Here is a 144,179-nt window from a genome sequence, read left to right as displayed (position 1 = left end):
AGGACAGCAAGTCCCACACACTGCACGCTGTTTGACTATGCATATTCATCCACAATCCATGCACGCTCAGGAAGCAGATTAGCTATCAGCTGTGGTACAATGCTGCTACGTAGGATGTATGAGTCATGGACTGAGCCTGGAAATGTGTGAGATGATCATATCCGCCTGGCACACCATTTGCACATTTATGAAGTGGAAATGTTTACGATTCCTGTAGATGTGCTCACGTGCCTGTGGTGGAACAAGCCCAACATGGGTGCAATCAATGGCACCAACAACATGGGGGATGTGTTCAAGGGCATACAAATCTTTCTTCACTGCCAATTCAGGCCCCTTGGGAAATGGATATATATGTCCTTGTGGATCATCATGGTACATATAAGGAGAGGGTACCCGCGAGGGAAGCGTGTTGTATGCTACATACACTAACACTACTTTAAACTAACAAACAAAAATATCACAAGGAATTCTCAGGTATTGTCATTTATTTTCAACACCAGATATCTACCACTGTAGAATTATTTCACATTCAAAAAATAGCCCCAAACGGGGAGAGGAAAGGAAAGAGGGGAAGGGGTAGTGCTCAAGGGAGTGTAAAGTCAGAGAAAATAAGCACAGTCAAAAACAAACATGTAATAAATACAATGCTCAAAACAAAATCATAACAAATTAAATACACAAGCCAAAAATCAAGGCATCCATTGATAAACTGCTAACCAATGACATTCAACGGTCACACACTAGAATAAAAACTGTCAGGGGCATGTGCCGGATGTCCACGAAAGAGAGCCGTCGACGTTTCGACCCCTATCTGTAGGCTAAGTTAAGTCCTTTGGCGGGGTCTTCACCAGGACATATACAGGAGAGGAAAGGAGTGGGGCAATCCTATCTGAAAAGTTAAAACAAGAAGTCAGACTTCTACGTGGTGAAACCAAATTACAACCGTCCTGTTTGACAGTAATAAATTCATTATAATTAATTACCATGGAGTCAAGGCCCAGCTGGGCTCTAAACGTGGAAATTGAGTAAGCCACGCAAAAAGTCGTAGTCAATCTCTGCGATATTGTTTCACAACTACAGAGGAGAAAGAATAAAACATACACCCAGTTAAGAGGTTATTTGTCATTACACATTATCTACTTGATTAAAAACAAACAAAGGGCAAACTTACAAAAACTTCACCCATTCACCCGAATGGTAAGTTTAGTGTTGCCCCCCAGTCGTCATTTGCCGTATGAAGGGTGTCTGGGAAGGGGAGGGTGCAAAACAAGGTGCACAGACTGTAAGTACAAAAGTCAAAAAGACTTATGGGTCTGTACAATGATGGTTAATCTGCACTGAGTTATAGCCCCTACCAGAAGAACATGAAAAAACTTACATGAAACAAATCCTTACATGAAAAAAAACGGCAAGGGCCCTAAGCCACTAATCGTCTTAAGCCAAGGGACACAATTACTTACATTACTCGGTAACCAATGAGGTCTGAGGCACCGGGTCTTTAATACTGAAGATCGCTGTAAGATATGAAACCGAGACTCCATTGTGGGCTTACCAAGGCTTGATGGATGTACAAACCTCGTGTAAAAGAGTCAGAAATACATTACATACCTCCGGGTTTAAAGGCGGGAAAAAAACTATTTAGGCAGCCGACCATCAATGCAGCACATCAAAGCTCTGTGGTGCTGCAATTCAGAAAGAAAAGTACCCCATGTTGGTTTCAAAAGGCACCCTCTACAGAGATTGCTGGCCATATTGCGCACTGAGTCTGGGGGGAAAGGGGTGTACTTACAAATCGACGACAATTCGTCCGTTACACCGCAGCCGCAAGGATCAGGAAAGTGAAAAGACGGGCAGCCGCTCCGTCAACCCTCGATGAGTGTCAATCCTACGAAGACAACACGGGAATGCCCGTCAGATATATGGCCGGTCTAAAATGCAATTAGCCATGAAATGCTTCAAAGGGCACGGTCGCACTTACAAACACCCGGGAGAGAGCCGATGTAGCCTCAGCCGGTCAGCACAAAACTCCGCAAAAAAACGCTACGCGGAGTTTGAGGGCGGAATCACGTGATGTATTCCATAAAGGAAAAAGAAGAGTTACTTAATGGCTAAGACGGTGCCTGCTAGTGTCACAATAGAAAGGTGCATTGTATCGTGATTGGAACCTTATGTAAGTGTGTGTTTAGTTGAAAACATGAATTTCAGAGAAAATATATAATTATTACAGCTGGAAGCAATGGTTTGTTTTTTATTACCTAGTGCAGGAAATATCGCCGGTGGCACATCCTGGGGCACATCATAAAGAGGGACACAGTATGTCACAAAATCACACTTGAAAATTCCCAAATGGACTTATACTCGTGCAACACTCTCACAGGAGGTTGTAAACGGGTTGCAGAACTCATCATAATACATATTAGCACTCGATGTCAAAAATGGGCTGAAGAATAAATTGTAAATTAGGAACAAACAGTTAATGCATAAGTCAGTGAATACAGATACCCGCGCAACTCTCTAGCAAAAGGTTGTAAAGCGAGTTACATTACGTATAGCATACCAAGCTCCTGACCAATTTTACTAAATTGCAAAAAGAGCACTTGGGATTCCCTATATAAAGTATAACCATGGATCAAACCATAACACAGCAACCGCAACACCGTCTCGTGCACTTCTCCAGCATGAGAGTGTAAACGAGAATCATTGATTAAATCCAGTGTTTCAAGCATTACTGAGAGATATGGGGGTCATCATAGTCGGTCTAAAGGATATGGATATCACTCTTTAACAAACCTATTAACCAAGTGCTGCCATTTGCGCCAAACTGCTGTCCTGTTCATTAAGGCCATTTTTGATCGAATCCAAAAGGGACATCCATTTGGATTCTCGTGTATTCAATACTGTCAGCACGTTCCTCCCTCTTCTACCCAGGGATACCTTTTCAATAACGAGCCATCTCAAATCAGACACTACATGCCCTGCTTTTTGCCAATGCTCTACTAAAGGAGCACCCACCACTTTACAGCGCAGTCTACTGCTGTGGGATGAGATCCGAGATTTAATTTTCTGTTGAGTTTGTCCCACATACACGTGATTGCATGGGCATTGGATAATGTAGATAACACAGGTCGAATTACAATTCGTGTAGTGTTTTAAGTTATAAGTGCGTCCACCATGATCAAAGGTCTTAGTCTGGTTTGTGGTGTCACACGCAGTGCATGCGCCACATCTGTGGTGACCTACCAGTGGGGACAGATTCCACAAGGTCGTGAGAGTTGGTTGACTCACTGGTTCCAAATAAGAATGGACCACCATGTCCCGTATATTTTTGGCCCTCTTGAAGGAATGGAGAGGGAGATGAGTTTGCTCAATCTCATCTGCCACCAGAGACCAGTTCTTATTAATAATTTGTTTAATTTCATTACTCTGTGTTGAAAAAGTGGTGACACAGATGATACGGTCTGTCTCTGTTTGGTTGGTAATTTCTGGGTTCAGCAAAATGTCCCGTGGATTATACCACGCCCGTTCCCTGGCTCGTTTGACCATCCGGACCGGGTACCCCCGGGAGATGAGACGATCACATAGGACTTCGGATTCCTGGATGTAGTTAGCTCGAGTGGAGCAATTTCTCCTAATTCTGAGAAATTGCCCGACCGGTAAGTTATCTTTGAGACCTCTGGGGTGATGACTCCCATATTGCAACAAAGAGTTGCGCTCAGTCGGTTTCCTATACAGGGTAGTTTGTAAGCGGTCTTCATCCACATAGATGGAGATATCCAAAAAGGGAATAGCCTCATTACTGGATTCCATCGTGAATTGAATATGGGGGTTTCTTGAATTGAGCCAATCATAAAAATCTTGCAGTTGTTCTTTGCTGCCCTCCCAGATACACAGGCCATCATCAATGTATCTGACCCATAAGGTCAACCTGGTCTGGAGGGGATTATCAGTTGAAAAAATATGTTGTTGTTCAAAGTGGTCCATAAATATGATGGCCAGATTCGGAGCGAAGGTAGCCCCCATGGCTACCCCCTTTGTCTGCAGATAGAAATCTTCTTGAAAAATAAAGAAGTTCTGCCTCATGGCGATGCTCAGCAACTCAATTATGAAGTCCGTCGGGACTGGTACAGGTGCCGGTCTCTTATCTAAAGCTTCTCGCATCACTTCCAACGCATCCAGTTGAGGAATACTGGTATAGAGCAATATAATATCGCAAGTTACCAGAAGTTCACTTTGTGGGTTGAATGGTCTTTCATCTATCAGATTGATTGTTTGTGTTGTGTCACGAAGGTAAGCCCTGGTGTTAAGGGCAATGGGCGTTAAGAAAAAATCAACATATTTACACAGGGGCTCTAGCATAGACCCGCAGCCTGACACGATCGGACGCCCAGGAGGGCTGTCCAGATTCTTATGTACCTTCGGTAAGGTGTATATTGTTGCCAGTCTCGGAAATTTTTGATTAAGGAATTTGAATTCCTGCTCACTCAAGAAACCAGCATCCAATCCTTTCTGTGTAGCTGCCAAAATGGTGAGTGCAAGTTCTCGTGAAGGATCACTTGGTAGTTGCCGATAGCTCACTCCATCTGACAATTGTCTGTAAATTTCTTCCTTGTATTTACACAGATCTTGCACGACAATCGCCCCGCCTTTATCGGCGGGCTTGATGACGACCTCTTTGTTGGTACCCAATCCTGTTAGCGCCTTTTTCTCCATTTTACTTAAATTCAATCTGGCGAATTTACGTTGATCAAGTGCTCGGTCTACTGAGGTAGTCATAATTTCTTCAAAAGCCAAGATCTTATGGCTCATGGCATAAGTGGGTGGGAAGAAGGTGGAAGGTTCTCTAAGTCCAGTAATGGAGCTTTGTTGCCTGTTTGTTTGGTTTCGAAAGAAATATCTTAGTCTGATCTTCCTAAAGAATCCGTATAATTCTGTTTTTAGCAGAAATTTATTTGCTGGAGCCGTTGGGACATATGAGAGGCCTCTACTCAAGACCTTTATCTCTTCTTCCTGTAGTTTGTACTTGGAGATGTTAATCACAGGGTTGGAGGTAGGCCTGTTGGTGCTAGGTGTGTTCGATCCAGTAATATGTTCTGGAATAGATGGATGGTTCACCACCTGTAGGTGTTCCTCCTGGTCGAGATTTCGCCGTGCACTTCGGGGCGGAATGTCACCCGTTTCTGCTGCTTGTCTCTGTTGCCCTCCCATCCGCCGGGGTTTTGTTGTTGGCCTCTCGCTTGTCCTCTCACCCAATTGTTGCCGCGTCCTCGTGGAGGCCGCCATTGTCCACGGCCCTGGTCTAAAAAATGCGGCTGGTATTGGGGAGGATACTGCTGATATTCTGACTCTTGAGGTGGGTAATTGTAGGAAGTACTAGGTCCTGCTTCGCCGTCACTCCCTGAACTAAAGGAGGAATCCGAAAATGTCATGAAATTACGCCTTCCTCTATATCCACCGCGACTGCGGTTGGTAAATCGCCCCTGATTGTCCTGCTTGTAATAGTCGGGTTGCAGGTAAGGGTAGACTGTCTTTTTGTCAAATAATCTCAGGTCTCTGGCAAATTTTTCCAATTTCTTGGTTTGGGCTGTTATATCAAAGTCTTTAATTGTTGCTTCCAAGTTCTCCACAGCCTCCTTCGCTTTTGTGAGAGTATTGTCTCCCAAAATTTCAGCTTTGAGGTCAGCAATATCCTTGCTGAGAGAGACGACTTGCTCTGCAGCAGTCTCAACCCCCAGCACCATCCAGTGCCGGGAGCAGTTGTTGGCCACGTAACTGAAACCTTCTTTTGACTTGGGCACGTCCACAAAGATAGCTGGTTCTATCTTAATCTGTAGACCCACCGGGATGAGGTTTTCCTGGAGATATCTCGTAAACAGGTGCCCATGTAACCGTGTTCTTATAAGTTTTTTCTCTAATCTCTCTAGACGGGATATTTTATCATTTAGAGAGAAATCAATCGTGGGGACAGATGTAGACAAAAAGGTAGTGGACAAATCCTTTGTCAACTGGTTAATATACTCCTCTGTATAAGACAACAATTCTGATTCCACCATGGTCTACTTAAATTTAATTTAAACAAAAGGAAACCTCGCAGGTCAGCACCTGCTCAGAAGACGTTACAAAAAGGGGGTTGAACCCATGCAGTCGCGGGGACCTGGGCGCTATATGGTACCTATAAGGAGAGGGTCCCCGCGAGGGACGCGTGTTGTATGCTACACACACTAACACTACTTTAAACTAACAAACAAAAATATCACATGGAATTCTCAGGTATTGTCATTTATTTTCAACACCAGATATCTACCACTGTAGAATTACTTCACATTCAATAAATAGCCCCAAACGGGGGGAGGAAAGGAAGGAGGGGAAGGGGTAGTGCTCAAGGGAGTGTAAAGTCAGAGAAAATAAGCACAGTCAAAAACAAACATGTGATAAATACAATGCTTAAAACAAAATGTTATGTTATGTTATGTTATGTTAGGGTGATTTATTATGCGCACAGATACTCCAGCCAAGGAGCGTCCCGGCGCAAAGACAAGGCAGAACATAACACAACAGAAAATAAAATCAGAACAGCTAAAACAGGAAAGTTTTTATCGCCCTCCGGAAGGTCAAAAGGTCCTCCATCAGACGGATTTCAACGGGGAGGGAGTTCCATGCTGATGCAGCCATGACCCTAAATGAACGGCCTCCCATACGACTGAGCCTAAATCTGGGGACCACTGCAAGAGCCAGACCCTGGGAACGGAGACTGCGGGTGGGGACATAAAAGGAAAGGCAGCTCGACAGAATTTCCTGGCCGATACCTCTCAGAATCTTAAAAGCAAGACATAAGATCTTAAAAAGAATGCGCTTCCTAACCGGAAGCCAATGTAAAGAGCGAAGGACACCTGCCACAGAACTGAATCTGGGCAGGCCAACAATCGCTCTCGCCGCGGCATTCTGAACCCGTTGCAAACGGGTTAGTTCGGCCTGGTTAGCCCCAGCCAGGAGAGAACTGGCATAATCCAGGCGAGAGATGATAGTAGCCTGGATCACCAGTTGCCTGGTTGGGGCATCAAAGAACTTGAGTACTGGTCTCAAGCCTCTTAGAAGTCCAAAACAACAGGCCGCAGTCTTTTGTGTGTGCCCTACAAAAGAGAGGCCGGCATCCAACCATACCCCGAGATTTTTCACCTCCGACACCGGAATCGGAGTGGGTCCCAGCTCTGAAGGCCACCATTGGTCGCCCCACAGCTCCACTCCCTTACCGACGACCATCACCTCCGTCTTTGTGGCATTAAGCTGAAGGCAGTTGCCTGTCAGCCAACTAGCCACCGCCTTCAGTCCAGACTGAAACCTGGGGGCCGCAGTTTCCGCGTCCCCGCTGAGAGTAACCGCCAGCTGTGTGTCGTCGGCATATGAGACCAAGGTTAGGCCCCACTGCCTAGCGACATCAGCCAGCGGTCTCACGTAGAGATTGAACAACGTGGGACTCAGCGAGGACCCTTGCGGAACCCCCATGGCCAGCGGTTGGTAGTTGGACTTGAAGGGAGGGATGGCAACACAGAAGGAGCGGTCGTCTAAAAAGGAGCGGAACCATTGCAGCACCTGACCGCCAATACCAGTCTCCTCGAGCCGGTGCAGGAGGATGCTGTGGTCCACCGTGTCAAAGGCGGCGCTAAGGTCTAACAAGATAAGCGCCGCCGTTTGACCAGCATCCAACCTTGCCCGGAGATGTTCCACCATCACAAGTAACGCGGTTTCCGTACTGTGCCCAGCACGGAATCCGTTTTGTGTGGGATCGAGGGCATTGGTTCGTACCAAATGCTCAGACAGGGCCAGATTGACGTGGGCCTCAGTAATCTTGGCTGGCCAGGGTAGCAACGAGATGGGGCGGTAACTTTCAGGCTTGGATGGGTCCAGAGTGGGCTTTTTAATAATTGGGGACACCACGGCTTGTTTCCACTTGGCTGGAACTACTCCCGTTTCCAAGGACAGATTGACAAGGGAGCATATAGCTGAACGCCCCATAAAAGCCTGATCCCGAAAGAGAGCAGGCCTTACCGGATCGGATGGAGATCCGGATTTAACTTGCAATGCAAGTTTGTCAAAGCCGTCCGAGGTGAGGGGGGGGAAAACAAGCAGAGTAGTCTGATGGTGAACCCCATTGGTACTTTCCTCACTGTGCCCTGTAACAGGGAATGTCCGATAAATAGCTTGCACCTTCCCTAAAAAGTAGGATGCAAGGGATTCACAGTGGGAAAGAGAGCTTTCGGTCGTAGAGGTAATCCGCTTCATCGTAAGATCTTTAACGGCCTTAAAGATGGCTTTCATAACACATTAAATACACAAGCCAAAAATCAAGGCATCCATTGATAAACTGCTAACCAATGACATTCAACGGTCACACACTAGAATCAAAACTGTCAGGGGCATGTGCCGGATGTCCACGAAAGAGAGCCGTCGACGTTTCGACCCCTATCTGTAGGCTACGTTAAGTCCTTTGGCGTGGGTCTTCATCAGGACATATACAGGAGAGGAAAGGAGTGGGGCAATCCTATCTGAAAAGTTAAAACAAGAAGTCAGACTTCTACGTGGTGAAACCAAATTACAACCGTCCTGTTTGACAGTAATAAATTCATTATAATTAATTACCTTGGAGTCAAGGCCCAGCTGGGCTCTAAACGTGGGAATTGAGTAAGCCACGCAAAAAGTCGTGGTCAATCTCTGCGATATTGTTTCACAACTACAGAGGAGAAAGAATAAAACATACACCCAGTTAAGAGGTTATTTGTCATTACACATTATCTACTTGATTAAAAACAAACAAAGGGCAAACTTACAAAAACTTCACCCATTCAGCCGAATGGTGAGTTTAGTGTTGCCCCCCAGTCCTCATTTGCCGTATGAAGGGTGTCTGGGAAGGCGAGGGTGCAAAACAAGGTGCACAGACTGTAAGTACAAAAGTCAAAAAGACTTATGGGTCTGTACAATGATGGTTAATCTGCACTGAGTTATAGCCCCTACCAGAAGAACATGAAAAAACTTACATGAAAAATTCTGACATGAAAAAAATCCTTACATGAAAAAACCGGCAAGGGCCCTAAGCCACTAATCGTCTTAAGCCAAGGGACACAATTACTTACATTACTCGGTAACCAATGAGGTCTGAGGCACCGGGTCTTTAATACTGAAGATCGCTGTAAGATATGAAACAGAGACTCCATTGTGGGCTTACCAAGGCTTGATGGATGTACAAACCTCGTGTAAAAGAGTCAGAAATACATTACATACCTCCGGGTTTAAAGGCGGGAAAAAACCTATTTAGGCAGCCGACCATCAATGCAGCACATCAAAGCTCTGTGGTGCTGTAATTCAGAAAGAAAAGTACCCCATGTTGGTTTCAAAAGGCACCCTCTACAGAGATTGCTGGCCATATTGCGCACTGAGTCTGGGGGGAAAGGGGTGTACTTACAAATCGACGACAATTCGTCCGTTACACCGCAGCCGCAAGGATCAGGAAAGTGAAAAGACAGGCAGCCGCTCCGTCAACCCTCGATGAGTGTCAATCCTACGAAGACAACACGGGAATGCCCGTCAGATATATGGCCGGTCTAAAATGCAATTAGCCATGAAATGCTTCAAAGGGCACGGTCGCACTTACAAACACCCGGGAGAGAGCCGATGTAGCCTCAGCCGGTCAGCACAAAACTCCGCAAAAAAACCGCTACGCGGAGTTTGAGGGCGGAATCACGTGATGTATTCCACAAAGGAAAAAGAAGAGTTACTTAATGGCTAAGACGGTGCCTGCTAGTGTCACAATAGAAAGGAGCATTGTATCGTGATTGGAACATTATGTAATGTGTGTTTAGTTGAAAACATGAATTTCAGAGAAAATATATAATTATTACAGCTGGAAGCAATGGTTGGGTTTTTTTTAACTAGTGCAGGAAATATCGCCGGTGGCACATCCTGGGGCACGTCATAAAGAGGGACACAGTTTGTCACAAAATCACACTTGAAAATTCCCAAATGGACTTATACTCGTGCAACACTCTCACAGGAGGTTGTAAACGGGTTGCAGAACTCATCATAATATATATTAGCACTCGATGTCAAAAATGGGCTAAAGAATAAATTGTAAATTAGGAACAAACAGTTAATGCATAAGTCAGTGAATACAGATACCCGCGCAACTCTCTAGCAAGAGGTTGTAAAGCGAGTTACATTACGTATAGCATACCAAGCTCCTGACCAATTTTACTAAATTGCAAAAAGAGCACTTGGGATTCCCTATATAAAGTATAACCATGGATCAAACCATAACACAGCAACCGCAACACCGTCTCGTGCACTTCTCCAGCATGAGAGTGTAAACGAGTATCATTGATTAAATCCAGTGTTTCAAGCATTACTGAGAGATATGGGGGTCATCATAGTCGGTCTAAAGGATATGGATATCACTCTTTAACAAACCTATTAACCAAGTGCTGCCATTTGCGCCAAACTGCTGTCCTGTTCATTAAGGCCATTTTTGATCAAATCCAAAAGGGACATCCATTTGGATTCTCGTGTATTCAATACTGTCAGCACGTTCCCCCCTCTTCTACCCAGGGATACCTTTTCAATAACGAGCCATCTCAAATCAGACACTAAATGCCCTGCTTTTTGCCAATGCTCTACTAAAGGAGCACCCACCACTTTACAGCGCAGTCTACTGCTGTGGGATGAGATCCGAGATTTAATTTTCTGTCGAGTTTGTCCCACATACACGTGATTGCATGGGCATTGGATAATGTAGATAACACAGGTCGAATTACAATTCATGTAGTGTTTTAAGTTATAAGTGCGTCCACCATGATCAAAGGTCTTAGTCTGGATTGTGGTGTCACACGCAGTGCATGCGCCACATCTGTGGTGACCTACCAGTGGGGGCAGATTCCACAAGGTCGTGAGAGTTGGTTGACTCACTGGTTCCAAATAAGAATGGACCACCATGTCCCGTATATTTTTGGCCCTCTTGCAGGAATGGAGAGGGAGATGAGTTTGCTCAATCTCATCTGCCACCAGAGACCAGTTCTTATTAATAATTTGTTTAATTTCATTACTCCGTGTTGAAAAAGTGGTGACACAGATGATACGGTCTGTCTCTGTTTGGTTGGTAATTTCTGGGTTCAGCAAAATGTGCCGTGGATTATACCACGCCCGTTTCCTGGCTCGTTTGACCATCCGGACCGGGTACCCCCGGGAGATGAGACGATCACATAGGACTTCGGATTCCTGGATGTAGTTAGCTCGAGTGGAGCAATTTCTCCTAATTCTGAGAAATCTCCCGACCGGTAAGTTATCTTTGAGACCTCTGGGGTGATGACTCCCATATTGCAACAAAGAGTTGCGCTCAGTCGGTTTCCTATACAGGGTAGTTTGTAAGCGGTCTTAATCCACATAGATGGAGATATCCAAAAAGGGAATAGCCTCATTACTGGATTCCATCGTGAATTGAATATGGGGGTTTCTTGAATTGAGCCAATCATAAAAATCTTGCAGTTGTTCTTTGCTGCCCTCCCAGATACACAGGACATCATCAATGTATCTGACCCATAAGGTCAACCTGGTTTGGAAGGGATTATCAGTTGAAAAAATATGTTGTTGTTCAAAGTGCTCCATAAATATGATGGCCAGATTCGGAGCGAAGGTAGCCCCCATGGCTACCCCCTTTGTCTGCAGATAGAAATCTCCTTGAAAAATAAAGAAGTTCTGCCTCATGGCGATGCTCAGCAACTCAATAATGAAGTCCGTCGGGACTGGTACAGGTGCCGGTCTCTTATCTAAAGCTTCTCGCATCACTTCCAATGCATCCAGTTGAGGAATACTGGTATAGAGCGATATAATATCGCAAGTTACCAGAAGTTCACTTTGTGGGTTGAATGGTCTTTCATCTATCAGATTGATTGTTTGTGTTGTGTCACGAAGGTAAGCCCTGGTGTTAAGGGCAATGGGCTTTAAGAAAAAATCAACATATTTACACAGGGGCTCTAGCATAGACCCGCAGCCTGACACGATCGGACGCCCAGGAGGGCTGTCCAGATTCCTATGTACCTTCGGTGAGGTGTATATTGTTGCCAGTCTCGGAAATTTTTGATTAAGGAATTTGAATTCCTGCTCACTCAAGAAACCAGCATCCAATCCTTTCTGTGTAGCTGCCAAAATGGTGAGTGCAAGTTCTCGTGAAGGATCACTTGGTAGTTGCCGATAGCTCACTCCATCTGACAGTTGTCTGTAAATTTCTTCCTTGTATTTACACAGATCTTGCATGACAATCGCCCCGCCTTTATCGGCGGGCTTGATGACGATCTCTTTGTTGGTACCCAATCCTGTTAGCGCCTTTTTCTCCATTTTACTTAAATTCAATCTGGCGAATTTACGTTGATCAAGTGCTCGGTCTACTGAGGTAGTCATAATTTCTTCAAAAGCCAAGATCATATGGCTCATGGCATAAGTGGGTGGGAAGAAGGTGGAAGGTTCTCTAAGTCCAGTAATGGAGCTTTGTTGCCTGTTTGTTTGGTTTCGAAAGAAATATCTTAGTCTGATCTTCCTAAAGAATCTGTGTAATTCTGTTTTTAGCAGAAATTTATTTGCTGGAGCCGTTGGGACATATGAGAGGCCTCTACTCAAGACCTTTATCTCTACTTCCTGTAGTTTGTACTTGGAGATGTTAATCACAGGGTTGGAGGTAGGCCTGTTGGTGCTAGGTGTGTTCGATCCAGTAATATGTTCTGGAATAGATGGATGGTTCACCACCTGTAGGTGTTCCTCCTGGTCGAGATTTCGCCGTGCACTTTGGGGCGGAATGTCACCCGTTTCTGCTGCTTGCCTCTGTTGCCCTCCCATCCGCCGGGGTTTTGTTGTTGGCCTCTCGCTTGTCCTCTCGCCCAATTGTTGCCGCGTCCTCGTGGAGGCCGCCATTGTCCACGGCCCTGGTCTAAAAAATGCAGCTGGTATTGGGGAGGATACTGCTGATATTCTGACTCTTGAGGTGGGTAATTGTAGGAAGTACTAGGTCCTGCTTCTCCTTCACTCCCTGAGCTAAAGGAGGAATCCGAAAATGTCGTGAAATTACGCCTTCCTCTATATCCACCGCGATTGCGGTTGGTAAATCGCCCCTGATTGTCCTGCTTGTAATAGTCGGGTTGCAGGTAAGGGTAGACTGTCTTTTTGTCAAATAATCTCAGGTCTCTGGCTAATTTTTCCAATTTCTTGGTTTGGGCTGTTATATCAAAGTCTTTAATTGTTGCTTCCAAGTTCTCCACAGCCTCCTTCGCTTTTGTGAGAGTATTGTCTCCCAAAATTTCAGCTTTGAGGTCAGCAATTTCCTTGCTGAGAGAGACGACTTGCTCTGCAGCAGTCTCAACCCCCAGCACCATCCAGTGCCGGGAGCAGTTGTTGGCCACGTAACTGAAACCTTCTTTAAACTTGGGCACGTCCACAAAGATAGCTGGTTCTATCTTAATCTGTAGACCCACCGGGATGAGGTTTTCCTGGAGATATCTCGTAAACAGGTGCCCATGTAACCGTGTTCTTATAAGTTTTTTCTCTAATCTCTCTAGACGGGATATTTTATCATTTAGAGAGAAATCAATCGTGGGGTCAGATGTAGACAAAAAGGTAGTGGACAAATCCTTTGTCAACTGGTTAATATACTCCTCTGTATAAGACAACAATTCTGATTCCACCATGGTCTACTTAAATTTAATTTAAACAAAAGGAAACCTCGCAGGTCAGCACCTGCTCAGAAGACGTTACAAAAAGGGGGTTGAACCCATGCAGTCGCGGGGACCTGGGCGCTATATGGTACATATAAGGAGAGGGTCCCCGCGAGGGAAGCGTGTTGTATGCTACACACACTAACACTACTTTAAACTAACAAACAAAAATATCACATGGAATTCTCAGGTATTGTCATTTATTTTCAACACCAGATATCTACCACTGTAGAATTACTTCACATTCAATAAATGGCCCCAAATGGGGAGAGGAAAGGAAGGAGGGGAAGGGGTAGTGCTCAAGGGAGTATAAAGTCAGAGAAAATAAGCACAGTCAAAAACAAACATGTGATAAATACAATGCTCAAAACAAAATCATAACAAATTAAATACACAAGCCAAAAATCAAGGCATCCATTGATAAACTGCTAACCAATGACATTCAACGGTCACACACTAGAATCAAAACTGTCAGGGGCATGTGCCGGATGTCCACGAAAGAGAGCCGTCAACGTTTCGACCCCTATCTGTAGGATACGTTAAGTCCTTTGGCGTGGGTCTTCATCAGGACATATACAGGAGAGGAAAGGAGTGGGGCAATCCTATCTGAAAAGTTAAAACAAGAAGTCAGACTTCTACGTGGTGAAACCAAATTACAACCGTCCTGTTTGACAGTAATAAATTCATTATAATTAATTACCATGGAGTCAAGGTCCAGCTGGGCTCTAAACGTGGGAATTGAGTAAGCCACGCAAAAAGTCGTGGTCAATCTCTGCGATATTGTTTCACAACTACAGAGGAGAAAGAATAAAACATACACCCAGTTAAGAGGTTATTTGTCATTACACATTATCTACTTGATTAAAAACAAACAAAGGGCAAACTTACAAAAACTTCACCCATTCAGCCGAATGGTGAGTTTAGTGTTGCCCCCCAGTCGTCATTTGCCGTATGAAGGGTGTCTGGGAAGGCGAGGGTGCAAAACAAGGTGCACAGACTGTAAGTACAAAAGTCAAAAAGACTTAAGGGTCTGTACAATGATGGTTAATCTGCACTGAGTTATAGCCCCTACCAGAAGAACATGAAAAAACTTACATGAAAAATTCTTACATGTAAAAAAACCTTACATGAAAAAACCGGCAAGGGCCCTAAGCCACTAATCGTCTTAAGCCAAGGGACACAATTACCTACATTACTCGGTAACCAATGAGGTCTGAGGCGCCGGGTCTTTAATACTGAAGATCGCTGTAAGATATGAAACAGAGACTCCATTGTGGGCTTACCAAGGCTTGATGGATGTACAAACCTCGTGTAAAAGAGTCAGAAATACATTACATACCTCCGGGTTTAAAGGCGGGAAAAAACCTATTTAGGCAGCCGACCATCAATGCAGCACATCAAAGCTCTGTGGTGCTGTAATTCAGAAAGAAAAGTACCCCATGTTGGTTTCAAAAGGCACCCTCTACAGAGATTGCTGGCCATATTGCGCACTGAGTCTGGGGGGAAAGGGGTGTACTTACAAATCGACGACAATTCGTCCGTTACACCGCAGCCGCAGGGATCAGGAAAGTGAAAAGACGGGCAGCCGCTCCGTCAACCCTCGATGAGTGTCAATCCTACGAAAACAACACGGGAATGCCCGTCAGATATATGGCCGGTCTAAAATGCAATTAGCCATGAAATGCTTCAAAGGGCACGGTCGCACTTACAAACACCCGGGAGAGAGCCGATGTAGCCTCAGCCGGTCAGCACAAAACTCCGCAAAAAAATGCTACGCGGAGTTTGAGGGCGGAATCACGTGATGTATTCCACAAAGGAAAAAGAAGAGTTACTTAATGGCTAAGACGGTGTGGATCATCATAGCGGACAAGATATCACGCAGCACCATTCTGAACATAGGTTGCGAAATCCCACCTGCACTGGACACTGTGTGCTGGGAGGATCCAGTGACAAAAAATGCAGGGACGCCATCACCTTAGACTTTGAGGTGAAAGCAGTCGGATATGTTCTGCGAGACTGCAGGTGGGGCTCCAAAAGCACATAGGTTTTGTAGGGTGGATTGATCCAAATGGAATTTGCGGATGACCTCCTCATCTTCCATGTCTGCCAGCACTGTGAATGTACGATGCAGATTTGGTATCCTCCTAGTTGAGATGAAAGTGGACACATGTCAATGCAATACACCATGAGATGTGTACAACATCTTACATTTTGACTGACACTACGCCAACAATGACTGTCACCTTATTTGAGTTACAGACCAGCTTACATGTAGGGACATCTTCAGCTACACTACTCGTACATGTGTCCCCCTTCACACAGCAAGTGCCTCCGAAACAACATCTGACTATTAGAATGAACAAAGCGATATGGCCACATCTAGCATGAGCAGGCCTGAGAGTATTTCATACAGCATATGTGTGAAACAGCAACACTACTGTCTCATAACTAGCTGCTGTACCTCCCACACCTTCAGGAGTAAGTTGAACATGGCACAGATCAACAACACAATGACCAAGACAATGCGTTTATTGACAAGTATGTGCATGATCCAAGAAAATTAGACCATCTATTCTGCACATTGTTTACTAAGACATACATCACTGTGATTTCCCCAGCACTTTCACCAATTAACATGTGTACACATTGGAGAGTCCAACACAACACCGTTCTGTGTACATGTACATCAATATCACAAGTGACATGTGAGGGAGTACATACAAATGTCCAAAATCACATACACAAACATGGCTTGTGTAGTCAGCAGTTGGGTAAATGTTCCATTGGCATTGTGTGCACAATGATGTGCCATTAATCATGTGGCCACTGTGCACTGTTAATAACTGCCCATTGGCTATTGACACAGCATGATGCATCCCTTGGTTCTGTCAAAGTGCTCTGCCTCCCAAATCCCGGTCACCCATATCAATGTATGGCGCCCAAATCGCGGTAGCTACCACCTGGCACCAGCGGTGTGTCACCACCAATCCCCAAAAGGCAAGTGTGGTAGTAATAGCCATATACACATGCTCAAATGGCAGTTGGCGTGCTCCGCCACCCAAATCCCAGTCACCCATAGCAATGTATGGAACCCAAATCATGGTAGCTATTGCCTGGCACCAGCGTTGTGTCACCACCAATCCCAAAAACGCCAGTGCGGTAGGCATAGCCATATACATATGTTCAAATGGCCGTTGGCATGCTCCGCCACCCTAATCCCAGTCACCCACATCAACGTATGGCACCCAAATTATGGTAGCTACCGCCTGGCGCCATTGAGGGCTGCGCAGTGTTGGACACAGTGAGTCAACCCCCAAACATATATTGATATGTACTGTATGATTTGCTCTACTAAATTATTTGGACAGTAAATGTGGGAAGCCTACACATAGCTATCTGTGCTGGCATCCTGCTTGTGTATGCGATGGACTGGTACTGTGACCACCCTCATACCTGCATGCATGTACGTGTGATTCTCCCATGCTAATGTACTACGTGAGATGCTGTATTGTATCTGTTTGACATATCTCTGTATTTGGGCTGAGTTAGTATCATGCTCATGTACTGATAGATAATGGTACAAAACATTGTGTCACAGATTTTCCTCCCTCTTGTCTCCCAAAGTCCACCAGCGTAAGGCCGTGTGGACTGCCATTGCATGCAAGGTGCGGGCTCTGGGTGTCTCCAAGAAGAAAGAAATGGCGATTTATAGAGCGCGAAACAATCACCCGAGGGTGTCAAGGCGCTTACTCATTGAGTCCAAATTTTGACTTAAGCATTCGTAGAAGCTTTAATGAATAAACAACCAGCCGAACACCTTCACTTCCAGATACACACCGACCCCAAGACCACACTTAAAGGCACCCTCATCTACAGACCACCAGGACCCCGCACACAATTTTGCGAAGACATCACTGACTTTATCAGCCCACACGCCCTCCCCTCCGAGGACTACATTCTCCTAGGGGACCTCAACTTCCACCTGGAAAAGAACAACGACAGCAACACATCCACCCTTCTGGACAACCTCGCCAATCTCGGACTCAAACAACTGGTAAACACCCCCACCCACTACGCCGGACACCCGCTCGACCCAATCTTCTCCTCCGGCAAGCACGTATCCTTCTATCACACCTCAGGACTCCACTGGACGGACCACAGCTGCGTCCATTTCAACTTCAGAAAGACCACGACTCACCACCACCCACAACAAGTCCCCTGCAGAAACTGGAACAAAATTACCACGACCAGCTCACCACATCGCTAAACCAAATTCCTCTCACCAAATCATCGGACCCAAATCAAGCAGCAATCAATCTCGCACAATGGATCACCCACTGCGCTGACGAATTAGCACCCTTGAAAAACCCTCACAACAAGCCAGGCTGCAAAAAAGCCTCCTGGTTCAATGACGACCTCAAAAACTCCAAAAAGAACTGCCGCACCCTCGAGAAAGCCCGGTCAAAAAACCCAACCACAGACAACATGACCGCCCTCAAGGACGCCACCCGCAAACACCACCAGCTGATCCGATCCACCAAGAAATCTGCATTCAAAGATCGACTCAACAACAATGCCCACAACAGCAAGGAACTCTTCAGCATCGTCAAAGAGCTTACCAATCCCAACGCCAGCACCAACGACATCACCCCCTCTCAAGACCTCTGCGACTCTCTAGCCTCGTTCTTCCACAGCAAAATCTCTGACATACTTAACAGCTTCGGTGACCAGTCCACCCCCCTTACCACCGAACTGAAGCCCCCCACCACCACCCTTCGCGCCTGGAACCCGATCAGCACCGAAGACACCATCCGCTTGATGAACTCCATTCTCTCCGGATCACCTACTGACCCATGCCCCCATCACATCTTCAACAAGGCCGACTCCACCATCGCACCCCATCTCCGAGATATCATCAACTGCTCCCTCAACATCGCTACTTTCCCAGAAAGCTGGAAACATGCCGAACTCAGTGCCCTCCTGAAAAAACCTACAGCAGACCCCACTGAACTTAAGAACTACCGCCCCATCTCGCTCCTCCCTTTCCCTGCCAAAGTCATAGAGAAGACCGTCAACAGTCAGCTTGCCACCTTCCTCGAGTGTAACGGATCCCTCGATCCCTCACAGTCCGGCTTCCGAGCCAAACACAGCACCGAGACCGCCCTCATCACAGCCACAGACAACATCCGAACTCTACTCGACAACGGGGAAACAGCGGCCCTCATCCTCCTGGACCTCTCCGCAGCGTTTGACACTGTATTTCACAGCACCCTTGTACAACGCCTCAGCAACGCGGGGATACAAGGAAAAGCATTGGACTGGATCATCTCGTTCCTCGCCGGAAGAACCCAGAGAGTCCGCCTACCCCCTTTCAGATCAGGTGCCACCGAAGTCATCTGCGGCGTACCATAAGGATCATCGCTCAGCTCCACCCTCTTCAACGTCTACATGAGCCCCCTCACGTCCATCGCACACCAGCACAACCTCAACATCATCTCCTACGCTGACGACACACAGCTGATCCTCTCCCTCACCAAAGACCCAAACACCGCCAAAACCAACCTACACGAAGGGATGAAAAACGTAGCCGAGTGGATGAAGAACAGTCGCTTAAAACTGAATTCAGACAAAACGGAAGTCCTCATCCTAGGATCATCCCCCTCTGCATGGGACGACTCATGGTGGCCACCGGCCCTGGGCAGCGCACCCAAACCAACAGACCATGCTCGCAACCTGGGATTTATTCTAGACTCCTCCTGTCAAGGTCTGCACTCCGCAGGATCGTTGTGATGTGATAAAGCTCCACCTCCGGACCTCCCAAACACCCTGAATAGTAATTCACAGGGTGTTCGAGTGATACGGTGAGGGAAAAAACCCCTAAAAGGGGAAAAACCCGGGAAAGGAAAGGAAGGGAGCAGCTGGGAAAGGGAAGCTGTGAAAAGAAAAGTACACAGGTTAATACAAGTAACAAATCCCTACTCTCTTTCAATTCTCACTGAAACAATAGTCTAAAGCCACCTGCCTGTTGCTGCCCTTTGAACGTCCAGCCAACCTCTACTCCTTCTTCTCTCCTTCCCTGTACAACAGGAATGCCAGCATTAGTATGTGTGCATAAAACACCGTTATAGGGATATACATCGATGAGGGATGAAACCTACCCCAGGGGGAATAACCACCCGCTCCAATCAATATCCTAGGTCACAGCAGACCTGAGAAGTGGATTCCATCATCCACAGAACCTGGTCAGTTCCTGATATCAATGGCTGTACCCCAAACACGGCAAGGCGTAGTTACTGCACCACCACCCTCCGCTTTGGTACCTATAAGCCTTCAACACAAAATAGTCAGTCACCCCAAACACGGCAAGGCGTAGTTCCTGCACCACCACCCTCCGCTTTGGTACCTGTAAGCCTTCAACACAAAATAGTCAGTTACCCCAAACACGGCAAGGTGTAGTTACCGCACTACCGCCCTCCGCTTTGGTACCTGTATTCCACAACAATTAGTACAAACCATATGTCAATGTTTTCATGTCGGCAATGTGAAGGAAAAGCCTCCCTCTACATTCCGCCACTAGACGAGATCAAAGCACACACAGTAAACAAAAGATATGTGAGTAGCCACTCACTGTCTCCACAGTTTCTGCATCCAAACAAACGCCCCAGATAACCGCTAAGTCTGACTCCTGTGAGCAGGGCTCACACGCTACAAATGCCACGAGCGCCACAGGGAAATGGCGCGGTACTGTACCAGAACGTTGGTATCGCCGTCAGGGATTCTTCCCGAATCTTGGCAGGACAAGCAAGAGAACCGCCAGAGCTTCCGCGGGAAAGGCAGAAAGAATCAAGTACACCCGCGCCCTGTCCAAGGCGCGCTATAACGCTGCGCCGCAAGGAATCATGGGAAATGTAGTTTTGGGACTAAGCATCATGGGGGATGTAGTGTGAGCAGCTCAAAGTCAGGTAGGCGCAAAGTCAGGTCCTGACACCTCCCTCTCGATGACGAGACAAGTTAACGCCATTTCATCATCATGCTTTAACATCCTACGTATGCTCAGAAAGATCTTTCGATGGATCTCCACCGAAACAAGAAAGACGGTCACCCAAGCACTGGTCACAAGCGGACTGGACTACGGAAACACCCTCTACGCCGGAACCACAGCCAAATTACAGAAAAAGCTCCAACACATTCAGAACGCCTCCGCCCGACTCATCCTAGACATACCCCGCCACAATCACATATCCGGTCACTTGAGAGACCTTCACTGGCTCCCCGTCAACAAGAGAATAACGTTCCGTCTCCTCACCCACGCACACAAAGCCCTCTACAACCTAGGACCCAAATACCTCAACAAGCGCCTGACCTTTTACACCCCCACCCGCCAACTACGTTCGTCCAATCAAGCCCTCACCGCGATTCCACGTATCCGAAGAGCCACCATGGGCGAAAGATCTTTCTCCTACCTAGCGGCCAAAACCTGGAATTCCCTCCCCACCCACCTCCGCCTCACACAGAACCACCTCTCCTTCAGAAAACAACTCAAAACCTGGCTATTTGATAAGTAGAGAACCCCTCTCCCTCAGCGCCTTGAGACCCTCTGGGTGAGTAGTGCGCTATACAAATTTTGACTTGACTTGACTTGACTTTTCTGAAGGCTAACAGATGTGTCTCCTGTTTAAGTTTTGTAGGTAGAGAATTGTACAATTTAGTCGTGCCCAACACAAAGCGTCTACCCCCCAGGAATAAGATCTTTTGCAGAGGATGAGCGAAACTTGCATACTGGTATATAGGGCATCGAGTTCAGTTTAAAAAAACCTGGTCCTATACCTGTGTGGTCTTAAAGACAATACATAGAGCTTTAAACTCAATACGTTTGTTTATTGGCAGCCAATGCAAGTCCTTGAGTGTCTTCGACACAGATCTGTGTCTTAGGATATTCAGCAAGAGCCTAGCTGCTGCATTTTGCACAACCTGCAGTTTCGTTAGGCACGTTTTCCGGAGGTTGATAAAAGCCCATTGCAGTAGTCAGCCCTAGAAAGGACAAGCGCTGAGATCACTAATTTACGAAGCTCAACAGGGATAAAAGATAGGATTTTTCGTAGGAGTTTTAAAGCGTAGAAAGAGAGGGAGGTAACCTGGTTGACATAATTTTCATATGAAAGTTTGGAGTCAAAAATGACTCCCAGGTTCTTAACCGTGGACACTGGTGTCGGTAATGGCCCAAATTCCAGAGGCCAAATGTCAGGTGACCAGAAGTTAGAATGTGCACCGAAGAGTAAGACCTCTGTCTTGCTAGAGTTAAGTTTTTAACAATTAGAGGTCATCCATTCCCCAACCTGACGAAGACAAGCGTGGAATTGGTTCAAAGTTTCACTGTGGGATCCTGATACAGAGACGATAATCTGCATGTCGTCTGCATAAGAGACAGCCGAAAAGCCCAAGGATCTAATCAGCTTTGCCGATGGAGCAACATAAATGTTAAAAAGAGTCCGGCTCAGGGAAGAGCCCTGTGGCATCCCACATGACAATGTAAAATTGGGCGATCTAAGATTGTCTAACGCCACAAATTGTTCCCTGTCTGACAGAAAGGAATTAAGTAGGGTAAATGCATTCGCTTTGATCCCAATGCTCCTTAGAACTTCCAAGAGCATCTGATGGTTCACTGTGTTAAACGTGGCCGAGAGGTCAAGCAGCACAAGTGCTGCACTGCCCACTGCGGCGACCGTTTACCTGATCATTTCCGATGCTGTGATCAGTGTTAATGTCATGATCCATAGCGCCGAATGATCACGGGCGGCCTAAAAGAACAAAGACTACAGTTCCTGGCATGCCTCGCATACGTCGCGTACAACGCGAGTTGCGCGCGCATGCCAGGAAATAAAGGAGAGAAGCCGACGGCGGTGAAACGCCGATAATTCCGTTTTGGCGGGGACGTTTCTGGAGCCCAGGATCGTAAGCGGTAGGAAGACTTGTTGTCCCAAGTCCACCGAGACCGTGAGTAGCCTGGTATTCGGCGGTGTGAGGTGTTGGTTGCATCGATCCCAACAGCACACCTGCCAGCAGCATTCGGAGTGGAAACTTCACTCGGCTGAGTGTTTACGAAGGTTTCTAGACCTTCGCCTTCGGTCCTAGACGTTGTTTGATATTGCGTTTTGATCTGAGGAACAGAGACCTTTGTTGGTGCAGTGTCAAGCTCAATATCACGTTGTATATATCTGTATATAATTGTTTCAGTTGCGATGGGACTCACTTGCATCTAATCACTGAGCCTCGCTATGTCTAAATCTATGAAGGAGTAAGCCCTCAATTCCTTCAGGAGTAATAGCTTACTTATGGGAAACTGTAACGGAGTGTGAATTCAACACTGTGTTCAACAACCAAGGAGCATTTTCTCTGTTCTTCTCTGGGAGGTCCCCGTGGAGAGCAGGGTTCATTATTCTTTCATTATCTCATTTCTACAGGAGACAGGAGGGGTATTGGAGAATGGGAATTGTGGATTACCCATATAATAGGAAATGATGCACTATTTATGGTATGTGTATGGCACCTTTTGATCTACAACAGAAACAACCGTTCCCATTAACCAGAAGGCATTGAATAGTGTTCGTTTTGTCTTTTCAGCTGGGTACAGTTCCTCATACCTCCTCTCACCACTGTCTCCATTTGGATTTGATCTTTGTGTATTTTCCTTTACAGGTATTGCTTAGCCACAGTGGGGTGGTTTTGGTTAAGGGACATTAAGTGTAGACAACAACTGCTTAGAGTGAGGGAGATAGGGTGTTCTAAACTCTTGTTCTTTGTTGTTACAGATCTCCCTCCCTGCTGTCCCCTTCCTTTCCCGCGCCCCGCTGTACTATCTCGGTTGTTCGTTTCATTGCATATTGGACTCTGAGGTAGTTCGGTAGGGACGGGTATTGGACACAGCCCCGAGGAAGTCTGAAGCCGAGCCTGATAGAATTATCGGCCCAAGGATTTTGCCTCTTCTTGGCTGTGTTGAGTGTCGCCATGACTACCTTAGAAGATGTCCTGGCTGCTTTGGCCTTAGTACAGGTGGAGCTGGCAGCGTCCAATAGAGAGGTAGCTGCCTCGAGGGTGGAGAATGCGCAATTGCGAGCCAGGGTGGATAGAATGCCCACAACTACAGCAACCACAGGGGCTACAAGCGGCTCTTCCCCTACCACTTCCGTGGTGGTGGAGATGCCGGCACAAATCCCTCTTGCCCCACCAGAACGATACTATGGGGACATTAAAAAGGTTCAGGTGTTTATGACACAGGTGCAGATGCACTTTATGTGCAAACCCAAGATGTTTTCCACACATCAAGCGAGGGTAGCCTTCCTTATTTCATACTTAGGGGGGGAAGCTGCACAGTGGGCTGTTCCAATAGTCAGAAGGGATGACCCCCTCCTATATCACTGGGACAATTTCAGGGAAGAATTCGAAAAAACATTTGATAGGAGGGCAGAGACCCTCACGGCGGACAGAGAGTTGTTGAAGCTGAAACAGGGAGAGGCCGATCTTGTTACTTATCTCAACAACTTCAGAAGACTCGTGGCCGAAACTGATTGGCCGGAAGCCAAGAGAACAGCCTTGTCCTATCAAGACCTTAGCGAAGAAATGAAGGACGTGTTGGCGCAGATAGTCCCTCAGCCCCGTACCTGCTCTGCCTTAATAGACCTAGCATTACGCTTGGACCATCGTATGAGGGAAAGGAAAGGAGAACATAAGAAGAAGGAACGAGCCGTGATGCCTTGTGAACAAGCCAGTAGCGGGGAAAAACCGGCTACCTCCTCTGAAGCGATGGAAATAGGGGCGGTGCGAGCCGCGTTAACCGCTAGCGAAAGAGAACATAGGCGCAAACATGGATTGTGTCTCTATTGCGGGAAGAAAGGCCATTTCCTGCGTGAATGCCCGGTGAAACCTAAAGGTAATAGGTATCGGGGAGGACAAAGTCTCACAGGAGTAGCAGAAAAAGAGTCGGGAAACTCCACAGCTTGATGGTGGATGAAGGGAAACCCTCAAGCACACATATTATCCCTTCACTCACTCCGAAGCTAGAAGACGAGCGGAATCATCTCTTCTTGAACATGATTATGGTGATTGAGGACGTGAATCAAGACGTACGTGTGATGGTTGACTCTGGGGCTACGAATTGTTTTATGGATTATACCGAGGCTCGTCGATTGGGAGTCAGACTCGTACCCAAAGACATACCCGAAACCGTCTACGCAGTAGATGATAAGGAACTACATGCAGGTCCCATAAAATACCATACGCGGGAGTACGAAGTTGTTTATGATAATTCCCACCATGAACAGCTGGTATTCAACATCATCGAAGCCCCACAGTATGGGATCATTCTGGGTCTCCCATGGTTACAAAAACACGACCCTGATATACGATGGACCGCTAAAACGATCCAGTTTCTTTCTCAGTATTGCGTTGAACACTGTTTCTCGAAGACTTGGAGCCCGGCAACCACATTAGCGTCTATGCCACAGCAGCGGAAAAAGACGTGTCCCTGCCTTCCTGTTACGCAGAGTTTGGAACGGTCTTCAGCGATAAAGAGGCAGAGGTACTTCCACCTCACCGGGCATATGACTGCCGCATCGACCTCCTCCCAGGCTCTGAAATCCCCAACGGGAGAATTTATGCTCTTACTCTACCTGAAACGGATACATTGAGAGACTATCTAGATAAATATCTGTCTCTAGGATTCATTAGACCATCCAGATCCCCTGCAGCATCTCCTTTGTTCTTCATACCTAAAGCAAATGGTGAAAAAAAGGTGCTGCATCGACTACCGAGCATTAAATGCCATCACCGTTAAGAATCAATACCCACTGCCCTTGATCCCAGTGCTACTGGAACAAGTCCGTGCGGCGCGCATCTATACGAAATTGGATCTGCGTGGGGCCTATCACCTTGTTCGCATTAGGCGGGGTGATGAGTGGAAAACGGCCTTTAAGACGCGGTACGGACTCTATGAGTATTTGGTAATGCCCTTTGGGCTCTGCAATGCCCCGGCCGCTTTTCAGTTCTTTCTAAATGAAGTGCTTCGCGAATATCTGGATCATCATGTAGTCGTCTATATTGACGATATTCTCATCTATTCGAATTCGACTGAGGAGCACGTAACACATGTAAAATCTGTGTTGCAAGCACTACGGGAGCATCATCTCTTCTGTAAAATCACCAAATGTGAATTTCACGTAACAACAGTGGAGTTTCTGGGTGTAATGCTGACTTCATCAGGACAGGTGATGGCAGAGAGAAAATTACAGGCCATTGTGGGATGGCCAAGTCCTAAGAACGTCAAAGACATTCAGAGCCTGTTGGGGTTTGCCAACTTTTACAGGAGATTCATAGCCGGTTTCTCCGGAATGGTGTCACCACTCACGAGGCTTACCAAAAAGAACGTACCGTTCGTGTGGGATGAGGAAGCGCAAATCGCTTTTGACAAATTAAAGACAGCATTCTCCTCAGCTCCGGTATTAACACATGCCAATCCTGATATCCCGTTCATAGTCGAGGCAGATGCCTCTGAAATCACTCTGGGGGCTGTGTTGTCCCAAAAGGAGGGTTCTACAGGCACTCTTCATCCGATAGCCTACATGTCTCGGAAACTCAGTCCTGCGGAAATAAACTATACAATCGCAGAAAAGGAACTGCTAGCCATAAGAGACGCTTTCATGGAATGGCGTCACTGGCTGATGGGGGCTAGACACCTGATCACGGTGTATACCGATCATCGAAACCTGCCGTTTCTAAGGGCCGCAAGACATCTGTCCCCTAGACAGCTTCGGTGGATGTTGTTCTTCGAGGAGTTCCGCTTCGTGGTTACGTTCCGGCCTGGTACCAACAACAGGAAAGCGGATGCACTAACGAGAAGAGAAAACCACCTGCTCCCTTTGGAGAAACCCATTCGGTCAATCATCGAGCCGGGAAAGGTTATTGGAGTAACACACACCAACGACTTCCTGTCTGGAATTAAGAGAGGAGTACAAACCTGTGTGTGGCGCACATGGCTCAGGCACCATCCAGAATGGAAAATAAAACAAGGCGTCCGATGAGAGGAAAGCAGGTCCTAGTACCCACGAACATTTTGCATAAAACTGTGTTCTCCTGGTGCCACGAGGCTCCTTGTGCCAGTCACATGGGATTCATCAAAACGTTGGAGAAAACCCAGAGACAATTCTGGTGGCCTTCCATCAGACCTGATTTGAGCCGATGGGTGGCGGAATGTGTCACTTGTAATCAAATGAAAACGGACAGACAAAGACCTCAGGGATTGTTACACCCTCTGCCCACTCCAGATACTCCGTGGGAGAGGTTCTCAGTAGATTTCATTGTGGGGCTTCCGAAAGACCAAGGCAAAACAGCCATAGTAGTGGTGGTGGACTTTCTGACAAAAATGGGCCACTTCATCGCCTGCGCTCAAGTGCCCACTGCGGGCCAATTAGCTCAGCTACTGCTGGTGAACGTTGTGAGACTGCATGGCCTTCCCCGGGACATTGTATCCGATCGAGGGGCCCAGTTTACGGCCAGATTTTGGAGTAGATGGTGTACCCCATTGCACATAACCTCATCAGTGTCCACCAGTTTCCATCCACAGACGGATGGACAGACGGAGAGACTGAACCAATCCTTGAAACAATATGTCCGATGTTATGTGGAGGAAAGCAGTGATTCGTGGGTGGATTGGTTGTGGGTGGCAGAGGTGGCCTATAATAGCACCCAACACGCATCCACACAACACACTCCTTTCTATTGTACCTACGGGCATCACCCCAGATTCACTCCCATGCTGTTACCATCCGATAATGTGAAGCTGCCAGAGGTAAGGGAACGATTGTTGCGGGTACGCAAAGTACTTTTGGATACACGCAGGAATCTTGCACGGGCCAAAGCTAGATACAAACACCAAGCCGACAAACACCGGAGACCCAATCCGGTATATCGGAAAGGAGATCTGGTGTGGTTGTCTACCAAAAACATCAAGTTTAAAAAACACAGTGTGTTTAACCCCCGGTTCATAGGCCCTTACCGGGTGGTGGGGCATGTGAATCCGGTGGCTGTGCGTCTGCGTTTACCGGCGCAGTTGCGCATCCATCCTGTCTTCCATGTTTCACTCTTAAAACCCTCCAAGTGTCCTGTACGTAGTGCCCCTTTGCCTATCTGGGTACAACAGGATAGGGAGTATGAGGTGAAGAGGGTCTTGGACTCTAGATGGGTGAGGGGTCGCCTGCAATACCTGCTATCCTGGAAGGGGTTTGGTCCGGAGGAGGATTCTTGGGAACCGGCGGGGGCCGTTCGGGCTCCCCGGTTGGTAGCCAATTCCATCGATTGTTTCCTGAGAAGCCGCGGGCGGGTCTGGCCCCTTTGTGAAGGGGGATGTACTGTCATGATCCATAGCGCTGAATGATCACGGGCGGCCTAAAAGAACAAAGACTACAGTTCCCGGCATGCCTCGCATACGTCGCGTACAACGCGAGTTGCGCGCGCATGCCAGGAAATAAAGGAGAGAAGCCGACGGCGGTGAAACGCCGATAATTCCGTTTTGTCAGGGACATTTCTGGAGCCCAGGATCGTAAGCGGTAGGAAGACTTGTTGTCCCAAGTCCACCGAGACCGTGAGTAGCCTGGTATTCGGCGGTGTGAGGTGTTGGTTCCATCGATCCCAACAGCACACCTGCCAGCAGCATTCGGAGTGGAAACTTCACTCGGCTGAGTGTTTACGAAGGTTTCTAGAACTTCGCCTTCGGTCCTAGACGTTGTTTGATATTGCGTTTTGATCTGAGGAACAGAGACCTTTGTTGGTGCAGTGTCAAGCTCAATATCACGTTGTATATATCTGTATATAATTGTTTCAGTTGCGATGGGACTCACTTGCATCTAATCACTGAGCCTCGCTATGTCTAAATCTATGAAGGAGTAAGCCCTCAATTCCTTCAGGAGTAATAGCTTACTTATGAGAAACTGTAACGGAGTGTGAATTCAACACTGTGTTCAACAACCAAGGAGCATTTTCTCTGTTCTTCTCTGGGAGGTCCCCGTGGAGAGCAGGGTTCATTATTCTTTCATTATCTCATTTCTACAGGAGACAGGAGGGGTATTGGAGAATGGGAATTGTGGATTACCCATATAATAGGAAATGATGCACTATTTATGGTATGTGTATGGCACCTTTTGATCTACAACAGAAACAACCGTTCCCATTAACCAGAAGGCATTGAATAGTGTTCGTTTTGTCTTTTCAGCTGGGTACAGTTCCTCATACCTCCTCCCACCACTGTCTCCATTTGGATTTGATCTTTGTGTATTTTCCTTTACAGGTATTGCTTAGCCACAGTGGGGTGGTTTTGGTTAAGGGACATTAAGTGTAGACAACAACTGCTTAGAGTGAGGGAGATAGGGTGTTCTAAACTCTTGTTCTTTGTTGTTACAGATCTCCCTCCCTGCTGTCCCCTTCCTTTCCCGCGCCCCGCTGTACTATCTCGGTTGTTCGTTTCATTGCATATTGGACTCTGAGGTAGTTCGGTAGGGACGGGTATTGGACTCTCAACACAGCCCCGAGGAAGTCTGAAGCCGAGCCTGATAGTTAAATCGGTGCTGAGGTGCTTTCGAAAACCGAACTGAGTGTCATCTAAAAAATCATTTTTTTTAATGTATTCAGATAGGACACTATTCATTGCTTTCTCAACCATTTTCGCTGGTACCGGCTGTCTGGAGTTGGACGGTAATTATTGGGATCAGTATCGTCCAGATTTTGTTTCTTTAAAAGGGGGAGCACAGAGGCCAACTTCCAACTGGTGGGGAAAGTGCCAGTGGAAAATATTTAATTAAGAATAGGCCCCAAGTGAGACGAAAAGTCTCAGAAAAAAGATGAAACATTTTTGGAGGACATAAATCCAGAGGAGAGCCTGATTTAATAGATCTTAACAGGTTAATTGTTGCTTCCGTTGTAAGTATCGTAAAGGTAGATAATTCAGGAGAATCCCTAGATTCAGTGTCGGTCCAGAAAATAGTTCCGGCAAACTGAGGTTTAACTAAAACCTCTGGAACTACAGCTATTTCTTGATCTATAGTTTTGGCGAAACAGTCGTAGACCGCCTTTACTTTATCTTGAAAAAACGTAGCCACCTTGTGACAGAATGCCTGAGTTTTTGGAGATTCAGCGGCCTCAGCACTTTTGGCTAATTGTTTTACTGTCGAAAAAAGTTATTTTGATGAATTTTTTGCTGTCAGTATGGCCGTCGTGAAATAGTTGTTTTTTTCTATAAAAATGAGTTTTATGCTTCTACCTCAGCTGGGACTCTCTCTCCCCGGTCCAGTCGTCCAACTGTCCTGACACACAACCACCTCCCAGTCAGCCCGACGGCTAAGTCTGAGTGGAAGTCCCCCTCACACACCTGTCTCGCCCTGATATGTGCCTGTACTGCCTATTGTCACCCCCCTGACTGTGTTGCTGACCATGGCAGGGTACAGTCACACACATTCCCTGTGCAGCTTCTCATGTATTTACTCTGCATTTTGTCCTGCCCACTGGCCTTGTCATTCCCTGCTGTTTGCTACTTGCCTGTGCTGGATCTCATGTACCTCAACCATACCTTGTCCTGGCCACTGTCCTTGTCATTCACTGCTGTTTGGCCCATGCCTGTGCTGGATCTAATGTAACATCTGAACATTGGACTAGCAAATGGCCTTGATGTGTGCCCCTTACCTGTGCAGCTTCTGATGGACATACTGTGCACCTTGGACTGGCTACTGGCCTTGTTGTTCCCTGCAGTTTGGCCCTTACCTGTGCAGTTTCTCATGTACTTACTCTGCACTTTGTCCTGGCCACTGACTTTGTTGTTCCCTGCTATTTGGCTCTTACCTGTGCAGGATCTCATGTACCTCAACTGCAGTTTGTCCTGGACACTGACCTTGTTGTTCACTGCTGTTTGGCCCTTGCCTGTGCTGGATCTCATGTACTTCAACTGCACTTTGTCCTGGCCACTGGCCTCACTCATGTCTTCTTTTGGTGCCTATCTGTGTCATATGTGATTAAAAACAGGTACTCCTGTTTTCTGCCTTGTCAGTGTCCTTTTTAAATAAAATGTTTTCTGTGTGGGTATGGTTTACTGTGACACATGCACTATATGCAACTTCAATATTGCCAATGGCTTGTTTCCTTTAATCATGTTTTATCCACTTTGGGGGCCCAGACTTGTGCATCTGTGGGTGTTGGGTTGGCTGTATGTGTGTTTGCTGACGGACTGCCTAACTTTCTGGGTGTGGTGTTGTCTGTGTGCTATTTTGGTTGTTGTTGTGGGTGGTCATGGTGTGTCACTCATATCTGTGTGAAACAGGTATGTTTGTTGTGCACACACTGCTTAGTGTGCATGCAGTGCTGTGAGTGTATGTTGCCTTGTCCTTGCCTGGTGTGCATCCCCTGATGTCCTGCTGTGTTCGCAATGTGATTGATTGTCATGTGCATCTGTTGTGTGTTTGATGTGGCTCTATGCAGTGTTTGGGCTGTGTTGTCCCTTGCAGCTGACAGATGCTCTGTGTGTGGTGTTCTATTTGCATGTCAGTGTGTGAGTTTGGTTGGTGTGTTGTGTTTCATTCAGATGTGTGTTGCCAGTGTGTTGTACCGTACTTGTGTGTCTGTCACATGATTTAGGTCTATTCTAGTTCCTGTGCTTGTGTAAGGTGTGTCCTTGGTGTTTTCTCCTCTCATATTTGGACTGTCTCTTGTCATTCTTGTGCATGTGCAGGCATGTGGTACACTGTGACACCATGTTGACTTGATGGGTGGTGTGGTATGTCTGTCTGTGTGTCATTGTAGACCCATTTCTCCCAGTTTGTGTACATGATTGTTTTGTGATGGTGCACTTCTTGTATGTATTGTAGTATGTTGTCTGTCCATTGTTCCTGACTGATGAGGCTATGCACTCCTGTTGTGTATGTGCTCCCATTGCCTTTCCACAATTTTGCTGCACAGGTAATGTCTGGTCTTGTGGTTCTATGTATGATGTTGTTGAGTTATGTATTTGGCTATTGTTTTTGTGCAATCACTGGATCAGGCATCCCTGTGTGTGTGTGTGTGTGATGTTTGTGGATATCCCCAATGGTGTGTGACTGTTTGTCAGTGTATTGAATGGACATTATTTGCAGCCTTCTATGTGTTTGACACTGGTGTTGTGTGCTGCAGGTGTGATTGGAGGGTGGTATGTGTGAAGGATCCTACTTGTGTTTGACAGTCACGAAGTGCTGCAATGGGCCCTGTGTGTTGTACATCTTACATACCACTGTCAAGTAGTTTTATATAAATGTGTGGCTGTTCACCTTTTGACTTCATACCTTTCCTTTCATCCCTATGCCTATACAAAGGTTGCCTTGCGGTTTCCCTGAGTTGTTGCATTGAGGTGGCTGTGGTTAGACTTCACTCACTGTGCCCGCCAGGTGTGATTTAAAATTCACAAAGATGCAGGGTTTTACCTATCAGGGAATACTTGCGCTCTGCTGTGTTACTGACTGCCTATCCGTCTGTAACATTTCCAGGTAGTGGTGCTATAGGAGAGGGGAGACCCTCTCAACCCCTCAAAAAGATGTTGCTATACAACACCTGAACAATGAAAAACAATTTCCTATGGACACACACTATTGCATTCAAACACAGAGTGGTGTAGTTGTTAGTCCGGTCAATACAATCATAAGAACTAATGTCCACTTCTTCTCGTATGAGCAATTCTTTCTTTTTATTGCTCGAGCTCTACCACGCCAGCCGACACGTGTTTCGTCAGAGTGCAGATTGCTCTGACTCTTCAGGGCTTTCTTGTGATAATTGCGTGTATTGTAGTTCCACTTGACCGGTGATAAATCCAACCCGGTAAGGGTATCTTTTCTGTTTTATATGAATGCGAATCCTCCCTCGAGCCTTCTGTATGCTACAGATAACGTGTTCAATGCGCCGTATTGATGCGCCAAACAACGGAACAGGAACAATCCTTATGTACAAAGTCAATGCTATTATCTTGTTCGGTTGTCACTTCTTAATACGGTGCTACGGTAGTTTCAGTGGTGTATACGATATAACGTCCGAATATTCCTGGACCTCCTGTTCCGCCCAGCCGTAAATCCGGCATCTCTCAGCGATGACGATTTCGAATGCCTATGTGTGATTTGATGGGCTGAGGATGTATTATATGTTCCTTGTCTTGCATGTGATGTACACATGCTTGGTGGTTAGCTCCTTGGGCTTCCATGTGTGTGCACCTCACTTTAGCTTTCCTATATGTTGTCCTCCATTGCTGCTGGCATGTGCTATGTGTATGTGGCTGTGTGTCAGTGTGGGGTATGTCTGTGTGACTTGGAAAGATGTGTGTCCAGTTGAGTGATTGTTCATTATCTATGTGTGTTTACTTGTCATGAGTGTAGTGTTGTTGTGGTGTGTGGGTTACCCTGGCCCTGTGCTTCTATGCTGTGTGTTCCTCTGCAGCCACACCTGCTGTGGCTGTCTCCCTAGTTGTTTGGTGTGTGGTGCAGAGTGTGGGTTAACCTGGCTGGTTGCTGTTCATGGGGGAGCACAGGAGGGGCACATGGTATGTCCCTTCATGTTGGGGGGGCCAAGTGTGTAGAGGGTGGAGGTGTAGCCCTGTGGTCTTTGTGCACTGCCCATGCCTGGCTCTGGCCCTGCCTACTGCATTGTGCGCGTATTTTCATGCGGCTCCACCGCTACTGCAACGTGACCGGGACATTGCTGTGATTTTGCGGTAGATGGGTGACCTGGATGAGGTGGGGTGATTTTGTGTCAGGTAGGACATGTGTGGGTACACTTGTGGATGTGTTCCTGTCCTCACCAGGGTGTCTGGTGTCCAGGAACCCCATATAGGCGCAGTAGTGTGTTGTGGTTGTGTGCAGGATTGTGTTTTTGAGTACCTGCTGCGTTGTCCGCGACGGTCCATGAGTTGCTGGTAATGTATCAGGTACTGCACCAGGTAGAGGTGTAGAGCGGAAGGCACCGGGACTCTGGCTTCGCGCTCTGCTCTCGAGGTTCTGTCGTCTCTGGTTGGGCGGTTTGTCCGCTGCGGTCTGACTGAATGTTTGGGGCATCCTGATTTGTACGGCGGATGGGACGTCATTCCACACGTCGTTGAGTCGCCATTGGCTCCCACCGCCACGGTGGCGGGCGCACTTTGATGGCGGTTCACGTCACACCGCGGCGGACAGGAAATGGGCTATGTTTGGCCATAGTAAGGTGACGGGCGTGAGGACTGCTGCTGGTGTGCTGAAAAATGCATTTCCCGCCACCTCCAGCCCCACCGTGGTACTTCCGCCTGTCATCATAACAGACCCCCTAATTGGGGGCAGAGGAGACAGGGCTCCACTAAAATGTTATTAGGTTCATTGCTGAGAGGGGGCTGCTGATCAGACTTCTTGTACCTCAAGCTCTTGTTAATTGGTGGCAGTGAAGGGTGAGACTACAGTCTCTATTGTTCAGAGTGAGCAGTGTCCATTAGGTGAGGTCAGAATGTTCCCTCTTTACCTGATCACCGTCTGTGTGGCTGTTGATCTCTAAGCGTGGAATGTTCGCACCTCATTCTGCCTCTGTTGTGGGTACTTAAGGCTGGAATCTACCTTGCTGAAAGGCGTGCCACTCTGCACAGAGGCTGTGTCTGCAGAACCACGTGCACCACCATTAGAATACCACACTTAAGTCTATACAGAAGGTGCCAGTACCAGGAACGTAATCCCTTATATGGTCCTAACAGAGATTTGAGAAAACCCAATTCCCTTGACAAAATACACACGAAATTTGGTCTGCACCCTTCAGACGTTCAAAACATTATTTAAATCCAAATAGTGATCATGGTGAATACAAGACAAGTACTAGTTTTCCCAAGAAGCAGCAAACGGAGGCTCTTCGCTTCAATTCAATTTATTATTCAATGTTCTTTTTTTTAATATAGAAAAGGGCAGATAGTCCAATAGCCAACGCGTTTCGTCCGTCACCAGACTTCTTCAGGCCTGTTTTCGTATTTTAAATAGGGAATCCAGTAAGTTATCAATATGTTCCCTTTTAGTGTTTTCAGGTGAAAAAGTAAAGCCGCAAGTCAGCGTTTTCCCGAGTACAATGTGGTAGTCTGGAACCAGACGACCACATTGTACTTGTATTTAACATTTGCTAAATATGGGTAAGCACAAACATGCCAAAATACCAAGAAAGACTCCTTCAATAATTTCATATTTGACTTCGGCTGTGGAAGCCCTGAACAAAGAGATTGCTAATGCTGAAAAAGAGCTGGGGTTGGGCACAAGTCAAACCTGTGGGAGGAGCAAGTGGCAGTGGAACATCAATTATCTGCCCCGCACCATTAGAATTGGGGGTTCTGATTAATGCCTCAAACGCAAGGAGTGAAGCTCAAATCCCTGAGACAGTTTTACCAGAGATTGCTGTTGTGGATTCTCCCTCCTGTGTCACGACCAGACCTGTAGCGGTTTTAAAGGGGGCTCCCGAGGAGAAAAAGGGCTTTAACAGGAAAACTGGTGAATGGCAAAAGAATGTCAAAAAAGGCTTGGTTAAATCGCCGTTTGAGCTGGATGAAAATTTTGAACTGACTCTTCGGACGCTGATAGAGGAGATTTTTAGTGAGTGGTTTGAGTCCATATTAATGTGTATCGCTAAAGATTTTATTGACACTCTTAATACATGTGTTGGGGACCTCAAGAATAAATGTAAGAGGCTGGACTCCTTTTTAATGGACGCAAAGTATCCTACCAAAGTTATTCATAAAGTAGGTTTGTTACCTAAACCCCCTGTAGCGAGAAGTATTAACCCCCGAGAGAAAGACCCCTGGCTATCAACTACATTTATCTGTAGAAAGAGGGGTAAAATCTGTACATGATGTTGAAGAGGGGGGAAACCTAAATCCAGCGAAGTCTTGTCTAAATATTAGTAGCTCTGATAACTTATCATCTACTGCCATGATGGTGACAGGTACTGAGAAGTGTACACCCCAAACTGTTGATGTAAGTCATAAAGGTGGTAGAATTAATCTTCCACCGGAAGCCACCCCCTTGGTTGCGGTTCTTGTTGGGGTACCTCCTGTTAGGGACCCTGACAGTGAATCAACGATGGCCCTTATCCGTAAATCGAAACATTGGTGTGATTAATATTGTACCGGACAATCTGAGATCTCGACACATATTATAATGTCAAGAAGGGTGCCTTGGGTTGGAAGCGGGCCCACACAGGTCCCTGGTGATTGTATTATAGTCAATTTTAATAAACTAGGTGTTGCAGAAAGGTTGATTTGGGATTCATCCTCTGTTTATGGGGGGGATATTAGGGCACTTCCATTGGGTTTTTTCTACCCCCTGTAAAAAACCCTTTAAGGGGAGGGGATGTAGCAAGGGGGGGAGTAAGGGGATGTCCGCAGTGCTTAAAAAGCTACCCTATTAGAAGAAGTGCTGTACCTGGTCTAGAGAATAAAAGCAGGGAGGCAAGGAAAGGTACCTTTCATCTGGCCCATTGTCTGTCGCAGACTGTAGAGGGGGATCTACACCTTTCAAATAGATTTGTTCCTCTAGCACAACTTGATGAAAATTATTGACTGATTAAAAAGGTGGGTGGAAATGCTGCCTCTTGCCCGAAGGGTCCTGTCAATATCGATACTGGAGGCGAAACTTTAGGAACCTGCAGTATTATTAGTTGGAATATTGCCGGCCTTAAATCAAAAAGAGATGACCCCTTATGGAATGATCTTACTAAATCCCACGACATAATAGCGCTACAGGAAACGTGGGATATGGGGGCAAACCTTTGGGTTGATGGGTTTAGGTCTTTCTTTCAGCCTGCTCGGCCTGCTGCAGTGGGAAGAGCAATAGGAGGCCTAGTGCTCCTCCTATCGCTTAAATTAAAGGGTTCCTTAAAAATGTTAGAGGTAGATTCTCCACACTGTTTGGCAGTAGAAGTAACTATTCATAACCACTCAAAGCTATTATTGGTACATTTTTACAACTCTGGGGAGGCGGACTTCAGGAACCAACACGTGTGTTTTCTTAAACTGTTTTTAGAAGAATATAGATTAAAACAATCCACAGATTATTATGTACTCTTAATGGATGATGTTAACATACATCCTTGCGCTTCAAATTGTCATCTTGATAATCACTTGGGTCCTAATCACTCGATGACTCCCCACTTTGAACAATCCCAGCGGGGGGAGGCCCTGGAGGACTTTTTGGCAGAAGCAGATCTTTTTGAACCTGGCTTTTTCAACCACTTGGAGCGGTGTCCCATGTTTAAATCTAACAATAAAGATACCATTATTGATTATATATTTCTGTCCCCCAGGTGGCTAGACAGAGTAGTTCCTTATAACACCAGGGTGTCAACATATAGCGACCATAACCCTGTTATTCTAGAATTGGAGGGCGGGGTTGGTATCATGGACCTGGGGGGGGGGAGTTGTGGAGCTAACTGTCGGGTAGCACGTGACCAGGGGAGGAGGCTCAAGTGGCCAAAAGTAATGCCTGATACATTTTCACAGATCTCTGTAGAAAGGCTGAGGGGAATCTTGCTATATGTGTGGACTCTTCGAATCTGAAAGGCTTGATCCTTAAAGCCTTTGAGGGTATTTGTAGCCAGATCGCAGCAGATCTGACGATTGGCACCAAGTCCAAAGGGAACCGTGGTCCTAGGTGGTTTGACGACACCTGCTCAAAAGCCCATCGTCTACTCATTTCAGCATTGAAGAGTGCTCCCGGAGATAGGTTGGTGGTAGCTAGCCTTCGTAAGCAGTATAAGCTGGCAGTGCACTCCCGGAAAGCAGAAATTAATGCAGAGGCTTTGAACACCCTTCTTTCAGTAGAGTTTTAAAAGACAGCTCTAAATTTTAGTCCTTTATAAATGCCCCCTTTTAGGTCTCGGATAAGCGTGCGGAAGCGCGTTCTCGCCGAGAACCTTTTGTTGCCGTGTCTGCTTTCCAGGAGACAATCCTGGCCGCGCGCATCGCCTTGGAGGCGATTTGAAACGCGCACGCGAACGCGCTCGCTGTGGGCAGCTGCTGTCACGCATTCACACAGACACACACACACACGAGCGCCCATGCACGCACGCAGCTACAGACACCCCCCCACACATACACACGCGCACGCACACACACACACGAGTGCTCCCCCCCGTCGCATACAGACATACACACAAGGTCACCAATAACCCCCCAGCCCTTTTTAGCTTACCGGGCCAATCTTGGGGGACTCCGCCGCTGCGGTTCTTGCCAGCTCCTTTCACGGGGCTCCCTCTTGGTCAAGGGAGCCCCGCAACACTTGTGTAACCTCCTGCTGGCGGCCCCGGGGCTCTCCACCGCTCACAGGAGCCCCGGGCCGCGATACGCATTTACTCCGCCTGCCTCCTCTTCCGGTCCGGACGCGGCCCCGCCCCGTCACAGGCGACATTGCCTGACTTCTGGTGCGTGCGCCAATGGAGCCCCAAGACTGCAGAAAGGTGTGTTTTATTTATGATTTTTTATATTTGTCTTTATGTTGCGCAATCTGCAGCTGAGTACTGTCTCGCGAGCAAGCCCCCTGACTGTTTGCTTGTTCATAAGGTATTCCAGTCTGTTTCGTGGCTTGAACAATTTTTCACGTTTTGTCTAACTTTTTATCTACATTTCATTGCTTCTTGCCCTGAGCAGAATGTCAAAGTCACCCAGGGGAGTCTTAATCTACACTGTGGCTTCAGTGGAGAGGTGTGGCTCACTGGTTAGAGGCGGCAGGGGGCGATACGGGCATCATGAACGTCAAGGCCGCGCGATAGAAGCAATACAGGAGGGGAAGACGCGCACGAGACGCACTGAAGCGCGCGCCAGGCGGGGAGGGGGGGTCTCTTGCAGCCGGACTCCGTGTACTGCCCAGAGGCGGGACCGGCGCGCGCTTCTTTGGGAGGGTGGGGAGGGGGAGGGGGTACAAAAAAACACTGTACTGGAAAAAACAGTACGGATTGTCTTGCAGAGGGTTTATGAAGTACTGCTTGCATTTGTACCTTTTATTAGTATTAGACGTAGTGTAGACTTTTCTTCAAGAAATGCAGAGCAGTTACAGCAGGCATTTTGTTGCAGCAGGAGCATCTCTAACGTGAGAGTCTTATATTGATCATCATAAAGTGCTTGACCCAGTTGAGGCTGAATTACTGTAACCAGGGTCAAAACGGTGGTAAATAGGACAGTGAAACATGTCCACTTGTAGTATACATATTCGTTGGATTTTACACATTTATGTTTTATACTGCAATACTTATGACACGAGGAGAGAAAGGCTTTTGCGCAGAGTCGCAGGGTTCTTGATTAAATGAAGGAGCAGGGAACACAAGCCAGGTCTTTGGGTTTCAAGTCCAGTGATTTAACCTCTACACCCGCTTCCTCCAGTCTGGATTGATTGAGGAGTGGCAGCTCTGGTGGAGGATGCGTGGATCTAGGCTCTGCTTCTGCCACCCACTTTTAAACAAGAGGCAACAGTTTCAGCACTGCTGGTGCCTCTGCCCACGACTGAGGTGGAGGAATGATAGCTGAAGTTTGAGAAGTTCTGCATAGAGAGGAAGCAGGCAGCAAAGCCTCCACGTGGATGTGGTTTTAAAGTTACAATGGCATTCCAGCTATAGCCAAAAGAATATCCGAACACAAGCTTGGGTGGACTGAAGAACAGACACATCCTCGAGAGCACAGACAAGTGATAGAGGGCTCCAAGGCTGGTGACTGCTGAGAGCAGGTGACCGGCATAGTGGGGAGGTTGCACAGCTTGGGTAAAAGCAGTAAGTGAAACCATGCTCCCGTGCCCAGATGGCTGTTAAACTCTAAGGGAAAGCAGTGGGCCACATTGGAATTCTGCTGAAGGCCACACCGGGACATTGCTGAGGCCCAGATTGAGTCACCAGCGTTAAACGAATGCTAGGGTTCACTGCGTACAGTAAATTGCTCCCTCAGTCACACAGCATAAGGAAAGCACCTGTAATTTCTGGCACTACAAACCAAGGAGGGGAATGATTTGGACTCTACATTGCACATTTCAATACATTCTCTTGAAAAAAGAAGGTGGAGATTTTTGGTGATACTGCGCAGCCTGACAGGAAAAGTTTTATGAAGGAGAAGTGAACCAGAAATCACTTTCTTGAATAAAGGAGACGTTCCACTGACATCTGATTGGGGGCAGCACACCTAGTAGTCATCCAAACAGAGTGGCGATACATGGGTGATCCCACCCGATGTACAATAAGAAACTCTGAAACAGTTCTGAATTGAGGGCCTCGTTGCATTTTGAAGGAGCAGTGGCGAAGCAGAGGAGCTATTTCACTGTATTATTGTGAATCAGCCTCCCAACATTGAAACCGCCAAACACAGAAAAGAGCAAATAAAGTAATGCTCCATAAAATGCAAGCCCAGGAAGCTCTAACAGCAGGAAACAGAAGATCAGAATTCTAGCAGTGGCAAGGAAGTTAATCTCACACCAGAGGGTGGAATTGATGGCTGGACCATATGCAGTTTGATGGAACACCTTTTGGAATACAACCAAATCAATCAGGGAGGCATGCCTGATACTTGGTATCCTGGAAGATGAGAGAACATAGACAAGTGGGGTCAGACTCTCTTTGGGGTCACCCGGCAATTTCGATATTTTGTCACTGGTGTCTGGCCCACTACGGCTCTGAAATCTTGGCCAACCTTATTTTGCGTGTGTTTCTCAGGATAGTGAGGGTGAGCAGTCCAAGGCTTCTCAGAGAGGTAGTGTGGGGGTAAAGAGCTCTGAACTCTACAATACACCAACAGGAACACTAACTTCATGCCCAGTTCTGGTCTTTTGTGAAAATCACAAAACAAAATACCTTACATTTAAGTTAAGATATAAAACAGATGGCTATATCTATTATTGGCTCCACGAAAAGCACTAAACCTTCTTGTTTTACCTGTCGCCTGCCCAAGATCAGGAAGCAGGCACACCAAACCGGCACCTCCTCACCACTTCTTGTCAGCCAATAGCAACCCCCATGCCCAGCGTACACAGAGAACTACACTGCTATGGCACAGCACTACCAACTGTCTGCCTTCCTGCCCCTACACTGTTACCCCGCGGTGCAGCCACAGGACAGTGGCTACATTGCCCGTGTCTGTCCCGCAACACATTGTTCCTGCCATGGAGGTTTCCCACAGCAGGGTGCAGTTAATAAGTACAGGGACCCAAAGATATGTGGCATCGTAGAATAAAAACGGACGTGGTACAGGTAGGCTTTTTTAAAATGTATTTATTAGTTTTCACTTTTATATAGTGCAAACTTTACCCGCAGGTATCAGAGCGCTTTAAATCAGCATGCTTATAACAAGCAAGACTAGCTCTCTATATTACTGCCAACTTTGCTTAGCATAAGCAACAGCTAACCATTCACAAACAATGTTTATATACCAATTGTAAATTTAAAAAATATTTATGCAAAGCATTGTCATTTACAATGCCAGTAACTCAAACTTTAATGCTGCGAGACCTATTGCATTGTAAATGCTTGTTTTCTTCTGTGGAGAACGCTGCGCAGGAATGTAACATCACAGAGGCGCAGTGGCAAGCTCATTGTGGGGCGATTTATGACCCTGGTGGTTCATCTACGTCTATTGCTAGTCTTCCTCTTCAACTAGCAACAGCCCTTTTTGTGTTTAGTGAGATGGACATTGAGAAGGCAATAAAGGACACCTCGAGTAATAAAGCCCCTGGACTCGATGGGGTACCACCAGATCTTTATAAGTGTGACCACAAATTTTGGTAAAAAATATTGGCTAATGTTTTTAATGCTTCTGGTATGCAGGGGTTCCCGGTATCCTGGAGCGAATCCTTTATTATTCCGGTTTTTAAAAAAGGTCAGAGAGGGGACCCGCAGTGCTATAGACCTATATCGCTGATCGACTCAGCTGTTAAAATTCTGAGTAAAGTGGTCTTAGCTAAGATAACAGACTGGGTCTCTGAAAATAAGATTTTATCAGATTTGCAGTATGGCTTCAGGCAGGGTAGAAGCACCATGGATCAGTGCCTCAAACTGCATTTATTAATTGGTAAATATACTGTGGCCAAGGAAGGTTCTCTGCACATGGCCTTCATGGATCTGTCTTCAGCCTTTGACCTGGTCAACAGGTCAAAGCTGTGGAATATTTTAATGGAAATGGGCATTGGGCCATGTTTAGTTTATTTTTTTAGCTGACCTCCATCGGGATCTTTATGCGTCAGTGAGGATATCCCAGGACGGTAGATGTACCAGGTATTTTAAATCTGATCAGGGTGTTTGCTAAGGGTGTATACTGGCGCCCCTATTGTTCACTCTTTATATTAACGCTTTGGACAAATCCTTCAAGGAGGCGAGCCTGGATATTCCGCGTGTAGGTGAATATTTAATACCTGTTCTCCTATACGCAGATGCGCCATCCTTTTAGCACGTACTGCGCTGGGTCTCCAGAAACTTTTGGATGCTTTTGGAACCTATATGCAGTCATTGGATTTGATCGTGAACAATTGGAAGTCACACACCATGGTAATCAGGAAAAAAAAATCTAGGAAAGTGAAGCTATTCTTTTGTAATGGAGTAGAAGTGTCCAGGGTTACCTCATTCCCATATTTAGGGGTCTTATTCGATGATCAGGGTTCATGGGCCCCTCAAGAAAAAGTAAAAAGACTGGCTGTCACTACATCAACGTCATTCTTATTGGGGTTTGCCCACACTTGGGGGCTAGGCCCATAGAGGCGATTCTCCAAATTTACAGATCAAAGTGCTTTGCTATTGCTGCATATGGCTGCTCTATTTGGGGTTTTAAACAACGGCCAGGGGTTCAGATAGCTGAGAATAGATTCCTCCGTAGCCTTCTGTCTGTCCCTCAATCAAAATCTATCTATGCGATTCACGAGGAATTAGGGCAGGGCTACATGTCGGATATAATGAGTTTAGCTCCACTTTTGTGCTGGCTTAATACTTGGCTTAATCAAGAATTGACACAGAATCATCTGATTCTGCGTGATATCGTCAATTTGGATAAAGTCAAAGACATCAAGTGGCGGGCATATGTTAAACACATGCTTTCTAAATTAGGACGGCAAGAGCTTTTTGATCACCCTGAAAGGATCTGTAAGGGGTATGTAAAGTGGGTCAAAATTAATTTTTTAAACATTTTAATGATGGAACGGGAAGAGCTGGAGCTGCAGAAACCATCAGCTAGGGCTCACTGTTTGACTAAAACCACCTTGTTAATTGAACCTGATCTGATAACTGTGACTAAACCTTTCCATCGCAGGCTCCTGACTAGGTTCAGTGTTAACCTGATTCACTCTACGCTGGGTGACTTCCAAGGCTGGTGTAAACCAGAGGAGGCGGAACCCTGTCAGTGTGATAACTTCTCCATACAGAACACTTTACACTTCATGATGTTCTGTGGTTATTACAACGATATTAGGAGGAAGTTTATAATTCCTTTATTGAAAGGTAAGGGCTTTGTACAAGTCAAAACACCTCTAATTTACCTCCAAATGTTGAGTAATCCATGGGATATTTTTAACGTTGCCTGTTTTCTTGTTGCTGCTGTACGATCTAAGAAGAAAAGATGTCCCGGTCTGTACCGTGTATAAAATACAATAGTGCTGTTTTATGAATTTGTAACATGGGTGTACTGTTCTTTTTCATTTATTATTCAGCTACTATATTATACTGATAGCTTAAATGTTTTAAAATGTATGTGCTTTTGTATCAGTTTTGTGTACTTTTATGTTTTTAGAAAAAAACGAATAAAGTGGATAAAATAAATATAATAAAGATTGCCCTTTAATGGTGGTATGCATTTCATGAGGGAGATACGTTCGACCTTTTATGGAGAACTACAAAGTGTGAACAATTTCTAGTGCAATCTGTCATTACCTTTAAAATTGAAAGAGCATATAAGTATGGGGTGGGAAAGAGAAAGGGTGTCATTTAAGAAACTTCCATCAAAGTGGCTTATTGCAACTTCATATCTGCAGAGACAATTTGCAGTAATAGAGGCATCTTAACTAAGGAATTTACTAACTTTAAAATGCTCACTATGTATGAAAGGATGATTGATGAGATTACATGGAACCCCCCTCCCTCCAGCTCGGAAACAGTTTTTACCATTCAGGTACCCGTCCCTCCCAATGAGAGTCTTCTGTGCAAAGTGGGTCTATGACCAATGTGTGGGCAAAGAGTGCCCAGTATGTGGAGGGGCATTGGAGAATAAACCACATTTTTTTTGCCCTACTCATGGTTCCCAGAGGAAAAAATGGCTATTGCCATGTGAAGGAATCTTGGCACTAGAAGTCACCAGGAGGCACTTAAGATTTTAAGGACAGATTCCTCTAGGTCGGTGGTATTTGCTGTTTCAAAATACATTATGGGTGCCTGGATCTGGAGTTCAAAGTGTACCCAAGCAAGCAACTAGGAATTGTTATGGCAGTTACGTAACAGGGATCAGATGAGTTCTTCTCTATTTCACTCTTAATTTCAACTGTACTGCAAATAGATAGTTCATCGTGTATTTTAGCTCTTTGCATTTATCCATGTTTATAAGATATATTTTTAATATTAGAGTTTTTTAACTCATAAATATTTTAGCAATGTTTCAACTCAAATGTATTGGTACATGCTATACACTAGCCAAAGAGCCAAATTGATGAAGCCCCCACAAATTTCCATGGCCCACTGCTACTTTGTTTATATACAAATGTTTTATTTTTTGATACCCATATGTGGGTATTAGAAGTATTTGCATTTTATTCTAACATTTGCACTGAAATAAATGAAAATTGCACATTAAGGGGCGTATTTATGAGAGCCTTGCATCACTTTTGCACCACCTATAGTGGTACATGCATGATGCAGGGCTCTCATTTATGAAGCCATGCAAAGCCACCCCGCATGGTTTTGAGTGGCCTCATGCATCATGAGTAAGGCGACGCAACTCAAATCGCTGTGTCACCATATTGTGCACCAGGAGGGTTTTCCCGTGCAACACCCATGGAATTTGACACTGTTCGATATTTACAAATTGATGTGAACCCGGCAAAGCTTCAAATCTGGACTACTCCCGAGATGAGGTGTAACTAGGGGAAATATATTACTTCCTCCTCATTTTTAAATCTTTTCATGTGTGCTGCATTCTGCAGCACATATAGAAAGACGAAAATGCCTCATAGGATTGTTTTTGTGCATGAAGGTGCCTCTTCGTGCACAAAAACAATCCTGCCTACAATGGAAACACCCTTGCACCATGTTACAAGGGTGCCTACATTGGAGCTAGGCTGCCAAAATGCCTCCAGCACAGGTAGAATGGACAGGAATGCACTGTATTGCTTAAATTCAGTGCATACCTGCAATTTCACTTTGGCGTAGAGCAGCACAGCAATTTGCTTTGCTGTTCTGCCCTTTGCCAAAATGTCATAAATGAGGCCCTAAGTCTTTAGAATTTACTGTTATTTACTAAGGGGCTTATAAGCCCCTTGAGCCACCCGTACGTCACTTTTCCCAAGTTAAAAATTACACAAAAGTGGCACAAGAGGCTTGTAAATAAGCCCCTGAGTCTTTAGAATTTACTGCTATTTTGCACATCCAATTGGGTGGAAAAGATCAAATGCTTTGGGCCCATGTGAGAACACTAGTTGAATCTACACTTTATTAGTCAAACATCTGCACAGGCTAGTGTATAAGTTGCCCCAGGAACAGCAGGATGTGTCCTGTGTTTAGTGGAACTAGAGAATCTGCTGATGGGTTATGTGAAAAATTGGGACTTTAGTGTATAATGTTTTGCACTTTGGAGATTTTTGGATATATATGGCATCTATAGTACCAATTGGTTCGTTGTAATATGTTTTGTTTGTATTTGCACTTTTATGATCTCGAACTAAAGTTTTATGATGATGATGAAACAGCTCAACCCATTCCGCAGCACTGCATTTTGACACCAAGGTTCAATTTTCCAACTAGCGTTATAGATCACATTCATAAGTACCCCAAGTAGTGTGTGGCACTTCCATCCATTCCTGGCCTTGTAGCTCAGAACATTGTGCATCATGGCGATTGAAGTTTATTGGCGCTACATGTTTGGACTTAAAAAAATATATCAGAATAGCAGATATCAAACATGACCTGGTGTTGCCTAATGGCCATGCTCATTTAGTGTGATACAAGATATGGTGCATCACATGGGTACTCTGTTCTCAATAGATGTCTGGTGTTTGCAGATCTTGCTCTCTAACCCTATAAACCATCACCAAGACATGGAAGATCCAATCAACACCAGGGACACAGAAAAAGTGGGATGCATTAGTTATTTTATTACACATCATTTAGATGAGACAGCAGGACCACAGTGGAATGTTGGTCAATCACATGCATATCTGAATCTGGAAGACGAGTCCTTAAATTAAAAACCAGGAAAGAGAAGAAGCAGGCAATTAACTTTCAATTCTGTTCAGAATCTTCCAGGTGATGCAGATACCAGGCCAGGCGTTACTAAAAGGAAATTACAGAAAATACAAAATAACTGATTTGTGTGAAATGATCGAAGTGCATACATACCTAAAGAAACTACTCAATGAAGCGCCAACAATCTCAGTATCAGTCAGCTCTCAATACCTCCTTCGCAAACCAGCATTTTAATGTTTGTACATGTGTGTGTCTGTGTGTGTGTATTTTAACACTCCCATACCAAACCATATTGATGCTCTTTAGAGAGCACCTAGGGGCAACAACATTGATGAATATTTAGCTCCTTTATGTTGCTTTTATTGCACAAAACGCAGTAGTTTAAAATATTTTTTATTATAGGGGTGATGTCAAACACATACTTTGTTCCTATTGTTTCAGGTATACGAAAATTCTTTGAAGTATGGATTGTACCCTACTGCAGGCCTTGTCAATGATTTTCTTCCCCTCAACTGTCAGCATAGCAGTGCTTTTAGACAATTACTGTCTAAACCAAACTTATAAACTTTACTACAGTACTTTTTTAAATCTGAGCCTTCTTCATAAAAGGTAAAAAACCCTGAATTTTCTAATTGCTCCTGGGGCCCATTGTTAGCTGTTCCTCCTTGAATGCATTTCCAAAAACGTCTTGCTTCTACAATTCACAAAGCACATCTTAAAACGGCAAAACTACAGCATTCACTCAAACGCCGCCTTCTGAACATCATATTTAAACATTTACTTTACTTTTTACTAAAGACAAACCGAAACCTAAAATGCTGTACTGAAATACCTGCTCTCAAAATACACTTTTCTATTTTAAAAAAAAAAGCATATTTGCTATATAAGCTTCTTTAAAATAACCAAATCATTTACAGAATACATAACAAATACCATTTGGGCTATGTCTGCTGCCCAGATCCTCTCTGAAAGGCCTGAAAACCTTATGGGTATGTAGTACTCAAAGTTTCTTAAAAATTAAGAGACATCGGACCTGAATACAAGTAAAGAGGAACACATTTAATGCATGCTTTTATTCATTAATTTCGCTCCACTTTATTAAACAGGTTAAGTTTTCCCACATCCAATATTACTGGATGCGGAAGAGCTTGCCCCGATTTTTGCAGCATGTAAAACTGACCTGAAAAATACCATGAGAATTTTTTTGTAGTAGCCAAGTCACATTCCCCTTTATTTCTATGAGGGTAAACATACAATGATGTCCCTTGTTAGAAAAAAATCCCACCCAATCTACCCACCACCTTCACCCACTTCCCACCCCATGTATGTGCCCATGCATACATTTACCACCTGGCCGGAGAAATAACCCATGCAGCTGCGACTTCCATATGATGTTATAACTAAACAAATCGATCTCAAATCGTTATTACCGATGCCATGGATCTAAACTGATTTTACTACTTTGTAATGGTGCTATGACGTGAATTTATCATGTGCCAAATCCATTCCAGTACCACACTACTCCTACTTAGTTCCACAGACTGATGTTTCATCGGCACCTGCTGTTGTCCACACAAATGTTTCACATTGGCCCATATATTTTCTGGCTCCTCCTTAGAACATCGGTGCACTGAGCCACATGGCTGAAAAGGGCTGTAATCTATTTTCAGTGGCAAAGAGTTCTTAGAATATCGAACGCATCCATACACATTCAACGGTACATACACATTGGGTGCAACCAGTTCAATATAATGAAGGTACACAATAGTTGACTTTGTGAAAGTGGAAACAGTGTTTATATCCAAGGTGAATAACACCACGTTTAACTGCACAGCTCATTAGAGATGTAAAACAATACCCTATCACCACTATGAACATATCACCTCAATATCAGCATGTGCTTGAGAAATGCCTCTAAAGTCAATTTGGAGTAATCGTCAAGGAGACCACAAAGTTTGCACTAAACGTAGATTATTGTGGATTGCTTCTTGCTCTGAATTGTTACAGTCCAGAACTGTGTCACATCACATCCATTGATCCCGTGACATTAATTCACACAGGCTGTATTGAAATGTGTTTCTCTTCAATCAAGTGGTACTGTGAACAGAGCTCAGCAAAGCGAAAACAATACCCGTTCCAGCTCTGGATTTCAACCGGTGAATTAGGATGCTACCTTAAACAATGCATTGTAATACATAGTAAAATAAAGTTTTTTTACCAGCACTCAGTAGCCCTGCAGAAGGAAAAGTAAAGGAAAACGTTAGAATCAATGTCACTTCACAGACATAGATAATTTTGGATATATAATTAAAAGAAAAGTTTATTTTACCATAAAGCCTCCACTATGACCACCCTGTAAAAGGAAATAAAAAGAGATAAGGGGTCATTGACAGTAATCCTTACTTGTAAAATCTATTATAAAACAGACACAATCTTTGTTTTCCTTACACTTCATTTGAAGAATTATCTTCACATTAAATGTGGCTTTCAAAATGTATTCCCAGAGAAACAGTTCCCAAAGTAGGACACACAGACCTATTCCATGCACAATAAAATATCATTACACTGTTGCTGCTCTTTCATTAAAGATGCAACTCTTTGGTCCTCTTCCTTTCTGTATGTGCTTTGTGAGAGGTTCAACAAAGCAACATTAGCACCCTTTCCTGTATCCACCATCTCAACAGGCCTTAACAAACCTTGAATTCTGACAGTTTTCTCTTTTTATACTTTAAATCACACTGATTTAGAGATCAAGAATCTGAAAGTATTCAGTATCAAACATAGAGGAGCAATTCATGTAATGTATTAGACCACACTTTATTATTCATACAAGGCCTGTGTAGACCTTCATTCTGTATCTTCCTGATATCTTTTTCCATGGTGAGTGCATTTTGTGCTGGTGCCTTGCACACATCAGTTTTGGTACTGGAAAAGAAGTAGTCTTTAAATACTAGCCCATTTTCCTACATGGAATTCAAAGGAACTATTTTGTGATAATAACAGCAACAACGTAGGACAGGAAATAGTAGCAATAATGCCAAGACCTAGAGGTGTATAGATTTCTAAAAGAAGAAATATTATTCATTGAGTGCTACTCAATTTAAACTTGATGCCATATAATCGACTATGCTGGCACTTGTACAGGTTCACTGAAAAAGTTGGGGGCATATTTAGGAGAGGCGTGCGTCATGTTTCAAAATGCATAGATATACATCTGTGATGCAAGCCTCTAAGCTACTTTGCATTGTTGTGAATGGTTAAAAAATATGGAGTACAGCAACGCCGCACACATCGTTGCGTTACCTTACTCTGTGCAAGGGAAGCCTTCCATGGGATTTGCGGTGGATGTTACCAAACATCTCATGTTTCTTTACGCATTCCCAGATTTACAAGGAATTGTACACCTGAGCATGCAGCAATGTTTCATGCCTCTCCAGCTGAGGTGTAATGAGGAGAAGTAAACGTATATCTCCTTGTTTGTTCCTCTTTCTATGTGTGCTGCAGAATGCATAAGGACCATTTTCTATAGGAAAAGCATGTTTGGACTTGGCTATATCTTTGGCATCACTTGAAGAATCTTCACAACATTTTCCCAAAAATGTCTGTTGTAATTCTGGTTGCGCATGGAACGTTTTGGGGTGTTTCGTCAAGCAGAGGCTAAGAAAAAGGGAGGGTCCGAAAAGTATGTTTCCAATGTTAATTCCCATAGAGTGTTATAACACGCCTGCAGCTCGAACCACTGGATGGAAAAATGGGTGCATGAGTGTCTGAGTGGATCTGAACTGGGTGTATAAGTGTCTCAGAGGATCTGTAAGTGGATTCATGAGTGCCTGAGCGCATCTGTGAGTGGGAGTGTCAGTCTTAGAGTGGGTCTGCAACTAGGGGCGTGAGTGTTTGAGTAGGTCTGTCAGAGGGTCAATGAGTCACTCAGTGGCTCTTTGAATGGGTGTATGAGTTTTAAGTGGGTCTGTGATTGGATCCTTGACTGTTGGCTCAAGCATTCGCAATTAATCATGAAATTGTTGTGAACTAGTCGCAATCACTGACAAGCAAAGTTGAATTTCCTTAAATTTCTCAACAACTAATTAACAGACTTACACCAGATAACTGAAAGCATGATCTGTGAACCAAAATCTACCTTCCTTTCAAACTCGGTGTAATTCTGTTGAGGAAGAAACCTCTCAGGGTTGTTTGTGTGCAGGAAGGTGCAAAAAACACTTCTGCCTGCAAAGAAGGCACCCTAGCACCATGGTGGAAATGTGCCATTGTTGGTGCTTGGCAGAGAAAACAGTACCAGTACAAGGGTTAAGGATAGAAATGTTTTGTATTGGATACATACAGTGCGTATCCACCCTCTACCTCTAGTGCTGCGCAGCAAAGTGTTTAGCTGCACAGCGCTGCATCACAAACTCTAAAAATTGGTACTTAGGCTGGATAGTCAGTCCAAAATTAGAGTGAGGATATTTTGAGCTCTTGTCTAATGAGTGTGTATTCATGTGCTACAAGTGAGCTCACTCCTTTGACAAGGCCACTGGATGATGCAGTACTTGACATTAATCTTATTTAGATGAACAACATATTATTTCAATTACATTATTTTTATTCTGTTTATAAGTGAAATGATGAATAAAGTCACATTTACAAAGGGCCGTAATTTTGCGGACAGAGGTAAATCCATTGGTATGGCAGAATACATTGCACCCGCCATACCGAGTGTCCTCTGCCCACCAAGTTTAGAGATGTCTGCCAGCCCAGCAGGCATTTCTTAACATTGGCAAGAACTGTTGTGGCTATTATTCTCCCATGTAGGTTGTTTAATGTGCATATGGATGTACTCCTTTCTCTCCTGTGAACAGCATCACTGTGCATGCTATGCTTGTAATCCTTTCTCCCAAAGGCAGTTTCAGCTGTGCATGCACTTCTTTTGTTTTCTCCCAAGTAAGTTTTTAATGTGTGTGCCCATGAATTCCTTTCTCTCTCAAAAAATGAGGCAATAGATCCCCTTCATTGCACTGACGCACAACAGCAATTGACAGTGCAGCTAGGGACCCAGCATAGCCTCTCTTGCAGACCCGTTCTGTGGGGGAGCACACTGCCTGGGGACCGAAAAACTACATTTTTTAGTGTAGTCTCTGATTGAGAAAGGTGCCTCATCTCGTGCTTACCCCAGATAGCCTACAGGCTGAAGCTTCTGCCTCCAGATACAAAGAGAAGGATCTTGTGCTGTAAGGTAGGACATTTATCTCTCTTCTTTTCTGTGCTCCGCCTTTGTTAGCACATAGAAATAGGGATGTACAAGTTAAAGTGCATAAAGATGAAGAAGGGAACTCCTTCAAGAACAGTACAGCCCACTGGAGCCTCTCAGAGGCAGGTAAGAGAGGTGGTAAAATTGTTTCCCAAAGGCTATACAAGAACCTTCCCAGAAAGACCATTTTTGTTATTTATTTTTTGGAGTCCTTAGTAAAAAATTGGTGATGTCCCCACAGACCTGAATACTTTGTTCATTCCCAGGAAACATTTCTTACTTCCAAATTTATTCGGACTGGCTTAGAATGCAGAGCCTGCTCGTCTCCCATTAGACAGCAACAGCTGAGGCTCGGGTGTGCAGTGTCCAGTGTCTAACTTCACCCCTCCCCCACCAAACTGCGCAACACAGTCATGAGGGTTCGTGGGACTCATAATAATGGTGCTTTTGCGATAGTGAAGCTCATTTGCATTCAGCGCACATTACAGACTGAATGGCCTTTGGCGCCTTAGCAAAAAGGTTTAGTATGTCAAAACAGGGCACGTTCTACCACTTCCAAAGGGCAGAGATTATAGAATACTGTAGATAATAAATGGTGTGTAGACGCAGCGCTTTCAGGTGTTCTATGGCCTTGAGGCACTGAACACAGAAGGTGTTACTGACAATTTCAAAGCTAGTCAGTTCATTGGCATCCGAACAAATTAATGCTTACTTGGCTCTTTGGGATTAGTCCTGAAACTGTTGATTGGACATGGGTTTGGGCACCCAATGCACAATCCAATGACATACCTTCTGAGCTAAGAAGGCTTCAGAAAAGTAGGCTCTGCAAATGGCACAAGAGTGTGCGCAAATACAATATATTCATCTGGTTCTGTATATTTTCTGCTTCAAGCTATTTTTAGCAAAAGGGCCTTTTTGTTGATGTCTAGTTTCCCCAGTGAAAGATCAGAACATACACATAGTGGGCAGAGGCAGACTGCTCCTCCTAATGAGATTCAGGATGGCTGCCTTCATGACTGCAAATGGAATTGTAACCGACAGGTGGGACACACACTACAGTGGGATGGTTCCATCCAGTGGCTATATTGTAACAAACAATAGAAGTACAGATGTACTTTCCCACAGGATGCTGTACAAACACACACCAACATGCTGACGAAGCAAATTCACATTTCTTTTCCTGCCTTTAAAACTGCCCATATCTACAAAAACAGGAGGACTTTGACAGCTACTGTTCCTGATAAGGAAAGGGAAATTTCACTGCATTTACATTTCAAATGTCTTCCAGGCTAGGCTTCAGAACCAGCCTTTGTGTAGTGATTCCCCTCACAGCAGGGCAGTCTCCAGACTGGTGAACTCACAATAGAGGCACAAAGAGGTGTGACAGCTCTGCACTGAAGTGTAATTAAGTTAGACAAATGTTTGGGGGCCTGGCCAGCCGAGCAGCAAGCTGGCCGCTCTTTGAGAGTCTCTGCCAGCTGCAAAATAATTACTCACATACCTAATAAACTGGGAGCCTTAAACTGCTCTGGATGTGAGGCATATATCTATAAGAAAAGCCGGAACCAGCTGTGGTGCATATAATTGAGGAGCAACTGCACAATCAGCTGTAATCAGAGTGGAACCCCCGACTGGCCTACGTATCGGGAAGAAATAGGCCGATGCGTTGCCGCTGTGACTCCACGGCGGGGCACAAATATCCTGTCGTAAAGGTGACTGGGTGGGCGCAGGCAAGTGCCCATCCATGACAGCAACAACTGTTGTAGAAATAAGGCCGCTAAATAACTAACCGGCCCTGCCGGAGCCCAGGGGAGGGCGTGCGGTCTACCAGAGGATGAGCAGTGACTGCTGCGGAGAGACCTGGAGGTAGCGGCCTAATATCACCAAATACAGATGAGGACCAAGCGCCTACCTGTGTGTGCTGAATAGACCGCAGACTGCATCGGAGGTCGGGTAAGGAACGGCTAAGAGTGCCATAGAGGTCCTTGGACGACGATGACTGCCGCTGTTATGCGTGTGTCCTGGGGCATGGGCGGGAGGCTGCTCCTGATGTCGGCGATCTCTGCTGTGGTTCCCCCCTCCCCTCCAGGGGGGATAGTTGGGTCTGCAGAGTGAGCCTCTGAAGAGGAGGGCGAAGACAGCTGCTGAAATAAGGCCCCATAACAACTGACCGGCCCTGCCCGAGCCCTGGGGATGTGTGCGGCCTGCGCAGGGACACAAGGTGACTGTTGCAGAGAGCCCCGGAGGTAGCGGCCTAACATCGCCAAATGCTGATGCACACTGGTCGCCTACCTGTGTGCGCTGAATAAGCCGAAGATTATATTGGAGGTCAGGTAAGGAGCTGCTGAGAGTGCCAGTGAGGTCCTGGGACCAAATTCCACTGACCCCAGGCGGGAGGCTGCTCCCACTGTCGGTGATCACTGCTGTGGCCCCCCCCCCCCCGCATGGGATTGTTGTGACTGCTGGGTGTGCCACCTAGGGGAAGTGCAGAGGCTGCTACTCTGTTGCCCACCAGCCGGGCAAGTGGAGATACAGAAGTGAATATTGGGGCTCGAACCAGGACGTATCGTACAGGCCCAAAGTGAGGTGTAAAATATCAACGCTGTCAACCCAGAAACAAGTAGAGATGTGTTACAGAAGGCCCTAAATCAAGATCTGCCTGCAGTGCCACGTAAAGGAATTATCAAATCGTATTGCGCTGGAGATGAGGCCGAATTGAGCGACACAAAACGCTAAGCCTGAGGCGGCAGCTGGGAAGTCCGGTAAGACCTACCACAAGGCAATACCAGGGTGTTTAAGCATAGCTAATATCCAAACCTCACAGAAAACTCCGCGAGGAGGGCGCTTGGTGGTACACCAGAGACCCTGCTCTAGAGTGACCACAGGACGTAGGATAATGGTAAATGCTGGGCGACCCTGGGTCTGGATTCTCTTACTAGCCTGAGATCTGCCCCCTACCTCCTTAGACTTTCTGATTGTGGAATTAAATTACAAAATCCTGGAGACTTGGGAAAACATGATACTAAGCAAACAAAGCTAGCCTTCAAAACTAAAAGACTAATTTGCCAGTTGGATGTGGGTACATATGCTGATACTGACCAGGGTGCTTAGGATGGGGCAGTAGGCGGAAACAAGGACCTTAGATCCCTACTTCTAGACATGAAATCTAGCCTACAAACAATAAACTATAAACTAGGTCTACTTACCTCACAAATGGATCAGGTCAAGAAACAAGTAGACTCCCATTAGACCCGACTAGACCTATTAGACAATGGTGCAAAGGTAGCGCGCAAATCCCAACTCGAAACCAAGGAAAAGCTGCTTCAACAGGACAAACTACTTTATCAGAGCCAAGAATGATGACCTTGAAGCAAGATCTCACTGAAACAATCTATGGATAATAGGCATTCCGGAAACTACGGTGATCTCCAAGATGGAAACATTTGCTACAAGATCTTTTTGGCGAAGAGCTCTCTGGAATGTTTTATAGTAGAGAGAGTCCACAGGACACTAGGACCTAGGCCACTGGTTGGTGCCCCACCAATACCAATTTTGTCGCTTTTATTAAACTACCAGTATTGAGACACCGTTGTGCGCCTAGCCAGAGAACGAGGCACCATCCATTACAAGGGTAACATCTCCACGTTCCCAGACTTCACCCCGGGGGTACAGGCAGCCAGGAGGGAATTTGTGGCAGTTAAGGGTCTCCTGAAACAAGCAGATATACCCTATGCTCTTCTGTACCTGGCCAAACTAAAAATACCACACAAGGGTTCAGTGCACCATTTTAAAGACACAAATTTGTCCATGAAGTATGCAAAACATGTTGGGGGCCAGAAGAAAGCAAACAGGGCAGTTGTGGTTGTATCACCTGCTGCCAGAATTAGTGATAATGACTAAATCGTGTAGCCTGTGCCGCCAGGCATTACTAAATTGTCACTAACTTGCTATAACTCCATTTTCTGCTATTGCTAAGTCGCAAATATCTCTAAAATGTTAGAATAATGTGTAGTTGGCCCGTGCCGGTAATGCCAATTACATTTTTGCATTGTTATATTGCAGGTAGGCTCTCAAACACTTGTCTGGGGATCTTCTTTTAGTTTGACAGATGGGGGGAACGTATACTCAACCTGTTGGGGGGTTTGGTGTGGGCGGAGGAAGGGATGGTAATGTTAATAAAGTTATAAAGGACAGTAAGAAAATGATCATTAAATCTATAGTAGGATTCCACTACTGGATAAATGCAAGCTTGACTTTTACACTGGGTTCACTGTTTCATATACCTCTGGGTCACGTCAACAAGAATCGTTATTGTAACTACCCAGAGACAATAGGCACACAAGATGTGTCACCTAATGCTAAAGCACCTCATCCATGACAACCCTTAATCTACTTACTTGGAACATCAGAGGACTAAATAACCACTGTAATATCATACTGGTACATGCTTACTTGACAAAACACAACATAGATATATGCTTTATGCAAGAAACGCACTTAAGAAACAACACACAAACTAAGCTAAATAATAAGCGCTGGAGCTCAATCTACTCTTCTATCAATTCTAACTTTGCCAGAGGGATGTCCATATTGATCTGACGTTGCATAGATTGGACAGAAACGATAACACATACAGACACAGAGGGCAGATATGTGGTCCTGGGTGGGAGGCTAGGTGCGACAAAAGTTGCACGCGCTGCTATGTATGGCCCAAATGTTGACTTGCCAGATTTCTTTCAAACTGTGTTGGCTAAAATCACCATGGTAGTACAGGACACAGTCATATGGGGTAGAGACTTCAATGCTCTACTAGATGGCCGTATGGACAGGAAGGGAGGGGCTTGCAGACTACACCCAAGATCTAACAAGACACTTAACACCATAATAACAGAGGGACATTTATTAGATATTTGGAGACCCAGGCACCCGGCTACATCTGAGGGCACATATATATCAGCGCATCATAATGCCTGGTCATGCTTAGACAACTGGTTGGTGTCATCAGACATAGAGGCTTGGACGACAGAGGTCAGACACCTATCCAGAACCTTGTTGGATCATGCTCCTGTCTTGTTGCGATTGACCATGCCCAAAGGTCCCCCTGAGGTTAATAATTGGAGATTCCCTTCTCATGTGTAACTGATACAATCTTCAGGGAACAAATCAGAGGGGATATAGAAGATTAATTTGCCACAAACGCAGGCACGGTGCAATCCAAAGCTACTTTATGGGAGGCCTTCAAGGCGGTTATACGGGGGCAGAGTATTTCCAGACAGGCTGGGCTATTGAAATCAATTAGGCTGATCCTCCAGGAACTGGAATCCTACAGTATTACAGAATTTGGGAACTACAACTCCTGGGAGACATTCGGGAGCTAATTTCTGAATACGAAGAGGAGGCACTCACAGAGGTGAAATTTGGGGGGAATATGCACAGGCTAGATGATATGGCGAGGGAGACAGACCCAGTAAAACTCTAGTTTATATGCTGTGCCCACCTGGTAATGCCACGTTCATATCCGAGATTCTGGATGATAACCAAGTTGAGGTCAGAGGCCCGCAAGAAATTTTAGACCAATTTTCTCAATTCTACACTGCATTATATTCCTCCTCCTCACGTGCAATACCCGCAGAGGTGCAGACCTATTTAGATTCCATTGAGCTGCTGTGGTTGAGCACGGGGCATCGGGCCTACCTGGATGAGCCTCACACTGTAGAAGATATACAACAAGTAATAAACAGCCTGCCCTCGGATAAAGCCCTCAGGTCGAACGGCCTCACAGCTGCATTCTATAAAAGCTATGTGGACCTGTTATCCCCCAGGGAACTGGGATTCTACCCCCACAATGAGAGAAGCAATCATATTATTACTGCTCAAGCCAGGGAAACAGCCAAATGAAAGAGACTCATATCGCCCTCTATCTTTAATTAATGCCGATACTAAAATGTATGCTAACTTATTTGCAAACAGAATGCAGCCCCTATTTCCCTTGATCGCCAGTCCCGATCAATCGGGCTTCATCCCAGATAGATCTACAGAACACAATCTACGCACCTTTTTCGCGGTACTGCATTATTTAAATCCCCAAACACAAGCCTTGGCGGCGCTTTTAGATGCTACCAAGGACGGCCTTTGACTCGCTAGCGTGGCAACATCTTTTTACCATGTTAGCAAGATTAGGATTTAGCCCAACATACAATAACCAGATCAAATTACTGTATACAAGCCCCTCTGCTAGACTTAGATTAAATGGATTGGTCCCTTCGAAGATACCAATCACCGAGGTACAAGACAGGGCAGCCCCTTGTACCCCCTCTTGTATACAATCGCAATGGAGCCATTAGCTGCGAGATTGAGGGAGCACCGCGAGGACATGGGACTTTGTTTCTCCACTAGGAGAATAATCATATCACTGTACGCAGATGATGTCCGCTCTCTTGGTCGGATCACATGGCCATTCCCCTTGCTTTTAGATATTCAAATTCCATCCTAGCCCCTGCAAACCCCAGTAAGTGGGAACTTAAAAGAAACTTTAAAGGAATAAACTGTGACACACTAGCCCCTCTGCTACCCAACCACGCCCAGCTACCTACATTGAACACACATAGTGCTGCGCTTGACTTGCACAATTCTATCCTGAAGGCAATAGATAAACTGGCCCCTATCAAGCCACACTATTCTGCCAGAAAACGCCCTTCAGCGCCTTGGTTCTCTGACACCCTCAGGTCCCTCAGGCAGGGATGTAGAAGACAGGAGAGAGCCTGGAGACTTAATTTAGATCCTGAAGAAAAGCAAAAACATAAGATTCTACTTAAAGAATATAAATCTGCGGTGCTTGTGGAAAAGAAACAACATTTTTCTAAGATAACCACTTCCCTTAGCTCCACCAGGGAATTGTTTAAAACCATTGACTCCCTATCAGCCCTGCAATCTCCAGACCCTACTGTGGCATCACAGGAGCTCTGCAACCAGATAGCCACTTTCTTCCATGTAAAGATAACCGTTATCTATTCCAGTCTATAAGCTCCTAATCAGGAATCAGAACTCCCGTTTTCCTCTGTTCCTTGGGGTCTGCCCTAAGCCCTCTCAGTCCGCTAGAAATGTAGTTGTCATCTTTGACAATAAACTCTCTTTCGACAAACAGGTCAGCAGGACGATCTCCACCTGTTGTGGAGCTCTTAGAACCCTGAGGAAGTTGGTGCACTATCTTTCCCCAGAGGCCCAAAAAACTGCAACTGTTGCACTAATCTCCTCTAGGTTAGATTATTGCAACGCACTGTACCTGGGTATCAATAAACAGCAGGTACAATGCCTGCAAGTGGTACAAAATGCAGCTGCTCGGTTTGTCGTTGACGCCCCTAGACTTTCATCAGCAACCTCCATTAGGAGGGCGATTCATTGGCTCCCTATGCAGGCCAGGATAGAGTTCAAGGTTCTTTGTCTCACTCACCGTGCCTTGTATGCCGATGGATCGGAAGATCTCAAATCCTTGCTAACACCTTATACCCCTGGTAGGGTCCTTCGATCGGCCAACAAAAATCTTCTGATGATCCCCAAAATCTACAAAGCCAGATGGGGCGGGAGGTCTTTCCACTCCCTTGTCCCCAAGATCAGGAATATCCTTCCGGCGGATATTAAAGGTCAGTCGACCTACTCTCTCTTTCATAAAGCCCTAAAGACCTGGCTCTTCAGGGAGACCTATCTGTAATGTCTTCTCTTTTCCTGTCTGCTGGTTCTTCAGGGAGACCTATCTGTAATACCTTCCCCTCTCCTCACAGCCTATTCCATCGTTAGCGCCTTGACGCCTACGGGCAATGTTGCGCTGGATAAATCCCTTTTCAATTTAATTCAATTCAATTATAAAATTTGGGGGACTATCAGGTATACAAATAAATTGGTAAAAATCGGTTCTATTTCCACTCACGACAAACACCAAACCCTGTCAAACAGAATATCCTCTGAAATGGGCTGAAGGACCCATTCAATATTTGGGAATATGGCTTGGCTAAGCAGTGATATTCAAGAACTGTGGGACATGAACTATGGCAGAGTAGTGACATGGCTAGAGGGCAAGATAGGGACTTGGACTAGAGTACCTTTGTCTTTGGGAGGTCGTATAGCTTTAGCTAAAATGGTTATTTTGCCTAACTTTTTATATCTATTCATAAATATTCCACTTACACTAACATAGGATTTCTTCAAGACACTTCAGTCCCTATTAACGTCATTGATCTGAGCTAGAAAACAAGCTCAGGTCTCATGGGAGCTACTGACGCTTCCCCTGACACTGGGAGGGCTGGGGGCACCAGACATTTTGTTACATGCATATTTCCCCCAAGCTCAGTTCCTCCATTATTGGGTCCACCCTTTACCGTTTCAGCCACATTTCGCAGTTGAGCGTGATAAAGCTGCACCCACGCCACTACCACTTGCTATATACCAACCATATAAAAGACCACATAATGAGATTGACACAGTAGAGTCACTAAGATGGGGCTGTGAAGGTCTGAGAAACAAATGCAAATTAGAGGTCCTATATGCACCCTCTATCCCTTTGGCGCATAACCCATGTATCCCCCCCAATGGAGGACAGGGGAAGCGTGAGGCTGGTGCATGGGCTAGGGATAAACACACAATGCAGATCTATATTCTGAGAATAAATTCCGCCCCTTACTGGCAGAACAAAAGGAAAAACACCAACTTTTTCAGAGTTGTTTCTATATCCTCAAATAAAAGCGGCCTGCCAACAAGCAAACACCATCTTCCCTAGGCCCCCGCCCAGGCTACATGCACTTGAACATTTGCTGACTGGCCCAACTCCACACAGACTCATCACAAGAATATATAGCTACATGCAAAACACTGCTCCAGTGATGATCCCAAAACCACTGATTGAATTGAACACTGAAATAAATCCTCCAAACTGGGAAGAGCAGTGGAAATTCTGCTGCTCCCAGCTATATGTGCTCTCTCTCAATTTCAGGCTAAAGTGAACACATTTTAAGTTCCTACATAGATTCTATAGAACACCGATCCAGCTAAACCGCATGGGACTTAGGCCTGACACTAGCTGTTGGAGATGCAGGTCTGAGCCGGCAACTTTTCTGCATCTGGCCTGGAGTTGCTCTCCCGTAGCAAAATACTGGGTTGATATCTACAGCATAATTGGGTAATCACTAGGAACTCTGGTAGCCCTTACACCTTTGACAGGCTTACTGGAATATGTGAAAAATATTCCTGTGAGCACAGGGAAACTACATGCAATGCTCCTACTCCTGGCAAGGAGACAAGTGGCTTTGCACTGGGGGAAGTTCAAGGCACTTCACTAATATCCCCTTCTCAGTTTTTATAACTGCCAAGGGTCCACCATTAAAATAGTCTTTTGAGTCCAGGGACCAATTGGACAGTTTTTTAATCCACACACTATTCACCTTCACTGCACACTCATGGCAAAATACTAACTCTGCTGTAACCAGGCGTTGAAGCACACCCGAGGTACACTCAGTGCCTTGGGTGGGACCCGATGATGAAGCATGCCACCAACTAGGTTGGTGGGTTAGGGTCTTCATAAAATACCAAATGTTTTTTCAAAATGCTTTTCCATCTGCAAAACACATTAGGAGCTTCTACCCTGTAGCTAGTTCCCATTGATTTTCATACATTACATGGGGAAGTGAACTAGCTCTAGCCTTTCCTCTCTCTCCCGCTTGATATTGATTACTATTTCTAATGTGTCATCTGAGTGGCTGTGTGACTGTCTGTACCAGTGTGTGAGTGGATGTCTGAGTGTCTGTATAGGCATGTGAGTAGGTGTGTGCCTGGCTGTATGGCTCTCTCAGTGGATGTGTGAGTGGTATCCATTGTTGTTTAAACATATGTTCCAACAGTGATGCTAAATTTCGTAGGGTGTCCTTATGAGAGAAACAGTTGGAACAGAGTGGCCTTAGCCCTCGTGTGTTCGTTGCAAACCCTACCACTCTGTCTTAACCACACATATGCCTTAACAGCGCATATGCCTTAACCACGCATATGCATGGGTAACTTGCTGGCTGCCTGGCGGAAGAGGAAGGATTGCAAGGTGGTGAGGTACGTGGGGTTTTCGGGGTGGGGATAGTTTGTAGGCGATGGGGTCGTTTTGGGGGCTGGGATAGTTTTGGGGGCTGGGGTGGTTGGATCTTTGTCAGGGCTGGTGGGTCATGAGTTTTAGGGCTCAGGGTAGGGAACAAAAAAGGGAAATTTATAGGCTGAGGTGGCAGTTAGGCTGGTGCAGGGGGTAGGTTTTAGGTGGTGGGGCTGGTTTTAGGGCTCAGGGAGGGGAGCTGGTTTTGGAGTACTTTTTTAGGTGGCTGGGTTTTAGGGCTTAGGGCAGGGGACAGGAAAGGGACAGTTTACAGTTCGAGGGGGCTGTTGGGCTGGGGCGGGGGGAGGTGGGGGTAGGTTTTAGGGGGTGGGGATGTTTTTAGGCCTCGAGGTGGGGGGCTGGGGTCGGAGTAGTATTTTGAGGAATGGAGGTTGGATTTTAAGGATCAGGATAGGGGTCAGGGTAGTTTATAGGGCTGGGGCGGGTAGATTAGACTGTAGGGGGTAATTTTAAGGGATTAGGGCAGAGAGACAGGAGTGTGATCTTTACCACACATGTCCCTTTACCAGTCATGTATTTATCACAAAATTGCGTGGTAAAGGCATGCATGGTAAAGGCACATGTGGTAAAGACTCGGTCATGGTTTAGGCATGTGTTGTTCCATTACACAACTTACTTATGAACACTTTTTTTTATAAAAACTGTTACACCAATAAAATTGCCCTTTCTGGGAATCTGGTTTTAGAAATCTGTTTGCATCAGTTACTAGCAGGTGTGATCTTGACCTACCAGGAAGAAAACATTACCCCTTATGGCTCACTAAGAGAATTGAGATAGATACAGGAATGGGATGACACAGTGTGCATATATATGTACGGTGTAGTCACACCGATAGTTATGAACTTAAGCAGTAGCTTATTGATCTGCCATTAAGTGGTCTCAATACTCCTGAGCTTGAAACAGGGAAACTTTGGCTTTAACTAAAACCACAGGAATCACCACTAATGTCGTTTTATCTTTTTCATTTAGTAAACAAACACTGTTGTATTTAAGCCACCATCCTTGTCAATCAAACAGAGCTGATTTTTTGTAAAAGGGATGGTGACATCTTCTAAAACTAGTGGATAAAATGTCATGTAACAACCAAAAGTGGTGTAGGCCTATCTCAATGGACATAGGCTATCGACAGCCCCTACTCATCAATTTTGTACAATGAAAAGACGTGAGTCATAAAATGTATAATTTATATGATATAGATATGTATATATTATTTTCCTTACTGTAGCTCCGCCTCCTACGTTCGCAATGCCTTTCTAGAGGACAAATAGAGGACAGTATTAATAGAGAGGAAGGTGTAAGACTGTAAAATATGATTCATTTATAGATCAAAGGCAATACATATGTGAGACCACAGTTCCCGGCAGGAGTTCCCCACCACTCTTCAACGATATATTAAATTAGAGCTAACGCTTACCACAAGTCCGGTTAGTGCATTTCCAAGACCGCCCTGGGGGACAAATACACATCAGGTTAGCAGGGAATGAGACATATTGTTAATTCTCTGGCAGGCAACATATGTTGGAGGGACTTTAGCAGTGGCATCCCTATCAAAGGTGCAGAAGGCAGGGGCATAGCTTGGTAAGTAAGGTTGGGGGTGCCTTCAGATTTCCCAACAAGCACTCTGCATTTCTTAAATACATTATTAGAAGCAGGACAGGGGGGCTTAGGAGGCAGTGGAGAGAGAGGAGTGTTAGGCTACTTAAAACAGAATCGTTTTCAAATTAACCAAGTTTTAAGGCAGAGACTGGAAACAGAGACAGAATGTCTGTATTTGTTTGTCAGTGCGGAAATGTAAAAATCCAGGGTGACTTCGACAGAGACTTCATCATACCAGACTGAAAGCATCTATACCCAACAATATACTACAAATACACCCCCCTCATTCCCCCCAAAGCTCCGCCCTTGGCAGCAGTTCCAAAGGAAACTGAAAATAGAGAACAGTAGCAGCAGGGTAGATTGTGACATAAATCTCAAATATGATGTGTATATTGGTGAGGTGCAACCGGCCTATTCTGCAGGGAAAATAGAGAACAGCAATACTGGGAGGAGGGGGTGGAATATTGTAAACCATGATTGCATTATCAGTCAGAATCAATCAAATAGGGATAACTGTTTCTTGCAGGCTCCCTCCCCTGCACTCATGCAAGGTAATGCTTACCGCAACTCCACCTAACAATTGAGCAAGGCCGCCCTGAAAGACAAAATAAAGAATAACTGAGCAGAGGGCTGATGCACTGTAATGTCTGCTATGGGGACTCGGTTTGGGAGGGACTTTGGCAGAGGCATAGACGTCAATGGGACAGCAGTTGCAGTGGCTTAAGGGGCCCAATGCTTCTCAGACAGGGCTGTTTTCACTAAACAATTGAGATTTTGGGGTTCGTTTTCAATCCACACAGGCGTGTTGTTTTGCAGTAGAGTCAACTTTTCAGTTATTGTATTCATGCTGAAAAACAGTAGTGGCAGGGTAGATTGTGATATACTTCAAAACATGCCACAGATATGGTCAAATACAACAAAAACATGAACATATAATTTATACAAATAATCCCCAATGCACCGATAGAATATGAGTTAAATTTGTACCACAAGTCCGGTCCCCAAAAGTTCCACACCACCCTGGAGGAGGGAAAAAAGTCTGAATTAGAAGGGAGAACAAAACCTGTGTGGCGAAATTTCATGAAGTGCTGAAGGGTGGCCTGTTCTGTGAGAATCATATGTAGCAATGAACATTTGTTTCACTGTGATTAACACTGCTCTATTAATTACCACACAAAAATGACCAGAAAACAATTTTAGCAGAGAAGATTGTTGTTCACTCCAAAACATGAAGGATGACCACCTCACTAGGCCCAGATGTTGCTCTGGCGTAATTAGAAAAATTTCATGTAATTTTGTATACCCAAATGTGAACTATTATGCCACATTGCGTAATTACATGTTAGGAAATTTGCCATTTGTGGTAAATTTGGTTACCGTGAATGTGGTGGAAGAAAGCGAATGGCAGAATGAGAGCAGGCTTTGTTTGCTGTTATTTTCACCATTTTATTGCCACAAAATGGACCAGGACGCATTTCTCAATAAATATAGTGCCAAATGCTAGTTGATCATTTCATTTAATTAATTACATGTAATTTCTCGTAATTGTCCATAATTCCGCAAAAGCGAATTGTGAAAATGTGTCAATCCCCCACCCCCAATTTATACCTACAAAGAACTGCTTTTAGGTTTATTATTTTAATTAGTTTTATGATAGTAAAAAATGACAACAGCACTGATAATGCAATACGCCATCACCGAAATGTACAGACGTGGAAACTGTACCCATAATGCCCTGGAGTGTGGTGGCCACTCTACTTTAACACTTTAAATCCATGTTTGGTGCTATCTGCTTAGAGAAGAATGCTTAGCAGGTCCACTGACCTATAAACATATTTTACATCAAAGTTGCACACACCTGCTAAAGATCAGAGGCCACCCTTGGCATGTAACATATCAGCACTGACAAAGTGGATGTGACAATTTGCAAAACCTATCAGGAGATAGATACCATGTAAATGACAAGAGTGGGGTTTCTATATATTCTGCAGTAATATTTACCCCTCTCTTTGATCTTGGCCCCATTGTGAAGGCCTGTATTGCAGCTTCAGGTAACTTAGAAACCATCTCACAAGGATTTCTGTGAATGTGACACTTGAGTGTGGACAAACTGTAATTTCCGAGTAAACATATTTACTTGTACTCACGCATGGCGTTGCACAAACTCCTCCAGTGTGGCAGAATGGCCTGTAGGACTAACTCTGCTCATTGAGAAATGTTATGGTTAATTAAGGGCAAGGGATTTCTACTAAATGAATGTCCTTGAAACGTTGTAAGAACGTACAAACGTGTGGCAGGCACGATCCCATTAGGAGATTTCTGGGGGGAAACCACTGGTCCATATGAAAAGTTTCAACTATTCTTTATATGTGAAAGTTTATGCAGGTGATTAACTTTTCAGTCGCAGGTTCATTAAGCTGTGCTAAAATTCTATGACCCGACTACATGTGAGCAGATTTGCTACATTGACATAATATTATCTGCAAACAATGTCTTTTCTGAACGTAAATTTACGTTTTGCAAAAAAAAGACGGGGGGGGTTTCTATGACGAGGAATGTACACACCAATGCTCAACGTAGGAGTGCAAGTACATATCTGAATGAAGCCTGTTTAAATGTCAGGATATGAAGGCAACTCGTAGCCATAAACATACAAATGTACATTCGAGACCTTGATGAATTCAGTAATTCTGACCATCAGACCGTTGTACACGAATGTGTAATGTAATAAGAAAAGTTAGTGGTTGTGTTTTCTAAATTTAAGTTTTAATAAAAGTGCTGGGACTGGACCAAAATGACCACATTATCGTCTGTTTAATTCTTCCCTCACAAGCAGAATGGAAAAACTGTAATAATATGTAATGCAAAAGGTTGAGACTAATACAATTTTTGCAAAAGCATGCCGTTTAATACACTTTAGAATATGGACTTTAAATAATAATGAAATCCTTATGCAAGCACCAAAAAGGATGATGTGACTGTTAGACTTGTGTTCCCAGTATTGATGTGCGCATAACAGAGTCCTTTGGACCTAATTTAGAATTTGGCAAATGTGATACTCTGTCACAAATGTGACCAATATCTTGCCTACCATATTACAAATGCCATTGAACATGCTGCACGATAGCCGACTGATAAGGGGCTCCCTTCGGGATCTCCTGGTGTCTGGATCATCGTTCTGGCATGGATCCCAATGGAGCCCGTCCATCTAGGCACCGCGTGTTCATGAGTCGAGTGAGACTATTGCTCGATCTCCCATGGCAGACAATGGAGCCCAGGATCATGGAATGGGGCATTACAGCAAGAACAATACAGCAACAAAGGAGAGGGGAAATGTGGGAGACCACCATCTTGGCGGTGAAGCCCACTCCAGCGGGAGGGTGGTGTGCTTTGTGGCTCGGCCAGGACTCATCTGATGTGTGCTACCGGGTCCGCTGATGTGCTCCGCCATGCCCAGTAACTGGTGCATAGAAGGCTGCTGAGCACCATCTGGTGTTTAGGGAGGCTACTGCTGATCTTTGGCCTTATGACCCCGGGTCCAATGCCGATGCCCTGCTGTGCCCAGCCAACTGGTACCAGGGACGCTATTTTGACTGGCATGGAGACACCAACTCGGTGCCAAAGGTGAGCTGGTGTGTCGGTGGCCCCCTCTAACTTGGACATCTCTGCAACTGAAACCACTCTGACGCTACCCGTCCCCCAACTCAACCCCCACTCGATGTGCTGAGTTCAGCAAAACTGAAGAAAACTTCTGTATCCCCATCGACGCCCTGCAGGCCCCCGGGCATCTCTGCTGCTGCCTTGGAGAGATTGAGGCAAACAGGTCAACGGGTGTGAAAGACATCTGAACTTCAGCAGCTCTAGGATCCCTCCAGGAATGCAGCCCATGAGTGCAACAGTACCCAAAGGCCTGCCTTAATGTGCACTTCAAGAACTCCAGCAATGGCAAGATCATGCTCTGTAAAAATGTAATATATATTTGTCCAACCCTAATCTCTTCAACTCTTCTTAAAATGTAATCATGGGTGAATTTGAATCTTGTATTTATGTAACTGTAGTAGACATTTGTACTTACTACCATTTTTACGTGAGTTTAGAGTTTATTTGTTTCGTATATTTTATGTTATTTGAGTACTCTGAAGTCCTTATGTAATGTAACTGATTCTATTGTAAAGCGCTCTGATACCTTCGGGTAAAGTTTGAGCTATATAAAAAAAAAGCATAAATAAATAAATCTAATGCACTTGTAATACAGTGGACAGAATATCTGCCCCCTTTCTGATGTCATATCCCAACCACCAAAATCTAAATTAGGCCCTTAGCAATTTAGACTAAGAGCCTGATTTAGAGTTCACTGGATGTGTTAGTTACTCTGTCGCAGATGTGAAAGATATGTGGCAGATATCCCGTCCTATTATTAAATGTGCCATTGGATATAAAGTACTTGTAATAGGGCGGACAAGACATTAGTCACATTTGTGAACCAGTAGCCTGGCTGCTGAACTCTAATTGAGGCCTTAACCAATTGAGTAGAGTTTAAAACTCATTGTACAGAATGGGCAATATTGGAGAGACATCGCAGCAGGTGGTCGATCTTCCTCACTTTCTTAATAATATTTGGAGAGGCACTTTTCTTACCATGTAACATTACTTTAAACCATTTATTCAACTGCACATAGTGTGTGTGTGTATTCATGTGTGCAGGGGGGTTCAAGGAGGGCTAGTAGGCGGAAGGGTTGAAACGCAGATGAATGAGAGAGTTTGTGACAAATTATTTTTTAAATTAGAGACTGATCTTACCACAAGGCCTCCTAGTCCATTAAGAATGCCTCCCTTCAGGAAAGAAACAAGAAACAATTAAAGAGGGAAATCTTCCACCTCACCACACAGAAATATGAAACTGCATATGAATATCTTTTTCAACTTGGGAACCAGACAATTTTAGAACAATAATGGACAAAGACAATATAATCAGAAAGTTTAAAGGATTTTTTTACAAAATGATGACAATGTAAATGTCTACAGCGAACTGTTGGGATGTATACTTGTATTTCTAATGATGCTCATGTCTTCCTTCTCCATTGAGCTGAGCTTAACTGGTAGGCTTGGTGGCATATTGCTGACTACATTAACCAGAATGCCACAGTTGACGCCCACTGGGGCGGAGCTTGTTACTTAATAAATCACAAGTTCTTATCAATTCGCCTCCTGTTTGCAAGCCAGCCAGTGATCAAGAGCGTTATGCTCGAAACGCGTATGGCGATTGGGAAAGCTGCTTCTCTTTTCAAGCCTTGCTACCTGTGGTGTGGAGTGCCTTAACCCTCCGTGTGTGGCGTCTTTGTTGGAGGCAATCCTGGTGTGTGTGTATGTATGTATATATATATATATATATATATATATATATATATATATATATATATATATATATATATATATATATATATATATATATATATATAGATACATATATATATATATATATATATACATGTATTAACCAGGAAATGGCCATACATCTTAGAAAGGAATAGCTTGAGATCTATTGTGCTATATTTCCTCTGTATCTCTGTTTTACATCTGCAGTCTGAGTTTTAACATTCTGTTTTTCATGATTTTCATGTTGTTCTTTCTCCATTTACATGTGCATCAGAAACTGTATCACCTGACATATTTTTGTCATTTAAACCTTTTTTTTGTTTGTTTCTTTTGTTGGAGGTACACTCACAGGTCACCCACCCTTTTCTTCGAATACACGTTTTCACTTCACCAGTGGGGCTATTTGGCACCGGATTGCCACTGGACTATAAGCAGAGTTGAAGGATCACACTTGGGGAGGATGTTTTCAGTCAATCTAACAGCACATAGACGCTATCACTTTTTGGCGTAAGATCACGGAAGTCTGACTGAGTGAGTCCACTACTCTTGAGTCTCTTGTTTCATACAGACGTGTCTCATGCATTGATAGTATTTATGTGTGTGTTCTTGTGCACCAAGCCAATACATACCCTTTTGTTGTTATGACACCGTCAATAGTCTGTGGGTGTCAACTGGGCCACTCGGCATTGATAGCCTAACCCTGGGTAATTTTTTTATACAAACCTCTTATGGTTCACCTGTCTGTGAATGTTAAGTAGAACAATTGGTTTAGTTAGGGTCACTTTTTTGATCTTACTTGATTTCAGAAGTACTCAATTATGATTACAATCATGGATTACGGTAGTTCCAGTCATTCACTATGGCTTTATTTTGTTTTTCATTACCACATGGTTGACTAGTTAATTTCGTGACAAGATAGACTGCAGTACTATTATGTATAATCACACAACCTTCTGCATTGTGTTGGTAGCAATTTTGCATACAATACATGAAGTGGTATTCACCACAAGATGGCCGCCATACAGGTGAACATGTTTGTCCTCTCCTGACACGGAGATCCTAAGAGATTTGGTTTTGATGAACATATACTGATTATGTTTTCAATTGAACCACATGGTTTGAAATACAATTCCAAGGTAATAATGATGGTAGTACTATGTGCACAACATTATGAACCTCTACTATGCCTACAAAGTGATTCAGTATGTAGTATACTATGTGATATCCATTACAAGATGACCGCCACTATTGGTTTATAATTTGTCCCTTCTCTGTTTCGCTCACTGTCAATTGAACTTTATAAACACCTATGATTTGTGCACTCTTTTCACGTGAACAAGGCTCTGGACGCAGTCGAAACACGTTGTGGAATACACTGTTTTGCATCTCAACAGTTGGTTGTGTGTCCATTATCCTGAGAGCGCACCTATTTGCACTTTTACAGAAGGATATATACATGTATATATATATATATATGTATATATATATCACAGTTAACACTTAGTTACAGTTAAGAAAACTGTATTTAATCTTTACTACACAAACTAAAGTCAAACTGCAAAAACATTGGAACATAGAAAACAAAGGTTAAATATAGTTTTCTTAACTGTAACCAATTTTTAACCTTTGATTTCTATTTTCTTTGAATATAAAAATATATGCACATACATTCCCCCATTATAGGTAGAAAGATGAAGAGGGTCATAACAAATGAGGTGGGAGGAAGGGAGCTGTACCTTCCCAAAAAGATTAGATGTTACATATTTTCCCACGAAAATAATAGAAAAATAGAAAGGTTAAAGTGCAGGTATTGTTATGGCCACAAGACATAACTAACAGAATAGCCATACAAACCATAACATGCACACCACTTACAATGCTTATGAATCCACAATATTTATGTCAATAAATAACATCTCCTACGAACAAAATGTAATTAAATAAAAAATAATCAAACCAATAAATGATTTTTCATTCATAGTTGCACCTGTCCGAGTGGGGGGGAACAAGTGACATATCATCTCATCTATACTGTGGTTTACCACAATTGGAATTGCTTCTTTTTTTATTTAGGGTGAGATCATGAGCATTGCATTTGGTTTGTAAGTTATGGTTTGCATGTAAAAGTGCCTGCAAGTGTCTGAAAAACAACACATTAGTGCTCTATTAAACAATGAATGATTAAATTATTTACAGAATATCAGTAACATTTCAACCTTGAATACATCAACAAAAGTAGCGGTAACAAAGCACAGGGCGGTGGGGATGAGGTGTATATCCTAAAATATGCAAACAGCTAGTGATGGGTACATTACACAAGTAGTCTAGATAGCACCGGAGAAGACATAATTAAGTAAACATGCGCAGATTAGGGCGTAGGATCTGGGGAGTGTACTTTGGAACTGATTACTTTCTCAGTTAATGGTAAAAGAATGAATCCAATCTTTCAGCAAATTCATGTGCATTTTTCCCCAATAGGAGAACATAATTATTAAGGGAAGTCTGATTCACAAACATCAACGTTAACAAATATGATGTGGGTTCTCAGATCTTTTTTTTTGTTACATGTTAGGTATACGGCCCAGATTTAGTCACACAAAGGTGATACAAACCCAGCACAAAGTATTGTACTGTACGATACTTTCCAACTCAAATATTGATTTGCATTGGAATGTTGCCTAAAATTACACTTTGTGCTTCTTTGCATCAAGAGGATTTTCCATGGATGGTACATTTGAATTCCCATGCAACCGCCTATGAGTTTTGACAACATTTGTAGACAAGTATTTGTGCCAAAACATTATGCCTCTCTAAGGCCAGCGTGAGAGTCACAGTAACAGACATTTTTACAACTATGCATGTCTTCTGCACCATACAGCACACATAGGAAGTTATAACAGTATTACAGCATGGTTTTTGTGCTGGAAGGGTCCCATTCCAGCACAAAACTATGCTTGATAGAACACCCTTGCACTATGATGCAAGGGTATGTGCTTTGACTGAGAGCAGTCCAAAGTGAGCCAGTATACATGGTGCTCTTCTGATCTCCTCTTTCATTCAATACAGCCACACTGTTCTGCATGAAAGGTTAATAAATCTGACCTGTGATGCTGTACCTAACACTTAATGAAACACAAATGTGCCTAGGAGAGGAAGTGCATTTTATTCAGAAAGTGTTACTGAGAAGATATAAACATTTATAATGTAATTCCATCTGTGCAGGCAAACTTCAACATAAATTGGTTCAAACAATGAAGCAAAATTTACCAGAAGATCTCCAGATAATCCTCCAATTGCTCCCTGAAAGGAAGAGAAAACATTAATTAGAAGTACAAGATTTCAAAGAGGTAAGCCCTTACACAGTCATCGCCGGTTATGGAAAAGGCACAGAGACTCGTTCAGAAATTAAAAATGGTGTAAGTCTTTTTTCAGGTGAAAACGATTTTAAAAAATACACAAAGCAAGGCTCTTTAAACCAAATGAAAAAACAATGGCCTTGAGGCAAAGAGGAATTTATGTCACATGCCTCAGAAACCAATAGGCTTTTTTTCCTGAATGATGCAAGAAAAATATATGTCTAATTATGGAGGCTTTAAGACTACTGATGACCCAGTAGCTCTTTGGCAATGGATTGCCAGGTCAAAAGTTTCAAAAAGTATTGTCACTAAAGGCCTCACTCCCTGAAACCTAACAGCACCCCTTCTCTAAATGAAGCAGAGGGATTGCATGTGTGCAGGGATGGTCACCCTGCTGATATATGGCAAGGCTCCTGCTGTCCCAAATCCTGAACAAGCCCCTTAGTCTCTCACTTTATGTTTATTCCTCTCCAGTATATATACCACTCTGTCTACCTTTTCTACACCATCCAACTCTAAATGAAGTCTTAAAGCAAGATCCCAGTGGCCCATCATGTACCTGGGTCATGCACCTTAACATAATCTTGTACTTGTTGAAGGAACATGAAATGTATTTCCCAATAGGGCCCAGGTGTACAAGCACTTGGCATCAGGTTTGCGTTACTTTTGTAGCTCAAACTCCAAGCAAAGCGTTCAGGTGGTATTTGCAATCCAACGCAAAGACCGATTTGCGTTGAATTGTAACCTGAAGTAACGCAGAGCTGAGCAATGCACTGTCTTCAGTTTCTTTGTGTCGAGGGTGTGTTCCATGGATGGCGCATGGGCATTCTCACGCAACCACCTGTAGGTTTTGCCACAAATCCCTATCTACAAAGAATTGTAGAAAGGGATTTTCACCCAAATCCTGCACCTCCTCAAGGCAGGTATAACGAGAAGAATTTTTTTCATTTCTCCCTGTTTCTCCCACTTTGCATGTGTTCTGCAGAATACAGCACTCATTCAAAGTGGGAAATGCCTTAAAGCATACCGATCCGGCAGAGACCGCTTATGGTATAACACCTATGCTTGCCACAATGCAGAAACCCTGGCACTATGTCACAAGGGTGTCTGCATAGGGAAATGGCAGCCTTAATCATTGCCCATCTGGATTACGCCAACAGTCTATATGCGGGGGCCCCTCTGTATCAAATTGAACGCCTGCAGGTGATACAGAATGCTGCGGCAAGACTGATTGGTAACATCCCATTTAGACACTCTATCTCTGCGTTTCGTAAAGAACTCCACTGGCTCCCTATAGCCAGCCGTATCAAATTCAAAACGCTTGTTCTGGCCTATCGTGCTCTGAACGACGCCGGCCCAGAATACTTAAGAAAAAGATTGAGACTGTCCTACTCAGTCAGAGACCTTCGCTCTAACAATCTACGTCTCATGCTTGTGCCTAGATTCCGGCGCTCAAGAATGGGTGGCAGAGCCTTCGCTGTCTTAGCTGCCAAACACTGGAACAGCTTACCGATCGACCTGAGATTCGTTCCATCTGAAGCTCTGTTCCGTAGAGGCCTGAAAACTTGGCTATTTGCTTCTATCTAGATTGCTCTTCCCTTCTAGCAGATAATTTTAGCGCCGGGACACCCCCGTGGGGGGTAGCCGTGCGCTTTATAAAATCCATAAATAAATAAATAAATAAAGTGCACCAACTTAGAGAGAGAGTAGAACATCGTCATGTCTTAGAAAAATCGCACTGTTCTGCTCTCTGCCATCCATGCAGAGCAACTGTTCTGCTGCCTTGTGCGACTTAAGTGATATGTATATCTGGGCCTAGTAGTATATCATAGAGAGCAACATGAAAAATCACAAAATATTATTGTAGGAAGGTAGGATCTGACTGCATGGTTACCCCCACATTTTTGCCTGGTGTTTTGCTGGTTTTTAACTAGTCTGACTGGAATCCTGCTAATCAGGATCCCATTCTATCTGCTTTCTCTCTAGAATTGTTATGCATGTACTTTGGAACACTCCAGATAGGATACTGGGGTATCTTTATAAGTCCATAGTATATGGTACCCAGGTACCCAGGGCATAGGTACCCCAGAGTCCTCCCATGGGCTGAAGAATGTATTATGCCACCCATGAGAGACAATGCAAAATAGAACTACAGGTCTGCTGCTGCAACCTGTGTAAGCTGGTGCTTGCACCACTTACCTTAGACATAGGTTCACTATATCTATTTGTCACTATACTTAAAACTTATGAGTCACTCTTATAGCCAGCCTTAACAATCCTGAAGGCAGGGTGCTGTGTTTTATGTAAGAGAATGCCCCTGCATGAGCAGAGCCTCTCTGCAGCCTTCAGAAACCATTCTCCTGGGTTGTCTGTGACTCAGCCGGACATATAGGTAGAGTTGCATTATAACTTTGCGGTAATTGCTATCTCGAAAGCAGCTGCATAGAAGCATATCGTGTTTGATATCAAACACCTTGGAATCATACCTCCACACCAGTAACTGGTGTGGGAGGTATGATTCTACCCTTCTGAAGCGAGCTTTGTGGTGTCACTGGTCTTACTGGCCAGCCTTCTCGACCCGGACAGCACAAAATAGATGCTGCCGACCAGAGACACATTTTTGCCCTCCTGCTGCTGAGCCAAGCTCGAGCAGAGGAAGGCAGCACAATAGGCATCCTATCAAAGGGAGGTGTGACCACCTCCCAAACGGTATTTAGTGTATTGGGGCTGAGTGGGTGCACCCTGAGAGTGCCTAAAAGTCTGTACTTGGGCTACATTTGGTGTCCCTGTGCATAGTCCAGCTCAAATCAGTTCTAGGAGCCATTGGTTCCTGCTCTGGCACGAAACTGAACAAAGGACATGGGTGTAACCACCCCTCTGTCCTGCACCTCCCCTAGGAGGGTCCCCTGAATCTGTCCAACACCCTCCCTTGGGTATAAAATGGCTTACCTGGCTGTAAGATATTAGATTTTATGTGGACAAGATTCTACATGAAGAAACCACTGACCTTTCACCGTGTGGACACCTTGGACTTTGCTGGAACTCGACTGGGCTCGACTTTGTCGCCCTTTACATCCGAAGCTTAGTTTTTGCCTTTGCTACATACAGGCTACATGCAGGACCTGTGGTGCACTTAAGACAACTGAAGAATCTCTCTTGGAGTAAAGGAGTCACTCCCCTGCATTCACATGCACCAAACCTCAATTGACTGGTCTGCTGCTCCTGAGCTCCTGCGGACTCTGAAGATTTCAGCAACACAGGAGGTAGGTTTCCGAAGATCCCTGAGGTCGGTCTGTCCTCTCACCAAGATTGAGACCAGCATCCCTCGTAGGGACTGCATAACCCAAACCCCTGTGCACTGCATCCATTTGCAGTTGCATATGCTTGTTTGCAATCCCGAGCTTGTGCAATGGACTCTGTGTAGTCATCACCCTCAGCAGTATTTGCACCAAAGACCTCTGGCCTCCTTGCACCGAGTGCTCTATGGGCTGGTACTTTGCAATCTTGGTTGAGGTCCCCTCGCGAATCCTGGTCATTCGGCCTATGGGTCCTTCTTAAGGTCACATTGATTTCTCATGGGCTTTATTGGTTGCTCCAGACGTGCCCTGACTCTCCATTGCTTGGTGAGTTCCCTGGACTTTGCTAGTCCACACCGTAACCTGTTTGGCCTTCCTGCCAAGGCTTGTTGGTGCTCCCGCCGGACACCAACCCCCCAGATCGATACTAAATTTTACCTTCTACGTTGTTTGCCGCTGCCAAGGCTTATTGGTACTCACGCTGGACACTGACCCCTCAGCACTCGACATCCTTCGTGGTACAGCTCGCCTCCGGCTCCTGGTCATTCTAGACGTCTCCGGGTCCTCACAGCTGAAGTCAAGGTCACCGTCAACACACCTGAAGCACCCGGCATCAGAGGGCATTCGTCTACAAGCCCCTGGTCACTCCAGAGTTACCCAGACTCTGTCCGCTCTGCCTTCAGGTTCTTCCCATCTAGAATCCACGTTTGGATTCCACCGCAAATTTTTCGTACTTTGTACACTTTTCGTATTTCCAGAAGCAGCATTTCTTTGTCGACATCCATAGAGAACGACGAGGGTTTCCGATGCCACTTCGTACCGATGCACCCGGCTCCTCGGGGATAGGTAACTCTGGTACAAAGGTACCCACGGGTGGGGTCGCTCTTCAAACTCTTAAGTTCCATGGCTTGTCTTCGTGATCTGCTGGGAATGGTCCTTAATCTCTGATTTTCCAACTGCGACTTTCCCATTGAATTGTACGGAGCACGCGGTCGTGTTCTCACTCTGCAACCATCCTCCATGGAGTCCCTATTCACTCCCCATGGGTGTGAACTCGATGGGGTCTCAGCAATTCTACACCTCCTAGACTAAGTCTAGTCCCGAGTTGTGGTTTTTATGCCACTTATTTAGTATATGGTTTGGTCTCCCCCTGGAGCCCACTGTGTATTGTGCTACTTACGTTTGAGTCTTTGCAGCTGTATTATTTGATTAGTGTTCTAGCCTCGTGTAGTGGATACTAGAGAGTGTTATAGATAATACATACCTATTTTTATAACTACTGTGTGGTTCCCCTTTCATTTAGCCAATACTATAAGGTTGCACACTGGTAAAACAAGGTGCTTAACATTCCTTCAAGACTTAGCCTGAAGGCTGCTCTCCATAGCTACCACTAGGATAACTTTCACTAAATGTTATCTTTGACTTAATCAACATAAGGGTTGTTTGGACTGGTTCAAGACCCACTTTAATTAGTGGACAGCATATACCAGGCCAACTTCTCACACTACTACTTTAGAATCTTCCATCCTGCAGTGTTCTTTTTACGTAAAACGCCCTAGCTCATCCTCACTTAGGGGCTCATCCTTTCAACAAGTAAGTGTCTTTAGTTGAAAATAGGAGGCAGTGTTTTCTCATTAATATGAACATCTTTTACAGTCAGAGGAGGTCTCTTTGAACCGAGGCTGGCAGACTCTCTTAGCTGACGTTCGCCACTAGAAAAGCTGATTTTAGGTCAAAGGATCCGAATCAAAGGCTTTCATAGGTTTAAATAGGTTTTGTATAAATAACATAGGGACAATAATTAAGTCCTAGCAAGATACAATCTCCCTAACAGAAGGTTTCTAGTGTACCAGTCCTTATAAGTGGCATTGGACATTTTTCAGTACTTAATGAGCTTGATATATTGTAAAATCTCATGTTTGAATTTTGAATTATGTAGCATCATTTTTGCTTCATACCTACCAAAACCGTATCTGGTACCATCTGACATAAAGATTTTTTCCAAAATATCGTTAACATAAATATCACCCTATTGAACTTAATATTAGAAACGCTTCACCTAATCAGACATTATTTTTGCAAACTTATTTAGGACAACATATTTATGCGGACGATATGCTGTCATACTACAGCCTGGTTATTTGGTCTTGTGCCAATCCATTCAGTGATAATAATATTGTTAACCAGAGTGAATCCCTTCTGGTCTATAGATACATGCTCTGAAAATACATTAAAAAAATTAAATTGTCGGAAAATAGATTTGCAGCAAACAAATAAGTTACTTTATAGTAATGGTAGGAAAAAATGCTGCATTGCTGGTTGAAGCTCATTTACTCATTTCATAATCTAGGTTGGGCTGTTGCAGTAGACTTGGGTAAATCTTATGCATATTTGCTTGGAATTTGAAAAGATATGTTATGAACAGACGAATGACTGATAGTGAAGCTATCTTGTGATTGGGTTTGAGCATTCTACATTTTGTAGTCTGAAGATGATCTCAGATAATGAGAAGAGGAGGCACATAGGAGTCAAATGAAAATCACCTCTTGGCACTTAGTTCTCACTTCTGCCAGAATTCACTAGACAAGGTTTGCCTTTCTATCATTCGATGTTTAAAGTAGTAGGCATTGAACAGACAGGAATGTATGTAATAAAGAAAGAGCTTTTACCAATAGTCCGGCCGCACATAGGCCAATTTCGCCAGCAGTAAATCCAAGGGCATGAAAAACTCCACCCTGTAAGAGGACAGAAGAAAATAAGCCACAGACACCTTCTAGTACAAACAGACCAGGCCACACAAACAACATCTATTTGAACATTCAAATTTGTAAATTTGCTCCATATCCCACTATTGCCTGTTAAATCTATGGGGCAGATTTCTTCACAAAAGTTACACAAAATGTGCTTTATGCTGGAAAGTTGGCTGAAACTAATATCCAATGATTTGTGGCAAGTGGGATGTTCGATGGATAGTACAAGGTTGTTTCCATGCAACCACCCACAGTTATTCATGCAAAACCTCACCTCCTAACAATAGTAGCCAAAGTTTTGCACCCAAAAATAATGCTTCTTTGAGGCAGGTGTAAAAAGAAGAAACGCTTATATTTCTCTAAACTTTTCCTACTTTGCATATGTGCTGCAGACACATCCAAAGTTAGGAAACGTTTTAAAGTTTGTCTAAGAACAGTATTTTGCAATAGAAGGGTACTCTTCCAGTACAAAACCTATGCTAGACATGATGCAGACAACTTTGTAATAAGGTGCAATGTGTGTATATTTGGCGCTAGGGAGCTCAAATGTGCACCGGTGCTAGGAGAGAGCAGGATATCTTAGAAGATATGGTGTTTTTCTGCTCTCCTCCTCTCACACAACAAAGCGCAGCAACTTTGGTTGATGCACTGCATTTCGTGACATCTTTGTAAATCTGAACCTATGTACCTTCTAAGAATGAGGACTTGAACTGTCAGCAACACATTTAAAAGCATGAAATGCAGTCCTTGTTGTCAAATCTCACATATGCAGGCTGCTCCGCCACAATGAACAGATCTGTGATTATGTTTTCAGTCACTTTCTTAGACACACTGATAGGTCACTAGAGTCATTTAGCAGTCATGTATTAGTTTGGTATCAATGACTATGGCCCTCTTAAAACCCTTGTGAGAATCTAAGTGCTCATATCTGTATGCTAATCCTCATTTCTAGCCTCACATTTCCAGAGCCTCAGTAATCACTAAAGATACCACTGTCTGAGGAAATATGAATACCACAGAGCTCAGGTAACCCCCTTTGCAGTATTACCTCCCAACCCACAATTTGCAGTTTGAAATGTGAGATAAATGTTTAATATGAGGCATTTTCTCGCATCTTGCTTTGTATAATTTAGAGTGTTTTTTTCTCCACTCAGCATTTACCAGATTTTGTCTGACGCAATTTGTTTTGGAATTTTGCACAACATGGAATACAATACGTGAGCAAACTCCCATGTGCACTCAAATCCAGATAACCAAGGCACTTCCAGCAGTGTCCCCTGTCGTTTTCTCCAACAACACAATAAATATATGTCTCTGTCAGACGTTGACTGCAAAGTGGATCTGTATTACATTTATATTAGGTATTCTCTATATACCATGTTTAAAAGACATGTATTTCTATATTGACATATACTTCATGGCAACATTAAACTCCGTTGTACATCTAGACCTGTATAACTCTAATGATGTTTGTAAAGTGTTCTGTAACCTTTCAGAGTGGTGAAACCAGATGAAGAAGACATCATGGACCTGATGAAAGTACTGGGTATACTTTTCTTCGTCCAACTACAAGTTGTATGACCAAATTCCATTTGCTAAAGGGGATCCATCTTCCAACAAGTGGGCCCTGCTTTAAAGAGCTCTGATGAAGATGGCTTTCATAGGTCAACCCCCCCCTATAGTCTGTAGTGAATCAACAACGTATGCCAATGTTTCAAGGTTTGTCTAAGTAGCACTGCATTATTTACAAGCGGTTTGCACTGGAATCTGCCTCCTATTGGCAAGTAGGTTCCGTAGGCTACTCCTCCATTTTAATGTGTGTTGGATTTTCTAACACCCACTAATAGTTGTACTACTGAAAATTGAAAATCTCAGAATATCGAGAATACTGTGGACAAAAGATCGTAGACCAAAATATCAAAAGGTAAGTACATACAGCAGATGCATAGTTTACTATGCCCAACTTCACAGCTACACACCAGGAAGATGTATATATCACAAAGGAACATATGTATAGAGTTAGCTACAGAAAATATATACTCACCATAGGATAATTTGGATTTAATATTTTATCCTTGAGATTTGTATACTTATGACTATTCTGGCCAAGCTATGTGAAGTAGCTTGCTGAGTGTTGGGTGGCAAGCAACCTAAGTTTTATGGTGAGGAATATACACTCAATGTTGGCAGGTGTGTGGCTGACAGGGGGTAGAGATCTACATCATGTTGTAAAGTTCAGATATCACACTAAAAGGTTATCATGCATGACGTGTATTGAAGAGTTTGGAAATGTAAAGCAAAAACAAGTTCTATATTTAGACTTAATCAGGAAATTTTCAAGCGCCCTGTTTTTTGTAAGAAAGTGAACTTACCAGTGCTGATCCCAGAACAGAAAAAAAACCATCGCAAGTACGTTCCACGCGTGCAATGTTTCTAAAATCTCCAGACTTAGAGAAAGAGACATTATTGATTGTTAATTGATTACAATATTTTAACATCAGTTGAATATATAGCCTCAAACATTTTTTAAAAACATCACAACACATTTCAATGAACCTATTCTGCTTTGATGAAACATGGCTAAACATCTGTTTTCTTATCACATCCTCATTTGAGAGGATGCAAGACCTAGATGGGGCTTTCAAAATTAGAAACAGACTGATTACACAGAGAGAGAACATTACATTTTGCACATCACCAAGCTCACGAGCCAAATATTTCTCTTTAGAAGAGTAATAGCAGTCATAACACATTAAAAGTTGTTCAAGTAGGCAAATTAAAAAAAATTCAAAATGAAAAGTCAGATGTATGTATTAAAAAAAAGTCGAAATTGGTGCCACCTAGTGTTGTTAGAACTGTATCACTGATCAGAGAGAACAGGAAATAAGCAATGGCAAATTCAATAGGTCTGCCCTATTGTTAGGGAAAATGGTTGGTAACGATTGGCTGCCTTTCTGTCACCTCCCCCCCCGCTGTAATAGAAAGAATTTGTCATATAGAGAGAAGAGCCATTTTCCTGATTACACTGAGTTACTAGAATTAAGCTTTACTCTCAAAAAAGTGCATTATGAAAAGGAGCCGGAAGATGAAATTGACAATTTACCTGATGAAGTTAAAAAGTATAAATAATGAAATATTGCAAAGTAAAAAAAGTGCAAAAGAGACCAGCATTGTCATTGCATCTTTAAGAAAGCCTATGTGTGTGCATGTCTTTACTTTATAAAGAAAAAAGGTTGCAAATCCAACATGTTGATATGGCCGCAAACTGGAGTTAATGAGCGCCAAAGAGCAATTAGTGAATGGCACTCTGTCCTTAGGGAAGGTACCAAACAAGAAGCAACTCCATAAGGAATAATCAATAAATCACCATTGAAATGCTGCCATTTCAGAAAAGTAAATACATTGAAAAGAACACACTTGCCTTTGTCTAAATAACAGGACAACACATCAGTCATTTAGAAAAACTGAAAATGATAAAACACATATTGCTCACTATTTACTACTTTGGTAGGACCGGAAATATCGACCGAAATGCATCACCTTTCTGTCTTGAGGTTGTATTCAATGTGATATGCTTAAACCTCAGTACCAAATCTAATATACGATTCAAGCGTTCTGATGTTTGATTTTTTGACATACCGTTAACACGTTATGGAGAATATATCACCTGGATATCCCCAGCAGTTTTTATTTACATTATGTTGCAATGAACGCTCAAGTTATTCAATCTTCTCTTACTTTACTGTGAGTGCTTGAATCTGGCATTTTTGGAAATGCTGTCATCAGATCTAAACATTCCCAAAAATGTCAGTTTGATGCAGAGGCTTTTACTTACAATAGACTTTGATTGAGGTACTGAACCACATGCGGTCTCCCAATACATGGATTATGTCCTTCTTTACATACATGACATCCGACAGGGACTTGGGAGCATCAACTCAGTGCTTGAACAATTTAGTGAACTGGGACAAGACTTGTCTTGCTCCGTTGAGACCCTAATGCCCTCCACAGCCCCATATGGCAGGACCCACCAGGTGCATTGGGAACCATCCAAGTTCCGCTACCTTGGAGTTCATATCTACCATGAAACCTGTGATCTACATGATGGCAATTTTACGAGGGCAATTGCCACCTTGAGGCCACAGATATCCTTCTGGAGCACGCTACCCCTCACAGTGCAGGAGAGCTTCCCTCTCTAAGATGGTGATGCTCCCCATCTCCTGTATTACTTCCAGAACCTGCCGGTCACTGTACCACTCTCCACATTCCACACACTGCATGGGATGTTGGGCTGCCTTATCTGAAACAAAGGGTGGAGACGGGTTGCAATGAGGTAGCTCCAGCTGCCTTTTGCGGTGGGATGACTAGGGGCTCCTAACTTCGGGCTTTATTATCTTGTGGCACCGTGGCCATCAAGATGGCGGGCGGTCGACATCTGGCTGAGCTGGCTCATCTATACTGGGCCAAGCTGCTTAAATAATACATGAACTTCTGTTGCTGAATGGTAAACTCCCCCTACATTTCAATACCCTATTGAGCTTCACTCTGACAAATGTACCATACGTGTTGGATATCAGAGTTAGATCTATAGGACCTTTTCAGGGATCTGCTATGAAGTGAGAGGGTGGAACTTTGAGAGGCGGGAGGGGCAGTCACACTGGGCACCTTGTTTCACTAGGGAGCTCTTGCACCCTTTCAGCACCTACACTAACATCATGAGAATACCCCAGGTCATTACCTAGTGCACCGCACAATACTGGCTGAATTACAGCGGCTTTGGCATATTACAAGAATCTGAGACACAACCATTGTTCCACGCAGTCTATGTGAGGGATCACAAGGTTCACACACACAATGGCCTCTAGTTCTTGGGACTTGATGCAGCCTGCGAAATTACACTGGGAACGAGACATTGGCCATGAGAGCACTCCTAAAGAATGAGATAGGGCTCTCATCTACCCCCGTAAAATGTCCAGAAATGCATAGTTCCGATACATCCAGCTCAACATCTTACACTGGGCCTATCTTACCTCCGAGAGACTGCACTGCAAATATGAAAGCAAGTCTGTGTGCCCCAGATGTGATTCTAGAACTGCAGATATGGCACATATGTTCTGGAACTGTCCAGGGGCACAGTTATTATAAGGGGCGGTCTTAGATGCCTTGGCAGAGGTTGCGGTTAGAGTGGATCTCAGCACCATGGAGGTGGAATTACTGGGGATTTTCTGACATAGGAGACAGAGAGGACCAACAGTCTGATTCATAGACTATCAGCCAGATGGATCAAGCATCCATATTGCGATTCCTTATTAGCGTAAAATAAGGATTCGCTAATAAGGAATAGCAAAATGGAATGCATCAAGAAATCACAAAAAAAATAGCGATTTCTTAGAATTCCTTAATTGCGACTCGCAAATTGCGACTCGCAATTAAGGAATACCTCCCCATTCATTCCTATGGGCCTAGAGGCCCATAGGAATAAATGGGAAGACAATCTCAATTTGTGAATCGCAATTAGCGATTCGCAAATTGAGATTGCGATTTCAAGGGTGCAGGGGTGTCCAAAGGACACCCTGTTGCACCCCTGAAATTGATCTGTGCACATATGTTACGCACACACATGCCCTTAGGGCATGTGTGTGCGCAACATGAAACTTTGAAAAATGCACTTTAGTGTATTTTTCAAAGTTTTTGCAAATTATCATGAAGTTGTACTTCGTGGTAATTTGCGTGCCATATCAGCGAATTTGCTATTTTTTAAACTTTCATGCATTGCATTTAAGGAATCTCAATTTGAGATTCCTTAAATGCAAACATTCGCAATTTAGCGGTTTCGCAATTAGCGATTTCTTCATTTGGGAAATGCAAAAATACCGGTCCCAGAGGGGCAGATTCTGAGAATCTGCCCCTTTGCGACCGGTTTTTAGCTTGATGCATCTGGCTGTTAGTCCTAATAATAACTAAACACGCAATTGCCATGAACTGGAAAGGTGCCTGCCTTCCGAACATGTCCTACTGGAATGTGGCAATGTTAAAATGGAGTAAAGCTGAGTTCACTGCGCTGTGCAGGGAGGAGCTGTGGGGCCTATGAAGGGTTCCAATCGTGCAGGAGTGGGATACTTTTGTGTGTGAGTTACAGGTCCACTTTGAGGGGACCAGGGAAAGGGTGTCCGACAGTGTGTGGTGACTCTGTTCCCACACTCTTTCTTTGCTCCCAAAGCCATGCCTGGAGTGCCCCACTATCTTGGTTCATTCCCACTTCTGAGTGTGGTGAAACGCTGTGTGTGTGCCTGCTGTGAGTGATAACAGAACTAAATATCAATTGCCAGACATAGACCCCTCTACATAGGAGACACAGATCTTGTCTCTGGAACTTTTAGTGCTGGGCCTGTTCAAACTGTAAACAATATCATTTGTCAAGGTTACGTTAAAGAATAGACCAATGTCCCCTTCAGGTGTTTCCTCTACTATATTTCATATAGTGACCTAATGGGACATTACACATTGATTATCTGAATCATTAAATGATACTGTACAATGTACAATATGCATTGTTCTCATGCTATAGCCTAATAAAAGCGTTCTTAAGAAACAAAATACAAGAGCCTTTGATTATATTTTTAAGGTGAATATTCGTGTGTGAGCACATGCAGGGGCATTACTAATACCAAGCAAAGATAAGTCAACTCTTACTTTGATAGCTATCATCCCTACACTGAGATGGATTTCAATAAATGCCACAACCGTGCAACTATTCCTACATTAGTAATAGTAACATACAAGATAGCAAACTTACCTGAACCATCTTCACGAGTTCCATGTAGATGTTGTAGTCCTTCTGTACCAAAATAAAACATATATTGAACTTCAGTTTCAGACAATGGTGATTAGTTGGCACTTGCCTATTAATTGGACCAGTGAATGGTTTTACAGATTTGAGAAATCGTAATAGGCGATATGAAGGAACATAAAGCATGCGTACCACAACAATCACATGATTACATGAACTACATTTTCTAATGTGATCACTAGAATAAACCAAACGAACAGAAGGATGGATGGCAAAGGCATGTTATTGGAAACATTGCAATATTGGGAATCAACACATTTACCTAAATCCTGATTCACATATTCACATGTGGCAGGAAGAGGTTGAGATCACCAATATAAGGTCCATTTTTTTGTGGAGTACAAAAGAGAAGAGGAGGTCAGGTATGTGAGGCTGAATGCAGGGCCAATGAGCACTCAAACAGATGTTGGTGGAACTAGGGCACCCTTTTAAAATTGATTAATAGTTACTACATTATCCCTTTCTTTCCTGCCTCATTCAGAGTGCAGGGGAAGCCAAATTACCTAATTTTGCAATCACCACCAGCTCGTCAATCAGAATCTCTTTTTTGGTTGACTTCAAAAGGGCAGTTCAATTTAGTGTGTGTCCTCCCAGTGCTGTTCTTACTAGTATCTTTTTTGCTGGGTCTGCCCTTTACTCACTTGAAGTCTCATGCAGAAAAGTTCAGAACTGTTTCATACACACTGAAAGAAAATTAGAAGTGAGTGAGGAACATTAGTTATATTGTGTCTGAAGAAGAGAAGTCTGTCTTTGTAGATCTGTCTTCTGAAAAAAATATAAATGATGGCATGTCCAACATGGCAGTGAACAACACAGACAATCTTACATTTGGTGGGTCTGCCACACTTGCTTCTGGCACACCAGCAATATGGTCATGACCATATTTAGACAGGCTTTGATTTAGATATGAGTCATGTGTGTAATCTCTCAGGAATGAGGTGCAAGTAGACCGGATGTCAGACAGACCCTCACTGAAAACTACCCAAGGAGATGAAACTAAATTACTCATCATGTAGAAATTGACAAAGGCTCGCCTAACTCAAGGAGCCATACATATGGTGGTGATCTGGGTCGAACCAGGGATGTGGTGCATTTTGACCTTTATGGGGAAGGTCAGTGCAGGATTGACTGACCAGTGGCGCTGTACTAGAGGCATTGGAGTGCTTCTGGTGCTGTTAGAGCAATTTTGTCAGCTTAGCCCATAAAAGGTGCTGAGAGGCGGAAAATGGGTCTCTTTTTCCCACTGGCCACCTTGGACAGGACGCCACCTCTCTACCCCATGTGCTTGGAACCCAGAGTTTTGCCTGCATGTTTCTTTGTTTTTCTGTTTCTTTGTTTTAGGCTCCTGTGGGCCAATGCTGATAACTGGCAGCACTATGGTAATGGTCTCGAATATCTTTTTTCAGAATCATCGCATCCAGCTTGGCAGCCAAGGTCCAGCAAATGCCTCACGGAGCCACAGGGGCTTGAGAGCCATTTCCCACCATACCCAAGTGCAATTTAGGAATTCCTGTACTGAGTGGTGGCTCCGGTGGGCACTTCTAGGCTGTGGAGGTGAGGGAGCACTGGGGGGTTTTGGGGTTCCTTTGTTTGCGTTGTTGCACCAGTATCATTCATTACTTGGCGTTGTCTGCCTTAGGCTAACTGGAATTCAGGTGAAGCACTCCAATGGATTTGGCTGATTTTGCACTAATGTAGTTAGTCCGTCAGGGGAAATTGATAAGTATACTTTGTGGGTGTGTGGTTTGCAACAAGCAAACAAGCAAGGTCTCATGCATGTAGGTATCCAATTAGAGGGCACACCTTAAATATGGGAATGGTCTCAAATATCCCCTATTTAAATATTTACATCTGATCCAGTTTCTGTGAAAGGTGAAAATTCAATTAGGACCTTTCATTGACAGCGTCAACGGGAAGAAACCGCAAGCGGGAGCACTGCTAAGTCAACCTTTGCGAGAAAGACCCACAAGCCTATGATTTCCTAGACACATTCCACACCCCTGCCACTACCTGCACAGAAAAAAGGCACTTCTCCAACTGAAAGGGCAGACCTGCTTCGTGTTGGTTGTCTGCAAGCCTGGTTGGCATGAGGAGGAGTCTCCTGAGACAGTGTGAGTGGGGCCAGCCATCATTCCGAGTCCAAAGCATGTGCACAATAGAATGGGTAAGTTGGTTAAGCCAACCGGGGGGGTTATCTTTATCCCAGCCTGCATCAAGACTGGGCGGTTGGTTCTCGAAGGATGGGGTACACTGCCCTGAGGAATGTAAGAACATTTTCTTGAGAACTTGGTGGCATGGCTAGGACTAGTCCAATGCAATTTGTTTGGTGGGAGGCCAGATAGCAGGTGGACTATGCTGGCCTGTGGCTTTTGAGGTCATGATTGGTTGGACATTTATGCTCTATATAAGGTATCCTTTTCTTCTACACCAAAATTACAACAGCATCAGAGGACCCTCCAAGGAGTGCTGGCAGTGAGTTCAAAGGAGTTTACAGGGGCACAGGCGGTTGGGGGTGGCCTTTGACATGCTGTCTTTACCTGCCATCCACTCCTGCAGGCACACTGGACACAACCTAGCACAGTCCCTTGGAGAGGCAAATGATGGGTGTAGGAGGTGTCCAAGAGAGGTATCCTAGTGGGTAGATGGGCCCCCTGCACAGGAGTATCCCGGTATGGGAGATCCTTGTGTGGGGTCTTCCCATAAGGAGTCACACACCCAGGTGCATATTTGATTGGACACAGGATGTTAAGAGGAAAGCACTCTGGGACCAGTGATGATCTCACCCAAAAATGAATTTTGAGGATGTAATGGAACAGAAATGCAGTTATGGATAGGAAATAAATGTATTAGTGTCTTTGTTAAGGCTAGCCATTGATTCCTGTAAACCAACTGTACAAATGTGTGTTACTGTACATAAAGGAAAATGTTTTTTTGTCTCGTTTATATGTGTAAATAAATACGGTCAGGGATTTATGACCCCAAACCAAAAAATAAGGAGCTTGCTTCTGTTTTCACAATTGTCAGGGGTTGCTGGAGTTGAGGAGGAGGGGTCAGTTAACCAGGAGGCATCAGCAATACCGGGCCATAGTAAATTCGGCCTAAAACTACAGAAGATAGAACGTTTAGAAACACAATCTATTTTGGAAAGTCTGTCATCAGAACAAAAACTTTGTGCAACCAAGAAAAAAGGTGAAAACAAAGAGGCAAAATGCCCATTCCACGGTGCAGAGGAAAACTACATTTATGGATGATGAGTACTGATGAGCACAACTAGAAATTCAAAGAGAAGGAAGGATGGAGAGGAGAGTTTGGAGACCAATAAAGAGAGTAAGAAGAACAATGTCAAAAGAAATTAGGGACATGTGCAACGTTAACATAGTGAGAAAGTAGGAAAACATATTTTACACTTGAATGCCAATTAGGTAATAGGCTCAGTGACAAGGTGAACAATCCGAATTACAGCAGGGAAATATGCTCAAAAGTAGAATACCAAGAGTGGATGAGAAAACTTGTGAGGTGAAGACAGAAACTGGACTCTCCACCAAAAAGTGCTAAAAAGAGTGAAGGAATATGTCACAAAGGGAATAGTGATGGTAAAGAAATGCAAATGGTTTAAAAAGTAAGGACAGAGAGAAAACATTTTTATTTTGTATTCTTGATGTAGTAATTTCAAGTTTAAGGGGATTTTTACATGTGAGTGTGAACTATGCGTGGTCGAATTAGGTGCACAAGAAGTGAGGGATGATCCTTTTCACGAGATGCTGTCCCCCACGATGTTTGATGTTTGATGTTTGGGGGTTTTTATATAGCGCACGCACACTCCAGGGAGCATCTTGGCGCTACGACTTCATTACAAATAGAGTTTCAGGTGGTTTTAACTGAGCTTTAGGTATCATTTAGACAAGGGTTTTGCATTTTGATTCGGACAGTCCATAGATCCAAGTTTTTAATATTTTTTTTAAAGTTTTTTCTAAAAGGGATGCTCTGAGGTGAGCCGGAAGAATAGACCAGGCTTTGGCGCCTAGGACTGCCAATGATTTTCCGCCTTTGGTGGCCAGTCTGAACTTGGGGATGGACATTAAGTTGGCCGTAGCTGACCTGAGTTCTCTGTTCGGATGGTTTCTGTGAAATTTATTGGACAGATATTTTGGGCCACGCTTATGAAAGCCTCTAAATGTAATCAGGAGGATCTTAAATAGTATACGTTTCTGGATGGGGAGCCAGTGCAGCATGTCCAAGGCGGCTGATGCAGATGATTTTCTAGGCCATCTCAAAACCAGCCGAGCCGCCGCATTTTGGACCATCTGTAATTTATGCAGGGTAGATTTTGCCACCCCTTCATACAGACTGTTACAGTAGTCAATTCTCGATGTAATGAGAGCAATTGCTACTGTGCGACGGGCGTACAAAGGCAGATAGTCAAAAAATTTGCGAAGGCCTTTGATGATGTTAAAACAGACGGCGGCAACTTCTTTAGTTTGTTTTGAGCCACGAAAGGCCTCCTCTCCATCAGAAGATTATCGGTCAACTCCTTTGTGATTTGTCATAGGCATCATTTTTCGTGGTGATGTATGAATTTTCCTCATCTTCCTATTGTGAGATTTTTTTAATATATGGGCATTATTACAATATGGATAGAATCCCTGAGAGGCAAAAACAATAAATCGTTAAAATTAATGTTTACCATCCTCTCCTTGAGGGACAAACAAAGATTTATCTGACATGTCCAGGGTAGATTTAGGAGGCCTGATCTATGCAAAATTTTAAGAATATACAAGTCAAATAAATTCACATAGAATGAATCAAACCTAAATATCTCTGTGGGTCCTGCTATTGGATGACCATGGTCAGAGATGTTTTAGGGCATCAGCAAAGTGGGCAATTGCCAGGGCCCCCATCTTCCAAGGGGCTCCTGGGAAAGTGTACTTTCTCTCTATTCCACCTACTTCTCTGTATTAACCTCTCACCCTCTTCTCTGTATACACCTACCCCTAGCCCTGCCTCCATCTCTGTCTCTGTCAAACCAGTGTCTTTAAAGGTTGGTTGAGCTGAGGACAGGACATGTTTAACAACTTTGTTGTGACCGATTTACTGAAAGTTCATCTTATGATTAAGTATTGTTTGGCATCATGTGCGGCTGAATTGTTAGAATTAGGTAATGAAATTCAAAGTTGTTCTGAATAGGGGCCTTTCCCCATGTCATTTATTTACACTTCAATAATGGGTGTAACTAAATCGCCTGTGTTGATTGGTAATCATAACCATGCAAACAAAATGCACATGTAACGATGCGGTGTATAAAAAACTCTGACTTATGCCTGCACACAAATGTGCAGATCCAAACGTACCATATTTATTTTGACTCAGACCCTTTCTAATTCTGCCTTTATTTCATCAATGGTCTTAATTGTATCATGTATTGACCTCTTGAAAATGCCATGGGAACTTGCATAACGTTTCATAAAATTAGCACCAAGCAATCCTGTGCAAAAATTGATTATGTGGGCAAATGTTGAGTTCAAAAGACTTGAAGATATCAGTTAGGGGACTGATTAGGGAAAAATCCCCTATAGAAAAAATATGCAAAAGTTTTCTCCAGTAAAGTTTGACAAAATGTCACATATTTTACTGATTTAAAACAGTTTGCACGGGTCTAGTCGTACCTGCAGGATCTCAAGTCTGCGTCCCATAGGATTCAAGAATATTTAGTAACTGAGGCCAGAATCAATTGACCTATCACAGTGGTTTACAATAGGATAACACTAGAGCAAGAAAACTCTTACCTGATTAAGGAACAGCTGTTGGGTAGACATTCCACAGCTGGCTGCAGTAGTTTCCTGAGGGTAAAGAGAACTTGGTCTGTAGTAAATATATATTCTTGAAGACATCATCCACACTGCTAACCCAGCTGTCAGTGATGCATTACTTTTTCAGGAACACATCTGCAGTAAAAGATGCACTCAGCTACATGCGTGACTTGGTAATACCCTTCCTGTAAGACATTCTTTTCTGACTTGGCTCAGGCAAGCAGGTTTACATCCCTGTAAATCTCATCTGTGTTTTATATTATGTGAAAGATGCTGCAACAATGTTTGGAGTTAAGGAGACAATGAGTGCAAGCTCCTTGTCCCTAACCCGAGACCTGCCCTGGGCGTGCCTGACAACATGCATCACTGGCATCATTCAAAAACCTCTTGCACAGTATCTGGCACCACCCCGTGTGTCCTCTCCTCAACAAACGCCACTGCCTGCTACTTCTACTCAGATACACTGACATACACCAGTTGAGTCTAACTGAGTCAAATAACACACACAAAATATCATGACATTAAAACAGTTATCATTACCACATATCTGACGAGGTTTATTGTAATAAATTTATAGGATTCCGCTTTCTTGTTCGCAGGCCCATTCTGAAAGAAACAAAGATCAAGAAGTTACTTCAGTATTTGCCTGTAAAGTGTTCAGGCGGGTACGTTTTCGGTGATGTGTATTGTGTATTATATATATATATATATATATATATATAAACTTTATTCGGATTATTACAATCCATAAAAGCATTACAGTTAAAAATCTTCAGTGAAATCTGATTTACCAATTAATTTAACGACAGCAAAAAGAAATTACAGTACTATTATAATTTAAAGGTTTTTCCGATGTCTATATATACATTTTAAAAAATTCAGGACATGGTAACATGTGGCTTCGGTGTCCAAAAGCTGCAAACTCAACATGGCTGCTCTGCATTGTCTAAGACCCCAAGTTTTTAAAAGGGTCAATAGCCAAAGTTTGCGGTGGTCCTGATAAAATTTACAGAACAGAACTGTATGGATGGTGGATTGACCTGATATCCCATCACAAGGACATGGTGGTACGTTTGAATCCCAAACATTTGGTATTGGGAAAACCACCAATTTATGGAATATGTTCAGTCTGAATCTTATCAGGAGAAATCGTTCAAAGGTGCCAATGTCAAGTTTTAGATAGGGCTGCATTGAAAGGGAAGATTGGACCAGTATAGCATGCTGCACCGACTGTTTTCTAGCTTCTGTCTGAAGTCTCAATTGTGTCAGATGATCCAACGCTCGCTTTTTTAAATTGTCGTTTGCGAGTTCTCCAATTTTTTCGGGATTTAGATAATATTCTTCCATTCCAAGATCGCTAAGAAAGGTCCGGATATAAGCCAGCCATTTGATTTTTAAAGCGTAGTCCAGAGACATTGCATCCGCCAATATTGATTTTGTGAGGTCATTTTTGTCTGACACCCAAATACGTCGCCAAAGTAGGAGTGGTTGTATTCTGGCAAGATCTTCAATGTATGGTGCCCCTAATTCTAAGTGGCAGGCGTAAACGGAGGAAGTTTTGGGGGCAAATAGGATGAATCTAAAAAACTTATTTTCTGCAATTTGCAGAGAAGTGACGTCCGTGTATCCCCATAGTCCTGCTCCATATAAAGCTGTAGATTGGCATTTGGCTTTATATATGGTTAGCAGTTCCCTGGGTGGACGTTTTCCTAATTTTTGAGAAAACGACACCAATGCGGCTAGTGCTCTTTTAAAACAATGTTTTCTGGCTTCTACTGCTGGTTTCCAGGAGAGTTTGTTGTCTATCATGACCCCCAAATAACAGTATTCATTTGTTGAATCAATTTTTTGGCTGTCGAGGTAGATGGATTTCTGCTGTTTTTTCCCGACTCCAGCCTTCATTATGAAAGTCTTTTTCACATTTATGTGGAGGTCAAGAGTTCTCATAAACTGGGAATATCTGTTTAGGGACCTTTGGAGTTCACGGGGAGTTTGTGCAAGGAGGACGGCGTCGTCCGCATACAGCAGAGCGGGGATCGGGCGATGTTTGGCCAATGGGAGGTCACGGGCACCCTTTAGTAGCTCAACCTCCAAGTTGTTGGTATAGAGGGAGAAAAGAAAGGGTGCCAGGACACAACCCTGTCTAACCCCACGCTCTACCGTGAAGGACGCAGTCAGTTCTCCCTTTGTCCCGTAGCGAACTCTTGCGGATGGATTGGAATAGAGTTCCCTTAAAAAGTTCAGGAGTGGTTGGTCAATCCCCATCTGTGCTAAAAGGGACCACAATTTTGTGTGCGAGACGCAGTCGAAGGCCGCGGACAGATCTACATAGGTCATGTAAAGTTTTGCTTTCTTTGCATGCACATATTTTCCGAAGATTATTGATAAATTTAGAGCTTGTTCCACAGTACCTAATCCTTTTCTGAATCCGAATTGAAGATCGGATAAGACACCTCTTTCTTCCGCCCAGTCCTGCAGTCTTTCTAATATCACTCTTCCTGCTATTTTCCCCAGTGAGTCCAGCAGGGAAATTGGGCGATAGCAGGCGGGGTCCATACGATTGCCTTTTTTAAAAATCGGCACCATAATGGACCTAGTCCAAGATTCTAGAATTCCTATTTTTGCCGTAGCGCTGCAGACCCTTGTTAAAATTGGTGCCCAAAGTTCTGTTTGATATTTAAAAAGGTCTGCCGGGACACCATCCGGCCCTGGTGCTTTCCCTTTTTTGGTAGAATTCAATGCCACAAGAATTTCAGAGATATCGAAATTTATATCTATCGGGTATGGTGGGAACATTTTTTCCTCTTCTTCCAGCTCTTGGTCATAAATTGGTTTTTGGAAGATACTGGTAAAATGTGTTACCCAAGTTGCGGCATCTATGGCGGCTTCGATTTTTGGGGAAGTATCATCCACCAAGAAGGGAGATCTTATAATTCTCCAGAAGGCTATAGAGTTTTTTTCCTGTGCACTAGTGTGGAGTTCGTGCCACAGCGCTTGCTTCAATTCCTCTTTCCTCTTTTTCCTTGTTTTTTGATATTCACTTCTGAGAGTGGCTATTGTTCTGGGATTCCTTTCATTTTTATTCAAGGCTAACTTTAGTTTTGTATGTGCCTTAGTGCACTCTTGATTGAACCAGCCAGTGGCCCGGGATGGGTCAGATTTTTGTTTTCTTGTAAGTAACACCTTAATTTTTTCCATAATTTGGGCGAAGTTAGTTAAAAGCTCCATATCACTAGTAGCTAAATCCAAACAGATTTCAATTTGGGGATAAACTGATCTTATTAGCTCTTTGGTGAGTTCCTCTGGATTTATCCTCTCCCACTTTATAGTATACCCATTTACTTTGTCCACGTTGATATTTTCCTGAGTCAATGCATTGGCTATTATTACTGGAGAACAATTTTGATAAGTTAGTGAGACTTCCAGAGTTAGTGTTGCATGGTCACTTTGAGAATTCGGTGATACCTCAAAGGTCTTAACTCTTGATTGTAAGGAAGCTGATATAATTATGAAGTCCACCGTAGTTTGGTAGCCTCTTCCTATATAGGTGGGTGCAAGTGAGTTCTCCCCATGGTCCAAGGTGTTTACTATCTGGAGATCCAGATCGGATAGGAGATCGTTCATTTGCCTACCCATTTTGTTGTGCGCGAAATGGGTAAGTAAGAGGCCATCTTCTGTCACCATGCCAGGGCATTTTCTTTTTAATTGGGTACAGGCGTGGAGATTGAAATCGCCTGCCCATACTATTATTGCCGAGCCTCCTTCTCCTTGCTTCATTATGAGGGTGGCTAGTTTTTCGTGGAGATGGGTCAAAACTCTCTCGAAGTCCAATTCATCCAGATTGTTATAAAAATTAATAATGATCATTGACTCTCTTTTCTTGAAGTAAAGACCAAGGATCTGCAAGTTTGGTGCCAGTTCGATAACCTTTATTTTAGCGTTTTGGATAGTGTTCGCTATATAAATGCACAGACCTCCCTTTGGTCTACCTGTATGTCCCGACTGCGCGAGGGACGAATACGTCTTGTACCCCTGCAGGTGATATTCTTTTAGTGACCATGTCTCCTGTATACACAATACTTGACGATTAAGCATGTGGTACTGGATTGTCCCATCCTCTATTTTTGTCCTTAGTCCAGCGATGTTCCACGAGCTCAAGGTCAGGGTTGTTAAGTTATCCCTTGAGCTTTTTGTTCTTTTTAGTTCATTTAATTTCTTGGAAATAGGTAGGATCTCTGGATCTAAAGGGACTGATGGGGGTTCAGCGGGTTCCGGACGGTCTGTGTGATTTTGGGAGTATTCCTGAGGTTGTGGTAGTCAGTCAACGGACTCCAGGGGACTATATCTATTTGCTAATTGGGGGCCATTCCAGCTATCCCAACGTATGTGGTCGTTATGTTTTGTCCAATGATCCTGTCCACTCCATTCATTCCTATCTCTGGCTTGATGATTTAGGCCTAGTGGGTTGAATGGGGGAAACCATCCTTGCCGCGGCTTTTGCCATAAATGAGTGTTATAGTGCGTGTATTGCTGAGGTTGCCACCATTGTTGGGTGGTATGATGTGGATGCTGAGGTGGATTTACGGGAAATTGAGTGCCAGGGTATGTGGGTTGGGCAAATAAGGCTTGTGGTTGCCACTGGAAAGCTGAGTGCTGTAAATTTTGCAAGGAGCTTGACCTATTTGGATAGCGTTGGGGATGATACATGTTGTGTTCAGAGGGATTTATAGGGCCAATGTTTGATGGTTGTACATATGAGGGAAAGTTTTGCCTCGAGGAAAAGGGTAAAAAATAGGACAAGGGAAGGGGATTTATTTGTGTGGCGGGGCCTCTGTTAGGCGAATTGCAGATGTAATTTGAAGCCCCTATCTCCCTAAATTTGATACTGATGACGTCCCCTGCTATTGCCTTCGTGCTTCTACCAACCCAGTCTCCTCTACGTGCAGAGAGGATGTCGCCCCTAATGTGGGCAGGTAGTGGTCTATGGAGTTGAAGCCACTGGGCACATTTGTTCCTCAGCTCTACGAAAGTTTCTCTTGCACCCTCCTTCAGTGGGGGGACTGCTGTTAACACCACCACGAAGGGAGAAGCTTCCGGGGGTAAGTTAATTATTTTGAGCCGAGGTTGCTTAGTCTTCAGATCTGATGATTTTTCTTGGGAGGGTGTCTCTACTGGAATGGTGGAATTTCCTTTCGTTTGTCTATTATTTGCTTTTGCTTGAGCTTCTGGGCCTGTTTGTATGGCAGAAAAAGGATCTACCGCCTCCGGTGTGTTTTGGGAGGCGTCCGGTTTGCTCCCTTTTTTGGCAAACGAATGTGTTACTGCCGCTTTTTTGATTAGTGAAGAGTTAGACTTGTCTGTTATATCTATTATTTGTTTAGTGCTGGATGATTTTTCTTGAGGTGTTTCCTTTGCTCCCTGCATTGGGGCTGGGCCAATCCTACTTGATTTACAACTGCATTTGGTGTTGATTAATGACGTGAGTCTATCCAACTTTGATATAAGCGGTTTAATCTGCGCTGTGATTTTGGTCTCAAGGTCTGATTTTAAATCCATGACCATATTTTCCACCCAACAGGGGATACCTGCCGTGGAATTTGGGGTAGGTGTGATCAAGTTGTGATTCTTCATTTTTGTCTTTGGTTTTTCGTTAGTGATTGGCATTGCCTTGGAGTGGGTGGAAATATTTTCCCTTGGTTTTGTTGTTTCTAGGGTCGTTTCTGGCTCAGGTGGTAAAGGATTACTGACGGCACTCTGGTCTAATTTCTCAACCGGTGATTGGCAGGCTACTAAGTCTGGAGTTGCGTCGAGATCGACGTATGATTGATCAGAGTCCGATTGGGTTACGGATAAATCCACGGAGTTTGGAACAGTAAGCGTAGGGACGATGGTTAATGGCAATGGCAAAGAGCAGTTATTAGCCACCTGGTGAACGGGGGAATTTGCAGTGGCAAGTGAACCGAGCGAGGATCGTTTTGCCTGCATAAGGTCCAGAGAGACTCTTTTCTCCAGTAGTATGATGCTTTTGTCAATGGTGTCATTGACCCTGGATATGAAAAGGTCTATGGGGCCGGTCACTTGCGTCACCAGAGTCGCTTTCTTTGACACACTTCTAGTTTTGGGACGCATCCTGAGTCCCAGTAATGTGCGTTAAGTTTCGTGGGGGGCTGGGAAATCGACATGGAGTTCAGGGTGAGAGGGCCGTGGCCGTCCTCTGCCGTCCTCGAACGGCCTCAAACGGCCCTGTCTTTGCCCTGTCTTCGCCCGGGCTGCGTCCCGCGCTGCGGGAGAGAGATGTTGTTAAGTAGGAGGCGTAAAGGGCGGGGGGCGGGCCAGCAGGGAGAGCGGACCGGAAGCTCTTCCTTGGTCTTGCAGGGACTTCTGGGAAATGAAGTCCCCGCACGCTCGCAGCCCCGCTGGTCCCTCGCGCCCCTTACCGCCTTGCTGTCTTGGTGCTGGTGTCCTCGCCTCAGTTCTTCAGGAAGCCGCCTCCACCAGCACACACCAACGAAGCGGCACCCGCGGAGCGGGTGCGGCGAGAGGTGGGCTGGGAGGCTGATGCGCTGTTTGGCTGGTGCGTGACCGCTAGAGTGAAGCCTTCCGCTTGGATTGCAGAGTAGGTGAGTGTCCCACAAGGTGGAGGGAGAGGGACGCTTTTAGCGGACTTGGATGGGCGGGGGGCGGGCCAGCAGGGAGAGCGGACCGGAAGCTCTTCCTTGGTCTTGCAGGGACTTCTGGGAAATGAAGTCCCCGCACGCTCGCAGCCCCGCTGGTCCCTCGCGCCCCTTACCGCCTTGCTGTCTTGGTGCTGGTGTCCTCGCCTCAGTTCTTCAGGAAGCCGCCTCCACCAGCACACACCAACGAAGCGGCACCCGCGGAGCGGGTGCGGCGAGAGGTGGGCTGGGAGGCTGATGCGCTGTTTGGCTGGTGCGTGACCGCTAGAGTGAAGCCTTCCGCTTGGATTGCAGAGTAGGTGAGTGTCCCACAAGGTGGAGGGAGAGGGACGCTTTTAGCGGACTTGGATGGGCGGGGGGCGGGCCAGCAGGGAGAGCGGACCGGAAGCTCTTCCTTGGTCTTGCAGGGACTTCTGGGAAATGAAGTCCCCGCACGCTCGCAGCCCCGCTGGTCCCTCGCGCCCCTTACCGCCTTGCTGTCTTGGTGCTGGTGTCCTCGCCTCAGTTCTTCAGGAAGCCGCCTCCACCAGCACACACCAACGAAGCGGCACCCGCGGAGCGGGTGCGGCGAGAGGTGGGCTGGGAGGCTGATGCGCTGTTTGGCTGGTGCGTGACCGCTAGAGTGAAGCCTTCCGCTTGGATTGCAGAGTAGGTGAGTGTTCGGTGATGTACTGTGTGCCAAGTGGGTCTGTGTGAGGAAGAAAGTTGCAGGGACCTTCATGCGATGGATCTAGGAGGAGCACCAGTCTGCACATTTGTAAATGTGAGCTACCCTGGTGTAAAACCAGAGCGCAGGTGCTTCAACACATCACCCTCCCATCCCGCCTCACTGCAACAAAGCACCTTTAGCCACCCGGGCCCATTGCATTTTCTTGGACTTGGTGGTAAAGTATGATGCAGAGACTCTTACCCGGACTGCAGTGTAGAGGCAGATCATGCTTTGGTACATAAAGCCAAACATCTGTGCTTGATCCTTCTGCAAGACAGTTTAGGAATACATCAGTACATTCCTAGATCAAAAAGCCATTTTATAAATATCCATCTGAAAGCCAATTTGAATTACTATACTCAGTCCTTTCAACTTTCAAACACCGGGACATATGTTAAATAAAAATTACTCCTTGCAGTAAAATACGGTTATGCTGAAATTAGTACTGGGCAAAGGTGTAAGTACTTTTTGGGGGAAATTACTGAAAGGCAGTAACTACTACAATCAACTGCATATGTTTTGCCATTCTTTAAACAGTTAAAAAATAAACTAGGAATGAAATTAAGCAAAATACACAAAATTATATCTGACGAAACAAGAAGTCTAAATTTCAGGACCACTTCAGAGCAAAACACACCTCCATCTTTACTTCATGCTGCAATACCTACTAATTTCAGGTTAACCTCAGAGGTGTTCCTAGGGTCCTTCTCAAATTGAGGTAATGAAGTTAAGATCTGGAATCAACTCCAATATACTGTTGAAAGGTCTTTGAGTGGGATAAACTCTACCCTTCAAATGTACTTTATAAAGATATAACTCCCTGAAATATTACCAGAAAATACTAAGACCTCAAACTCCTCACCCACCAGTGATACCAAACAATTAAGCAGAGAAATGCTCACTGCACCAAACTCCCACAAAGACCTACAGATGGAGTAAGGAGAACCACAGCCAACTCTTCAATCATAAACACTGCGATCTAATGTGAAGCATCACACACTATTCCACAGGTACACCTGTGACATGTAGTTAGATACCAGAAGTGACTGTCATTGGTCAATTTTATTTGCTTTTGCCAGCAGTGTTCATTATTTGTTCCTACAGCGTAAAAGCTGCACTCCGTACCCCTTTACTTTCCATGCATCTCTATGTGCCTTAAGACCATACATGCTTGCCCTGTTACTTACGGAATACATTTTCTGTTCTTCAACACTTCCCTGAAATCCACCTGGAATGAAATGAAACATTTAGCATGCCATAGCAGTTTAAATAAAGTATGTGATCTGGTCTCTTGTGTGTGGTTGGGTGACAGGGTATGCAAGGAGAAGCTTCTCTGGTGGTGGACGTCACTTATGACTGGCAACAGTAGTATCATGATGCGGCACTCCTGTTGGGTTGATCGACTTTTACAAAAGCAATGCAAAAATAGGACTGTTAGGTTTGCAGTTTGTTAGATTTCTGCTGCCATGTATTTTTGTGGTAAGTGCTATAGTCTGCTCCATGACAGGTTAACAGTAAGGAGTAATATTGGTAGATATAACCTTAAAATGTCATATGGTTACTTCTCAGGAATAAAAGAATGAATGATTGTTTGTGCATTTTATTCTGTACCCAACATAATAAGTACATATCCATATCCACTAAGAGGCTAAGGTTATAGAACCAGGGCCGGACTGGGAGCTGTAACTGGCCCTGGCAAACGGCTCGGCCGGCCCCCTGGGGGAGTGGCCGAGCTGTTTACTAGGGCTGGTTTCTGACTATTTTGTTACAGCGGGACGATATTGCCGGCTCCCGGTAACAAAAACGGCCCACAGGAGCCCAAAACAGGCCCCCATCCTCGCGGCGCACCGGAGAAATGCCGGTGTCCGCTACGGCCAGTTCGACCCTGTATAGAACCCTTATGTGTCCAGAATATTCAAAAGTCAAAGACCATCCAAAGCTGCATTTTAAGGCACCATCAGTTGTGGTACATTTAGCGTTAGGACAAAGTGAAGAATTGCCATTTAATATGGAAGCCCCTAATTGTCGATTTTTGTTATGAAATAGATCTGGTGAAGCCTGTAGGCCTTTGTATTAAAAGGATGAGCTTTTGGCTTTGCCACATCTCGTCTATACCGAAATTTGAACGCATGCATCAAGGTGCATGCACAAGCATGTTTGGCAATTTAGAAATTGATTTCCTATTTAGGGACACTCGTTCTTATATGACTACCATGAGTTATCATGCATGCACACACATAGGTCATAATACGGTCGCCATTTCCTTTGTTTTTTTTATTTACTGTTCCAAGATGGCAGAATTTTACTTTGGAGTAGTTCATTAAAAAATTAGTCTCATTTTGAGAACATTGTGCTGCAGTAGCAAAATACAGCAGCCGGACCCACAAGTCAATAAATAAATCAACTACACAAAAATATAGCAGATGTAACAGGGAAGGGAGGGTGTGGAATGTTAGGAATGGAGAGTTGGCAGGAAGTAAACACTGATGATTGGTGGGAGCAAAAGGGAAGACACATATGAAGATCTATATTTACAAACAAATAAGTAAGAAATAAAAGCTGGAGTATTGGGGAAGCAACATGCACATTGGCGGGGCAATGTGAGCAGAAAAAGCAGCACACAGGCAAGAAAGCAAGAAAAATGATATGCTCCATGAAGTCCTCAAAATAAAAGAACATTGTAGTTTCCTGAATGCAATCACAAGGAGATGATGGTTGGAGTGGCAAAACTTCAACATCAGCATAGGACAGATACAAGTGAACCTCAAAACAATGTGAGACCGAAATGCTCTTGCGCGGGACAAGCAGAAAAATAAGAAGGAAAACCATCGAATCAAGAGAGGGAAGTGAGATAGACTACACATCCCTTTATTCATGTGTAATGAAGTAACACATAAGCCACTCTAAGTATTTGTGAAACAACAGGCCTGGCCAACAGACAGCTAAAGAATGATGTAGGCAAGACCGAAAAAGGACATTTAGGCTTTTACATGCCTCAACTGAGGCCCAAATTACAAGAAGTGTGGAGCGGGTTTCCAGTGTGGCATTCTGCTCGGCATTATTATCAGGAAACCGGTGTTCCCATACCGGAATCTCCAGGTGCGGTTGCACTGGAAAATGTGGAGAAGTGTGGCTCAATGGTTCGAGCAGGCAGACCTCGATGCAGAGCTCTGGCCAGGGACCAGGGTTCGATTCCCGCCTCGGAGGGTCTCGGGCTCATTAATTCCCCTGACCGGATATTCTCGCCTCAGTGCCTTATCTGATCCTGGGTCCCACGCTGCAACTCTGGGCAATAGCTTGCTTAGTCTCCACAACAGCCCCCGCAACACGAGGGATGCCTGGTCTGCACCATGGGGGTGCCCAGGAGTGGACACTTCACAGGGAAAGCCAGGAAGGGTTCCCTTGCGGTATTCGTACAAGCGCCGGGAAACACACTGCGGGTAGCTGTGCGCTATACAAGTACAAAAACATTTACATTTACATGTTACCAGCCGAAAATCTACATTGCACCCCTGTACCCAGTTCCTGCCCCCCCACCTGATCCTTAGCGAAGGCATGGTGGATGCTTGTAATGCTCCTCCATTAGATGACATTCTGACCTTCTCTATCCATCCCATTACACAGAGGTGCTGCAGATATTCACCAGTGCCTGGAGCAGGTGGTAAATACCTGTCTTAAACCCCTTGGAATCAGGGTGGTGTGTGGAATTCTGAAAGGCAATCTAGGTCTGCAGACTTTTCCCTATTCAGAAGGGTTCAACTCATAACTGAAGGAATCCTGTGTCACAAAATTAGCTAGTACCAGTAATTCAGCTGCTTGGAATGTACTCACAGAATTTCCCCAAACGCATATTGGGGCTGTCGGAAGGGCCGTAGCAGCACCAAATATTGGGGGTTCTCCTGTTTTGATCACAGACCTCCCAGAGATAGGCATGGGGCATAGGGCCGCTGGTTAGGAGAGGAGAAGGGTGCGGGGAGGGTAAGTTAAACTTAGTTTAGTCTTTTTTCTTTCCTTTCTCTTTCCTATCCTTTGATGTGTGCCAGCCAGGAGGTTGTGGGCAGTGTATGTTGTACTTCTGTTGCATCATAAAACCGAATAAAACAACATTGATTCTAAAGCATAGGGAGCATGTAATTGCTCTGTTGGGGCACATGGCACTTTAACTCATGATACATTTATTTACTGTTTCAGAGTTTGATATAATTATGTGACATGGTTTTTGAACCGCTTTTCAAGTTTTCAGAAAATGTGGAGGACAGTTATTTTGTTTACATCACAGTCCATCTGCTCCTCATTCATGTTGTAGGTTTCATCTGTATTGTCTGAGTGTTATATTGTATATATTATATTGGATACAGTAGTTGCATCTCCAATATTAAGTGAAAATGAGTTTATACATATTCTTAAACAGCATGTTATAAATCTAGGGTTTTGTCTTTTATGTTTTTGTTTATCAAGTTTGTATTTCAAGCTTTTGCAAGAACTATGTCATAATGTTTAACAAATAAAATTGAAGAGGCAGTCTCCCTAGAGTATAGATGTCTACCCTTGGTCCATGTGGGACACAAGTTTGCAAGATTTTTAGAAGACCCACAGTGGCTAAATACCCCAACAATGCATTTGAATAGGAATCCTTTACCCCGTCACTTGCTGCCTTGACCGTCTGACATGAATCCGGTCCATGCGAGTCAATGCTGGACACCTCTACAATGAGATCACTCTTGAATTATTCTTGTTACAACAATTGAGTGAAAAAGATACTCCAAATGATTCACTAGGATGAATGGATAGTGGAATTGACACGTTTTATCACACGAAGAAAGCGTATTACTATCTGTCAATCAGAATATCGCAGAAAAATCGGAAGGGGCTAGTAAACTGTGTAGATGGAAATAATCGCGTATTAATTATATAATCATAAAAAGTAAATGCACTGCAGAATGTTATTGGTATCCACGACATGACCTGCAAGACAAGCTACTATATTGTCTTTTTTTTATTCCTTTGATGAATATTGATATAGTGCCTCAAAACCCCATACCTAGTTGGAAGGCCCCCCTACTTAGAGATATGCGAAAGACAAAATAGACTGGATTACTCAATTTTGGAATCTCAGACATAAGAATGATAAACAATATTAGGCAGAACAACCAAGTTACATTCTACATATTGAGAATGCAGGCATGCTATGGTATTTAAATTGCCATGGCTTGTTTTGTGGTGATAAACCCCTAAGAAAGAGCAGCATTTTTACCACTTGACCCGAATAATGATTTATTTTACTCCAAAATGTGTTATAACAACTTTGGGGGCAAATATTCTGTTATTGGTTGACAAAATAACCATTGCTGGCCAGCAAAGTTTTGGGGACTAATCAACTTTTTTTTAAAAACACCAGAAAGAGATTTATGACTTGGCCTGAACCTACATATATTCTTTTGTTCAATTCACAAACATTGCCAACAGTAAAACTGAAAAGCAGCGCCACAAGGGAAGTTTCCACGCTTACTACTGAAACTGTCGATTTACCTCTCCCAGGAGCTGCTGTTCCCCGTTTGCAAAAATGTTGAAAGCGTAAAGTTCTGCACAGGAGGAATGGAGCCAGCTGTGCAAATGCATTTCTGTTTCTCTGTCTGCAGGGCCGGCTTTAGCGCTGTTGGCACCCTTGTGACAATCATGTATGCACCCTCATGACCTCCTCCTCGGATTTCCTCATGACCACCAAGGAAAAGTGCCCCTCATCTCTCCATAGACACTCTCTCTCATACATTTATTTTTTTAAAGCACTGACTTTACTAATAAGAATGTAGAGCTGCCCAAACAAACCCTTTTCAGCACCATTAGGACTAGATAAGACTGGGGAAAAAACAAAGTGCAGCTCTTTAATTACTGTTGGGAACAGTCGCTGTTCTATATTGGGGTTGTATCTTATGAACTGCAGTGACAAAAGGATCTCTGTGACAAAAGCAGTAATCCACTCAGCTATCCACATAAAATGCAGATCTGTGATCTGCACGGTAGGAGTTCTTTGTGGCAGGCATATTAACCCTTTGCACTACTTTATGGCAAGTGAAAACTGTAACTAGACAAGACTCTGATCTCTCTCTATGGCAGGAACATTAATCACAAGAGTTATCTTGACATTTTTATTGCTGTCTGAAAACTGGGCCCACAGGGAACTCTGCCACAGGCGCTTTTAAATCATAAGTTACAGCTAAATACAGCGGCTCCCCTGAGGTCAGCGTCCCCCTCTCCAGGTCAGCGTCCAGTGTGGCCGCACCAGTCACACTGGCCCAAAGCCATCTCTGTCTCTGAGTAAAACATATTTTCCCAAAGGAGAAAGCTCAACACAACAAAACGTAGGGGTGATGCTTCTCTCTTCGGATCCTGGAATTATAGTTATTCCAGCCCTTGAAATTAGTAACTTTCCAACCATTTCCACAGTGGGAAGGTTTTGGATTTCAGTACCCACAGAGCTACATGTTTGTGGGAATTCACAAACTTCCAGACAAAACTTGCCTTGCAAGGTCCAAGCCCCATACCTTAAATGGGATTTACTAATACAGATGTCTCTATATGTTATCATGACTGAATGCACAAGTTCTGGGTTTTAATTTAACAACCAAATGCATTCAGGGAGTTGCAGTTCTGGTTGTCATTAGATGATTCAAATTAGCAAAAACACCAGAATAATGATTTGTAAAAGAAAAGCCCAGGACTGAACCACTGCGTCCTTAGTTGCAGGTAGTTTTTTAAACCCTAGCTAAAATATTATCCTCTGGGGCCCCACCTGGTGCAGACTTGGTGCGAAACAAATACACAATTAGTTTAATTGAATGAAGATGGATAATGGCCACAAAGAAGTATATGCATACGAGTTCCCCAGTTCCATGCATGACTAGGAACGCCAGACCTGGATTTATCTTAGACTTCTGGGACTTCTAGTCTTGTTTAACCCAGTATAAAACCAGGACTAAAAGTCCCAGAATTCCTAGAAAAAACGGGACTAAACTAACTAGTCACATGTGAACCTGGGATACTTGCCAGCTATGTATCTGCAGCAGCGTTTAAAAATATCAACAATACAAATTTCCTTTAAAAGACTATAATGGGAGGCTGCTAATGATCTGTAAGTGAAAAATGGTGGCAGACACTAATGGACCAAAGCACCAATCCATCTGTTTAAAGTTAGAAATATAAATATTGTAGTTTTCTTCATACAAATGGATATATTTCCAACTTCGGGATATTTACGAAAATGTACTAGAGCACTAGTCCTTGTATGATTTGTTGTTTGGGCATTCACAGAAATAAATCTGACTATACTTTTATTTTTATTTTTACAGAACAGTATTTCTCTGTTAGAGAAATGCCTTCACGTAGACCCTTATTAAATAACAGGTGTTCGAGGTATCTTAAAAACCCTTGTACAAATGTACTACGACCATTTTGTAGAGTCTATTTGCCTGTGTGAGTAGGGTGGGGAAATTGGGCAATGTATTCTGTGGCTGTTCACTGTATTCCAATGGCACATCCCGATACCTCACTTGAGAACACCCATGTCTACACCTTTTGACTCAGACTTACTTCTGTGGAAAATTGGCTGCAATGAAATATTTTCAATAACAGAAAGCTTCATCTGAAGGTGTAAATGTTCAGAAATACTGGTTACATGATATGTTTTTGACTGGTATATTGTGAGTAGATCGCATGCCAGGACATACATCACATTCAAAAGTCACACAAGGCATTTAGCGGAAGACTAATTTGAGAAGACCGTGCCTCACAACTGTGGCACACTTCTGTTTCATTGTTCCTGCAAGATACTATGGACTAGATCCTGTCCTCCCTAGGGAAAAAATAAACATTGGCAAAGCAAAGCCAATAGGTTTCGTGTTTTTTAACCATGTAGTACCACAGTATAGCGTACAAAAGTGCCATGACGCGATCAATGCTGGCCCCTTTATACAGTTTTTTTTACCTTCAACCATGCTGCACAGCAACTAACCAGCTGTACAATATGGCAAATAAAACATTTACGAAGCATACGCGTAGCTGCTGTGCAGCATGGTTGAACATTTTTAAAAAGCGCTGAAAGGCAACCAGTGTGGACCATGTCAAAGCACTTTTTCTGTTCTTTTAGTTGGGCTGTACAACATGTCTAAATACAAATTTGGCAAGATCTACTAGCTTTGCAATGTTTATTTTAAAAACATTTTTGCAGTTTTTATTCAGGGCCCAATTGAAGCAAAGGCATAAGCAACATATACATTCCACAGGGTCACATTCATTTGTAGGCACAGTGAGATAAGTGATGTGCCCAGAATCTCAGGATGTTGACCGGACGCTGGGATTTGAACCCAGTTCTAGAGGTGGCTGCCCTTTCTCAAACCTCGACCATGCAAATAACAACTTAGGGGGGCCAGAAAAGAATGGTAGGTGCAAGGAGAAGGGTTTAGGTCATTTTAGCTAAGACGCGAAATTAGAATGTGCGTATGTGTGTGGTTCAGCATGACTTAAACAAATGTATTTGGATTGATCGGCCTCCTCTTACTGACATTGGTGATATGTTGATGACAGTCAAGGGTGCTAATTTTTTCTCTATGCTTGATCAGTCATCAGCATATCACCTGACCACACTACATCTGGAGTCAATGAAGGAGTATACTGGTTCAAGCGTATGCCCTTTGGTCCGGCATCCACTGCAGTAATGTACCAAAGGGACATGCACCACTTGTTTAAGAAAGAAGATAAGGTGACTAACTTACAAGATGACATCCATGTTTTTTGGAAACATATTCAAAAGCATGATGAGTTGTTGAGGAGATGGCTGAGAATTGGTGCTGAGTTGTCATGTTCCACGATTGAAAGTGAATGTTTGGCGTGTTGGAGGGGTGTGTGTCACTTTGAAAGGTTTTGTGGGGAATGGACTACGTGATTTGCACCATTTATTGACCCTTGGTGGATGTGTTTACTAGGAAAGGTACTAGACAGATTTCATCTAGGATTACCAAGTGGGTTTTGAGATTGATGGAATACACTTTCAGAATGAAGAATGTGCCTGGAAGGAAAAACATGCATGTGGACTGTTTGTCAAGATTACCAGTAGAAAGTGAGGATGAAGGGGTTGAAGAGAAGGAGCATTGCCATGTGGCAAGTGTGGATGTGCTCACTAAGAGTCGGATATGCCAGCTGGAGTGGGTCGAGGCAGTCAGTGAGGAGTCACATTGCATGAGGTGAATGAGTATATGGTTAAGGGATGGTCGGCCAAGAGTAAAACATCTGAGAAGGCAGAGTCATTTAGGAATATTGACTAAGAATTATATGTCATTGGTGAGGTGGTTTTTAGGGGCGAATTGTTGGTTGCAGAGGTATTGAGGAATCGCATAGTGAGTTTAGCACACGAGGGTCATCCTGGCATGAGTGCAACCAAGTGCAGAGTGAGGTCAGAGTACTGGTGGCCAGGATTAGACAAACGTGAAAGGGTGATAAGATTGTTTATTGTGCACATGGAGTGACAAATTGCAAAAGACAGTGGAATATCCAGCTGTGGAAGTAGACAAAATGGATGCACCCTGGAAGAAGTTGGGTTTGGACATCCCTGGTCCATACCCTGTGGTGGGTTTGTGTCCCAGATTTGCTCTGGTGGCCATTGATTATTATTTGTGGTGGCCAGACATGAAACTTACAGATTATGTAAAATCTCAGGATGTGATGACATTTCTGGAAGAGTTATGGCATACAAAAGGGGTACCTGAACAGATGGTATAGCTAATGATGTGCAGTTTGTTTCAGAGGAGATGAAGGATCTTCTTAGAATGTATGGTGTTGAGCACATCAGGTCTTTGGTCTATTTTCTTCAGAGTAATGGACTCATGGAGAGGTGGAATAGAACCTTGAAAGAGGGTCTGCATCTGCCATCGAATCAGGGGTATCAATGGAAGATCGTGGTGGAGAAATTAGTACGGACTTATCGCACCACGCCCAACTGTGTCACTGGCAAGGTTCCATTCGAGGTTATGCATAGAAGAAAAGTGAGAGGGTTGCTGAAGAAAGGGGTCAAAAGAAGAAATTGGGCTGAGAAAGTTGTTGGGCCAGGGAAACCTTTTGGAATTAGAGAGTGGGCTTGTGTGAGTAAAGGACGCAAGGAGGAGAAAGGGTTGGCTCAATTCTCTGATCTTTACAAGTGAAGAAGGTGTATCTGTATACTGTATTATTGAGTGATGGAAATGTGTGCAAATGAAAAAAAGGGGTGAAAATTGAAGATTGCTTGTGAAAGGTGAAACTGGGTGCGACATTGATGTAGATGGAGGTGATGAACATGTTGTGCAGAATGGAAAGCGGCAAATGGGACAAAGGAGTGAAAAACATTGTGATGGTGATTCTACACATCCTTCCACAAGAGTTAGGCAGAAGCTGGCTTGGCATGAAGATTATTTCATGGGGTGACTCCAAACATGTGGGTATGTAGGATGCGAATCCGGTGTACATGTGAACGTCTTTGTGTATTTGGTAGTTGTGTATGTATATATATTCTCCCGCACAGATAACGCAGCACTCCTTTTGGCTTAACAAATTGATGTTTATTTCAGATGCAAACTCCTACGCGTTTCGAACTCTGCTATACTACCGTGAACAAGAACAGAGTTCGAATCGCGTAGGAGTTTGCATCTGAAATAAACATCATTTTGTTAAGCCAAAAGGAGTGCTGCGTTATCTGTGCGGGAGAATTTTCAGCGAGACACTGTCCTGGTCTCGCCGCATGCACCAACTGGGAAGGTGCTCCTCTCCAGACAGAACAAGAAATCAATCCAATAAATCAACTTACAACACATATCATGCTCCACTTGATACAGTGAATATCAAATATTTAGGAGGGTGGAGCTGAAGAAGAGACACAGGAGATGTCGACGTTTCGACCCCTTTCAAAATTGGCAGGTATTAATTAATCCCTTGCGGCGGAGTCTTCATCAGGACGGGGGGTAGGGGCGGGCACCTGATCAATAAATACCAGGTGCACGTTTTAATGCATTATTTTTACAATCCAATTATATTCAATATAGTTGGTTAAATTAAATTCACACACAGAAGGACCACGACATACCCAATCAGTCGTGCTTTTATCTCCGCTTTCTTGGCTTTTAAAGCCAAAAAAGCGGAGATAAACCCCCTTGATAATATGCCCCTTGACCGTTGTAGAACTGGCTGACAGCTCCCTCCTGTTGTCTTTTTAATTTAAAATAAAACCTTCCTTTACCTTCCTTACCTAGGCATCTTTTCAAAGGGTTCAAGTGCAAACGCAAATTTAGAAAGTAAACAGTAAACTCAGATTTATGAGTAGTAAGCGCGATGAAGCACCCATTTCCCTGACTGGACGATGCTCAAGGGACATTGCTTTTTTTTATCCAGTGAGCAGAGCCAAATCAACAAAAAAAAGTATGGTTCATCATTTGTAGCCACGGAACATAGCAGGCATGCCTGACACTATCTATGTCACTGAGTCAGGGACAAGGATGAAGAAGCCAGAACACCTTACAGCCACAGCCCGTGCTGGTAAGAGCAGTGGGGCAGTGGGACTGGGTATGGGGAAATTTCGACAGACGACGAAGAGGGAAAATAAGTTATATATTGTCCTCTATTGAAATTCAACCCACCCGTCCCCACCGCTCTTACCGGCAGCTGACTCCTCATCCACCCGCAATGATAAAATATGAAATCACTGATTGGGCGAATGCGGTTCATTTGCCTGTGAAGAGTGGTATGTATTATTATTTGTACTGGGTTACTGTTGCCAGTGGTTTGCGCCTATTTCTCACACTTTTTTTGTTCAATGTAGTAGGACAAGTTTTTATTGTCTTCTTCAATGCGTTTTGTGAATGTGACTGCTGCTGGCTAGCTTTCAATTCAGAGGTTAACAGAGTGACGTATCTACACTCTGGTCGCAGGTTAATATACGTTTTCCATCATATTTCATCCTCCCTCTGCTTCTTGGAAAAGATGAAGAGAGGGGGCGGAGCTAGGGTTAGTTCACTAAAAGCTTTTTTTGCATGACTTCACTATTAATTAATGATGAAACATGTCTAGGAGAAAAGCCATCATAGGATTATTTGATATTTCAATGAAACAAAAGAGAAAACACATCTGGATGAGCTTTTTTTCAGAGCTGAATGTAATTTTACTAAACCAGCTTATTTTGTTGTAAGAAGGCTGCAGTACTGGGGAGCCTGCCCTTGATCTAATTATTCTCCCTGTTCCTTTACACTGCTGCTTTCTTATTGACTTTGCAGCTGCCTCTGGCTGGCAGGGAAGGGAACAGCCAGAGCTTTAAAAGGTCTGATGTTCTGAACAAGCAATGCACAGAGAGCCGCAGGACCAGAAGCAATGCAGCTCTGTGTGCTCGCAGGTGACAGTACCTTAAGGGCCTCCTTTATGAGGACATGTCTAGGGCAGCACTGCAAGTGTTCTTGCTGAGCTGGTCTATGCCAATGCGAAAGGGCAGGAATGCACCACTTTATTGAAATATAATGCATTCCGGTCTGTTGACTCCGCACTGGCGTACAATTTGCTGCCTAGTGCCAATGCAGGCACTGTTGCACCATGGTGCAAGGATGTCTGCGTTGCATGCAGGATTGTTTTTGCATCAAGGGGGGACCTTCCTGCACAAAAACAATTCAGAGAAGTGTTTTTCTATTTCTATGCACGCTGCAGAATGCAGCACACATGGAAAGAGGAAAATACGAGGAGAAATACAAATATTTCTACTCGCTATGCCTCCTCTGGGGAGGCGTAAGGTTTTGGCGCTGCCCCAGCTTTACGTGATTAAGTAAATCTCCCTGGCACAGTGTAAGGCAACGCAGCAACTTGCTCTGCTTTCTCTTACTCCATATCTATGAGGTCATACAAAGCCATGCAAAATGGCTTTGAGTGGCCTCATAGATTTGCTTGCCAAAGTGTCAGAAAAAGTGACGCGGCGCAAGCCTCTCATAAATAAGCCCCTAAGTCTTATGAATGAAGGGTTGGGAGTAGGACAGAGGGAGGGAAAATATAAATAGCACCTCAATCAGAGTGTGAGCAGCGGACGGACACTGATTTAGTTAAATACATCTGTGCTTGGTCTGTGCTCCACAGAAAGCAATGGAACTGATACTTGACCTGCGCTGCGCAATTAAGTGGCAGCAAAGAAAAGTGCCACTAAAGCCAACAAATAGTGAACACTGTGCGGGCTATAAGCCCTTTATTGCAAACAATAGTGTCTTGTAAGTGAGAGCATGCTTCAGCGCACATGCTCACGCAGGTTCGTCCCTAAAAATGGGTATAAATGTCACCACTTTTATTAAAATGTCCAAAATACCCAAATAGTTTGATATTAGCCAATTAAGTTGGACCAAGTCGGAGGTAGGGAGGAACATTTTGTAGTTTAGAACTTGTCCTTATACTGTTTGTTTTTTTCTTTATTTTGGATAATGAAAATGTAACATTTATAGGAAGACGTCTGCCCTATATGTGTCCAGGACAGCCAGCATCTTAACTGAAGACCCACCTTTATAGTAGACGTAGTTCACAGACTGCACTTGTCTCCGGCGCCTTCCAGCACTGTATCCGGTACCTGCAGAAGAAGTTTGAAATTATGAGTCTGGAGCACAGCTCTGCTGCACCGCCAGATTAAGAGCTAAAAGATTTTCGTTTTAGCACTTCCTAGGTGTCTTTTTGCAATGGGCTTTGAGGAATTGCCCTGTTCTTTTGCGAAATCTGTCAATGTTGCCGGCTTGAGTTGCAGAAAAATCCTCCTCCCTGACAGGTATTTCAGACATGAACCCACACATGTTTAAAAGTCTCCCCACATTTGCTTTTGCAGAGTCAGACTTTACATTTTACTTTTGATGCATAGGAGGAAGCCGTAGCACTCCTAAAGGATGTTGACACCACCGAAGACCCTGCTGTCGTAGGACACGTTTGAGGAGGGGTATTCGGTATGTAATGTGCATGTGACACAGTCTGGACCTTACATGCGCTGATAAACTGAGTTACAAATAGACAACAGCCTGCTTGGTGAGTGTGTTTGGGAGTCAAAGTGGGAGAAGGATGGAACTGACTCAACCGAATGGAAAGGATGTAAGTATGTAAATGATACAAATGTATACAGTTTAGCTTTTTTATTCACTATAGTTGCTTTTCCCCGCCTTCTAAAAGTGTTACCCACACAAATGTTTTATGACAGGTAGACTGTTTTCTTGAGCTCGGTACATGACGAAATATTTCATGCCAAAATGCTTCTGCTACTTAATAGTAACTATATAAATAAATAGATACAGAAACAGATAGATAAAAAAATGTTAAAAAAATATTTATTCAGGCACAGTGGCTCTTAGATTCCAGATTCACTCTCAGTGTTCTGTTCATGTTGTTTGCAAGTCAGGAATTACTGGAAGGACAGAGCTGCTGTGGTTTTTTTTTTTTTGCCAAGGTCGAGGCATTACCAGTGTATAGCAAGGGTGTCCAGCGTAGGTCCAGTAGCACCTGAATTATGCCAGAATTTTAGAATGAGCGCAAATAATGTAAATCAGTTCTGCTCAAAATTATTCCATGTAGACTTATCTTTCCTGCCGTGGTTCTGGCCCTCCTTGACCACCGTTGGACACCACTGATTGGACCTGGCATGATTTGGTTACCACCCTCAGATTAATGGATGGTGCTTTGAACAGGATTCCATCCCTGGCATGCAGGCAGTAAAGTTCCCTCTGGTTGGACAGGGCACAATAATTTCTAAACTAACTCGAATTTAGAATGAACTTTATCAGGGAATCTCTAGTAAGAGAATACGCTACTTACCAAGGGAGCAGCAGAGAGCCACTAGGAGAAAGGCAATGACCATCTTCATGTTGGCGAGAGGAGAGTTTGTCGATCTAAAGCTTCAACCGGTTTGGATCTTGGATGACAAGCTCTGAGCAGAGACCCTGTACTTGTACCAGTCTCGGATGCTACAGCTCAACCCCCAGAGTGACGTGGCAAGGCAGGTGCTCTGGTCAGCAAACAACACACATCCTAGATTAGTGCATTAATATGCTTCATTGCAGTCATATGTCAAAACCAAACATATAGCACTTGGCAATAAACCTCTAAGCAGAAAGTAAACATTCCCAGGGGTCTAGATTTTGAGCTGACGTTTGCTTTACCTACCACCTCGTTTTTTCCAGTAATGATGACTCTTGCCATATCTAAAAGATGTTTCAGTGGAGAAAAAGTTGCATTTGTGAAATCACAGTTACGTATAATTCTGGACTTCCTTCAGTTGAGGGGACAATACACATATTCTCCCGATTGGTCAGTGAAGTTACATGCTAGAACAAGAGAATGAAAAGCAGTGACAATATTGGCTGCACTATATCGTCCACTGCCTTCTGAAAGACAATGGAGGGACATTTTCAAGTTGTTTTTCAGTGGGCGGGAACCCTCTGATTATTATGTGGCAATGCCTCATTGCAAGGGGATCAGTGGGCACGTTTCATTCCATTGTATAGACAAACCGATAGGTAGTGCTGTGACCATGGCCTACTGTATTCAGGATTCTTTGAACAATGAGTGAGAAGTGGAAGTAGCTGAGTTAGACTGAGCTCCAGAGGTGGTCATCACTCTGAATAGGAGTGCACCTCCTAGATCCAAGCTGAACCCCACAATTGAGGTAAATAGTGTAATTCCTGGTAATTTCAAATTCTGACTACCGCTCCTCCAGAATCATAATGGGTTTTTTCTGGAGTTTTTTTTACTGAATTATTAAATATACAGTCTGGTGATTGCTATTATGGGCCTCTTGTGCCAAAGTATTTTTAAGCATGAAAAGTATCCTCCAATTGGGCATACTTTATGTACTCACAAATTCTACTCATTAACACGTGGGTGGTGAGCCCCATCTATGCCTGCCCTGTCCCTTATGCACGAAGATCTCAGCCACAAGTGCTGCCAACTCTGCAAATGGGGATGTACGTTTTTTGATGAAAATGTTCAAGGATAAAGGAGGAGTGGTTGGAAAATGAGAAGTATCTACTACCAAATTGGGGTAGTGGAGAGGAGAGCTAAGAGAGGCCCAGCTAGGCACATGCACCCCTCCAACAAAAGAGCGAGACACATGTTTTTCATCAAAGTTACATCCACATCTACTCTGAATGTACTGCAGACTGAGCACGCTCAAATTTACTCCAACAAACTCTTGAAGTAACTCAAGCTCAAAAGATGGCCAAACACTGGTCCTGCAAGTCGGTCTTATGGAAATCAGTGGAGGCAGGGGAGTAGTACTAACAGCACCTAAGCAAAATAGGAAAAAAAGTATTAACATTTTTATTTTTATTTAAATTAAAAAAAAAGTTTTATGAAATCTCAGGCGATAACACTTATTGAGTTTTGAGTCTGTAAGTAATATACAGGGAACAAACCTTCATTCAAATCCAAGACTCCTGGTAATGCAACGGAGTTTGGAAATCCACAGTCAAGATGACACCGAACACATTACCAACTAAATATCACTAAAAGATCAATCAGTCACACACTGCCTGCCCATGTAATAAATCAAAAGACAGAACAAACATATTTTCTTCATGTTGGTGAATAATTTATTGAGGAGGATAGACAGAAGAGGCAGGAAGAGAATCATTATGACTGGAAGACCCAGAGATAATATGATTACTGCTCGACACATGATTTGATCCTTGACATCACATCAAAAAGATGATGGGAGAATGCTTGTAATAATTCTTACTACTGGCAATCGCTTGGGGCAGCATTCCAACCCATTGTTCTTTTGCCCACCATGCCACCTAGGATTAGACCCAAATCATATTCAATTCAGTCCTACCCTTGCTTAAATCAGAACAGTCTAACCTTAACTGCCAAGCCAGGTCCTCTCTGAACCAGGACTAAGGCTATCCAAGACCAGTTTTGTCCTGATTGGGGCTCTTCAGTCGGTGTAGCTTGGTTCCACAGGCACAGTGAGCACAGAACCCACGTCTGGGAATACTGTAGACCACTTAGGGCAGTACATCAAACACATAAAAGGTACTAAGAGGATGCTTGCAGAACATCAAACCACTGGCAATTGCTCAGGTTAGCATTGCAACCCATCGTTCTTTTGTCCACCATGCCACTTCTGATTAGATCCAGCCATATGCAAATCAACCCTTCTGTGTGCTTGATATACTGCCCTAAGTAGCAAGGATATGCCCGGACATGGGTCCCATTCTCACAGTGCTGCCTAAACCCACTTCACCAGACCAAAGAGCACCAATCATTGTGAAACCGGTCTTGGGTTGCTTGTTATCCAGTGAGGGAGGACCTGACCTGGCAGTTTGAGCTGAACTGTTCTCTTTAGAGCGGAGTCAACAGTGACTTGCATATGGCAGGGTCCAAACTGAGATGGAACATTGGGCAAAAGAACAATGGGTTGGAAGACTACCGCAAGTGATAACCAGTGGTTAGACACTTTGAAAGCAAGGCTTCCTCCACCCTTTGTGTGTTTGCTATACCCCCCTAAGTGGCAAGGGTACCATGCTCACTTCGCCACTGAAACCAAGCTACATTCAACTGAAGAGCCCCAGTCAGGGTGAAACCGGTCTTGGGTTGTTTGTTCTCTGGTTCAGGGAGGACCTGACCTGATAATTTCGGCAGGACTCTTCCTACTGGAGCAGGATCAAGACTGATTTGCAGATGGCTTGGTTTAAAAAGAGGTGCAATGTTGGGCAAAAGCATGGTGGGTTGGAATCCTACCCTGAGTAATTGCCAGTGGTTAGACAAATTGCAAGCATACCTCCCATAACTTTTTTTTGTGTTTCATTCTTGACATCACATTAATAAATCTGCATGGTTGCAGGCCGGGAGGAGGTGCTCAATTCACCTACAGCCCGCTCCGAGGTCACCCCTCCCCATGTCAAAATACTGACTCACTCCATTTGTTGGCCACTAAATCTTTCCAGAAGGTCACTAGGTAGTCTGCGGGGGACTTTTAGGCAAGCCAATGACAGTGCTTTCAACAGCTTTCGAGATGTAGCAGTTAATCACTGTTAGACATGGCCCATCTCAGAGCAATGACCCCAAAACGTTTAGCTTTTTCCTCCTAGTCTTTGCAGACCCTCTCTACAAAACCATAGGAATATGGGCAGCTTTCCACTGTACTGCAGAGGGAAGATGTGCATGACAGTATAACCCCCACTGGGTGAATACAGGATAGGTTCAGGTGCTGTACCTTTGTGTGCCCTGTAAGCAGCCACAACAAATACCTGGGGCGGGTATGGTAATGGCTAGTAGTGGAACATAGCTCTGAGTGTACCACAAACAGGATAGGCCTGTTGGAAGCCATTGCACGCCTGCCTAGGTTGGTTATTGCTTATGTCTCAGCCAACCCTGAGTGGGTCATCGTATCCCATGAGGGCACCCCCCCAGGGAGGCCCTGACGGGTGCATGAGGGGGTGGTAGGGTGATGGCCGGGTGGGTAGATGTGGACGTTCCCTGCCCACGTGAGGCTTGCCCTGCCTTGGAGTGCTACTATTCCTAAGGTATACTCCTGAGATTCTCTTTTGTGGCCTGTGGACTCTGGACACTTTCCCACTGTAAATATAGTTTGAAAGTGTGCACCCCCTTCCTACCCATGTTGGGAAGTGGGGCCGACTCGACGTTCTGAAAAAGGGGCTGGTCTGCTATCACAGATCGTTGTGTGCTCACTGGCATCTAGCATGATAAAACTCATAAACAGCTTGCACTTGCAGGCTTTTGGATGTGAGCACCCGCACCTATGGTGCCTGTGATTGCGTGTACAGCCTGCCATCACAGGCCTGTGCATACACATTGACATACATTTTGGAAAAAACACATATTAGTTAAACCCGTATCCAGTCTGTCGTTGAAGGGTTGGGCGGGCGCACTTATACCCCTGGTGATGGGGACTATGTGCCCAACCTGCCATTGCAGGTCTCTGTACATACTAGCACACGTTTGCCCAGGGAATGAGGAATACCTGTGTGTGTTTTCAATACCTATGAGGCTTGCTCTTCCCATAAGTTAACATAAAGAAGTGAATGACATTACTTGGGGGTGCAATAATGTATTGAAGTGGAGCAGACTCAAAATGTTGCCTATCAATAGATTCACCATGCCAAACCCTTCCCAATGGTAAAGTTTTTTTTGGCATAACGAACTTAGAAATGTTACTTAAAGAAAATGGACATTTCTATGCTCTAAGAGTCTTGTGTGCTGTGGTGCCTGCCTCCAGACTCCAGTGGACACCAGGTGTCTGCGGCGCACATCTGTGCATTCCCCGGCGACAGTCATATATCATGGGCCTATCATCAGAATGACAGGCCTATGCCATTTGAGGGTAGGATGGTGATAAACTGGAGAGAGAGTTTTTGACACTTAGCCACTAGGGTCTGGATCATAGCCCCACTAAAGATTAAGATTTACTTTCCACATCCCCATAGTAGTCAGGTCTACAATTTGGGGCGACATCTGTGGTTCAAAGGGGAACCCCCCTTAACCACCCCTAACTTCAAAGACACATAACATTATAACTACTGGTCCCATCCTTCAGCAAAGGGTGAGATATGCTTGCAGGGAAGTGAGACCATAAACCCGGATTGCATGGTTTACACTGCCAGAGGATTCTGTTGTGCACATGGAGGATTACTGCCTGTGAAGGGGACCGTGTGCACTTTCTGAACAGTGGCTGGCCTGAGACCTCCTGAAGTGTGACACCCTGAAGTGTGCTCTCCAAGGGCCCAACGGTGAGCCTCTTGTTCTCCCAGAGATCTCTGGGACATCAAAGGTCTCCCGCAAAGGACCTACACCATATATTGTGACTTCTGGAGAGTGGTGCCCTCTGCAAGTTCCCACCTCGGTTACTCAATCCTATTGGGTAACGGGTGTAAACATTGAACTAAAACTAGTGTTTGGAGATTGGATTGTCTAGTGCAGACCCCAGAAATCTTGTGCCCACCTAGGGCATGTGGTACTTGTATCGCAGGAACCCTGACACTCATAAGCATCTAGTTGGTAGTGGGTGGGTTCACTCTGTGTGGCTTGTTTCATCAATCCTACTGCCTCTCTCTTGTGCGGCATGCTGACCATCATTGTAGTGGACCAACTGCCCTCTCGACAACTAGCCCCTCCCAAAGACATCTTGGTGCCAGGTAGTAGAAAGAGAGATTGACTGGGTTGAAGGAATGCTTTTGAGACAGTCAGAAGTGGGTCAAGAGACTGCGTGAGTCCATTGTGTTTTGAGATCTGTGGATGAACGTTCCGAGTGGCTGTAAAATCTCCTTGCTTATGTTTACCTCCTAATTAAAACTTGCTGAATATCCTCACCTGCTTCGCGAGTACCTAGTCTAAGTGTGGCCTTGACAGCGTTTGGCCTAGTATTCGGGAGGCAGGGCTGGTTATCTTCCATCCAGAGGTACAGGACAATTAACTGAATCAAGGTGAACTGAAGGGTTGAGGGAGGCTATAGCATGGAGTCAGCAGAATGTTATCCATTGACCTGCTCGGTACCAGATGCACTGCATTAGGGTGCTGAGTGAATGTGTGTGCAAGTGCGTTCTGTACAGACTGGGCTGAAACCTGTCGCACCACGTAGCGGTGCAGAGTGAGTGCATTCCTTGATGCCTGTACCCCATCCCCTACCCTTTGAAAGACTATAACCAAAACGTATGATTTATATACGTGGGACAGGCTCTATACTAAGGGAACAGAACCTTAGTTCTTTTAGAATCTTTGGATTATATTTTTTACTTATTTTCTCTTTCTTCTCACTCGAGCACAACAACTTTTGCACTTTATACTGCACCTGGCAGAACTCCCCCAACTTTCTTGGGATTCTTTTGCAAATATGTATATATGATTACAAATAAATTGCAAATGTATTTTGTTATCAAACTTAGTGTGGTATAATCTGTTTGGATATTTAGGATAGTACTGCTAACGCATTTAGTTTATGTGTTTTCCGTTCTTTTTCAGGATTAAGTTCCACATTAAGTAGAAATGAATATCTCAATGAATATGTGATATATAAACTGTTTCTAGGACTACCTTGTTTTTTATACCATGTGGCACTTCAGCCACCCTGCCAGATGGAAACCGCATTTCTGAAACAGACACCACTGGCACTCCATCAGTGTGCAAACTGTCTGTAATGGCAGGTGCTGCTTCACACAACAGCTCCATTTTGCAACATTGCATTCTTGTACAAGAGTTGGTTGATCTGTATGTTGGCAATATGTGGCTACTAGGGAAATTTAATCAACTCACACTTGCTCTGAATGTGTACCTTGGATATGGATTCACAAAGGTATTATTTCACAACTTCGCCAATTCACAATAGATAGCTATGAGCTAAACATGAATATGACACTTTACTCCGCACGCATTTACAACGTTTGCCTTTACCCCACATTTTTTACTCCGCAAAATCTTTTACAGCGTAGGGCTTTACAACGCAATACATTACAATGCATTGTCCATTACAACACATTTCTTTATTCTAACTCCACTGGGGCGTTGTAATGGGGAATGCGTTGTAATGGTTTGTAACGTACAGCCCTGCATTGTAAAGGATTTCAAGGAGTAAAAAATGTGGGGTAATGGACTGACAACGCAGTTCTTGTAAAGGTAGTTTACCGGTAAACATTGAATGCATACATTTATATAATTATCAAGGTAACTACATGTAAAATATTACGTCTTGTCTGTATGTGATGCCAGATATTCTCTCTCTCTTTCCATTTCTTCAACCCCTTGCAATGTACAATCTCACAGCCTCGACAGAGGTACAACAAGGCACACACACAAATGCGAGCAATTATTGAATGCACTTTTGGCATCCTTAAGCCACACTTCATGTACCCTTATCATACATAAGGGTGGGCAATGTGTCCCTAAAAGGGCATAAGTTGATTCTAGTGTGTTTTGTATTGGATAAGCGATGGTGCTTACATGTAGACCTTACCCCTAAACTACGGCCCCATCCATGATCCCAGGATGGGACATAGAACAGCTGTCAGGGTCTCCAGGTCTGGCAAAAACTAGTGACCTGACATTTCACCTGAGTTGCAAGTTTGGTTGTTGCATCACAGTGATTGGACAGCTTTAAGTCGATGATGAATGGTGACTGTGACACCGTCCACAAATACCATGTTGCAACACAATTATGTGATTACCAAATTGCAAATCTCTCTCTAATATGTAACAATTGATATATCCTTCATTTATTCATCAACATATTCTATATTACCACTAGATACATAATTCATCCACACTTGTAATTTCCACTCACATCATTACATCCCACCTGTAGTGAACAGACAACACATAACACAATCGACACATCTTAATATGCACATTTGTCCACTGTAAGTATTAAAAAGATGTGTTGTCATGTATTACTATGGTGGCATTTTACAGCTCATGCATGTTGTTGCCTTCAATCTGTTACATTTTCTGCTTATTCTTCCTATATGGAAGATTTCTCCTCCTCATAAGAAAGGTGGAGAACTATGTAGCAGGGCAAAGTTGTTTCACAATTTATATTTCAGAACAAGAAGAAGGGCAGTCTTGAACCATCCAAGTTACATGACTCATTCCTTATCCATGCTGCTGTTTTTTTTGTTCCAGAAACCCCAACATGGCTGAGACAAGAGAAGATAGGTTCCCAAGTTTATACCTGTAAGAATTGGAGGTGATTAGAACAAGGTCCTCCAAAAATAACCCCAGCTCTTTGAGGGACAAAAACGCCAGCTCAGTAAGGCAGCACTGATTGAAATCTGGGAAGACATTGACACTTGCTGCATTGCATTGGGTCTTCACACCAGTTGAGTCAAGGAGTGGTGCTAGCACTGGAAGGACTCCCGGTGCTGAGCCTGAATGAAGCCACGCGATTCGTTGGGAATATCTTTCGGCACCATACACGACAGCCCTAGGATTGCTGCACTGCACACGAGGGTCAAGATCTTGATCTGAACTCCCTACTGAGCTGAAGATTCATGAGCTGCCGCAAGGCAGAACATTTTACCATATAAAAATTACATTTTATCTGTGGATTGAAATGTGTTTAATTTTATTTCAAGACACAAAAACTTGCTGTGTTTTTGAAAAAGTTAAGGTCACCTTTGTCATATGGCCTTTTTTTATTAAAGCTAGTGATATACTATTGTTAAATGCTCCTAATACATTTGATCTAACTTAATTCTATCATGTCAGACACACATCATAAAGAGTGTGAAACACTTGTTGTGGCAATTTTGACACAGTAAGACACAGAATATGTTGTAAAAACAAATTTAAATCTTGACTGTGTTATGCTAATCTTCTTTCATGTTATGCTGTATTAATAACTACAAATATAGCCCAGAATGCATTGTCTATTTGAGTCACATATGGATGATGTTTTATATTAATTTGAGACGTTCTGTAACAGTAAACCTGTTTGCTAACTTTCTCTAAAAAGCCCAGAAGCCATGGAGCTCAGAGTTGGTTGTACCTTTCACAAAAGCATAGTCTCACTTTCAAACCTGGCAAGTGAATGCAGGATTTTGTGAGATTAATTAATTATATATTCTCCTCAAGGCCTTTCAGTACTACCAGGGGTGGAAGATCCTGCCAATTGCATGAGATACATTTTTGTGGATTAAGTTTCATTGAGATATAGTGAGAGAAAACATTTGTATCTTGCTAGATTTATTTTGCCACAAACGATAGCACTTTGCTCCAACTGACTGATTTCTATCAAACACCATGGTCACTCAAAATGACATTTGTCTTTGATCCTTTCCTGTGCTACTTGCTATTTTACATTAAACTCTTGTTGGATTTTAGGTCTACCAATTTGTTTTGTTTGATTTTTAGCAATGTGAATGTCAAGGTGACACTGCTTTAATCAGTCAGAGCTCCGGCTTCCCCTTTTTTTAAATTAAAATAAAAGTAATTTGATGCCATGAAGCAGGTGTATGGCCACGCTGTGCCCCCCTGAACGTTTCGAGCATATCATCCCGGAGTTCCGAACTAAACAAACCATAGAATTCCAGAGTGATGGAATCAGGGCCAGCAGCTTTCCCACTGGCTAATAAGTTAATTGCCAACTCGATCTCATTCCAATCTATAGGGGCAGAGAGAACTTCGTTCTGCTGAGCAGTGACCTGGAGCGTGTTCAGGTCCTGTATAAAGGCCTCAGCTAAGCTTTCTAAGTTGGAATCTCTATTTTCCTCTGTATATAGACTACAGTAAAACTGCCGAAATACCTCCATGACTCCCTCCGGTGTATCTCAGATATGCCCCTGGTGGTCCTGAATTCTAGTGACACGGTTAGCCAGTCCTCTCTGCTGAAGTTGGTTCGCCAAGACCCTACATGATTTTCCCCCAAACTCAAACATCATAGATCGAAATTACAGGTACTTAGCAGCAAGGTCTTGATCAAAAAACTCCAGCAGAGAGGCCCTGACCCTAGCCACTTGCAGCTGCCCCTGAGTTGTATCTCGCCCTTCCTTAATCGCACACATAAGTTGAGCCTCTACCAACCCCAATTCAACAATTCTACTGTTGATCTCATCCTGTATAGACCTCTGCCGGGAGTACGAAAAGCTCTTTGTTTCCCCCCGAACTGCCGCTTTTAGCGTGTCTCAAACTGTAATACACGAGGCTGTCCCACTGTTAATATTTAAGAATTCCACAATCCAGTTCCTCATATGGTCTATATATTCTTGCTCCAGCAAGAGCTTCCTCTCAAAAGTCCAGGTTCTTGGGACTCTTGTTGTATGGGTGAAACTACATTCCATGATCAAAGGATTGTGATCTGATAGGATCCTAGGGAGGACTGAAATGGATGTGGAAGCTACAAGTTGTTCAGACATAAAACAATAATCTAGCCAGACCATCTTGTTATGGGGGGCAGAAAAATATGTGTATCCATCAAAATGCAGTGTAGGCTGGTGCACTATTACTTTGTGTTGTATGCGGTTATGGTATACATATCATCGTTTTCCGCGCGCCTAGAGACCTGTAGGTGATTGGCGCGATATAAATCCAACATACAAATACAAATACAAATACAAAATGTTTATTATGGTAAAACCAGAGGTCTGTGAGATAATGTTCTTGAGCCATAGCTTGAAGAGACCTAAAGACTCTTGGCTTTTTACCAACATAATGTTGCCACCCCACTAAATCAAAATCAGCAGGGAGATGAATATTCAGATCTCCACAGAGGCACACAGGCTGGGGCCAGAGAGCGAGCTCAATATTCAAATGGTTCAGCACTGCCGGATCATCCAGATTAAAAGAACAAACTGTACATATGGTTAAGGATCTGCCATTTATTCGCAGCTCATTGATTACCCATCTCCCGGCGTTGTCTTGGGCGGTCTTCATACAAAGCCCTGATCCACGTTTTAATAAAACCGCCACCCCTCTGATCCTAGAACTCTGACGAGAACACCCAATTAAATCATAGCCCGGAATTTTTTAATGATCCCGATCACTCCAAGATACATGGGTTTCCTGCAAGCAAAGTACCTCCAATCGCAAAGAATGATGAAATCTTGAAAACAAAGCCCTTTTCTTGCCATCATTTAATCCACAAATATTCCAGGTACCTATGAGTATTTTACCCTGGGCCATCGATTCTAGAGAGATAAAAAAACCTAAGCAAGGCAGATCAATAGCCACAACCCCGCTAAAGAGTAAGCGCCCACTACTGACAATCATATTAAATTTTTTAGCCAAAGGGCCATGGTATAACTGCACAATCAAGCTTTTTTATACCCCCCTGCCCACCCTCCCCCTTACGATCCCCCCATGCCCCCCCACCAACCCCCAAACCCACCCTCCAAAACCCCCCTTGACCCACCACCCCCAAATACGGCGTCAGGACCTGAGTCCTAGTGATGGAAAAGCTGGTTTAAACCCAAACCCTCCCCCGGTGTCAGCGACAGGTATAACTCCAACTGGGGAGTTACCCGTAGGAGACCAAAAGAAAGAAAACATTTTTCTCAAAAACAAAAGTAACTCCCTGGCCCCCCACAAACAGGTATCCCCCACTAAAAACACAGCAAATATTCCCAATGGAATTCCTCAAAAGAAGTAGGAGCAATAGAGAGAAACCCCCCCCACAAATCTTAACAACTTAGAGTGAGTTCAGATACTCTTTAGCCTGGACTTCTGAGACAAAAAATCTGGTGTGGCCTTGAAAAATGATATTTAGTTTAGACGGAAAAAGCAAAAATACTTGGTCCCCTTTAGCCTGCAGGGGTGTTATTAGCTGCCGGAGCTGCCACCTCCGTTCAACCGTTGCTTGACATAGGTCGGGTCTGACAAAGAACTCACAGCCCTTGCCAACCCGCCTCTTATCCGGCCTAGCCAAATCATAAACCATTTCTCTAGCCAAAAAAACTGCTCAGGCAAATAATAATAGCACGAGGTGTCCGTTTGACCGGCACACTGTTTTATCTTGAAAGGGAAACGATGTGCCCTCTGAACTTCGAGCTGCCAGTCCCATTCATTAACGTCCGGAAATGCTTCACAAAACAGTTCAACAATAAACCTTCTAGCATCAGACCCTTCCATCCCATTTCGGTACCCCCAAAACCCTAAGATTGTTCCTACGAGCCCTGTTTTCAAGGTCAGGAAGTTTCCACTGGACATCGTCTCTTTGAGATTTCATTGAGTCTATTATGCCCCTTTGAATAGCGATATCGTCTTCCAAAGTCGAGATCCTTACTTCTGCCTCCCCGATTCTCGAGGCAATGTCAGAGCAAGTTTTGGCAACCCTCCATATAGAGTTCTGGACCCTGCGACATGCCCCCTGAGCACGAGCACTTTCCTGCCTGGTCTCTTCCCGGTGTGCCATTATTGTCTGGTAGATGGTCCCAAGTGGGAACACTGACATAATATCGACTACAAAAATATATGGCATTAAAAAACATCGACTCCAAAAAATCGACTACAAAAATAACGAAGTCCTATCTACAAAGAGGTAAGTACAAAAATATCGAATCAAAAAAATCGTTTAAAAATATGTACTTTGCAAAAATATCGAATTTATTAAAATGAATGTAAAAATTAAATAATATAAAAAATAACTAAAATATACTTAAAAATACTTAAATAACCTTAAAATTACTAAATAATTAATGTAAGTTTAAAAAAATAATACAATTTTATTTGTTAAAACATATATATATAGTAACATAATATTATTAAAAAATATACAATATTATTACCGTAGCATACCAAGAGTGTTAAAATTACTATTCCCACTCCAGTGAATGCAACAGTAGGGAAAGAGTTGGATAGCGTAGGAGTAAAAATTACTATTCCCACTCCCGTGAGTGCAACAGTAGGGAAAGCGTTGGATAGCGTAGGGGTAAAAAGTACTATTCCCACTCCAGTGAGTGCAACAGTAGGGAAAGCGTTGGATAGCGTAGGGTTAAAAATTACTATTCCCACTCCAAAGAGTGCAACAGTAGGGAAAGCGTTGGATAGCGTAGGGGTAAAATTACTATTCACACTCCAGTGAGTGCAACAGTAGGGAAAGCGTTGGATAGCGTAGGGGTAAAAATTACTATTCCCACTCCAGTGGATGCAACAGTAGGGAAAGCGTTGGATAGCGTAGGGGTAAAAATTACTATTCCAACTCCAAAGAGTGCAACAGTAGGGAAAGCGTTGGATAGTGTAGGGGTAAAATTTACTATTCCCACTCCAAAGAGTGCAACAGTAGGGTAAGCGTTGGATAGCGTAGGGGTTAAAATTACTATTCCCACTCCAAAGAATGCAACAGTAGGGAAAGCGTTGGATAGTGTAAGGGTAAAAATTACTATTCCCACTCCAGGGAGTGCAACAGTAGGGAAAGCGTTGGATAGTGTAGACTAGGTAAAAATTACTATTCCCACTCCAGTGGGTGCAACAGTAGGAAAAGCGTTGGATAGCGTAGGGGTAAAAATGACTATTCCCACTCCAGTGAGTGCAACAGTAGGGAAAGAGTTGGAAAGCGTAGGGGTAAAAATGACTATTCCTACTCCAAAGAGTGCAACAGTAGGGAAAGCGTTGGATAGCGTAGGGGTTAAAATTACTATTCCCACTCCAAAGAGTGTAACAGTAGGGAAAGCATTGGATAGCGTAGGGGTTAAAATTACTATTCCCACTCCAGTGGGTGCAACAGTAGGGAAAGCGTTGGAAAGCGTAGGGGTAAAAATTACTATTCCCACCCCAAAGAGTGCAACAGTAGGGAAAGCGTTGGATAGCGTAGGGGTTAAAATTACTATTCCCACTCCAAAGAGTGTAACAGTAGGGAAAGCATTGGATAGCGTAGGTGTTAAAATTACTATTCTCACTCCAGTGGGTGCAACAGTAGGGAAAGCGTTGGATAGCGTAGGGGTTAAAATTACCATTCCCACGCCAAAGAGTGCAACAGTGGGAAAAGCGTTGGATAGCGTAGGGGTAAAAATTACTATTCCCACTCCAGAGAGTGCAACAGTAGGGAAAGTAAATACTTCATATATTATTTTAAAAGATATAAATTAATATCTATAAAAAATGTATTAAAATGTATTACCAATTTAATATAATATAATAATTAATCAATTAAAATTACAAATTAAATTAATTATTACAATTAGTTACCTATTAATATAAATTAATTACAAATTAACAATTAATTAATTAACAATTAAAAATTAATTAACAATTAATTCAAAATAAATACAATTAAATAAATTGAATTAATTAAATAATTATAAATAAATTACTTCCCACCCTATTCCCCTATAAACCCACAACCCTCCACAGAAAATAAATTATTAAAATTAACATTATTAGCAATTAATCTATTAAATACAATTAATTGGCAATTAAAATTTAATTAATTACCCATAAAAAATTAATTAACAAGTAATTCTAAATAAATACCAATACATAATTTTACATATTTAATTAATTATAAATAAATTACTTCCCACCCAATTCCCCTATAAGCCCACAACCTGCTACAGAAAATAAATTAGTGAAATTAACATAATTAGCAATTCATCAATTAATTAAAATTATTTGCCAATTAACATTTAATTAATTACCAAATATAAATTAATTAACAATTAATTAAAAATGAATACCAATAAATAAATTTACATATTTAATAATTATAATTAAATTACTTCCCACCCTATTCCCCTATAAACCCACAACGCTACAGAATTAAATTACGCAAAAATTAAAAAAACAAAATTCATTAATTAAAATCAATTATAACATAAATATACACTTTTCACACATATAATAACATACAAAACACTATAAAAAATGCGATATTATTAAAAATTCGATAATTTAATAACCTATATTATATACTTCGATTTTTTTTTTTCACAACAATTTTTTTTATTTTATTGATCAGGTAAAGCATATATGCAGTCCTCCACAGTCAGGAGAGCCCTGCCAAAACATCAAAGCATATAGGAAAACGATGCAAACCCAATAGGAAACAACCCCACCCTTCCCCTCCACCACCCATGACCCCCCAACGATCCCTCTACCCACCCCTTATCCCACCCTAACCCACTGCACGTAATTATAGCCAATCACCAGTATTCGTTTGTATCCAGTAAGGGAGCTAGCGGCTCTTCAGGCCTGCAGCCCGTCCATCGAAACAACCTCTTCATCCGGTTCCGCTGGGGGATCCAAGGTCAAACCCCTATATTCCGCCCACCTCTTCCAAATCTTGAAATGCTTTCCCTCTTGCTTCAAACACCGGGCGCTCCAACCCCATACAATAATCCATCCCTGCCTTCCAAACACTCAGCGGGGGGCCCGATCACTCTTCCACGCCTCTGCCAAGTCTCGCTTGGCCACAACAAGGCCCAGCAGCAACAGGTGACGCTTGTAGATGTTTCCCCCGACACCCTCCAGTATATGGAGAAGGGCCAGACGATGGGTCCGGGGAAGATCCCATCCCAGTACCTCCGATAGACAACTCCATATACCCTGCCAGAACCGGGTCAGACCAGTACAAGACCACACAGTATGTAGCAGAGTACCCATTTCAGCACCACATCGCAAACACTCCGGGGACCCAATCAAACCCGCCTTCCACAGTCGCTCTCGCGTATAGTAGGCCCTATGTAGATATTTGAATTGAACCAGTCTTAGGCGCACCGCGATTGCGGTCCCTCGCGGGGTCTCCAAAGCCTCTCTCCAATCGTCTTCATCCAGTGGGCCAATATCCCGTTCCTAGGCTTCCTTCGACTTAAGTAGGGAGGAGGAGCAATGAGTGACTAGGGTTTGATAGATACGGGATACCTTCTTATCGCCAAGGTCTCCCATGAAGACCTTTGCTTCCAGAGGGCTGAACTCCGGCAGCGACTCCAAGCCCATCAAACTGGGTCCAAGCACGTGGCGGAGCTGGAGGTATTTAAAAAATTGAGTGTTGGGCATATGGAACTCGACTTTAAGCTCCTGAAATGATTTGAGGGCTGCGCCGGATACGACATCTCCTAGCGACGAGATCCCAATTGAATCCCATCCGCCAAACCCCGATAGCGAGGCCAATGCGGGGAGTCGCCCGTTATCCCACAAAGGATTCTCCGCCGTCAGTCTGCCCCACCAACCCATGCGGCGCAGCGCCTGTCGCTATACTGTAAACACCACCTGCGTGGCTCGGGGCAGCCGCCGCCACAGTCTGGCCGAGTACAGAATCGTATGCAAGGTTTGATCCCCCATCAGCGAGCGCTCCAAGGCGTAGGCCGGGTCCCCTCTATCTCCGTACCACCATTCATTCAGGACTAACAAGTGGGAGGCCTGGTAGTATGACAGCACGTCTGATGTCGCAAGACCACCACAGTATGTGGACAGGAAACATGTACGTAGCGCCACTCTGGCGGCACCCCCAGCCCACAAGAAGCGTCCCAACGCCGAATTAACCTGCCGGAACCACTGGGGTGCCACCGGGTGTGGGTGGTTCTGCAGCTGATACAAAAGGCGTGGGAGCGCAACCATTTTGAAAATCGCAGACCTACCAAATATAGTAAGGGGCATCTGGGCCCACGTTTTAAGGTCCGACTGAACTTTGTCCCAGACCGGTACCACATTGCGCTCCCAAGAGATCGTCGCAGACTCGGACAAGAACACACCTAGGTACAACAGGCCTCCAACCGCCACCTTTAAGGCCGACGCCCAGGAGCCCGCATACGCTCCATCACCTAGCACCCACAAGGTGGACTTACGCGGATTAAGGTACAGACCCGAAACATCTCCGAATAAGCGCATAATTTCTAATACCCGCGGGCCCGATCTATCTAGGTCCGTAAGGAAGAAGAGGACGTCGTCCGCATACAGTTGCGATCCTGTCAGTGAGTCCCCCGTCCCATCTGAAGCCCCGCAGCTGCACATCAATTCGCACCCAGGAGGCTAGGGGTTCCATAGCTAGCGCAAATAGGTACGGGGACAGCGGACAGCCCTGACGGGTCCCACGACCGACTGGGAACCTCGCGGAAACCGCCCCTGAGACCCGCACGGCCGCCGTGATGTCAGTGTACACCAGCCGAACATATGAGATAAAGACAGGGCCCAGATTAAGGCGAGGCAGAAGCGCGAACAAGTAGGCCCAGCTCACGGAGTCGAACGCCCTATCTATGTCCGCCAGGAGCAGGGCAGCTCACTCACCCGTGGCCCCCATCGCATCTATGGCTGTTTGTGCCCGTCTAACGTTGTGTCGTGTCGCTCTATGCGGCATGAAGCCTGCTTGGTCCGGATGAACTAGATCGGCCACGTAGGGGAGAAGCCGGTTCGCCAGCGCTTTCGCTAGTAGCTTAGCCTCAATGTTAAGCAATGATATGAGGCGATACGAATCATGTCTAGCAGGCGGCCTACCCGGTTTCTGAAATACCACCATCTCAGCATGTCGCCAGTCTGCGGGCAACCGACCCAGCCCCCGCGCAGCCTCCAGGACAGCCCTGTAGTGAGTGCCCAATTGGAGCTGGAATTTCTTGTAGAATTCGCATGGGAAGCCACTCAGCATGGGCACCTTTCCGGTGTTGAGTTGTGCCAGCGCGTCGCCCATCTCCTCCACTGTAATGGGGAGGTCCAATACTGCCCGCGTCTCGTCGAAGACGGCCCTCGGGGGCAGGTCAGCAACAAACTTGTCCACCGCTTCAGCCGGGAGATAATCCTGCGGCGCATATTGTTCCGCGTAATATCGCGCAAAGCTAGCCGCCAGTTCCACTGGATCCGTCACCGTAACGCCAGCATCATCCGTGAGTCCAGGCAGCGTAATCGGCTGCAGGGTATTCTGACACAGTCTATGAAGCATAGTACATGACTTGTCCCCCCATTGATAAATCCTACTGCGTGTGGCTAGCCATGCCTGTCGGGTCTCATCAAGCAGTACAGACGCATAGGACTGCTGCGCCTGCAGGAGTAACCGCACAGCCTCGCCATCTCCCTCCCCCTGGCACCGCCATTCAAGGACCTCCACTCGCGCCGCTGCTGCAACTATGGCCTCCCTGCGTCGGTGGCGAGCCGCTGCACACCACGCTATGTCTACTCCCCGCAACGTGGGCTTCATAGCTTCCCAGGCTACTGTCACCTCCGTCTCCTCGCCAAGGTTCTCCTGCCAATAGTGGGCTATCGCCCCCCTCATATGATGGATATAGTCAGCCTGCTGAAGATGCCATGGGGACATTCGCCACCTAAACGGCTGCCTCCTCCTGCACAATTCAATATCTACGGCCACTGGGGAATGGTCGGACAACCCCCGAGGCAGGATGGCCGCCCCTCGCACTCTGCTCAGATACGCACAGGGCACAAACACACAATCCAGCCGTGAAAAGGAGCCATGCACTGCTGAAACATACGTATACTCTCGGGCCGCAGCATGCAAGTGTCGCCAAGCATCAACTCAGCCCAACCCGTCCACCATCGCACGCAACCGGGAGGGGGCAGCAACCGCTATTGTCTCCTGCAGCCTCCGGCGGTCTACATTCGCATCCAGCACATCATTCCGATCTCCTCCCAGCACTGCCAGGGACTCCGGGACTTCTGCCCACACCGCAAACAGCCTTTCAGCCAGGGACCACTGCAATGGGGGAGGGGCATAGACACTCCCAAACACAACAGGCTCCATACCCACCATCCCCTTCACAAAGATATATCGGCCCTGCGGGTCTAGCCATTGTCTCTCATGAACATAAGCTAATCGTCGATGGATCAAGATGGCGACCCCCCTAGAGCCCCTTGAAAAGCCGGCATGAAAAACCTGGTGGTAGCCAAATCGCTGCAGACTAAGTGCTTTCGTCCCCATCATATGCGTTTCATGTAAGAGCAGTACATCCGCCCCTTCCCTCTTTGCCCATCGCAGGACGGCACCCCTCTTAATTTTATCCAACATTCCCCTGACATTCCAGATCAGTATGCGCATAGACGCCCCCTGGGGCCCCAGAGGTAATACATCAGCCATGATCCCAGGGAACACAAAGCAAGAGCACCCAACAGCAGGCCTGAATACATAGCGCTAGTACTAGCATGGCATGAAAATCACGTGCACAACCCACCGGCCACCCTCCACCCCCCATCTGCACCCCCCAGAACACCCCCCTGAACTTCCCGTCCCCCATCCCCCGCCCCCCACCCCTATACCTCATAGAACACAGAAGTATCTGTCGCGGCATGGGCAACCTCGGGCCCAAAACAGAGCGGCCAAGGCCAACCATACCAATGGATCCCAACTACCCACTCAACCACGAAGAACCCCCCCTTCCAACACCCGCCTATGTAGGAGGCAAATAGCCCCTGTAAACAGGCACCCCGAACCCCACCCCGCAGCCCCATACCATCACCAATGTGTAGAGCGAGCAGTGTCAAGGTACTCAGTCCCAAGCCATCCGAGCAGCAGTGCATATCAACCGACCACTCACTGCCAGAATCTACGACATCAATAGGTCACCTCGCACTCCAATATCCTTCAATGTTCCTTGCTGGATTGGTCCGAATCTGTAGGTGCTCCATCTTGCGCCCCATTGCACGAAGAGGAGCGCTGCCGCGACCTAGAGCTCCTGTGTCTCTTACCCCGGAAACGCTGGTCGGCCCGCTCCTGAGAGGAACCCCTGGAGGAACCCAGGTTCAGGCCCAGTTGAGCATGTGGCCGGACCCTCACTGTCTCATCCGTCCACTTGAAGACCTTCTCTGGGGTGTCAAAGAAGTGGGTCCGTGATTGGAAAATCACCCGGAGGCAGGCTGGATAAAATAAAGAATACTGGAGCTTCAAGCCAAGTAGTTTCGCCTTGGCCGCTATGAAAGAATGTCGTTGCTGCTGCACCATCTTCGTATAATCCGGAAAAATCATGATTTTCTGGTTTTCGAACATAACAGAGTCTTTCGCCCTCGCCTCCTGTAGAGGGTGTCCCTGTCATGGAAGTTCAAAATCCTAGCAATCACCGGTCGGGGCCGCTCCCCGGCGGGCGGTTTCTGCGTCAGGGCTCTATGGGCGCGCTCTATCACAAAGCACCGTGTCAGCGCGTCCGGGGGTAGCCAGTCCTCCAACCACTGGGACAAGAAGTGTTCCATATTCCCCTTCTTGCATCCCTCAGGAAATCCCACGAAGCGGAGGTTATTCCTGCGCGCCCGCCCTTCGGCATCCTCCACGCGGAGCGCAAGGCCCCTCTGAATCTTCTCCATTGCGACCACTTTCTGCTTCAAGGTCCCCACATCATCCTCCACATTCGAGAGTCTGGATTCCGCCTCCGTGATGCGAGTCACTGCGTTGTGAAGGTCTTGGCGCAGCAAGGTCACATCAGCCCCAACCGCTCCTATCTTGGCGTCAAGCATGTCCCTGGATTGGGTGATCGCCGCCATAAGTGCTGCATTGTCCAGCCCTGCACCCTGGCTCCCCCCGACGCACCGGCACCTCCACTCGGCCCAGTGAATTTGTCGATGGGCCCCTGTTTGGCGGACCCACTGCCCCCTCCGCCCCTGGTCATGTCCAAGGTTTCATGTGTCTGGCCGCGTTCAGGCTCTTCAATGGGCCTCAGGGTATTTCTCTAGACTCGCACCGCAGGGGTCCCCTCACGCCACCGCCCAGGTTCCACGTCTGCCGGCCGCTGCGGCCCTTCAGCCCCTTGTCCACACACACGGGGGCGGAGGTACTCACGGATCGTGCTGCGGCACCCCTGCTACTGTCCCCAGGCACTCCCGGGACTCAGGCACCACAACAGCAGGAGCTCCCAGTTGGCCACCGGTCAGGGATCCCAGTCAGTGCACCAGCGTTGCGTCCAAGACTGCAGGCAGGGCCGCCCACCTCGCCGTCTGGGTTGGTTCCGGGCACCACCACTCGCTGCCAGGGACCGCGAAACTCATGGCCCCGGTCTCCGTGCCGCCGCGCAGGCCGCATCCCCCCTCCGACGTCCACACAACCTGGGCTGCCACACAGAGAACGGGGGGCACAGCGGGACGTCTACACTCCGCTCCAATGCGAATCTGATGGCCCGAGGCAGCACCAGTAGCCGAGGCCGCGGGCCAGTACCAGGGCCGCCCGTCCGGGCTTCACCAAAATCGAGGCCCCGGCTGTGCATGCCGGGACCAGGCCTCAGGTCGCCCCCGCCGCTTTCTCCACCTCAGGGGGCCCGGAAACAACTCTCGCTACACCGGAGGGCAACTCTCGCCGTCCGCTACCGAATCAAAACCGGTAGGCTGCAGATTAGGTCCGGGAGCCAGGATAAATGCGCAAATCAATGTCGGGCCAGTGGGAGCGCTAGCAAGCTGCGTCCACCATCTTCGCCCGCTAGCATAAACTCATACTTCGATATTTTAACTTCTATATTTTTAACATTCGATATTACATTACGTACCTTAAAAACGATATTTTTGATGTCTATATTTTGTCCATTCGATATTTTGTCCATGCTTTATTTTAAACTCGATATTATGTCCATTCGATATTTTTTACTCGATATTTTGACTGTTTACCCCCAAGTGTCATCTCACCGAGTGACGGTCAGAACAAATTCCAGTTTGAGTGGTAGGAGCACCTTCTAGCCCAGATTGGCCAGTAAACGAATAGTCCCACACCAAAGAACCAGTATTTGACCCTGAAGCCAAAGCCATAGAGGCTTTACGAACAGTAGATAATCCATTTGGGACTGCCTCTGCGTTTAAGGCGTTGCTAGTGTGCCAATCCCCTGACTAGCTATCCTCATCATCTGTCCAGTCCTTGTCCAGACTGCCATCCGCCTCTGATTACTCAGTATGGTCAGACAAAGAATAGAAGTTGTCGCCATCCGCCTCTCCATCGGGGTTCAAAAGAGCGTTTTTTATGGACAGCTCCTCCCGTGCAATCCTAGTTTGCTGCCGCTGAACCCCCGTACCCCCTTGCATCTCCACTTGAGCTGAGGAAGTGTCTACCGATACAGCAGCTTCCCCTTCCTCAGGCTGGACCACAACTCCCAGCATTCCGTTGGATTGAACCATGCTGTCAGACTGGAGTTCCAAGATTAGAGGAGTATTGGGGGTACTAGGACTGCCATCCCTTTTTGCCTCCCCCACTTTCAGAGCCTCTGTATCAGTCAAGAGGCCCACCGCCGGTACAGCCAGAGCCAGCCCCCCAAAGAGGATAGTGAAACAGTACAGCAAACCTTGTCAGTAGAGGAGGGCAGAGCTGATGTGGGAGACGCTGGTGCCTCCAGATTGGTATACAACCTTTACCACGCAACTTTTACCACGACCTACCTTTACCACGCAACTTTTACAACGCAGGACCCTTTACCACGCATACCATTACAACGCTGGTATTTACAACGCAGGTACCTTTACAACGCATACCATTACAACGTAAGTATTGGTAAGTATATAATTTTATTTAAAATATTTTAGGTTTGGGTTTTGGGTAAATGGGTATTTTTTAGGGTTCAGGGTCAGTTTTCAGGTTTTGGGTAAATGGGTATTTTTAGGGTTCAGGGTCAGTTTTCAGTTTTTGGGTAAATGGGTATTTTTAGGGTTCAGGGTCAGTTTTCAGTTTTTGGGTAAAGGGGTATTTTTAGGGTTCAGGGTCAGTTTTCAGTTTTTGGAGTACAGGGGTATTTTTAGGGTTCAGGGTCAGTTTTCAGTTTTTGGGTACAGGGGTATTTTTAGGGTTCAGGGTCAGTTTTCAGTTTTTGGGGTACAGGGGTATTTTTAGGGTTCAGGGTCAGTTTTCAGTTTTTGGGGTACAGGGGTATTTTTAGGGTTCAGGGTCAGTTTTCAGTTTTTGGGGTACAGGGGTATTTTTAGGGTTCAGGGCTGGGTTTGGGTTTTGGGGTTCAGGGGTATTTTTAGGTTTTAGGGCTGGGTTTGGGTTTTGGGGTACAGGGGTATTTTTAGGTTTTAGGGCTGGGTTTGGGTTTTGGGGTACAGGGGTATTTTAACATATATATTTAAAAATTAATAAATAAATATTAATATAAATAATTAAAATATTAAATATTAAAATAATAATTTATTAATTTAAAAAAATATTATTAATAAATAAATTATTTTACCATATTATTTACTTACCTATACTTACGTTGTAATGGTATGCGTTGTAATAGTACCTGCGTTGTAAATACCAGCGTTGTAATGGTATGCGTGGTAAAGGGTCCTGCGTTGTAAAAAATGCGTGGTAATGGTCTGCGTGGTAAAAGAACGCGTGGTAACGTCATATATCCCTCCAGATTACGTTTGGAATCAGTTTAAAGTTTAGGCATTTTGCTTTTATCTGTTTTATTTTTGAGAGTCATCGAGAAAATCTGCGCATTTTTCACCATTGCGAGAGCCTGGTTCATTGTGTGCTGACATCCCTCCCCCCGGACTCACGGTCAAGTGTGAGCCCCAGAGGATTCCACTGCTACGCCGCCTGCTTTACCAGTGCCTCTCGGAACTGTCATGCGTCCCGTAACTGCGGCGGCGTTCTTCGGATGATTTTTTTGCAGCATCCCTGGATGTGAAGGGCACACAAGCTTGTGTGCTGGACCGCTAAATCCGCCGCCCGGGCCGCAAACACTAGTGCTTCTCCAAGGAAAGAGAATCCAGCATGTAAGACGTTTGCGGCACAAGAGAGGCCACCGCAGCATCCCGGATCGGCTCCCTGCTTCTAAGCCCAAAGGTAGGCACCTCGGAAGTACAAAAGGGGTTTCTCTCTCAGTTGTCCCTGAAATTCACTGCGACTCCAGCCCCATTCAGCTGCCTTTAACACAAGGAATCCATGGAAGCAAACCTTCGGCGGATTTACTGGAGGAGGAGAGTGTCGGAACCAGCTCACTCGGCCGGCTGACCGGCCGCCATCTTCGCCCGGTTTGACCTACTTCGATTTATTTGTGCATAACATGGCTTATGGGTTTGAGTCAAACATGTGTTGCTGGAGCATTGGAAGATGTATACTCAATACTTCGATTTATTTGTATTGAGTATACATCTTCCAATGCTCCAGCAACACATGTTTGACTCAAACCCATAATCCATGTTACGTTTCCTTGAGTCAAAGCAGCAGAATCAATAGGTGGAATAAGTCGATTTTCTCATTGATATTAGGCTTTATTATAGATGTTTCCCTCACCTCATGTGCATGGTTATGATGAAAACAATGCATCGCGGCGGAGATTATATAAAATTCTACTTCTTGTTGTGAGTGCAGACTTCTGAGAGCATCCTTCTTCCAGCTCCAGCTCCAGCTCCCATTCTTTTCTTATGTTGTTGTTTTCATTACAGAATATGTAATAGTCTTTTTTTTAATTTTTAATAGATTTTTTCACATGGGCTGAAAGAAAGAGGATTTTGTCTTTATTATTGTGCAATTCGCTGTTGGGGAGTGGTTTGGTGGGCATGATGTATGGCTGGGCACAGTCAAGTTTGTCTTGATAACTCAGGGCCATGTTTGTCTCCTCTTTGGTAATTTATGGCAGGTGACAGGGGGTTCCATGAGCTGAATGAATGCAGGTTGGAACCTCCTTGGTAATATTACTGCTCTTCTTCCTCAAAAAAGAAAGTCTAGTGATAAACCCTGTAGGAAACTGCTCAATACTTCTCAAACATTGTAGCCGGTTGAAAGTTGGATGTTAAATTGATTCCCAATAACATTTTGACTAATAATAATGATATTATGGAAATGTCTATATTCCAACAAACCAAAAGCTTTAAAGAAATACATGGGAACGTGCATAATCTATCACCAGTGCTAGCAGTTGGTGCACCTTTTTTCTAAAATAAATAACAATGACGGAACCATATATGTATTCTGAAAAGACACCCTGAGATCCTGATCTCTGACCTGCGCTATAGTGCAGACAAGGGCACAATCATTAATGATTCTACTCCAGAAAACCAACCTTAAGGCACACAACCCTTTAGAACCTCCTTCACGTACACAAATCCAGGAACATTCAGTACGGCACCAAGTTGAGCTGACCTTACCATCACCTTATACAAAAATGGCATTGTCCTGATCCAAGCGCCAAACAAAGATCTCAACAAATTTGCAGACCTTTTCCCCACCCTCAAAAAAGACATGCATGACCCTTATCCCTCCACGCTCCTCCAGCACCAGCTTTTGTCACCTGACCCCCTCCTTTGCTCCGATCAACGCAGCACAAAGGGCAGGGGTAAAAGTCCCCGTTAAGCCCCACCAAAGATCCAACCACTCCCCCTCACCCCCCATGCCCCACCTTTCATGGAGGCCATGCTGATGCCCCCTTCCTCCAACCCGCGCTCCTCCCCCACACCCATAGTGACTAATACGCTAGACACCTGCAGCGCAGCGAACACCCACCCCAATGATCCATCGACCACTCTGGCAAGCGTGCTTAGCCACTCACAAACCCCTCCTCTCAGGATCTGTGACATAGGATGGTCTAACCCGACTACCATGCTACCCGACCATGCCAATAGAACCGATCCCAACCCATTGACCTCCTTCCTGCAAGTACTTCCCTCCCGTATGGATCTGCACCTCAGAGCAGCCAACAAAACTCAGAGGATCAATAACTCCATTCTTGAATTCAAAAACATCCTTCACCCCTCCGAACTCTCTTTCTCAAACTTCAAGCTGCCACAGAACTCAACTCTCCCCTTTCATCATGCCCCTCGTTTACCCCTTGCCCTTATCCCTGAGACACCTTCACCCTCGCACGCAGACTATCTACCTCTCGGGGGACGAAATTCCAATCCTCCTCCTAACTTACAAGTCTGCTCCTGACGCCTCCAGTCTACTGGACAAGATTGATGAACACGTAACCCATACGGTTGCAATCAGCTCCAATATATCAACAACTTTCCGCAACAGAGGAGTTATTAGCAACAACCTAGCTCAAGTGCCAATTTCTGGTATACCTCACAACACACACCCCAACCCCACTCTCTCGGCCTCTTAATTAACTTCTGTTCAGCAGTAAAGCATGCCTCTGATGTTATAGATCTCATCCTGAGCCAAAAATCCGACGTAGCAATCCAGACCAAATCATGTCTTCACAAAAATCTTCATCTCCTTGCCTAGACATATTAGTCCCTCCTGTGTCTAATATCTCAAGGATGGACAGGCAATCAAAAAAAGGGGGAGGCATTGCTTGCATCTACCCCTCTAACCTCCTAATAACTGAACTTCATGTAGATCCCACAGACTCCCGCGAATACCTTGCACTCTCCATATGCAACAATGCCGCTCAATTGTGCAGGCTGCGCATCTTCTACCACCCCCCAGATATGAATGACACCTTACTTGACCACCTCATGGAAATCATTACAGCCAAGGTTTCTCCCAATTCCAATGACATTTTTCTTGGGGACTTCAATCTGCACTGGAATGACCTCAAGGACCCTCAGGTCAATGCCATCAAAGACTTCCTGGCTGACCAAGACCTTACCCAAGCCTGCACACTCCCAACACACACAAAAGGTGCCACTCTAGATTGGATCATTGCTAAGGAATCAGCGGTCAATCTTATCTCGCAGCGCTGGGACACCCCAGGGTAGCCGTGCGGTATATAAGCTATATTACCATAATATAACATCTCTATAGATCTATGTGACTGGTATTATCACCACGCTATTACCTTCCTATTACCTGGCACCCACAGGACAAGTATCAAACCAGAGTCCTTGTAACCCAAAGACTTCGTGTCGCACTGCTTGTGGCTACTAATGCCTAATCACTTACATCCAAATGTACTAAAAGTTCTAAATAAAAATAATGCACTATAATCATGAAATATTTCTACTGCATCAAGTCGATTTACTTTAGCAATTTTTGAATTGTGAAAACTCAAAGGTTATTTGGAGTTTTTAATTCTCTATAAAAAAAAAGAAAAGTGAAGACATGCAAAACTAGTAAATGAGAAAAAAAATGAGAAAAATATACAAGTAAAGATGCACAGATTTTGGATTACACATTAGATTGTAAGGGGCTTGCATCTGTGCATCTTTACTTTTATATTTTTCTCATTTACTAGTTTTGCATGTCTTCACTTTCTTTTTCTTCACCTTTTATTTTTCTTCAGGTCATTTTTTCAATGAGGTTTTAGTTTAAGGAGGTCTCTTTCACATAGGAGATAGGACTGTGTTCCTCTAGGCCTTTCTATAAAGTTCTGGTTGACCTTACCGAGGGGAATCTTTCAGTCCACTTTCTGTTTCTATGACCCGGTTACCTGCGTAGAACAGAGTAAACCTTTCTCTGTTTTTAGTTTCATGGTCTATAGATATGAGGATTGGCCGGGGCGTACACACGTGACGTCAGTGTGACGCCCGGCAAGAGCAGGACGCTTCGATTGTTACCAACGGTGAGCGTTAATGCGGTAACCTTGATCTTGTCATCATACGACTTTTTGATGTACAGTCGGTTTAATACGCTGGTCTTTGACTTTATTTCTTGACGTAGAATTCAGGCAGGCAGCCCCACGGTACAGACTCGGGCTTGTAAGCAGCGCGCATGTCCCGAGGTAAGACGTTTGTGAGAACGATGCATATACATACTATCCTCTAATGGTGTAATACTCATGATTGGGCAATTGTTTTTTTTACCTGCATAGGACTTATCTCTTTAACGGACAAAGACACTTTGATGAGACTCTTAAAAGGCAGGTATGAAGTAACAATATATTTTTCACAAATGGCAGGTTACTTTAAAATATTTAGGAGAGGTAATTCATTGTTTGCACTTTGGTTGTAAATTTAGGTCGTGTTTTTGCTGAGCTTTCACTTCAGGTAATTGGATTTGCGGGTCATGGTCAATAATCGTGACAATTTGCATGGCTTGGTTTGTTTTTCACAGTTTAGAGGGCATTTTTGATTAGGAATGATTTCAAAGGGTTTTTCTATTTCACGACTCTATAATGGAGGTGGCTTTGATTTTTTACTACTCCTGTTTTTTCACTATTCCTCGTTTCCAGCTTTCCAAACCTCCAATTTCTTTCAGCTCTTTTAACTCCAATTCCGGTTTTTCATATGCAAGCCTTAAGCATTTTTTGATCATTGGTACATGGCAATATTTATATGCATACCACTATAGAATGACACTCAATCATGTTTTGTGTTGTAGATTCGGACGCAATCAACCAAGAAGAATAACACTGAGAATGATAATATAATATATGTTTTTGTTGATGAACAACCCCTGATGAAGGGTTCTGAATGAACCCAAAATGCATTGGGATTTAACTCTAAATTTTGTCTCGTTCATTTACGTTTGTGGTTTTTCATGTTTGTTAAACTACTGTTTGGTGTTAATGAAATTAGGGAGTGACTTCTGATGTATAGAGAATTAAACACTCCAAATAACCTTTGAGTTTTCACAATTCAAAAATTGCTAAAGTAAATCGACTTGATGCAGTAGAAATATTTCATGATTATTGTGCATTATTTTTATATAGAACTTTGAGTACATTTGGATGTAAGTGATTAGGCATTAGTAGCCACAAGCAGTGCGGCACGAAGTCTATGGGTTCTAAGGACTCTGGTTTGATATTTGTATTACCGCTCTGGGAGTAGGGTACTCTCCCATATTCACGTGTACGCATGCAAAACATACCTTTACATTTTCTCACATTTAGGTGTAATCATCCCTTAATTCAGATTACAATAGGTGTGCAGACCCACCTTCTTATAGTAATTATTACCCACAAGACAAGGCCACCACAATCTGTGAATCCAAAACGTTAGGTTAGAGACACAAAGAACCTTGATCTCGTGAAACTTGCTGCATGCTACAAGATTTACCCCCCCAAATATCTCAACGGTCAACAACGTCACAGAACACTAAACCTCGACTATGTCTAACATACTTGATAATCTTGCCCCACTAAAGCTAAAAATAACTAAAATCAAAGACAGAAACCCCTGGTTCAATGGATCCCTCAGCAATGAAAGGAGAACCCTCCGGTAGACAGAAAGAAATTGGAGACAGCACCTCTCAGCCTCCCACTTAAAACTTCTCTGTCAGACCAGAAATGCCCATAATAACAACATCCTCAAATCAAAGAAAGAATTCTTCAGTTCAGAACTGGAGAATGGCAAGAACAGGCCCGCAAGCGCTTTGAAATGGTCAAACACCAATCTAATAAACTGGCTAAAACCTCCAAAGAAACCCCTACATCTCTAATAACATGTGAGAAATTCTCCTCCTTCTCTGACAAAATGACTGCTATAGGAAACAAACTTAGATCGGCTACCTACTCCCAACCCCCTCCGGACTCGACTTATCTCTCTACGTTGCCCCCCAGACATCCACCAAAAACCAAGCACACTGGTCCAACTTCAAAGTATATGACGACCGTACCATCTCGGAAATTCCATCCTCCTTAAACCCAAACAACCACTTTAATGACCTACTCCTCTCCAACTGTTTGGCCCCTTCCTCCCAATCCATCATTCCTATTTGGACTGCAATAATCAACGCCTCCCTTCTACAGGGGTCCATACCTGACTCTCTGAAAGCTGGTCAAGTCATCCCCATCTTAAAAAACCTACGCCGAATCCTGCCTCTCAAGACAACTTTAGAACTATATCCAATATCCCACTGCTAGCGAAAGTTCTGTAGAAATGTGCTCAACTTCAACTGAGCCAACACATCACCAACTTCAAACTACTAGACGATTTCCAATCTGTGTTCAGGCCTTGGGCACAGCACTGAAACCATTATTTTCCATATCGTGGATGATGCTCTTCAAGCCCTTTACCAAGGCACAACTTGACTCCTAATCCTCTTCAATCTATCCTCAGCTTTCGTTACCGTCAACCACGAGAAACTTCTCGAACGCCTCAAACTCAGGATTGGGCTGGATGGTTTTGCGCTTGAATGGTTCAGATCCTTCCTCCAGAACTGCTCCTAGAGATTCTTAGTCAACAGTAACCTATCTGCTCCCTCTCCGATTAGGGTCTGAGTCCCCCATGGATCAAAACTTTCCCCTGCCCCCTTTAATCTCTATCTCGAACCACTAGCAGAAGTACTACGCACCACCAACATCTCCTACTACATGTATGCCGATGACACCCAGATCTACATCAGAATCTCTTCTCTGGAGGAAATCTTTTCCCTGAATGAAGCCTTGAAGTTGACTGTAAAATGGCTTACCTCCAACTAGCTCAAACTAAAAGCACAAAAAAAGGAATTCCTTCTAATCTCCCCACCCAAAATCAACCCTGACATTCGGAAATGGACTAAGTCGATCACAGCCCTAAACTGCCCACCGACCATAGTGGACCCCGCCAAATCCCTCAGAATAACCCTCACAGCTGCTTGAATATGCATGACCACATCAGCTTGATGGCCAAAACTGCCAGGTTTCACCTGAGCTATCTAAGAAAACTAAAACCTTTCCTTGACACTCCCGACCTACAAATGGCAGTCCAGGCACTAGTGATCTCCAGACTAGAATATGGATGTGTAGGAGAGTAGGGTCTGCTTCCTATGGTTACCCCCAATTTTTGCTGTGATTCACTGGTTTTTCGACTTTAGTATGGCTGTTGTCCTGTTAATCAGGCCCACAGCCTAGCTGTACTCTCTCTAAATTGATACCATGTACTTTAGGTACATACCAGATTGGTTACTGGGTCGCCCTTGTGAGCCCCTGTATATGGTACTCTAGGTACCCATGGCATAGGTGCACCCTAGACCTACCAGGGGCTACAGCATGTATTGTACCACCCCTGGTTAGCCTTCCAAACTGACGCCACAGGTCTGTTCTTACAGCCTGGGTAAGGTGGTGTAATCACCCCTTACTTAGATATAATATATCTATATCTACCTTATATATATAGAGACATAGTAACCTATAAGTCACTCCTACGGCAGGCCTTGACAATCCTGGAGGCAGAGTGCTTGGTTTTGTGTGAGAGGGTGCCCTAGCATGAGCTGAGTCACTCTGCAGCTTTCGGAACCATCACCTTATAGCTGTTCTATAATATAGCCATACTACATACTCTTAAGTGCATCATAATACTCGCGGTTAATGCTAACTTTGGTTTGGCTTTATCAAAACATGTCATGTAAGGTGTCAAATAGTTTGGAATACTACCCCCCGCCAATTCTGGCGGCAGGGTAGCATTCCACCCTTCTAGAGGGAGAAGACATGTAGTTACTGTTAAAACCAGTTAAAGTTAAACAGAGCCCCAGCATCACAAAATGGATGCTGCTGCCATAGACACGAGTCTGCCCTCCTGCTGCTGGATGAAACTCCGGCAGGGAAAGGCCTGGACAATAGGTTTCCTGTCCGGGGAGGTGCTGGCACATCCACAGACAGGCTTTAGCGTATTGGGGCAGGGAGGGCTGCATTCAGTGAATGCTTTCCAGACACTGCCTGGGGCACACAAGGTGCTCCATGTATTTCCCAGTTCAAACTGATTACTGGGGCACTCAGCCCCAGCTCTTGCGTGAAACTGGACAAAGGGGAAGGAGTGTAACCACCCCCTCCCCAGGTCCACCCATAGGAGGGACCTTAGAGTTAGTCCAACCCCTAAACTTACTATAAGTATAGAACCCTAGTCCCTAGGACTTTAGATTATCCTGGACGAAACTCTGCAACATATATCTTCGACCTTGGACATTCCATAGCGACTGGAAGATGGAAGAAATCTCCCTTGTGGTCAATGTGTGACCACACCGTTCGAACAGGCACCAACAGCATCTTTGCCAGTCTGCATTTTTAAAGCTCCCGCCAGATCCCGAAGAATCTGCGACACAGGACACAGACTTCCA

At 44.5% G+C, this 144,179-nt stretch overlaps 1 protein-coding gene across 1 annotated transcript; it reads right to left on the bottom strand.

The window, feature by feature from the left end:
- Window positions 1-46,073: 46,073 nt before the first annotated feature.
- Window positions 46,074-112,947, bottom strand: LOC144768842 (uncharacterized). Its single transcript, XM_078652828.1, has 18 exons — window positions 112,814-112,947; window positions 111,525-111,590; window positions 99,172-99,212; window positions 98,186-98,251; window positions 91,142-91,207; window positions 90,578-90,631; window positions 84,741-84,782; window positions 80,317-80,391; window positions 77,864-77,929; window positions 71,810-71,842; window positions 67,967-67,999; window positions 64,154-64,186; window positions 63,729-63,761; window positions 62,985-63,017; window positions 62,791-62,823; window positions 48,514-48,537; window positions 48,403-48,417; window positions 46,074-46,271 (listed from the first exon to the last, which is right to left on the bottom strand). Exons 1-17 carry the CDS (start codon window positions 112,860-112,862, stop codon window positions 48,409-48,411), a joined length of 756 nt encoding a protein of 251 aa, XP_078508954.1. The 5' UTR covers window positions 112,863-112,947; the 3' UTR covers window positions 46,074-46,271; window positions 48,403-48,408.
- Between the last annotated feature and the right edge of the window lie 31,232 nt (window positions 112,948-144,179).

The sequence above is a fragment of the Lissotriton helveticus genome, chromosome 7 (genome assembly GCF_964261635.1).
Source record: "Lissotriton helveticus chromosome 7, aLisHel1.1, whole genome shotgun sequence".
NCBI classification, from domain to species: Eukaryota; Metazoa; Chordata; class Amphibia; order Caudata; family Salamandridae; genus Lissotriton; species Lissotriton helveticus.
The sequence above is the reverse complement of the archived record's forward strand: the minus strand, read 5'-3'. Positions and strand labels throughout refer to the sequence as shown.

Bases quoted from the DNA above. Each gene is read 5' to 3' on its own strand.
- LOC144768842 (XM_078652828.1), bottom strand. From the start codon at position 112,862: ATGAAGATGGTCATTGCCTTTCTCCTAGTGGCTCTCTGCTGCTCCCTT. The intron at 77,930-80,316 runs GTAAGTTCACTT...GTCCTCTTACAG, and splicing joins CTGTTCTGGGATCAGCACTG to GGTGGAGTTTTTCATGCCCT. The intron at 63,018-63,728 runs GTAAGCATTACC...TTTGTCCCCCAG, and splicing joins AATTGTTAGGTGGAGTTGCG to GGCGGTCTTGGAAATGCACT.